Below are 144,179 nucleotides of genomic sequence, written 5' to 3'. Positions count from 1 at the left end.
GATTAGAAAGATACAGAACAATTCACAGACAGTTCGGGGAGATTTTTGGTAAAGGACATTTTTGACAGGGAGTAGTTTCTGTGAAGGAACTGAGTAAAACCAGCTCGGCATGCTTCATTAACTACAGGAACCCAATTTTTAGATTTCTAGTGTAATCTCATTTTGTAATGGCTAAGAGTCCTATTTTAGTGGAGAAAGAAGAAAGCACGCCTTATCCTATGTATAAAATACACAGTGAATGTAATGATTCTCCTTTATGAATGCTAACTTTGATTTTACCTCATAAGTCTTTTACTGTTTGCTTGTAAGTGGGATGATGAGGCTATCTTTTATTATTCTGAGACTGTTCTGATAAATAGCGAAAAACCCTATAAAGTATAATTTGGGTTGGTCATACAATTAAATAATTAAAAGTTCTCCATGGTACCTCCTAAGTTAAAAAAAAATTTTAAAGCATCTAAGCCCTGTAGATTTTAATTGTTAGGAAGGAAGACAAACTTCAAGCGCTCACTTAAAATGGGATGCCTGTGCCAGGAAAGAAAGACTGGTAAATAGGACAGCAGAGAGAGCCCTTGAGGATGCGATTTAAACATGTCACTAGAAATTGTTTAAGTGGAGAGCTCTGGCCCTTTTAAAACACTGTCACTTGAGGATTGGGTCACCTTGAGATGTGTTCATCTTTGAGTTAAAGGCATAAAAAGGCACTTTGAAATTTTTCAGTTAACTTTGGTGTGCGCGGTGTGTGTGTCCACGGACGCGCCTCTCGTCAGCCCGCCTCAGCTGTGAGTCAGTCCCCTGGAAACCAAAGTGCTTGCAAGAGAAGGATAAATGTTTCATCTCCGCTCCAGCAAACTGTACAGAATTTTTAAAATGCTGAGACACTGGCTGCAACTTCTGACTCTCTTTGTAGAGTCAGGCCTTCCTCCCCTAAAGCAAAGTCTGAGATGAGAGCAGCTTCTGGTAATTACTTCTAAAAAGGTGCCACTTAACTGGTGCTTTGGTTCTTTAGGAATGTGGTTAATGATGTCAGGATTGTGGTCTGTAATAGCTGGTAAAAATATCCAATTTAACTACTCTTGTAATCCAGATTTGGATAAACTTTTCAACTGAACACCTACTGGTCACATTCCTGCCCCCATGGCCAGAAGGCAGGAGTGAGTGTGTGTGTGTGTGTGTGTGTGTGTGTGTGTGTGTGTGTGTGTGTGTGTGTGATTTCATTCAAGTGTAGAAGAGTTGACACCAAACTAGGTATCTGGCATGCTTAAGGTATGCACCCCATATCTCCAATGTAGAGATCCTTGAATGAGCATTTCTGAGCCCCTCAGTAGCTATAACTTCCATTGTAGGGGAAGGAGCCCAGGAATCTGCATTTTCAGAAGCTCCCCAGAGGGTTCCTGTGAACACTTCACATTCAGAACCCTGCAGTAAATTGTAGAGTGACCCAGATTAGAGATTCACAGAATCTTCAATTACTATATATTATTTTTGACAAATCCTTTTTCTGTCACTTTTACCTTTAATTTCTTTATCATATTTTTTATATTTGGTTTGCAAAGTTTCTGTAAGCAAATTTGAGGAGAAATTAGCCTTTTATTTTTTGATTCCAAGAACTGAAGAGATGTGTTAAAAAGAGAATGAAAGAATATTGGAAAAATCAGGAGAGTTGGGCAGTAAAGGAGGTGCATATAACCGAAAAATGCATTGTGGCCGAAAAGGAGCCTATTTCATCAAATAATGCCAGTGACTAATGGGAAATATAAGCGCTCTGCGTGGCAATTTTGGAAATTCACATGATTGTATCTTCTCCATGGTTTCGGACACTGGAGGGACAGACCCTAAAGATTTCTCATTGCCTGTAGATGTGAGATGGTCCAACAGAAAGAGAGATTTGGCTAATTTTCTTTTTTTTTTTTTTAATGTTTTATTTATTTCTGAGAGAGAGAAATGAGAGAGAGAGAGAGAGACAACATGAGCAGGGGAGGGTCATAGAAAGAGGGAGATACAGAATCTGAAACAGGCTCCAGGCTCTGAGCTAGCTGTCAGCACAGACCCCGACGCGGGGCTGGAACCCATGAACCGTGAGATCCTGACCTGAGCTGAAGTCAGATGCTTAACCAACTGAGCCATCCAGGCGCCCTGATTTGGCTAATTTTCTAGTGGAAAAAGAAAACATATTCATGTTTCCTTCGAGATTATTAATTATGTTTGCGTTGCGGATTCAGTGGGAAGGTAGGTTGTGATAATTATGTTTGTTTTGGCAAAGTAGCTCAAGCTCTGTATGTTTTGATTTTTTAGGGGAGATTTTTCTTTCCCTTCAGTATGCAGGGAGAAACCTCAATGTATCTGATAGTTTCCAAAGAAGAAACAATAAACATAGATGAGTCTTCTAGCTTTATAAGCAGAGTTTATTTTCCTGGGTTTTTTTTTTCAACTTTTGACTCTTTAGGTTGTAATCATTATTATAATCTCAAATTCTTCAATTCAGCAGGTGTGTGTGTGTGTGTGTGTGTGTGTGTGTAGAGTACGGACTCAGTACTTTCCATGTCTCTGTGAAAGAGATGAACAGTGGAAGTTAGGAGGCCCTGTCCTTGAGAAACTTCCCTTAAACTAAAATATCACTGGGGAAACACACTGCCATACACAAAGCAAATTTTGCTCGTCAGCAGGATATGCAGCTGCCCTGTTTTAAAGGATGAACCAGTCAACACTATTCTTAACCTTTAGAGAATCATTTTAAAATACTGTGGGAAATATGTTCATATAGGCAAAGATCTAATATGGATTTCTTTCCTTTTTTTCTTTTTTAAAGATCTAATATGGGTTTCTATGCGTGAAAACATCTCCACAGATCTGGATCCAGGAAGAAAAAAAAATCACAGTTTCAGTCTGTAGATGAACACTATGATGGATTGTCGTGTTGCCTTAGTGATTACATAATATAGAGAAACTGTGTGACATAGTGAGTAGCGTGTAGAGTCTAGACAATAGGCATCGATGCTAACAGTGCTGAAGATGTCCCAGAGAAAAGCAGAGAGTTCTCTCTGCTTCCAAAAGAAAGTAAAGAAAGTTAAATCGTTTTGGTGCTTGCCAGTAGTTACTTGTACGGAGCGAGTTGAAATTCGGTATCCAATGAGAAGAATGAAGGGATCTGTACTTGGCCATGTATGCTTCCTTGAATGCATTGTGGCTTATTTGGGAAGAATACAGGATTGGGACCTGAGCATTTTGGTCCTACCTCAGCTTCTGGCCCTGTGATCTTGGGCAGGGGACTTCAGTGTACTGGCTTGTACTTTCCAAACCTGTGAAACAGATACGTGATAATGGGGTTGGGGACGGGCAGGCTACGTATGTGTCACTGTACCTTCTGCTCAGTTTTGCTGTGAACCTAAAACTTCCCTAAGAAATGAAGTCTGTTTAAAAAATAAAAGAAAAAGCAGACACATGACCTCTGAGAGACCCTCTAGTTCTGAACTTCTTTGAGTCTTCTGATCATTGCTTAGAATTACTGTTGTGTAGAATTGTAGGTCCATGATAGTACTTGTGCTTGGAATTCATACCTTTTTATGGCCCCTCTGGCCGTCACAGTCCTCTCTGGCTTCCGAGGCTCTAAGTTCAGTGATTGGTGTACATTCCCCCTCGCCCCTTTCTCTGATGGTTGAACATGATTGCATATATAACGATATATTTTCTTTCTCTCTAGAAGTTTCATGAGCATACATCTTGACTTCATAAATCTTTATGTAGACAGAGCCTTTTATTTTGTATTTATTTCTCTGCATGGCAGAGTATTGATTATAGTTTCACTGTTTCTTCCATAAAAAATGTCTTGTGGATTCACCCCTTTCTCTTTTCTTTTATTCCTAAGCTTGCCTTGTTCTATCACACACCTAAATCACAATAGTGGCCTTGTTGCTGACTTCTCCACCTCTGGTCTGTCTTATCTGCCCCAGGAAAATCTCTGTTTGGTTAAACATTTTCTTGTTGTTTGTTCACACAGAATGAATTATATTTATTTTCTCAGGTTTGCTATTTTTTGCTATTTTGTTTTTTTGGGTTCTTTAAGATGTACTTCCATTTCATGTGAAATATATACTCTGAAACTAATGTAATCACTGTCTTTAGTCAAAAGAAATACTTCGTGGGGGCAGCCAAATAGTGCTGTCAGGAAGTGGTGGATGAGTTTAGCCAGGTGGGAATTCTCACAGGACTGGAAATAGAAATGTCTGTTAAATTCTGTAAAAATTGTATGTCATATAGTTGAATTAATTAAATGTCTTTCACTGTAATGATTGTTAACAGCATTCTAGAAATAATTTGGGTTTGGAATCATAGACACCTGTGTTTGAATCTTAGCCCTGACAAGTCATTTCATCTCTTTGAGTTTCAGTTTCCTCATCTGTAAAATGGACCCAATGCCTGTGTGGTAGAGTTATGTCCGTATTCAATGAGAATAAGTTAGATCACCTTAACTTGATGATTGACTAATAGATGGTAACCATTATTCCAGTAATCTTCCCCAAATACTGCTTTCATTATTTTATCTCCTCTGTGAAGACTCTTTGTCTCCTCTGCTGGACTGTTCATCACTCACCTGCCGTCGTCCTCGGTGCCTTCTCGCATGGTACCTACTGATTTCTGTCTTGTGTTTGTACGCTGTAGTGATACTTTATTAATAACCTGCTTGAGAGTAGGAACTGTGTTTGTTAGGTCTCTGTATCCCTCCTTCCACGTAGAAGAGTATTTTTCATAATGTAAGTAATTTATTATTATCAGTGTTTATTAAATATATGAATGGAGAAGAAGCATTGTGCCTTTTCTAGGAACTTACTAGAAAAACCACTGTAGTGGCTTTTTATTGCCTGTTGTGCCAAGTCCAACACTTCTGCTCTGTCTTTCTCTGAGGATCNTGGGTCATCTGTTCCCTCTCCCCGCCTCTGCCCTTTGAGGTCAAGCTTGACCCTCTACCCCCTCATGAACACTTGTTCATCGTGTTTAATAGAGGTCTGTTAACAATTATTTTGATTTTTTTTCTTTACAAGTTTTCTTCCCAATTTGTTCACATTTTCCTTAATACCAAGTACAATATCTACTACGTAAGAGGCATACCTATCTGTGAATTTTGGAGAATGGATCACTGTGGAATGATTAAAAAGTTTAAAACTCAGGTCAGCTGGGATGAAATTTTCCGAAAATTAAGTATCTTTATTATTTTTAAATCAGTTTTTAAATAAATTTTTTTAACATTTATTTATTTATTTATTTTTATTTTATTTATTTTTGAGAGAGAGAGATAGAGACAGCATGAGCAGGGGAGGATCAGAGAGAGAGGGAGACACAGAATCCGAAACAGGCTCCAGGCTCTGAGCTGGCTGTCAGCACAGAGCCCGATGTGGGGCTCGAACCCACAAACCACGAGATCATGACCTGAGCCGAAGTCGGACACTCAGCCGACTGAGCCACTCAGGCGCCCGTAACATTTATTTATTTTTAAGAGAGACAGAGAGAATGCAGGGGAAGGGCAGACACACACACACACACACACACACACACACACACACACACAGAATCCGAAACAGGCTCTAGGCTCTGAGCTGTCAGCACAGAGCCTGATGTGGGACTTGAACCCATGAACCCTGAGATCATGACCTGAGCTGAAGTCAGAAGCTCAACTGACTGAGCCACCCAGGTGCCCCCAAATTAAGTATCTTTAAAAGATGTTTTTGTCTAGGGGCACCTGGGTAGCTCAGTCGGTTAAGCATCCGACTCTTGATCTCACAGTTTGTGAGTTTGAGCCCCACACCGGGCTCCATGCTGACAGTGTGGAGCCTGCCTGGGATTCCCCCCTCTCCCTTTCTTTCTCTGCCCTTCCCTGCCATGCGCACATGCTCTGTCTCTCAAAATAAATAAATATTTAAAAAATGTGTTTTTTAAAGGTAATGCACAATCATTATAGAAGTTTTTGAAAATTCATAAATACAAAGAAGGAAATAAAAACTGCCCAGTATTGTCTCATGGAGCAGAACTCTGAAGGCTTAGTCCCTGTCTGAAGAAGAGTACACGGAGTAGAACTGAATAGTTTTTGGAGACCTGGAGGATTATCATTACAAGCATGTAAGTCCTTGTAAGTACTCAGTACTGTAAGTACTCAATAAATATGATGGGCTTGTAGGCCTTTTAGAACCACTTCCCTCAGGTAGGTGGCCAGGCTTCTCTGCTCTTTTGGTTTTCTGAATGCATTTTTGATACACTTTTACATTTCTCTCCTGTGATCACTCTTCTGCTGTAGAGATTTCTACCTTCGGATTTTTTGTTTCCAATATGCTTGAAACAAGAGCATCAAGGTTACTGGAAATGTGAATAAACTGAGAGCAAGAGGGTTCTGGGTGGAGGTTCTAGCAGCTTTCTGTAGTTGGGATTCTGCAAGAGAATTAAGTCTTCCTGACCCAAGGCATCCATTACATATCCTGAAATGACTTCTCCCTGATGTTTCTAGAAGGGTACTAATTCTCCATCTGAAGGAATGAGAACATAGTCATTCAAATAATTTTTTTGTTCTCTGGTTCAGATGAGGAACCCCGTCTGAGAAATGCTGTTAGGGCTCCCCTGATGAGTCATGTGCATAAACGCCATCTGTCGATGCTGTAAAATCCCTCTTCACAGGTCAAAGCCCTTTCCTTTACTCAGGCTTTGATTCTTGGCATCATGCCAGAAAGGTAAAGTTGATGCCTGCCTGTGTGTGTTTGTTTGTTTGTTTGTTTAAAGCAATAGTTAACTGTTATGTCATCAGTTCTATATTGGGCTCCTGGAGGATTCTTAATAATTATATATTGCTGGACCAATTGATTCTTCGTAACTTTTTAATTATGAAGGTTTTCAAACATGCACAAAATGGAGACATTAGTGTGTTGAACTCACGTACCTGTCCCCCAGTTTCAGTAGAAATCCGTTTTGCCACACTTGCATTACTAGCCTTCATTTTTTGCTGTGGTGTCTTAAATTCAAAATGAAATCATGCCATTTTGCTCCTGCTACCTTGATATTTATCTCTAGAAAAACATTCTGTTGTTACAAAACTATTTGATTGTTATCATGCTAACAAAATTAAAATCTATTGACTCAAAAGATTTTGAAAGGGAAATGGTCTTGGTTTCATGAAGACAGTAATGTAAATATTAGGATAAAAGTTAATATTTATTGAATACTTAAAATGTGCAAAGTACAGGGAGTAGCCTGTACTTTACTTTTCCCAACAATTTATGTAGTCAGTATTGTTTTCATCCTGATTTTACATATGAGGGGACTGAATTTTGAGAGGTAAGGGATCTTGCCTGTAGCCATACATCTAGCAAAAGGGTGGTGATTTAGAACTCAGCCCTGGTCTGGTTACTTGAGAAACTGCTCTTAGCCTGAAAACTACACTATTTCTGTATACACTTATGTGAAAAATTTTTTTTCACTTAAATTTTTTGTTGTTGATATCACCTTACGTTCTGTATAGACCACTTACTCATGACCTGTCATACCTGGGCACCCAAAATGAAGGGAGGTAGGAAATCTATAGCTAATTTCCAAAAGCTTTTTTAATTAATAATTTTAAAATGCCTTGTTTATTCTTATTCTTTGAGGGATTTTAAAACAAAAATGATTACTTTAAAATTCAAGTCTGCCTATTTGCATTTTGGACTATATGCTGGATAAGCCGTGGGCAAGCAGTGAGAACAGGAAAAGGCCAGCGGCCGACATCAGCCTCTTTGGATCACTAATCCCCCAGTAACTGAGAGTCAGCTGGGGTAAGGGACAGTCCTTATGAGGTAGGGGAAGTCTGGCCTCTGGGTGCACCAGCCTCTTGCTGCACGCCTTCCCCACCCCTGAGGTGTCCTCCTTGAGGGTGTCTTTCCCCTTGTTTACATGCTGGCTGGCTGGGAGGAGAACGGAAAATTCACTTCCTGCTAATGTGTGAGAGATAAAGAGCTCCATTTTCCCGGGAAGGCTAGTTTTAATTTTTTTTTTTTTAATGTTTTATTCATTTCTAGGAGAGAGAGAGACAGTGTGAGCAGGGGAGGGTCAGAGAGAGAGGGAGTCACAGACTGAAACAGGCTCCAGGCTCTGAGCCGGCAGTCAGCACAGAGCCCGACGCGGGGCCCGAACCCACGAACCGTGAGATCATGACCTAAGCGAAAGTCGGACGCTCAACCGATTAAGCCACCCAGGTGCCCCATCGGGAAGGCTAGTTTTAATAAACACCAAGGAATGATACTTTAACTGTGCAATTTGAGATATTTGCCCACAGGGAATGATGGGTGATGGGGAGCCTCCTGGCTGTACCTGAAATCTCGCCATTTTGTCTTCTGGCCGCCCTGTGTTTTGTACAGTTGGCCGTACGTGAAGTGCCCCAGTCTTCTAGATGTGCGGCTGTTAGGTCCTGCCTGCAGACAGGAGACACTTCCTCTGAGAACTGGATGAGAACCCGCTTCCCTGGAGAGCTGACAGTCACCGTGACTTCCTGCGGCTTCAGGTCCCCCCTGGCCCGAGGAGGAGCAGGCCGCAGGACGCCTGTGGTGCGGCGCCAGGGGGAATGCGTCCCCGGGACTGGCCGCCCAGTTGTTCCCGTAGAGCTAGCCAACTCAGGCTCATTTCTGAGTCGGCACGTTTAATGACCGTAAAAGGAGGGGTGGTGGTGCTTTCAAGTGTTTGAGGACTTGTCACAGAGCACCTGAAAGCACGGGGAAACTCAGCCACCTTGTCAAAACCTGTGCCACGAAAGAACTTCCTGAGGAGAAATTACAGGAGGAGATGAGGTGCTGGGGGAGCGGTGTTTTTTGAATCCGCACCCAGCAGGTGGTGAAAACCCCTCGAATTCAGTTTTGAGCAGATACTCCCAGGCAGGGTTGGCAGCCATTGTGCTCCATAATGTAGCGGGGGTTTGTTTGTTTGTTTGTTTTGGGAGACAATATCAACTCAAGCCCTGTCTGCTTACAGTCAGGGTGTTTTAGCACATGTTAGATGCCTGCTGCTTAAGGGGTACACCTACGTGCCAAGCTCCTTCTGCGTGTGTTTAAATATATTTTTGAATACAGATAAAGGCATTACCAGAGAGCAGGGGACTGTGGTAAGTAGGGATCTGGAAAATGTTTGCTACTTTCCGCAAATCACAAGGTAAGGAGGAGCTGATGTAAGGCTTGTATAATACGGATGGTAGCTCCACCAGCAGTGTTTCTCTGGTTTTAATTTTTATTTCCCCTTGAAGACTTACTTCACTTTGGATGTTTGCTTAGTTCATTTAGTTCAAAGGGTGATCTCTTGTTCAAGTTTGAGAATTTGGTTCTGCAGCTCTAGTTAACCCAGATCAAACTTTCTTGCAAATAAATATATGCTTGATGGTTACCCATTTCATTAAATAGAGCTGTTTTGGGGAAAGGGAGTTGGACTTTGAAGTCAGACTGCCTGGGATTCAAATTTTGATTCTTCCACCTATGATTTCTGAGTTTGCACACCTAAAATAAAAGTGGACCAACGTGGTGGTAGATAAAAGCTAGGTCATAGAATAATTGTGGAGATGAAATGAGGTATTACATGTACAGCAACTGGCATGGTGCCTGGAACGAAGTGAGCCACCATAGGAATTATTTACCCTTTCTTTTGTACAGATACAGTAGAGATATTGGAGAGTTCTGACTCTGAAGCTGAAGAATAACTGATTGTATATTTCTTTGACTGGAATATAACATGGGGTTGTGAGGGAGAGATTCAGAGGGTCCCAGGCAGTTGGTACGTGATGGGGTTGAAACTAGGTATGTACTCAGTACCTTTATAGTGATTTGCTTTCCTTCATATGGAAATGTGACAAAAGGTAGATATCACTGGGTTTTTTTTCACCCAGATGGGAATTTATTCATCCCAAATTCTTTTATCTTTCTAATTTTTTTTTCCTGTAATCTGAATCTTTGGAAATTGATCAATACCCAGACTATGGAGTAGATGTTCATTCAGTAAGTCTCCGTGGTACCACTCTATGGCCACTTTAGGTAAATACCCATAGGCAAGTAGTTATATGCCATTCACCTGAGAATAGCAATATATTTTTTTTTTTGTAAAAGTAGACATGGGCTTCAAAATTCAAACATACAAATTTTAATAGCAAAATTGTACTGATTCTCTGTAGATCATTTAAAAAAATACTTGCCTAAAAGGTTAAGTATTAGGAATAATATAAATTTATAAACTTTTGGAAATAATTTAACGCCTTTTATAAAATTTGTCATTTCTTACCATAGAGCAAAAAACTTAAATGTTCCTGGAAGAGATCACGTATTACCTTAATTTCATGAGTAGTGTGTGGGGAGAGGGGAAAGACATTGAGTACAGCGCCGTGCAAGTGGTGAAATAGGTTTCAGGGAAAATAAGAATAGCTTTTATATAAATTCTAGGTTCCATTAACATGTTTATTGTATGTTTTCTTGAGCTTAACATGCTTATTTAAATTTAAATGAAATCGATTGTATTATTTGTATTTCTATTCTGTAGCAGGTCAATTATGTTTATGATGTTTTGATGGTACAGATTGTCTGCAGGTTGGTTTCAGCATGTAAGTGTCCCCAGACTCTTGAAAGACTAGCACAACGTCCAGCACAGGTAGCAGCTTTACGCGTAATCTTTTTTATTGTCTTAAAATACGAACTCAATAAGTAACTAGGCCTTTTTGCACATTTTCAAATTTTAATTTGGAAAGTGTGTCATCGGCTCTCTCATTGAGAGGAAAGCATTAAATAGATTTTCTTGGCAGCTCTAAGCTCCTAAAATAATTGATCAACTCTTCTGAAAGGACTGAGAGTTGGATCTTTACCCAACAGGGGGCTACAGTTGTCTAGCTTCTTGGTGGATTTCTCTAAGGTCTAATGATTCATTTTGAACCCTAGGCACATTTAGGGGTTTGGAGAAACTCTTATCAGAAGTTTTCCCGGAGTATGTTAAATTGAAAGATTGTGTTTTTGGAAATCCAGACATGGTTTAGTAAGTCTTAACAGTGTACGTTCATGAGAGTGTAAAACCAAGATCTTGGCAAGGAAATGTCTTGTGATATGGGAAATTTTGTCTCTTAGTAAATTTGTTTAAGATGTTAATTTGACTGGAAAGCATGAAGGAAATGATTTTTGGAGGACAGTTTTTGAAGGATATTGTCAGTTTACGGATTAACGCACAGCAATGTTTGGTAAATGTGCATGCATGCGTGTGTGTGCACGCGTGCGTGCATGTGTGTGTTTTGAATTTGGTAAGCACGTATGAAGCCCATGTAGCTCCCTAACTTGCTTTACCTGGCACAGACATAGGCTTAGATAGAGGCTGAGCAGCCAATACTGGATTTAGGTGGATAGAGTCCGTCCATTTCCTAAAGGTGAATGAGAGGCCTGGTAGAGAGTAAAAGAAACTGTAAAGAACTTTTTGTCTTCTTGCTTCCAAGATATTTTCTCTTATCCTTCTAAAGCAGAGCATCTGGGATACAGTGATATTTCAGTCATGGTATAAGTCCATATGTTAAGCCTAAAATGTAAGTCCTGATGGTCCGTAAGAAAGGAAAAGCTGCCTCACTTAGGAGTATGATGGTTGATGATGACACTGCTGAAATAGAGGGAAAATGAAATAGCAGGATTCAACATAGAGAATTACGGGGAGACAATCAGTGATCCTTAATGTTGGATGTCTCTGATAGCACATCTCTTGGGAGAATTATTAGAGTGATAAAGGGATTTATAAATATCCAGTACTTTATAAACATTGAGGTGAGGTTGGCTCTTTGGTTTCAGGCTTGGGCTCAAACTCTCACACCTGAGTTTTTTGGTCAGCTAATCCTTTGAGAAGATTCCTTTGAGAAAACAAGAGAAATGTAAACAATATTCCCATACCCTTTTGTCACACAATATAAAACCTGCTGGTATTCATCCTGATTAATTATAAAACGCTTCATTCCCCTCTTCTCTTGTTTAAAGTGTTATCTTGTTTTTATTGACTTTTTTAAATTTTAATTTTAGAGAGAGAAAGAGTACAAGCAGGGGGTGGGGAGAGGCAGAGGGAGAGAAAGAGAAAGACTGTTAAGCAGGCTCCACACTCAGCGCAGAGCCCACGGTGAAGCTGGATCTCATGACACTGGGATCATGACCTGAGCCAAATTCAAGAGTTGGATGCTTAACCAACTGAGCCACTCAGGCACCCCTGAAGTATTATTTTATTTTTATTGACCATATGTACATGTGCATATAGATACATACATTTTTATTGACCATAGCATTATACTCTCCAGCTCCATCCAGTTTGTTGAGAATGGCAATATTTTCATTCTTGTTCATGCCTGAATAATAGCCCATCGTGATTACATACCACATTTTTATTATTTTTTACTTTTTAAAAAAATTTTTTAAATGTTTTATTTATTTCTAGGAGAGAGAGAGAGAGAGCGTGAGCAGGGGAGGGTCAGAGAGAGAGGGAGTCACAGACTGAAACAGGCTCCAGGCTCTGAGCTGGCAGTCAGCACAGAGCCCGACGCGGGGCTCGAACCCACGAACCGCGAGATCATGACCCAAGCGAAAGTCGGACTAACCGACTAAGCCACCCAGGCGCCCCACCACATTTTTAAAAAACACTTATTTTTGAAGGAGAGAACATGAGTGGGAGAGGGGCAGAGAGAAAGGGGGACCGAGAATCTGAAGTGAGCTCTGTGGTGACAGCAGAGAGCCTGAGGTGGGGCTCAAACCCACAAACTCTGAGATCATGACCTGAGCTGTAAGTCAGACACTTAACTGACTGAGCCACCCAGCCACCCCCCACATCTTCTTTATCCATTGTCTAGTGAAAGACACTTGGACAGCTTCCATAATTTGGCTTTGTAAACAATGCCAAAAATGTAGGGGTGCATATATATATCTTTTTAAATTATTGTTTCTGTATTATTTGGGTAAATACCCTGTAGTGGTATTACTGGATCGTACAGTAATTCTGTTTTTAATTTTTTGAGGAAGCTCCATATTGTTTTCCACAGTGGACACACTACCAGAGGCCAAGGATTCCTTTTTGTTCACGTTCTATCTGACACTTGTTGTTTCTTTTGTTTTTGATTTCAGTCATTCTGGCAGGTGTGAAGTGGTATCTCATCCTGGCTTTTGATTTTTGTTTCCCATATGATGAGTGATACTGAGCATCTTTTCATATGTCTGTTGGCCATCTGTGTGTGTTCTTTGGGGAAGAGTCTGTACATGGGGCACGTGGGTGGCTCAGTCGGTTAAGCATCTGACTTCGGCTCAGGTCATGATCTCACAGTTCGTGGGTTCGAGCCCCGCGTTGGGCTCTGTGCTGACAGCTAGCTCAGAGCCTGGAGCCTGTTTCAGATTCTGTGTCTCCCTCTCTCTCTGACCCTCCCCTGCTCATGCTGTCTCTGTCTCAGAAATAAATAAAACATTAAAAATTTAAAAAAAAAAAAGAGTCTGTACATGTCTTCTGCCCATTTAAAAAAAAAAAAACGCATTTATTTTAGAGTGAGTGGGGGAGAGTAGCAGAGGGACAGAGAGAGAGAATATCAAGCAGGCTCCATGCTTAACACAGAGCCTGATATGGGGCTTGATCCCATGACCCTGGGTTCATGACCTGAGCTGAAATCAGGAGTCAAGTGCTCAATTGAATGAGCCAGCAAGGCACACCTCTCCTGCTCATTTTTTAATTGGATTATTTTTTTGATGTTGAGTTGTATAAGTTCTTTATATATTTTGGATAATAATTATTTTTCAGGTATGTTATTTGCAGATATCTTCTCCCATTCAGTACGTTTTCTTTTAATTTTGTCAATTGCTTCCTTTGCTGTGTAAAAGCTTTTTATTTTGATGTTGTCCCCATAGTTTATTTTTGTTTTTTTTCCTTTGCCTCATGTGACATATCTACAAAAATGTTGCTGTGGCCAATGTCAAAGAAATTGCCTGTCCTCTCTTCTAGGATTTTTATGGTTTCAGGTGTCACATTTAGGTTCTTACTCCATTTTGAGTTTCTGTGTGTGCGTATGATGTGAGAAAGTGGTTCAGTTTTATTCTTTTGCATGTAGCTGTCCAGTTTTCCCAGCAGTCTTTATTTATTGAAGAGACTGTCTTTTCCCCATTGCATATTCTTGTCTCCTTTATTGAAAATTAATTGACCATATAATTGTGGGTTAATTTCTGGGCTCTCTATTCACTTCCATTAATTTGTGTGTCTCTTTTTGTGCCAGTACCATACTATTTTGATTACTACAGCTTTGAAGTACATCTTGGAATTTGAGATTGTGATACCTCCACTTCTGTTCTTCTTTTTAAAGATGCTTTGGCTATTTTTGGTTCCATACACGTTTTAGGATTATTTGTTCTAGTTCTGTTAAAAACGCTATTGGTATTTTGAGAGGGATTGCATTAAATCTTTAGATTGCTTTGGATAGGATGGACATTTTAACAATATTTGTTCTTCCCATCCATGAGCATGGAGTATCTTTCCATTTATTTGTGTCATGTTCAATTTCTTTTATCACTGTTTTATAGTTTGCAGAGTACAAATATTTCCCCTTCTTGGTTATGTTTATTCCTAGGTATTTTATTATTTTTGGTGTAATTGTAAGTTGAATTATTTTTTTAATTTTTTTCTCTGGTTTTATTATTATTGTATAAAAATACAACAGATTTCTGTAAATTGATTTTGTATCCTGTGACCTTACTGAATTCATTTATCAGGTCTAGTAGTTTTTGGTACAGTCTTTAGGGTTTTCTGTGATATAGTATTATGTCATCTGCAATAGTAGTCAAAGTTTTACTTCTTCCTTATGAATGTGGATGCCTTGTATTTATTTTTCTTGTCTGATTGCTGTGGCTAGGACTTCTAGTACTATGGTGAATGAAAGTGAGGAGACTGGACATCCTTCCTTGTTCCTGATTTTAGGAGAAATCTCTCAGTTTTTCACTGTTGAGCATGATGTTAGTTGAGGATTTTTCATATATGGCCTTTATTATGTTGAGGTGTGTTCCCTGTAAGTCTACTTTGTTGAGGGCTTTCATCATAAATGGATGTTGTACTTTATCAAATGCTTTTTCTGCATATTGACGTGATCATATGATTTCTGTCCTTTTTCTTGTTGATGTGATGTATTACATTGATTGATTAGGAGTAAATCTTATTTGATTGTTCTAAATGATTTTTTTCATGTATTCTTGGATTTTATTTGCTAATATTTTGTTGACAGTTTTTGCATCTATATTCATCAGAGATATTGGCTTATAGTTCTCTTTTTATAGTGTCCTTATATGCTTTTGGTGTTAAGGTAGTATTGGCCTCATAGAATGAATTTGGAAGCTTTCCTTAATAGATATTATCTTTTCTTTAAGTATTTGGTAGAATTCACCTGTGAAGCTGTCTGGTCCTGAACTTTTGTTTGTTGGGAGTTTTTTGATTACTGGTTAATTACATTTTTTTTTCGTTGCTGGTAATTGGTCTGTTCAAATTGTCTACTTTTTCCTGCTTCAGTTTTGGGAGGTTATATGTTTCTAGGAAATTTCCATTTCTTTTAGGTTGTCAAGTTTGTTGGCATATAATTTTTCATAATACATAATTCTTTGTATCTTTTTTTTTTAACATTTATTCAGTTTTGAGAGACAGAGACAGAGTACAAGTTGAGGAGGGGCAGAGAGAGAGAAAGACAGAATCTGAAGCAGGCTCTAGGGTCTGAGCTGACAGCAGAGATCCCGATGTGGGGTTCGAACCTACAAACAGCGAGATTGTGACCTGAGTCCAAGTCAGACGCTCACCCAATGGAACCACCCAAGCACCCCATAATCCTTTGTATTTCTATGGTGTTTTTATTCTCCTCTTTGATTTCTGATTTTATTTATTTGAACCCCTACTCCTTTTTTAATGACCCTGGCTAAGGGTTTATCAGTTTTATTTATCCTTTCAAATAATCAGTTCTTGGTTTCAGTGATCAGTTCTGTTGTTTTTTTAGTTTCTGTGGGTTTCTTTTTTTTCCTCTAATGGTTATTATTTCCTTTCTTCTACTAGTTTTGGATTTTGTTTGTTTGTTCTTTTTCTTGCACTTTGGTGTAAGGTTAGGTTGTTTACTTGAGATTTTTCTTGCTTCTTGAGCCAGGTCTGTTTTGCTATAAACTTCCTTCTTAGAACAGCTTTTGCTACATCCCAAAGATTTTGGACCATTGTGTTTTCATTTTCATTTGACTCCATGGATTTTTTTATTTCCTCTTTGATTTCTTGGTTGGCCTATTCATTGTTTAGTAGTATATTATTTAACCTCCACATATTTGTGTTCTTTCCAGTTTTTTCTTTAAAAAATTTTTTTAAATGTTTATTTATTTTTGAAAGAAAGCGAATAGAGTGTGAGCGGGGGAGGAGCAGAGAGAAAGGGAGACCCAGTCCAAAGCAGGCTCCAGGCTTTGAGCTGTCAGTACAGAGCTCCATGCAGAGCTCGAAGTCACTGACTGCGAGATCATGACCTGAGCCAAAGTTGGACACTCAATTGACTGAGCCACCCAGGCTCCCCTTTCCAGTTTTTTTCTTATGGTTGATTTCTAGTTTCATGCCTTTGTGGTAGGAAAAGATGCCTGCTATGACTTCAGTCTTTTTGAATTTGTTGAGACTTGTTTTGTGGGCTAATATGTGATATATTCTAGAGAATGTTACATATGTTCTTGAAAGAATTTGTTTCTGCTGTTTTAGGATTGAGTGTTTAGTATATATCTTTTAGATCCCTCTGGTCCAGTGTGTAATTCAAAGCCAGTCTTTTCTTGTGTATATTCTGTTTGAATGATCTGTACATTGATGTAAGTGGGATATTAAAGTCCCATTGTGTTATTGTATTACTATTGATTACTTCCTTTAGGCTTGTTATTAGCTGCTTCATGTATTTGGGTGTTTCAGTGTTTGGTGCATACATATTTGCAATTGTTATATCTTCTTGTTGGATTGTTCCTTGTATGATTATATAGCGTCCTTCTTTGTCTCTTGTTACAGTCTTGGTTTGAAAGTCTATGGTTGTCTCATATATATATAGGTACCTCAGCTTTCTTTTCACTTCCATTTGCAATGTAATTGGTTTTCCATTCCCTCACTTTCAATCTATAATATATGTGTTTGGGTCTGAAACAAGTCTCTTGTAGGCAGCTTATAGATGAGTCTTGCTTTTTTATTCATTTTGTCACCCTATATCTTTTGATTGGAGTATTTGGTCCATTTCCATTTGAAAGACTTATAGGCAGGTATGTATTTATTGCGATTTGTTACTTGTTTTATGGTAGTTTTTATAGTTCTTTGTTCCTTTCTTCTCTTGTTCTTCTCTGTCATGATTTGCTGGCTTTCTTTAGTGATGTACTTGGATTCTTTTCTCTTTATTTTTTGCATATCTATTTCTGGGTTTTGATTTGTGGTTAGAATTAGGTTTGTATATAATATGTTATGCAGATAGCAATCTGTATTAAGTTAGTGGTCACTTAAGCTTGAACTTATTCTTTACTCCTCTCCCCCCCCACATTTTAGATATATGGTGTCATACTTTACATCCCTTTATTTTATGTATCTTTCTACTGATTTTTATAAATACACTGAATTTTACTGCTTTTGTGCTTCCTACTTTTCATACTCCTACTTACGGTCTTTCCAGTGACAAAATCCCCTTTAACATTTCTTGTAGGTCATGAATTCCTTTAACTTTTGTTTGTTCGGGAAATGTATCTATCCTATTCTGAATGATAATCTTGCTGGATAGAGTGTTTTTGGCTGCAGGTTTTATTTTTTTTCTTTCAGTAGTTTGAATATATCATGCCACTGCCTCTGGCCTGCAAAGTTCCTGCTGAATAATCAGCGTATAGCCTTATGGGGTTTCTCTTGTATGTAACTATCTTCTTTTCTCTTGATGCTTTTAAAATACTCCCCTTTTCGCTACTTTTTGCCATCTTAATTATTGTGTGAGTTGGCGTGGCCCTCCTTACTTGATTTTGTTGTGCCTCTTGGATGTAGATTTCTGTTTCCTTTCTCAGATTCATGAAATTTTCAGCTGTTATTTTTTCAAATAATTTTTCTGCATCCTGTTCTCTCTCTTCTCCTTTTGGGATTCCTATAACGCAGATGTAATGCTTCGTGGTATTGCTGAGTTCCTTAAGTCGACTTTTGTTTTTTATTATTTTTTCTCTCTCACCTGCTCAGCTTGATTACTTTCTGTCCTCTAAGTCACTGATCCATTCTACTTCCTCTGATCGGCTATGTATTCCATCTAGGATATTTTTAGTTTCAGTTATTGAGTTCTTCGTCTCTGACTGGTTCTTCTTTACCTTTTCTGACTCTGTAGAGAGTCTCACTCAGGGCTTCCACTTTTTTCTCAAGTCCAGTGAGTATCTTTATGACCATTACTTTAAATTTTCTATCAGGCATATTACTTACCTGTTTCATTTAGCTCTCTTGCTGTGATTTTTGTCCTGTTCTTTCATGTAGAACATATTCCTCTGTCTTCTCATTTCTCTTCTTAAGAAGTCAGCTACGTCTTCTGCTCTTGAAAGTAGTAGCCTTATGAAGAAGAGGTCCTGTAGTGCCCTGGAGCACAGTGTCCCTTGTTCACCAGAACTGGGTACAGCGGTGTCTCTCATGTAGCAGGCACCCTGCTGTTTTGGCTAAGCCTTTAATGGCTTAGTGCATTCGTCTACAGTGGCTGTCTGCCTCATGTTCATTCGTCTGCAGTGGCTGTCTTTGCCTCATGTGGGCAGGGTTTTGTCCCTATGGTATTAGTGGGACAGTCTGGGACCACCTTGGGCTTGAGTTGAGTCAGACCAGGCATTTTCCAGAAATGCAGTAACACTGAGCCATAGGGCACTTGGTGTCCCCTGAGAAGCATTCACAGATGGGCAGGGCCTGCAGCCACACCAGATGTCTGCCCCAGCCCCCTTCTGGGGTTGCAGTCAGACTGGTGTGTGTGGTTATGTACCCTTCTCTCCAAGGCAGGAGTCACTTTGGAGCAGTGCTGGCCCGTCAGGGCTGCTTGCACATTGCCAGGCACCACTTTGCACCCTGCTGCTGGCACCACTTTCGATGGGCTGTGGCCAAGGTAGTGTTGGAAGGGGGCAGGTCTGCAGGAGAATGCTGGCCTGTGGTGCACAGTGTTAGCAAGGTTTGTACAGGTCTGCTGTGGAAGGGGACCTGGATTCGCTTTAGAAAACTCCTGCCATGAGGCTAGAAGGGGGAGCCCCCAGGAGAACATGGGGGTGGGGTGTACAATGTTAGCAAGTCTTGCAGAGTCTGCTGTGGGAGAGAACCTGGAAGAGAGACCTGGCTGGAGGGGGTGTCTGCTCAGGGGAAGGTGGGGGTAGCAAGTTAGGTGAATATTGGCTGGGCTGGCTCCTACAGGTGCCCATGTGTCTGCAGGCTGGGGAACGGGGAGGGAAATGGCAACTGTCAGCGCTTTCGTTCTAGAGACATCTTTCAGTGATCCCTGCCCCTCCAGCACACGTTCAGATTAGTAAATCTCCCTCTCACATGTCCTAGTCATTTTCATCCTGCTACTTCCCTGCTGTATTTCCCCAGGGGCGGTTTGTTGTGCTGTTTCTCCAGGGGCAGGACTCCGTTTCTTTGCATGCCCTGCCCTCTGACTCTCCCAGACTGACCCCACTGAGTTTTAAAGCGCCAGGTGTTAAGCCCTGCTGATTGTCAGAACTCGTGAAACTAGGCCTCTATGGCTTTCAGAGCCAAATGTCATGGGGATTCAGCTTCCTGGTTGGGATTCCCCATACCTGGGGTGCTTGGTGTGAAGATCTGTGTCTCTCCCCTGTCTGCACCTGCATGTCTCTCCTTCCTAAGGACTGCCCAGCAGTCTGCCCTTTCCACCATCTTCAATGCGGTCTCGTCTCCAAATTTAGCTGCGGAGAGTCCGTTCTGCCCATCTTCAGGTCGTTTTCTGGGTTATTTACACTGATGTGGATGTTATCTGGTGGTATCCATGGGACAAGGTGAGCTTAGGATCTTCCTATTCCACTGTCTTCGCCGGAAGTCTACTGTATTCTAGATTCTGTGCTGTGTTCCTGTTGACAAATCTGCTGCTGTTCTTACCCCCATTATTTAATGTGATCTCCTTTATTTTTCTTTTTGGAAGGTGAAAACATATTCTCGTTGTCTTCAGGGTTCTGAAATTTCATAGTGACATGCTTTGGTGGTGTCGACTTTTCATTTCTAATATCACATTTTTAACTTCTAAGAGCTTCTTAGCTTTCTAAATATTTCTTTTTTCTCAAAGCTTTCTCTTCTGGTTTTGTGGATGAGGATAGTTTCAAGTTTTCTCCTGCTTCCTACAATGTTTTCCTCTGAGTGCCCTCCACTCGCTCCTTTCTACTCCCCTCCAATTGTTTTCATGCTGCATCTTTTGTGTTTGAAGCTTTCCTCATATATCAGATAATCGTTTTTGTCCATTTATATTTAAGAATGAGGCGTTTGTGTCGTAGAGAATTTCATCTTGTCCAAAGAGGTCTCTCTTTTACCCTAAGCCTCCTAGAGTGTCTTTAATTTACTTGGGGCCTTGCACCATGACAGATAGTCTAACAGTGCGGTTCATGTTGAATACCTTGGGTCCAGTGGTATCAGCTGTACTCCCAGGGGGGCTGGAGACTGAGATTCAGCCCCTGGAAGTTAACCACATATTTTGATCAACCCCCAGTAAAACCTCTGGGCCTCAAGGCTCAGGCGAGCTTCCTTGGTTGGCAGTACTCCGTACATATTCTCACATATCACTAAGAGGAGGCGCTGACACTGTCCTTTGCTCCTCTGAGAGAGGACAACTGACAGTTCTGTGTTTGGAACTCTCCTGGATCCTACCTCGTCTGTGTCTTCTGTTGGCTGAATTTAATCCCTGTCCTTTGTTGTGATAAACTGTCACCATGAGTATAACAGCTTTCTAGCTTTCAGTGAGTTCTGTAAACCTTCTAGTAAATTATCAAATCTGAGGTGGTCTTGGGGATCCATCCCCCATGACCTTATAACTGGTATCAGAAGCAAAGGTTGTCTTGTGCATCTCCTTCAAGTTTTGTAGCAGTAAGAAGCTTATTAGAAGCTTTCTGGACATGGATGGGACTTACAACCCCTAGGGTGATATTGCTGGGTCATTTCATCAAAAGTCTCCAAGTTCCATGTGTGGGGGTCTTTTTTCTTGGCCTCGGCAGTTTCTGCAGAAATCAGTCCTCCAGTCTTTTGTGTAGGCGAGCATAAAACTAACTGCTAGTATTTTCAGAGTTGAGTAGGGAAGGGGAGTAGCACTGGATATCAAATTTCAGTTTGATATCCCTATTTATTCCTTCTATTTTTCTCTGTGATACTCTTGACAGCAGAAACAGTACAGGATGTTGAGGAACACATTAACAGGGACACATAGTGTATATGGGGCATCAAGGAGAGATTCATAGAGAATATTTAAACTGATACCCATCGATGGGTAGAGGGAGCTAGCTCTGCGAGAATGGAAGGAATAGTGTTCTAGGTAGAGGGCTTATAAATTTTTTTGAATACGTATGTCAGTATCATTTGGGGAGGGGAGCAAGTAAGGTGTCAGTTTGTTATAATCAGAAAAATAGGACCAGGGATATAATACCTAAGGGAATCTGTAGATTGAAGGGAATACCTCTGGTGGTGGTTAATTGATACCATGTCTTTTTCAGATATGTATATAAAGGCATTGAGGACCCAAGTTAAATTTCTGTTTAGGAGTCAGGATTTAAACTTATTACATTAGGTATGTGAAGTTTGACTTCTTATGAAAAGTTGAATATTTATATTAATCATAAATGCTCTTGTTGACTTTGCCTTCCATGTTTTTTTTGTTTTGTAATGGTAATCTGGCCAACGAGAGTAGTTTTAAGTAGATACTGAAACTTCGATTAGCTGTTGCTTACCCCTAAGTATTTAGATGACTTGAAGAACTTTTGAATTTGCCTTTAGAATAGTAGGACACTACTGTTATACTTCCTGGGTTTAAATTTTTTTTTAATTTTTTTAATTTATTTCTGAGAGAGAAAGTAAGACAGCGTAAACTGGGGAGGGGCAGACACAGAGGGAGATACAGAATCTGAAGCAAGCAGGTTCCAGGCTCTGAGCTTGCTGTCAGCACAGAGCCTGACACAGGGCTCAAACCCACAAACCGTGAGATCATGACCTGAGCCGAAGTCAGATGCTTAACCAACTGAGCCACCCAGGCGCTCCTACACTTCCTGGGTTTAAAACTTTCAGTGTCTTCCATTCGTCTGTTGCATTAGATTCAGTCTGGTAATCTACCAGTCTTCACCTTTCATGATATGTTCCCAGCCTGTCTTTCAGCCTTTGTTTCTGTCTCTATGTACTTGCTTCTTCAGAAAAAATAAAAATAAAAAAAAGTTTGATTATTCCTGAACTAAATTTGAGTTCTTTCACCTCAGGGTCTTTCTTAGAATGCTACTCTTGCCTTCTCAGCCACCACCTGCCACCCTAGAGAGTGCATGTAAATGTTTTAAATTATACTTGTTCAGAATATCTCCATTTTACTTACATCTACGTTTGACATTATAATTTGACATCAAAAGCAAAAGAGCCTACCCATTTGGCCGTATTTTTCCTCCTGTTTACTTTTCTCTTTTAACCATTTTATTTAATTAATTAATTTTTTAGAAGTTTTATTTATTTAAGTAATCTCTACACCCAGTGTGAGGCTCAAACCCATGACCCCAAGATCAAGAGTCACACGCTGTACTGACTGAGCCAGCCATGAGTCCTTCTTTTAACCATTTTAAGCTAAGCTTTAGTTTTTCCCTCCTAGGTTTTTAAAGAAGTTGAAGTGTTAGTTCTACAGAGAAATTTGACTGTAGTTTTTGCCTTTTTCCATTCTGCCATGTATACCAACTGATTAAATCAGTTAACAGTGGTCCAGTATTTTAAGTCTGGAGTGTCTTATGTCTGAATTTCAGTGTCTTGTGTCTGTGGCCTCATGCCACCTTATCTCTGCAACCACATATTTATTCCCAAACATACCTTTCTGCCATTGTTATTGTTCTGGTAACAGGCTGTAACCATTCCTGAATTGGTCTTCATTCAAATTATGCCCAGTATTTGAAATGTCTTCCTTCTTTTTGACATGTAGTTAATTTCTGCTAATCTGTTAGGGCGAGCTGGCTTGTTGAGACCTTCTCTGGCCCCCTGGTCTTCTTATGACAGAGGTGGAGCTAGAATCCAGTCTCTTGCCTTGTTCTGCACTGTCATGCCTGCTGTTCAAATTAATTGAATGATGCCTGTGGGTAAGTTAGTCAGAGAAGACACATTGTCCAAACAGCTATACTGTGATAAAACATTGTAAGATACCTATTGAAGGCCTGCCATAGAGTCAGTGCCTCATAAACAATTGTCCATATTTTTCCATTTTCAAATCCAACTATGACCCTCATCACAGAGCCAGGATGTGGAATTCCTTTTTTCCAAGGTATGCTGTGTACCCAGAGCTGATACCCCATGTGCTTATGAATCTCCTTCATTGCCAATCTAGTATTAAGCCCCAGTAGATAGTCTCTGGGTTTGGATTATTACCATTGTACTATTGAAGTTTTACAGTAAACTCACTTGGAGCTATAGTAAATTAAAAACGAAATAGGTGGGAAACTATTGGATATTTTAACTGCCTCTTTCTTTGACTTCTCAGTTCAAGCCAAGAATACATTTCTCAAACAGCTTTGATATGTGGATTGCTGAGGAGAACCGTATAGTTCCAATCTGGCAGGTTAAGAGTTCTTTGAAATAGTTAATGAAATGCTTCATACTGGGAACCTGGTAGAAATACTTGGTTTCTGAAAAACCTTTTGATAATGCTTCCCCTAAGAATTTAAGGAAAACTCCAACAGAGTAAAAAGTATTGCCTTTCTTTCTGTAGATTTGAACATATTTAAACAATAGTAAAAACAGTGCACGGTGAAAAGCTCACCTCCCAGAGATGTCAGTCCTTGGTTGACACCAGTTTTGTTACAGCACGTGACAGTTTCAATGCTAACAGAACTCCTTGGATGACAGTTTAGAAACACAACTGATGGACAACAGGTTTTGAAAAGCTAAAAAATATATAAGCTTTNGTCAGCACAGAGCCCGACGCGGGGCCCGAACCCACGAACCGCGAGATCATGACCTAAGCGAAAGTCGGACGCTTAACCGACTAAGCCACCCAGGCGCCCCTTATTAGGCTGAATTTAAAAACATGGGTGTCCATCGCTAGAGATTTAACTTCCAGTCTCACTAATTTTTTAAAAATAAATTTAATGGAAGTATGTCTCAGTCTGTCCAGGCTGCTGTAACAAAAACACCACAGACTGGGTAGCTTATAAACAACAGAAACTTATTTCTCACAGTTATGGAGGCTGGGGAGAGCAAGCCCAAGGCACCAGCAGATCTGGGGTCTGATGAGGACTGGCTTTCTCATCACTGGCTGTCTTTTCACTGTTAACTTCACAGAGCAAAGGACCAAGGGATCTCTCTGGGGCCTCTTTTCTAACAGCACTAATCCCATTCATAAGGGCTTTGTTCTCATGACTAATCAACTCCAAATGTTGTCACACTGGAGACCAGGTTTCAACATATGAGAGTGTGTGTGTGTGTGTGTGTGTGTGTGTGTGAGGGAAGATGATATAAACATGCATGCAGACTGTGAGACACAATATATATACAGTAAGATATACTGATCTTGAATGTATAGTTTCTACAGCCCCATACAAATGAGTTTTGGTATAGTTTGATTTATATGTTGGTATTGGTGGAGTGTGAAATACTTACATTTTAAGGTTTGGGGAAACTTCACTTTTAGTGTGCCATTTTATCGTTGTGACACCGTTTACTACTGGTAACTTTGCATATTGGTTTTTGTATGTTATGTATTGCTATGAAATAAATGGCTCCAAAACTTAGCAACCTGAAACAATCAACATTTATTATCTCATAATTTTTGTGGGTCAGAATCTTGGGAGTGATTTAGCTGCGTGTTTCTAGTTTGGGGCTTCTCACAAGGTCACTGTCAAGTTCTCAGCCCAGGCTGCAGTCACCTAAATGTTTGACCGGAGCTGGGGAGCTGCTTTCAGGGTGGCTCCTCGCAATGGTTGGCAAGTTAGTGCAGGCAGCTGGTGAGAGCCCTCAGCTTTCTGTTAATGTGGGTTTCACCCTAGGGCCACCTGAATGTCCTTGTGATGTGGCGTTTGTCTTTTCCCGAAGAGAGGGATCCAAGATAGTAAGGCAAGAGCCACAGTGTCTTTTATTGCCAAATATTGGAAAAACACACACTGATATTTACACAGTATCTTATTTTTTTGGTAATGTTTATTTTTGAGAGAGAGAGAAAGCGACAGAGTGCAAGCAGGGGAGGGGCAGAAAGAGAGGGAGACACGGAATTCAAAGCAGGCTCCAGGCTCTGAGCTGTCAGCACAGAGCCTGATGCAGGGTTTGAATGAATGATGAGATCATGACCTGAGCCGAAGTCAGAAGCTTAACCAACTGAGCCCCCCAGGCGCCCCGCCACAGTATCTTATTGGTCATATAGGTCAAACCTATTCACTGTGGAAGAAGCATGAATACCAGGAGATTAGAATCACTGGGGGCAATTTTGGAGGCTGACCATCATGGTTTCCCTTATTCATTATGTTATTTATTTTCGCTTGCTTTTGTTTATAGTTTCCTTTAATTGCTAAAAATGTCAAACATTCTGAGAAGTAGAAGGACTAATATAAAATCACCCATAGATACCAATCACCGAGATACAACTGTCATTAATGATTTACACTTTGCATTGGCAATGTTTTTTGGAAATATTTTAAATTAAAAATATGGACATTATGATATTTCATTTGTAAATATTTGTTTATGTCTTTAAGGAATAAAGGTATTTTCTTACAATATCATAATATCATTGTCACAATAACCAAACTTGAAATAATTCCCTGATATTATCTAATACCAGGTCTTTATTTTAAATTTCTCCAGTTGCCCCAAATGTATTTTATAGCTGATGTGTTCAAGCCAGAATCCAAGTAAGGACCATGCATTATATTCAATTGTTGTATTTGTCTCCCTTCATCTGGAACAAAGCTTGTTTCTTTTACTGCCACGAGTTTGATGATTTGGGATTATCTAACTTGTAGATCATTCCAGCTTTAGGGTTTATCTGATTATTTCCTCATGATGTCATTTAACTCATTTTTATCTTTTCTATATTTACTTTAATTTGGAAGTGATGTGTTAGTTTGGGTTCTCTTGAAAAACAGAATCAGTAGTAGATATATGAATATAGATACAGATAAAGAGACTTAATGAAGGAATTGGCTCACATGATTTTGGACTCTGAGAAGTCTAAGATCTGCAGTTAGTGAGCTAGAGACCCGGGAGAGCCAAGGTACAGTTCCAGCCTCAGTGTGGCCTGGGGAACCGAAGAACTGGTGCTGTAAGTTCTAATCCTAGTCCAAAGGCCTAAGATGCAGGTGAGCAGACGCTGTAAGTTCCCGTCTGAGTGCCTGGGACCCAGAAGAGCCAGTGGTGTAAGTTCTGGTCCAAGTGCCAAGTCTGAAGGCTAGAGAAGATCAGCATCCCAGCTGAAAGGCAGTCAGGCAGACAGAATTCTTTCTTCCTCAGCTTTTTATTCTACTCAGCAGATCAGACGAGGCCCAGCCACATTGCAGAAGGCAATCCCCTGTACTCAGTCTACTGATTCAAGTGCCAATCCCATCCAGAAACACCCTGAGAAGACACACCCAGAAATAATGTTTCAACAAATACTGGGCACCCCGTGGCCCAAAGTTGATATATAAAATTAGCAATCACTTATGTAAAGTCTGATTAGGTTCAGATTAAACAGTTCTGGTAAGATTACTTCATAAGTGATGCTATATATTTTATATTATGTCATCTCATGAGGCTCATAATGAATGTCTGATTATCCCACTATCAGTGTTACTAAGTTTGATCATTTATTTAAGGAGATTGCAGCTGTATTGGCCAGTTCTATGATCCCAGCTTACCCTTTTGACCTGCAAGTAATGTGTGAGGTGATATTTCCATCCCAGGTGAATATCTAGTTCCCCACAAACTTTTCACTCAGTGTCTTTTCCACGTGGGTCTCTGGGATTGATGTCTCCTACAGCATTGATTTGGGCTGCCCTTGGCTCATTTAACCAATAGAATGCAGCCGAAGTGATGCTTCAGTAGATGTTTTTATGATTCTGGGAGCGCTCAGCTGCCTTCAGCTACCCTGTTGGAGAAGGCACTTGGAAAGGGAGAGGTTCTGGTCCTACATGGAGAAAGAGACGGCCACCTAGTGTCCCACCAGAACTCGCCTGTACCAATTAAGTGTGGCAAGATGACGTAGTGTAATTTGGTTCTTTGTGTTGTTAAGTCCTACAGTTTTCTTCTCCCTTCCCCTCAGATGCTGACACTTCTTCCACAGGCTTCCCTGGTTTGTGAATCCTTCCTTGTACCCAGTTGTCCCTTCTTTCAAAAGGTTTCTCATCAGATAGTAGCTCTATGATAAATCTCCGTTAAGCAAATGCCTGAAATACTGTGTTCTAGTGTATCAAGGCTTCCCCCAAACTGCTAGTCCCCTTTCATTGACTCATCAAATGTTATAGATGGTTGGCTGCCTGTCGCCTGAGTGCAGTGATGGGGAGCTGGGCTGGGGGAGGTAGAAATTTGTACACTGATGAAATGGTCTGGGTCTCTTCACTTTGGGGAAGCTTCTCCTGGTGGGAACATCTGAAAAGACAATTCAGCAAACAATCCAACATAACCACTAGATTACGTGCCTGTGCCTGATACATAGTAAACACCTAAATATTTACTGACTTAGGTAAGAATTATAATCGTATATTATCTGCTAAAGTTCCAGGGGAGTCCACAGGAAGCTTTTGTGATTGAAAGGCTTGGGAAAGTTCCTCAGGGTGACATAGAGTAGGATTTTTGATTGGAGTGATCTGGCATGCAAGCTAGATACTTTTGACAGTGAAAAGGTGCACTCAAATACTTAAAATGATATATAATTTTTAAAAATATTTACTTATCAACTGGCAAATTGCTTTTATATTTTTAGTGGCTCTTCTATTCAAGAGAAAATAGCTCTATTCAAAAACTTTTAGAGGCGCCTGGGTGGCTTAGTCGGTTAAGTGTCCGACTTTCGCTTAGGTCATGATCTCACGGTACGTGGGTTTGAGCCCCGCATCAGGCTCTGTGCTGACTGCCAGCTCAGAGCCTGGAGCCTGTGTCAGTCTGTGACTCCCTCTCTCTCTGACCCTCCCCTGCTCATGCTGTCTCTCTCTCTCTCTCCTAGAAATAAAAAAAAACAAAAACCTTCTAGAAAACAATTCATTCTAAAACAAAATATATTCATATACCTCAAAGCCAAAAAATGTATTCATGTTAATTATCTTAGCCTTATAAAACAACATAAGTTGAGTTATTGCTCTGCTTTAACCAGTTTCTTAACTGTATCAGTCTGGTATGTCATTGTTATATGTATATATTTTATATTTATTTTATTTTGAGAGGTGGAGGGAGGGGCAGAAAGAGAGAATCCCAGGCAGGCTCTATGCTGACAGCGTGAGCTCTATGCGGGGCTTGATCTCACTAACTGTGAGATCATGACCTGAGCCAAAACCAAGAGTCAGACACTTAATCAACTGAGCCACCCAGGTACCCCTATCATTGATATTTTTTGAAGAGCATTGAAAATGTTTTTTGAAGAACATTGAAAATTTTTTAAATAATTAAAATGTTCATTAATTTTTTAAAAGTTGAATTTTACTTTTTCATAAATTTGAAATTCTTGATACCTTCAATTGATTCTTCTCTGTAGAACATATTATTTCTAATTGAGAAAATATTTTCCAGATATTGAGGTATCTGGTAGGCTTAGAGCAAATTCTGTAAGTAGAGGGTGTTCTTAATTCTCATTTTTCAAAAATTGAAATGCATAAATATTTTGGCACAAATAGTTTCACAGCTAATGTATTTTTGTCTCCATTGCAAGCAAAATAATATGTAATCTTATAAGACCAAACTTGTCAAATAAGATGTCTTTGTTTAAGATTCTTTGGAATGTTTTGCTAAATCTAAATACTGTAAAATCTCAAACCGTCTCAATTTCACTTCTTTCCAGTACAGAATATAAATGTAATCAATTTAAAATAGGAGTTTGTGGTAACTAGTCCCCAAAGATGGCCTGGGTCTCTGGGATTGGTGTCCCTTTACAGCATCGCTTCAGGCTGCCCTTGACTCACTTTAACCAATAGAGTTTTTGCAGAAATGATACTTTAGTGGCTGTTTCTATGAATCTGGGAGCCCTGAGTTGCCTTGTAAGGGTTCAACTACCCTGTTGGAGAAGCCACTTGGAAAGGGAGAGGTTCTGGTCCTACAGGGAGAAAGAGAAGCGCACGCAGTGTCCCAGCAGAGCGTAGTCTTCTAGCTAGCTGCCTTCCTTAAAGGCACTGGTTGTATGAGTCAAACCACGTTGCGTGTCCCAGCCCCACTTGACCCAAAGAATCAGGAGAAATGATAAAGGGGTTGCTGATTTGAGCCCTGACATTTTGTTGTGATATGTTTTACAGCAGTAGATAATCGAAACAGATTAAGTTGTGGTATCCCAAAGTGCAATCTTAGAATTTTAAAATAAAGCATTAAATAATGCTAGTTGAAAAGCACTCATTTAATTTGTTGAAGTCTTGTCTTTACTTTTGTAGGGATACATTTTAGTGTCTTCCTGTTTGCAGTATTTACAAACAATTGTCATCAGTAGTAGTGGTTCACTGAGTTTCAAAAGCTGGTGGCTTTTGGTGTTATATTTGCTTAACAGGTTTTTTTTTTTTTTTTAAAAGATTTTCAACCTGATTTTGAAAAAAAATAAAGCCAACAACATGTAAAGGTCGTGTTTACAAAATAGTTTAGGACTGGTTGTACATCAGCTTAGATTGACTGACAAAATGGTTCTTATTCTTCCAAGAGCCAAATGTTTCTAAAATTCATCTGATGATGATCAGTAAAGAGAAATGTGCATACTGTCAGGAAGAAGTATTTATTTTTAATTAAACATCAGCTTTCTCAGAAAGATCAGGTAGTTCACTTATTCTCTGTATATATAAAATATTTAAGATTTGACAGCTACAGCTTGCACTTCGTTACAATGTGGAAGTTTATTTGGATGAAATTGTAAATTATGTGTCTGTCGCATCCATATCCAAGTATATTTCTGCTCCATAGGTTTCTTAATTGAATAAGAAAATTATTTTTATCATAATAGTATGTTCCAACAAATTGTACCCATGTTACCATTGCAAAATCAAATAATTATATGTTCAACACCATCCTCTTTAACTGAATTTACAGTGACAGTCACCATGATGTCAGATGTTTTACCTTCAACAGAATAGACTTCTGGAATTTTTTCTTGGATTTGATAAATTCAGTTTTTAAAATGAGCCAGTATTTGAAGTAATTTTACAGATTTTCTCTTTGAAGCACCTGTGAGTCTGATCTAGAACTGGTATTTTCTAGTTGTGAAATTATGCTTCTAAAGCCAACCACTTAATAACTACTGCCTTACTTATACATACACTAGGAAGTTTAGATGTAAAAATGAGCAGTTTTTAGAGTACAGATCTTCCTCGATTATGGTGGGGTCATGTCCTGACAAACCCATCATAGGTTGGATGTACTGTAGTCAGAAATCCATTTAATACACCTAATCCACTAAGCATCAGGGCTTAGCCTCGTTTACCTTAAACATGCTCAGAACACTTACATTAGCAAGTGGCCAGGATTACCTGACACAAAGCCTATTNCAGAGGCGGGGGGGGGGGGGAGGGGATCTTAAGCAGGCTCCATGCCCAGCGTGAAGCCAGATGCAGAGCTCTATCCCATGACACGGGGATCATGACCTGAGCTGAGATCTAGAGTCAGAGGCTCAACCCACTGAGCCACCCATGTGTCCCTCAAGGTCTATTTTATAATAAAGTGTTGAGTAGTCATAGAATATATTAAATACTGACAGCGAGAAACAGAATGGTTGTTATGGATACAGGATGGCTGTCAGCGTGTGGGTGATTTACCCTTGGGATCACATGGCCAACTGGGAGCTGTGGATGTCGCTGCCCAACATGAGAGAGGATCCTACCACGTAGCCGTAGTCTGGGGAAAGGTCAGAATTCAAAATTTGAAATATGGTTTCTACTGAGTGCATATTGCTTTTGCATCACCATAAAATTGAAAAATTGTAAATCGAACCATTGTAAGTTGGGGACTGTCCATGCTCATTTTATCTAAGTGGAAAGTCATGCTTCAGTGCTTTATGGAACTGCATCTTGTGAGGCTGTGTTAAATGGCCATCATTAAACACAGCCTTCTTCACATAACCGCTAATTTTTGAAGTATGTAGAAAGGTGCTTTCTAGCAGATTTGGGTCTTGGACTGAGTGGCATCTCTGTAGAGTTATGTTGGCACCTGGTAAATGTTGAAAAGTATTTTGTGCAAATTACAGATCGTCAGCTTTTCTGAGAAATGGAGGTTCGGAATTTAATATTTCATTAAGCATACTTTTTTTTGAGCTCATTGTTGCTGATAGATTTTTCCAAAATAAAAAGGGCTAACCCTAAAGAGTGTTAGATTTATAGGCTATAAAAATGACAAAAGCATTGCTTGCAGTTAGTTCTCCTCTAGGAATCTGGATATTCCCCATACATATTCCTTATTCACCTAGCCTACAGTTTCTCATACTTCTCGTGCCCTCCCGGCTGGCGGTGTGGTGTGTGTGTGTCTCTTGTGGGCTTGGGCCCAGGCCGGGGCACAACTGGCTGGTTATATTCAAATGACTGTGGAGACACAAGAGTGTTGGGTATCCCTCCCACCACCACCCGAGACTGGAAGGAGTTAGCTGTTGCCCGCCACCCGTGTCCCGAGTACCCTTAGTTGCCAGTGAATGTCCTGCGTGCTGGGAGGGACAGTTTATGTCTGGAAGACGGGGGAAGAGTCAAATTGTGGTCTCCTTACAGAGTGAAGTACATATTCAAGTGAGATCTCTGTTCACTATACTTTCCTCTTACATGAATATGGTAGAAACTGGGGTCTACAAAACCCAGGCTGGTTTATTTTGCTTATTAAAAATTTTATTTTATGTTTGTATTACAGAGAGAGAGAGAGAGCAGGGGAGAGGGGCAAAGGGAGAGAGAGAGAAAATCTCAAGTAGGCTCTACGCTCAGTGTGGAACCTGGTGAGGGGCTCCATCCCACGACCCTGGAATCATGACCTGAGCCAAAATCAAAAGGTACACACTCAACCAACCGAGCCTACCCCCATGCCCACATTTGTTTATTAGAAAAATGAAATATAGAAGCAATGCTACACAAGATGGGACAGGGGGTGTCAACTGAGCAAGTCCTGGGCAAATTAGGATGGTGGGTTCACTCTAGCGAGGACCAGAAGCTCAGCAGATGGACCGGATTGTGCCCAATAATAAGTTTTACTCCAGTGGTCAGAGCGTGGAGGCAGAGGGATAAGCTCTGAGGGTTTGTTCCAGCCTGTGGACTTTCCCCACAGAGACTTAGCTGAGGATATTTGTGGGTACTGAGCAGTAGGAATCCTTCCTTGAATTCTGTGCTCCGTGAGCCTTCCAGTCGCCTCTGGAATACCAGCTCTTCTTGCACTATTCCCTCTCCAGATGGCACCAGAGAATGAGCAGCTCTTATTTGTTTGAAGGCACATTTTAAAGACTGAAATGCTGCAGTCAGTGGACTGATGAGGCTTTGGCCACTCTCTCCTCCCCGCTACCAGTGTTCTAGTCCGAGCTGCCCCTGCTATTGCCTGAGCCTTCTACTGTCTTCCCCACAGCAGCCAGAGGGGCTTCCCGAAATGTAAACCTAAATCTGATCCTTTCGTCTCTCCACACAGAGTTCTCTGAAGACTTCCTCTCTCATACCTAAAGCCCTTCTGTGCGAAAAAGTCCTTCGTCAGGGGCTTTCAAACCTTACGGGCCATGCTTCACAGCTGGCCATGGACTTTATATTGCCCCACAGAACATGCCTACATATGTATAATTGCAGCAAAATTTCTGCATTTGACCCTTATCTGTATTGTATAAAACGTGTCCTGATGTTTTCCATTTTATTGTCTCTTCTTTTAAAAAAATACTCATTGTAGCTGACAACCTTGATTTCATGACATATCCATGGGTCATGGCTCTCAGTGTGGAGGACATTTTCCTCTCTGACCTGGCCCATAGCCTCTTCGGCTTTGTCTCTACGACTCCCAGTTCTCCTTGTTTACCACCCACCAGTTGCTCCTGTGTCCCTGCTTTGCCTCAAATATGACATGTTCACTCTTGCTTTAGAGGTTTGCGTTTGCTCTTCTCTCTGCCTAGAACACTGTTTCCCCTGGTTGATGGTCTCTTTGCTCCCTTCCTTATTTAATATGGGGCCCTGCTCAGTTGTTTTCTTACCAGAAATTCTCCCTGACCATGCCCATCCCTGCCTTCTCCTTTCTCTTGTAACATATGTTACGTAATATGTTCAACATGCATTTACATGTTTATTTGCCCCATCTCCTCGGAAGAAGCTTTGTGAGAGTCAGGATTTTGTTTTCTCATTCACTGGTGAATCCACAGAGCCTCAAGCAGTGCTGGCACCATCGTGTGTACCCCGTTTATATTAGTTGAATGAAAGAACAAATGTAACTCATTGGCAGATGTGTATTGACCAGACTTTCTAGGAGCAAAGTCCCTGATATGCCTCGTATCTTAAGTTTAAACTATCGACTTTGGGATGGAGACCCCTGTGTAACACTCTGTGAGCAGACCTAATGCCGTGTGTCTAGGAATTCTGGGGTCCCGTGCTCCTGCCCATGGCCTGGAAAGAGAATGTGATCTCAGGGAAAGTCTGGACCTTTGGCCCCACAGACTCCTTAACTATGGGGAAGGGCATTGCTGTGGGTGGGCCAGTGTGGGCCTGTCTTACCCAGGTGTGATATTAGTTTCATATAGGATTTATATAATAATCAGGTTTCGTCTGGTGGCCTGTGGTGCTGATGTTTGGTGATCTTTTCTGTGGGAGCAGTAACGGTGGCATTCTGCTGTTCCTTTCCACCTGGCCTTGTACAGCTGTGTCAGGCTGGGTTGTGGAAGAGCTCAGTGGCAAGGTAGGTCATGACAGGTTTGGAGTGTGAGATGCCCCACGGAGGTGATACATGATGCTGATGTCTGGACTATAGTAACAGAGATCTTACTGGCTTACCGACTGCAGTCTCCTTCCACCTGCCACTCCTGCCTGTGTGCCTCTTAATTCAGAAGAGCTTAGTGTATTTTGTTCTTACGGCTCAATAAGGTAATGCTCGCATTTGGTGAAAAATTTCGGTTTTATGGAACTGCAACATGAGGAAGTAGAAATCTTATATAATTCTAGCTCTGAAGAGAAACATTTATGTTAGTTTGGTATATATTCTACTTTTTTTGCACATGTACCAACAGATATATGTTTTATATTTGTATTTTTGTTTTTATAAACATTTAAAAATTTTTAAAAAAATGTTTATTATTTATTTTTGAGAGAGAAAGACAGAGTGTGAGCAGGAGAGGGGCAGAGAGAGGGAGACACAGAATATGAAGGAGGCCTCAGGCTCCGAGCTGTCAGCACAGAGCCCAATGCAGGGCTTGAACTCATGAGCCACAAGATCATGACCTGAACTGAAGTCAGTTACTTAACCGACTGAGCCACTCAGGTGCCCCATAAACATTTTTATTTAAAACAAGTCACTGCCATGCAGGTCGCTTATTTTCATGGAGTAATGCACCATAATCAGTTTTCCATGACAGCACTTACTGATCTACCTCATTCTTTTTAATGGCTGGATCATATTCTGTATTATGGATCTGCTGTATTTGATTGAATCAGTCATGTATCTTAGTGTCCCTTGTAACACTGCTACCATAAATACCGTTTCATACTTGTATTTGCATATTTGTGTAAGCATTTCTATGGTACATATTCTGTATACTGCTTATTTTTAGAAAATACTTCTTTGATTTTGTTATAGCCCAGTTTGGAAATCTTCAGAGGCTCTGATCACTTACAGGATAAAGTCTAGACCAGTGCTGTCTAATAGAAATACAACGAACGGGGTGCCTGGGTAGCTCAGTTGGCTAAGCGTACAACTCCTGATTTTGGCTCAGGTCTTGATCTTGCTATTGCTGACAGCACAGAGCCTACTTGGAATTCTCTCTCTCTCTTTTTCTGCCCCACTTTTCCGCACTCTCTCTCTCTCAAAATAAGTAAACTTAACCAAAAAAAAGAAAAAAAAAAAAGAAAAGAAAAAACCCAACAAGAAAGAAATACGATGGGCAACACAAAGTAATTTAAGATCTTTTAGAATGCATATTATAAAGGTTAAAAAACAGGTGAAAATAATCTTAATAACTTTTTATTTAACCAAATGTATCCCAAATATTATATTTCCAGTGTGTAATCAATATCAAAACATAATTATAGAGATATTTTGCATTCATTTTGGTGCTAAATCTTTGAAATCTGCTGAGTATTTTACACTTAAAACATATCTCAAATTAGACTGTTCCACATTTCAGATGCTCGGGTGGCCACATGTGACCATGGCTACTCATTGGATAGCACAGCTCTGGACTCCTTAGCCTGCTTTACAAATAAGCCGCAGTGAATCAAGTAGAGCCAACATGCTTTTACTCCTGAAACTCCTGTTTCTCATAAGCCTTCAGTGCTTCCTCTTTATTCTTGAATCCTGCCCGTCCTTTGCGTAGGCTTTCTGTGTTGGCACTGTTGACATTTGGGGCCCAGTTACTCTCTGTTATTGGACTGTTCTCTTGGTCCTGAGCCTGTTGCTGGTAGTGGCCTTGGTTAGGAATGTCTGCAGTGCTCACGTGGGTACATCACTTGTGGCAAAGTCCGTAGCCGGTTCCCCTACCAGGGCTCCTGTCTATGAGTGGGTCACCTCTTCCACTTCTTATTATGACTGCAGGACGCACTTCAGCAGAAACTGTCAGGGAACTTTGAGGATCAAGATTCATCACTCACAGGTCCTGGAGACTACACAGCACACCCAAGGGCTGCACTATGCAGTTTCAGGTATAGAGAGAGAGCAAGTGTGCATGCACAAATGATGATCTGTGTCTTTATGAGGGTGGGGTGTGTAGGGTATTGTGGGCTCCCTCTTTATTGGCTAATTTAAAGCAAAAGAACAGGAACTGGAGCATGAGAAGGGGAAGCAGGGTCACTCAAGGCAGTTGTCTAGGTTACCCAGGGCTTTCTGAAAGAGTGACCTTTGTGTGTGGGGGCTGTCCAGTTCCTTGTTGGTTGGTTCCTTAGTAATGGTGTCATACAGCTGCCGATATGTGTATTCAGGACAGATGTCTTTTGAAATGGATGCCTAAGCCATGAAAAGCTTAATGTCAGGCACTTAGGCTCCAATTAGAAAGCTTAGTGTCAGGCACTTACCCTATTGAGAGACAGTCCTGTATATTGTAGGATGTTTAACAGCATCCCTGGCCTCTGCCTATTAGATGCAAGTGTCACACTCCCACCACCAGCTGTGACAACCAGAAATGTCTCCAGACTGAAAACCTCTGCTTTCGGGTCAGTCTCTTATCTCCACTTGTTTACTAAGAGGTTTTGTTTTAGCCAACTGGACAAAACTACTCTGACCTTCCCTTCCTCTGAACTTGACTTATTGCCCAGCAAGTGTGGTAAGTGTACGTTATAGAAGAAAAGCCTTTTATGGTCAACTGTTTGAGAAATGCTGAATTAAAGAAAATTCAAGAAGGTTTCTTTCCTGTGGGACTTTGTCATTGAGGCACACGTGCTAAATGCTTTATGCATCTCCAAGAGAAGCTAACTCATCTAGCATGTCCCAAGCTTACGGACCATTGTAATAGAAATTTGTCATTTTTTGACTTTCCAGCAACTAACTCCTGTCCTCTTAGTGTTGGGTAATTCCATCGGGGAGGTGCTAAGAGGAAGGAATGGATCTCCCCTCTTTCCTGCCACCCACAGTCATGCATGGTTCAGGCTTTGGATGCTTTCTCCAAGTGAGTTAGGGTAAGTGGTGGTGTCACTGTCCGCAGCAGCTGCTGTGATATCTGGGCGAGGCTGTTGCTGTTAAACGCTGGTGGTGTTCTTCTGGTTTGGGCTCTGCATTTGTGCCTTTGGTTCCTGTTTGTTTTCAGAGGTTGTTCCTCCAATCTCTTCTCAGGGGTTTGAGTTTTTACCATCCGTCCCTTTTTATTCCAGTCAGCAAAGTCAGTTTTCGTCATTTTTCATTGAATTCCTAACAAATTAGTTGGAAATGTTGGTTAAAAGCATTGATTTTTTTTTTTTTTGGTCCCCATATGTTGGCTTATGTTTTTTCTTGTTTTTGTTTTTGTTTTTTTTATATTATTCAGATCTTCCCAGTCTATGACTTTATTCCCTAAGCTCTTTCAGGAGAGCAGCAACCTATATAATGCCACTGTGCTTCTCACACCATGTGGCTCAATGCCTCCAGGCCAGAAATGCTAAATGGGGAGGAGGTAGGACGTGCATTTGGGGGCTTCACTCCTCTAAGGGCTTCTGGCTCTCTGGCTACGTAGCTGCAGCCACCTGCCGGTCACTGATTACGGGCTTGCTGGGGACAAGTGGATCTGGAACAGGGAGCCTGGAGACCACAGCAAACAGTATTTTCACTGCCAGAACAGGCGACCAGTTTCTTCTTTCGGTGCCTAGATTAACCTACAGATAATATCTGATGAATCGAGAAGGAGAATAATTGAGAGAAATTAATTAGTAAGAGCAGCGATAGCTGGGAAAGGAAGGGCTCGTGTCTCAAGGAAGGACGAAGGATGAGGGAAAGTGGGGAGGCCTTAAAATCACAATGGGATGCCGCTGTGTGAAGCCGGGTACAAGACTACATGTGTCTTGTAATGTGAACCCAGGCTCTGCCCCACTGTGATGATGTGGTCTGAAAGAACGTTATAACCCACATGGCTCTGGACACAATACATACTGGAAATGACAATCAAAGGGAACAGGAGGGTAAGCAGAGAATAGTCTAGATTGGTACAGAAGGAACCAATTAGCAGATCATGTCAGATTGGTGCCAGAAATCTAAGTGAAGTAATTTATGTAAAAAAATTTTTAAAGATATTTATTTATTTTTGAGAGAGAGAGCAGGGGAAGGGCAGAGAGAGAAGGAGACACAGAATCTGAAACAGGCTCCAGGCTCTGAGCTGTCGGCACAGAACCCAATGTGGGGCTCGAACTTACAAACTGTGAGATCATGACCTGAGCCAAAGTCAGATGCTTAACCTGTGCTACCCATGCGCCCCTAAGTTGAAGTATTTTAGAGGGTAGAGTAAACTAAATACTCACCTGGACTTGCATTGATATCCTAAAGAGTGGTCTTAATGGAGAATGTATGTGGGACAGGAGTTGGAGGTCAGGGTCAGGGTGGCTGTGAGGAGATGTCATAGTAGTAAGGCCTGTGAGTAGTAGCAATATATGTTGTAAGGTTGTTGGTGGCTTGGTTTCTATTTTTTTTTTTTGTTGGCTTCACCCCTAGCATATAGCCCAGTGTGGACCCTGAGATTAAGACCTGAGCTGAGATCAAGAGTTGGACACCTAACCAACTGAGCCACTCAGGCGTTCCCTGGTGTCTTGGTTTCTAGACCGTCTATCTGGGTTCTGAGGATTGGGTTTACATGGTAGAATGTTGGAAATGTTGGCTCATGTCCTGTGGGGGCATGGATGCCCTGGAGAGCTCACCTGGAGTTCTTTAGATGGCAGTAGACTTTGTGAAGAAAGCAAATTCTACCTCCTACCTGCTAGTAAGGATGAGGCTTCCAGTCTTTCTTGTATATTTTTGGCCTAGGAAGTGGACAAGGCTGAGTCTGCTCATTTGTATAAGTAGAGTATCTTCTGAGTTTGGATGGATCAGGCACGCACTAACATCCAAAGCTCTTTTTTTTCTAGCTAAGTTGCTGTTTTCCAAGGCTAAGATTAAAAGACCCGGCATGGTCGGGGCGCCTGGGAAGTTCAGTCAGTTGAGCGTCCCACAGGTCATGATCTCACGATTCATGAGTTTAAGCCCCATGTTGGGCTCTGTGCTGACAGCTCAGAGCCTGGAGCCTGCTTTGGATTGTTTCTCCCTGTCTCTCTGCTCCTCTCCCGCTTGTGCTCTGTCTCTGTCTTTCAAAAACAAACATTAAAAAAAAAAAAAGACTAGACATGGTCAGTTGATATTTCACCAGTTACGTTGTCTGAGGTACAGTAAATTTACTGTGGGGCCTGGATGGCTCAGTTGGTTAAGCATCCGATTCTTGATTATAGCTCAGGTCATGATCTCACAGTTCATGAGATTGAACCCTGTATCAGGCTCTGCATTGACAGTGTGGAGCCTGCTTGGGATTCTCTCTCTCCCTTTCTCTCTGCTCCTCCCTCTCCTTCTCTCTCAAAATAAGTAAACATTTTGTAAAAATTAATTTATTGTGATGCAAGAGCCTTCTTGAGCAACCATTTTTGTGCTAGGCACTTGCGCATATGGGAGGCTCTGGCTGATTCCTGGGAGGATGCAAATTAAAACTGAGAATAAACAGAAGGAATGAAAAGAAAGCATGGAAAATTTAGTCTTTCTTTTCCCAGATTTTTTGGGGAGAAAAATCTCTAATAAACTGTCACATTGTAGGGGCGCCGGGGTGGCTCAGTCAGTTAAGCGTCTAACTTCGGCTCAGGTCATGATCATACGGCTCGTGNCACGCTTCTCTCTCTCTCTCAGAAATTAAAAAAAAAAAAAATTAAAAAAATTATCAGAATGTATTTTTCTCCACTAGGAACAAAGGTAAAGTCAAAACGCAGAATAAACGTCCTTTCACAGAGTGGCAATTTGAAATACTCTGAAGAAGTGTGAGAACATCCCAGGAAGCAGCAGTGCAAGTGACAGAGAGACTCCATGGTAGATTCGTAAGGAAAATGATTTGTCTCCATTGAGACGGACACAGGAAAAATAACCATAATAAAACATTGTGAGAAGAGTATCTGAGAATAAATTTATAACTGACAGAAGGGTCTGAAAGCCACCCAAATGACACACTAAGAGACACAGTAGGATATTTTTTCATGGAAAAGTTTTAAGAAAAGAGTATTATCGCCTTCCAATTATGGCTTCATGTCGATTCTCCCCAAAGGCACGTGTACTTGAAACCCCTCCTGGCCCCGTAAGAGAAGATTCTATGGTGCTGATGAGATTGTGTGCATTAGAATCACTTCTCCTGGAAAGGAGAGACGCTAAAGGGTACTCGAATAAAATATTAAAAATTATGAAGGACATAACAAAGGCCAATCAGTCCTTTCTTTTCCCCAGACCCCATAATATGAGAACAAGGGTTATTTGATGAAATTAAAGAGTAGCAAATTAAGTGCTAATAAAATGAGATAGTCACTTATATAATTCATTACCAGGGGAGGTCACAGAGGCAAATTCTGTGGCTGGATTAAATATGGGGCTGGATAATTTTATGACCACTAATGATATTTTTAACAGTGGAGGCTGATATTGCAAGAGAAGTCATCCTGTTACATTCACCAGTAGGGGGTTTGCAGGGACCTCTAGTGAGTGGTATCTGTGAAGTTGCGAGCAGGCCTTGTGGGTTCTAACCTTTGGTGGGGAATAGTACTAAAAATTAGTTTTCAAGGTGGATGCCCTCAGGTATTCTGTTCAGGCTTCAGTCCCAACTTCTTCTGAAGCAGGTCCCATGCTTCATATCCACAAGTTCTTTTATTAGAAATAATTGGGGTGCAAAGTTCCATTATACAGGGTGAATAAGTTCCAGACATCTAGTGTACAGCAACGTGACTGTTGTTAACAAGACTTTATGGTGTGGTTGAAATCTGCCGGAGAGTAGATCTTAATTATTCTCAACACACGCAAAAAGTGAAAAAACAGAAAATGGTTTGAAGTGATAGATAGGTTAGTTAGCTTGATTGTGATGATTATTTCGCAGTGTATACGTATATCAAAACATCAAGATGTATATCTTAAGCATACATAATTTTTATTTGTCAGTGATACCTCAATAAAGTGGTGGGGGGAAAAGTAAACACTAATTTTTTTTAAAGCAGTTGGGAAAGGTATTGCTCAGAATTCGGTCATTGTTGGTGTTGGGGGACTATTCTGTTTATTTATTGAATGCTCAGAATTTGGTCATTGTTGGTGCTGGGGGACTATTCTGTTTATTGAATGCCACCCATGTGCCAGGCACTTGGCTTGGAGTTTTCAAAGCCTGTGGGGAATGTGAACATTCTGACAGATCAGTGTATTCAGAATGAAGGGGTCTGCGCTGACGGTACACTATAGAGCAACAATAAGTGCACAGAAGCAAAAAGAGTACCTCAACCTGCATGGTTCAGAGAAGATTCACAGAGAAGCTGGCATTTGAATGGAGTCTAGGTTGGGTAGGAGTTCAGTCTGTTGGCATGATAATGAAGGGCAGAAGGAGCAGACAGCATGCACAGGTACCGAGACAGAACGTGACAGGGTTGCCAGGGAACTCCCGCTAGTTTCGAAAGGCTGTACCGCAGGGGTGGAGGAGAGAGGGAGAAGAGGACTCATAGGAGGATAGAAGCAGCCGGGTGGTGAAGAATCCTGGGACTGCCTGAGACCTCTCTCCACTAGCAGTGCTTCCGTTGGTGGGAGTGGGGAGTAGAGAAGAGGCGGAGAGGGGCTTCCAGAAAGTGTCCCATGACTGATAAAGGACAGCCCCTCGACACCTTGCCCCACCAGCATAAGCTTCCCTCTTTTGGCCACTGACAACCGTCGCTTGGTGGTGAGCCTTGTACTTCACACAACTCTTGGCCTCATTGATTTTACTATCTGCCCGAAACGATCTTTACCACAAACCTAATCACCATTACTAGTTGTTGGTGTTTTTTAAATTTATTTAAAGAATCTCCCCTGTCTTTGGGTAGAGAGGGGTTCTTATAGGTCTTACAAATTAGGATGAGTCTGGCATGTCTGTCTGGTCTGGTTTCTTTGGGCTTTACCTAGAACCATCTCTGTGGGGAAGAAGAGGCAGATTTCATTTGCTTGACCTTAGACTCCCATTTTCTCTGTGATGTTGGCTCAGTAGACAAGCAGGAAAACACACAGTGTCTTTGAGGAGCAGATGGATTGAAATGTTAAAAATCTGTTTTGTTAAATAATTTCGGCTAACAAAATAATTTAATTGAAAAAAAAAAAAGCACCCAGGCTCAGCTTTTTATTCAGTGATACTTAAGTAAGTATATCATTATTAATCACTTAGACTTTTACTTAGAATTTCTACAACATTAATATTGATAAGAGGAATCAATTGGAAATGACAAGAGAGAATATTTTTTGTAGAAGTGTGGTCTTATCTTTGTGGTAGATGCAAATACTTTGTTATTATTATTTGTGTTGTGATGTAGTGCAGTATGCAGTCAGCGGTTTTCCCCATCACATTATAGAGCCTGGTCTACGGTAGACCCTCTGATCTGTGGGGAATATGTCCAGGACCGCCCCCAGTGGCTGCCTGAAACTGTGGACTGTATTGGACCCTACATATATACCATATTTTCCCCTATACATACACGTCTATGATAAATTTGAATTTGTATGTTAGGCACAGTAAGAGATTAACAGCAATAAGTTATAATAAAATGGAACAATTATGACAATATGCTGTCATACAAGTCACGTGAAGGTGGTCTCTCTCAGAATATTTTACTGTACTTTAGTCCCCCTAGTGATGATGTGAGATCATAAAATGCCTCTCTGATGAGAGGAAATGAGGTGAATGATGTAGGCATTGTGACCTAGCGTTAGGCTACTGTTGACCTTCTGCTACCTCAGAAGGAGGATCATTGATGTTTGGACTGCAGTTGACCACAGGTGACTGAAACTGCAGGAAGCAAAGTCACAGATAATTGGGACGCATTTTCTAACGAAGAACCTTTCCCACTGTGTATTTTTAAGGCTCTTCCAAAAAGAAGTTGCTAGAGGGCTATAAAAGTGAAGTTATTTATAGAAGGTAGAAGATGCTAGAGAGCTATAAAAACGAGGTTAGTTATCGAAGGTAAATGGGTGTGTGCTCAATTTACTGTAAGGTCACCTCGGTTACAGAGTGCTGGTGGACAAAAGTAACGTGCATCGGTACATGTGCACCGATGTTTGGTGTTAGAAACTCGGAGATAAGATCATGACTCAGAATACGGTGAGCACAGGAGACCATTTTACAACGACTCCTTGCTGAACTAAATTCAAGTTGTACAGTATAGCTGTATCCAAACGTTAGCTCTAAGGAGCTTGGCAGTGTTTTCACAAGAGCTAACATGTAGGCTGGGTTCAAAATAGAAATTACAGTTAACTTAAGAGACAGAGGGTAGGATCCAAGTAGGAAAGAGCATTTCAAAACAGAAGCAATGAAGATGCCTCCCAGAATTTTGAACACCTTCTTTCTTTCTTTCCCTTTTTGAAATTTCTGTTCTAACAATGTCGTAATTTCTGATAACAGTTTGAAATATTCTCCTCTGAGGAAAGAATGGGCTATATCATATCAGCGTCTAGTGGAGATTAATCTTGTCAGTAAGTGGGTAGTGATCCAGTATTTCCTTAAGCCCCAACATTAATTCACTCAGGTATTTATTAATCATTTGTTCTTCTGGACGGGACACTTACAAATAAGCCTTTGCTGTCAGAAGTGAAGCACGTGGCAGCAGTCATGTAACATTTTCCTCCATTGTTAGACATATCTGTGTAATGAATCAATACGGGTTCTTCCGGTTCCTCCTGTACTTGATTTTACATGAAGTATGCCTTTTCATGACCAGGCTTCGTTCAACAAGGCTATTGATTGGTAATTATGCAAAAAAGAAACAGAAGCTCTACAAAAGCTCTGATGCAAAATGATATATCCTTTCAAGGACTGTGTAAAAATAGGTGAATATATTTAATAAAGAAGTGTTCTTCTTTCCCCTTTAGACCTTAGCTGGATCTCCAAAATACAAGTGAATCAACCAGCAGTTCTGAGGCGTGCAGAGCAAATCCAGGCTCGCAGGACCGTGAAAAAGGAGTGGCAAGTAAGGTTTCCTCTCGAGCATTCTGTTCCTGTAGTTTACAATGCTTGGTCTCTTCCCTCAAGGCCACAATATTGAATTTTGCTCAAGATGCATCTAAACTTAAAAGATTGCAGCTGTCCATGACTTATTTTAATAATTCATATATGATGATGATGGGTTGGAGAAAGATAACACATTTATCCAAACAAGTTAAACATCTTATCACTTTTGAGTGGCAAAGCCGCAAATGAATTTGAGGCATCTTTATTCATGAGTGAATTAAATGGCGTATTACCTCAACACATTTATTCAGTCCCTTAGACATACCTTCTTTGGTTGTCTTCTATTTTAATTTTTAAACCATAACATCTAGACCTGATGTGTCTGCTGTTGAGGCCCTTAGGCATAAAAGTTGACCTTCTTTGACCACCGTGTTTACCTCACTATTAATTTTCATAAATCATTTTCCAAAATTCAAAACATGATGTTTCATGGGGCACTTGTGATCAGCATATCCTTCAGTGGCTACTGACCAAGATGTGCTGTGCATTGCAGGACTAAAAGGAATTCAGAGTTCATTTCTCAACTGAGGCAAAATATTGTGATATTTTGTGAATCTTTGAGGGTGACATTTCACATTTTACCCATCTTTAGAAATATTCTAATTGAAAGATAAAAGGAAAGTCACTAGAATGAGTTACAAGCTATGAATATTGTTTCAAAAATGAAATTGGATTACACGGGGGGGAAAAACAGCAAAGAAATTAGAGACTCTTTTTTAAATGTCTCAGATCCCAAGAGTGGAGGTAAAAATATCAGTTAGAGATCCTCTTTTTCTCAAGTTCTCTTGCTGATAACGGTAGCCATCAAGGGTCCCGGTAGATAAGATGGAGAGGTCTGGTGTGGGGAGGCTTCCTCTATTAGGGATTTCACTTTGGGATAGCTATGGAAGGAAAAATCATTTTAAGACCACTCTGTACCCCTCTTTTATTTTGTTCTATGCAGCGTTCATCTTGTTGGTCACTCTTGAGCAGTGTTTACATCACATATGAGAATGACATGCCTGAGAACAGTGTAGATGTCAGATTTTAGCACAAATGTTTGTCTAATGATTTCCTGCTAACCTACTGGGTTGTTGATTTTTTTTTTTCTTTTTTTAATCTTATTTTTACTTTTCTTAAACCAGGCTGCTTGGCTCCTGAAAGCTGTTACCTTTATAGACCTTACTACACTCTCAGGCGATGACACATCTTCCAATGTTCAGAGGCTCTGTTATAAAGCCAAGTATCCAATCCGGGAAGATCTCTTAAAAACTTTAAATGTGCATGATAAAGGTAATGTTGTTGTGTATAATCTGTCTGTGTTTACCGCTTTATAATACTAATTACTAAATCTAAGAGGGCTTAAGACAAGATTCAGCTGCTAAAATGATAATAGATAGCAGTAAAATCCACGGGTAGATTTGTGTACCTAACAAATAATTGAGATTCATCTGTAAAAAACAGCAGGGAGAGAATCTGAGTCTCTTTTTTAGGTCAGTTCTTTCCATCATGGATTAAAGTTGCTGGTAGAGAGTTTCTTTATTTTTCTTTCCACTTCTTCAGTGTGGGAAATTTTCTATCTAGTGACTCTAAAATACTGATTCTCATTCCCTAGCCACATGTGCATAAGCCAGTCTCATTACTTAATAATCACATCTCATACATAAAGTATTTTCTGTGAGTAAATGAAATACTTTTGAGAATAAAATGCAAATGGGGAATATTGCACGCTCGTATATTAGGTTAGATCTTTTGAAAAAGTTATATTCACTCTCTTAGTATACATGAAAGAAAGGACTTTCTAAAGTTGCCATAAGTTTAGAATCTTAACATTTTAGGAATGGAAGAGACCGTTGAGAGTTGATCCCCTATATCTAAGTGAGGAAACCGAGATCAGGAAGGCAAAATGGCATTTCCAAGGTGATGTATCGGGTCACTCACTGTGCTGGCTTTAGGAGCCACATCTTTCCATGGAGAGATGCTTCATGCTTCCCAAGTGCCTGTCTGTAATGAAGGCAGCTAGAGATGTTGTAGTCCAGTGCTGGTATTTTATCCCAGGTAATCTGTAGATAATTTATAGCCTAAATAACTCCACAGCTTTTGAAAAATATTTTTTATGTTTCTTTTGAGTTGACAATAAAAACACCACCTATTTGTAGGTGTTGTTATACAGAGTTATTAAAAGCACCAACCTTGAGGGAGGGGCTGGAAAAAAGCAACAACTTCATATGAGTCTTATGCTCTTGTTTTGTTTTATATTGGCTATTTGATTTTATTTGATTTTTTTTAAATTTTAAGAGCTTATTCTTCCAAATGAGGACTCCAGATTCAGATTTTATTATTTCTTGCAACGGAGGAAATAGGATCAATTAAATGTCATTTTTGCAATACTACCTTGAAAGATTTACGTCCATTTTTTTTTTCATCCACTGTCTGTTTGCTATAGAAATCTGGATTTTGTTATCTACTGAAATAAAATACTGTCATTGAGTCAAGACCATTAAGTTTACTGTGTAGGAATTTTTATTTTTTTATTTAAAAAAATTTTTTTAATGTTTTTGTTTATTTCTGAAAGAGAGAGAGAGAGGCAGTGTAAGCAGGGGAGGGTCATAGAGAGAGGGAATCACAGAATCTGAAGCAGGCTCCAGGTTCTGACATAGCTGTCAGCAGAGAGCCCGACACGGGGCTCGAACCCACGAACCGTGAGATCATGACCTGAGCTGAAGTCAGACGCTTAACCGACTGAGCCACCCAGGCGCCCCTGTTTAGGAACTTTTAAAAAGTGGTATTATATTAACCTCAAAGAGCAGTACGTCATGATTATTTTATTCTATGGCTTTTACGGTAAAAAAAAATGACCCATATTGTCAAGACCTGGAAGGGAAATGTGGGGAGTCAGAACTTTTTCTTTTTTTGTTACTTGTTTATTCTTGGGGGGGGGGGATGAATGGGGCAAGGGCAGAGAGAGAGGGAGACACCGAATCTGAAGCAGGCTCCAGGCTCTGAGCTGTCAGCACAGAGCCCGATGCGGGCTCGAACCCACAAACCATGAGATCATGGCCTGAGCCAAAGTCGGATGCTTAATCAACTGAGCCATCCAGGCGCCCCTAAAACTTTTTCATTCAGTGCAGCATCATGGGGGAATTACTCTTCCTGCCATTTTGATTTCTGCCAGTGTGGTGTTATAAATAATAATTAAAAGCATATTGTGCAAATTGAACTTCCTCTAAAGTAGGCTGTTATGATTTCTTTCTTCGTAGGTATTACTACAGCCGCCGTTTGTGTTTATCCTGCACGAGTGTGTGACGCTGTGAAGGCACTGCAGGCAGCGGGCTGTGCCATCCCAGTGGCTTCGGGTAAAATGGTTTTGGCTGTTGCTATTGTCTCTCAGTCTGTTTCCAGTTCTTCAACTCAGATACCTGGAGGCTTTCCATATAGTTTTATTATGATGATTTAATTAGTTTTATCTATTGAGCTATTTGTATTTACTCATTCTCTCAGTATCTAATTGCCTACTAAGTAGCTGACCGTGTGACTTCCCAAGAATACAGAAGTGTTTCCCTGTCCTTAAGGAAACTCAGTTGTTGAGGAGGGATAATCAAGTTTAAAATGTCATCATGCAGGATATGTAGTATTGTATGTAAGCAAAATATGATAATAAAGGTACGCAGAAGTTACACTTGTAACTCTGAGCAGGGAGTGATTTATTTTGCAGAGGTTGGTGACAGAGAGTAAGGGAGTTCTTCGTCGAGGAGCTAATAGCTGTGTAGGGTCTTAAAGGGTACGGAGGAGCTGGCAGTGTGGGTGAGTTAGCGAATGATTTTAGACAGAGGAACTAGCGTGTGTGAAGGCAAAGGAGCACATTTGGGGAACTGTACGTAGCTTGCAATTTTTGGGTCTAAATTGGGACACGGGGGCAAGTGGCTCTGGGAGTTGAAGCTGGAGAGGTAGAACAGGGCCAGATCACGTAGGGAGAAGACGCTCAGCAGCGGCATCTGGGCTTTATTCTGGTGATGGGGAAGGTACTGCAAGGTTCTGAGCAGATTCATGTCATGATCGGTTTCATGATATAGTGGGTCAGGGGATGGTAGTGGACACATTTAGGAGGGGTGATGGGGACTTAGGGGGACTTATCACAGTCCATGTGGGAGATGAAGAGAGCCACCCCAAAGCCTGGGAGATAAAGTAGAGAGGGTATGTTTGGGAGTTATTGGCTTAAGATAGACTCAGTAGGACTTGGCATGAAGGAAAGAAGAGTCTTAAAACCTTCTGTGTAGGTGAGTGTGTGTGAGTATATGGATGGACGGATATAAAATTAGGTTGTACTTTTAGAAGATGTTAAGAGGAATATCCTGGGGCTTTGAAAAAGGAGTCTAAAAAGATGATTAATTTATTTTATTAGGGACACATCAAAAGAAGCATAGTATACAGTATTGATATACCTACAGTATTTGGCTGCTACCTTAATTTTTCATCAGCCTCCGTCAATTCAGCTTTTCTTTTATACCATAGGGAAGCACGCTCTCCTATAAGATAGCAGGCCCAAGGAATTCAGTAACATGGGAATACAAAAGGTTATCGTTAGGCATGGAAATGGAATTAATGATGTGTGTGTAAGACATATTATAGGTTTTCAGAAGTGTAGCCATATTTTCATTTTTTAAAATTTGTACTTGGTCTTGTTCTTCCCAACTCACCCCTGTCCCAATTTTGTGGACAAATTAGGTGCTCTTTCCTCCTGAATTCTCTACCTTTATTCTCATGTGCTTGGCTATTCATTTTAAGATACGCAGTGGGAAGAACCTGTACTACAATTTGGTTATAACAGCTATAAATATGAGTGAGTAAATCAAGAATACAGTGATAGTCAACTTGATTAGGAGTTGGATCCGTAGTTATCCAGTATCCATCAAGACAGGGCTGTAACTACTGTTTCATGACTGTCGCTGTGATGATAACGTCTCTTCTTAGTATCTGTTTACTTAAAGGGCATCGTGAGCATCACTGCAGCAACTTCATTTCAGGTTTTCCAGACGAAGCAATACTAATATTTATCCTAACACAAATACCATATGAGATGACCTTCTTTTTCGTCACACTTCACTTTGCAAGAAGAGTGTGAAGCTCTTTAGTGTCATTAATGGTTTAGTCTAAATGCTGGTTCTTGTTTTTTGTATCAAATTCCTTGTTGAGATACCAACTAAAATTTGTCTTCTTTCCTCCCTTCCTTCCTTTTTTTCTCTCTCCTTACTAGTGGCCACTGGCTTTCCAGCTGGACAGACCCATTTAAAGACACGATTGGAAGAGATCAGATTGGCTGTGGAAGATGGAGCTGTAGAAATTGATGTGGTAATTAACAGGACCTTGGTGCTGACAGGCCAGTGGGAAGGTATGTGCCAGTCCTTCCATAAGAGGGAGGCCTTGTTCTTGCCTAGTGAATGAAATGGAGAGGACTGGAAAAGAGGCAGCATGTTTTGGAAGTCATGGTTCTAGATTACAAGTCACTAGATCAGAGGCTGGATTGCTCATCCTTGTTCCCCTCACAAATCCTAGACAATTGCCCACCTATGTGAACTTTTTAGATCCCTTTGAGTGCTTAGGTGAGTGGTTATTTCTGTGCAGTAGACTATTCACTTTTATTCTTTCCTCTAATATTTTATTACTCAGTACGGAAATCATTCTAGGCAAGTCACTTATGCTGAGTTTGTTTTAATGTGTGGAGGAAACTTCCCTTTTATGTTTATTAGTTTTGAGAGAAAGAGACAGAGTGTGAGTTGGGAAGGGGCAGAGAGAGAGGGAGGCAGACACAGAACCCAAAGCAGGCTCCAGGCTCTGAGCTGTCTGCACAGAGCCTGATGTGGGGCTCGAACCCAGGAACTGTGAGATCATGAAATGAGCTGAAGTCAGACGCTTAACCGACTGAGCCACCCAGGCGCCCCAGCAGTAGGATTATATTTAATGTATTTTTTCTTAACCTACTTATTGGACTTGCCAGGATTTCATGGATATCCGTGAGTCTTAAAAAAATTTTTTTTAATGTTTATTTATTTTGGGGAGAGAGACAGAGTGTGAGCAGGGGAGGGGCAGAGAGAGAAGGAGACAGAGAATCTGAAGCAGGCTCCAAGCTATGAGCTGTCAGCATAGAGCCTGACATGGGGCTCGAACTCACGAACCATGAGATCAGGACCTGAGCCTAAGTTGGAAACTTAACCAACTGAGCCACCCAGGCCCCCCTCTTTCTGTGAGTATTATCCATCAGTCCATCTAGCTTAACATCTGTAAATCCTTTTGTTTTTTAATGTTTATTTATTTTTGAGACAGAGCACAAGGCAGAGGAAAGGTCAGAGAGAGAAGGAGACAGAGAATCTGAAGCAGGCTCCAGGCTCTGAGCTGTCAGCACAGAGCCCTATGCAGGGCTCGAACCCACAAACCATGAGATCATGACGTGTGCCAAAGTCAGACACTTAACCACTCAGGCGCCCCTAACATCTGTAAATCCTAATTCCATTTTTTATCCATTAAGAATTGCTTTCGGTTATCGAGTGGCAAAGATTCCGTCGGTAGTTCCACAAGGTCTAGAGGTAGGTATTTTAGGGGTTTTGTGGCAGCCCCACAAAGTTCTTGGTGACCTACGTTACTTTTATCTTCTGTTTCCAAAGTGTATGGCTTCTGCTCTCATAATTAAGGGCACGGCCGCTGTCTAAGATGGCTTCTGAAGCTCCTGTCTTTCCACTCGTCTCCTAGATAGTAGGAAAGAAAGGCTGTCCTATCCTCAAAATCTCACACAACTTTTTTGCTTACACCTCCTTGGCTCAAACTTAGTTAATGGCCATCTTGGCTGCAAGTGAGGCTGGAAAAATATAGTCTTTTAGCTTAGAATATTAACATCCCCAGTAAGTTAGATGGTGTACATTTCTGTGCTCAGAAAGGACTGAGGGAGGTTCTGGCAGAGAAGGACAGTGTGCCCTGTGGAGCTAAACAGGGTCTGACAGTAAAAAGCTTAAAAGCAAAGGGCCAGGTGAAACAACAGTGACACAGATATACATGAAATAAAATGACACGGAATAAAAAGATACATGAAGTCAAAAGGCACAATACTGTTAGCTGTGGGGCAGGTCATCTCAGAGATTTTAGCAGCTCTGAGAGCATCATTGATGATGCAGTCACTGATACCACAGTTCTGAATGATCTAGAAAATGTGTTAAAGCCATTCCTCTTGCCCCATACTCCCAACTACACTTCATCAACATTTTTAATCCTTTTCGGGTTTAAATCCTGACAGTTCACAAATGTCTTTTTGTGCTTTTGATTTTTGTTCCTTTTCTTTTAAAAAACTTTTTTTTTTAATGTTTATTTTTAAGAGTGAGAGAGACAGAGTGTGAGTAGGGAAGGGGCAGAGAGAGGGGGAGACACTAAATCCAAAGCAGGCTCTAGGCTCTGAGCTGTCAGCACAGGTCCCGACACAGGGCTCGAACCCATGAACCACAGATCACGACCTGAGCCAAAGTTGGACACTTAACTGACTAAGCCACCCAGGTTTTTTTTGTTTTTTTGTTTTGTTTTTTGTCTTTTTTTGAGAGAAAATACACGTGCATGTAAGCAGGAAAGGGGCAGAAAAAGGGAAGGAGAGAATCCCAAGTAGGCTCTGTGCTGTTAGCATGGAGCCCAATGTAGGGCTTAATCTCATGAACTGTGGAAAGGTGAGATCATGACCTGAGCTGAAATCAGGAATCAGATGCTTAACCAGCTGAGCCACCTAGGCATCCGTATAATCATTCTTTTTAAAACTTTTTTTTAAAAATTTATTTCTTAGAGAGAGAGACAGCATGAGCAGGGGAGGGTCAGAGAGAGAGGGAGACACAGAATCCGAAACAGGCTCCAGGCTCTGAGCTAGCTGTCAGCACAGAGCCCGATGCGGGACTTGAACCCACGAACCATGAGATCATGACCTGAGCCAAAGTCAGATGCTTAACCGACTGAACACCCAGGCGCCCCTATAATCATTCTTAAGAGGCTTATTTTAAATAGATGTCTCTTGTCCCTATATATTAATTCTTGTTTCCTTCGAGTCATAGTTTCAGTTAAGATTTCAGGCCAGAGGAAGAGGAAAAAAATGAATAAGTATAATATGTAAAACAAATATGGAAATAAACTATGTGATTTAGTTAGATAATAAAAACCTATATGTCCTTTATATCTTTTATTAAACAGTTGTAGACATAGAAGTATGGTTTCTATTATAACTTGTGCTCTTGTCTCTAGAATACTAATTAGGAAATAACATAATAATAGGAGATGAGTTTTGATGTAATTGTCCCTTAATGAACTAGGAATGGTTGTTTTTAGGAACTGATAATTTCCTAATAACAGGCATTCATGCAAAATACAATAACACGTCTTTGTCCTGGACCATACTTTTCTATTAACTTCTTCATGATGTTAATAACCTCTTGACCCAAAACAAATTGAAAAGGAACGTTTAATACTGGAAATTTAATTCTAAATAGAAACCTGCAATGACTGAGGCCTTTTATTACTAGAGTATTTTGTCTTAATTTGCCTCAATTTGATTACATATTGTATTTTTCAGTGTCATGCTTTAATATTAGCTGTTTACTAAAATATGAGCCTAAAATTGATTTCTTGGAACTTGCTGATGGAAATGTCTGTCACGCTATTACACGTTCAAGCCCAGGTCCCTCTCCTCTCTGTGCACTGGGGTGTGTAGGACTCTGGTTGAAACACGAAAGAGTCCCATTTTTAAATTGGCCATGTAGACCGTAGCCTAATCACTTCTCATGGTCACAGGGTCCACAGTTGCGGGTGTGAACACAAAGAGGAGACCGGGGGAGGGGGGGGCCTGTATTCCTCTTCTTGAATTCTCCTTGGTGACCATTTAAAGTCTCTGTTCTCCTCAAGCTGCTGATTCTTCTGCCTGTGTTGAGGCTCCTTCACTCTCAGCAGAAGCCCTACCTGCTACCTCCTAGAGAAAATAGAAATAGAAACTAGAGACACCAGTAGACAGGGACTCCCTCGAGGTCATCGTATCAGGTCTGCTTTCCTTGGTTCCTCCTTTTCCTTCCTCCTAAGTCCAGTCCCTCCTCTGTTCAGTGGTTCTTCATCTCCCACGTTTTCAGAGGCCTTACTCCATTTGTTGGCCATTTTTTTCTTCTGTATCTTTCATCTCTTTTGACTCATTCCCATCAGTACCTAAACATATGTAAGCTTTTCTTATCTATTAAAAAAAAGCTTAGTGTGGGCACTGGGTGCCTCAGTCAGTTAAGCGGCCAACTTTGGCTCAGGTCATGATCTCGCGGTTCGTGGGTTCAAGCCCTGCGTCAGGCTCTGTGCTGACAGCCAGCTCAGAGCCTGGAGCCTGCTTCGGATTCTGTGTCTCCCTCTCTCTCTGACCCTCCCCTGCTCATGCTCTCTCTCAGAAATAAATAAAAACCATTAAAAAATTAAAAAAAAAAAAAAGCTCACGTGCCAGCCTTCCCCCTCATCCCCAGCTACGTCTCCCTTTCTGTTTTTCCCTTCGTGGCTACAGTTCTTAAGAGTCCTATTTACTTGTTTCCCTTGAAACAAGCATCATCAAGATGCTATTGCCCTCTTATTTTCCAATGCCCAGGGAATATTCCACAGTTGTTTGCTTAGCTCTACCATTCAGCTAAACAAACTGCATTTGATGCAGTGCATGGTCCTTCTGGAAACACTCTTTTTGTCTGGCTCTGGGGATCCTACATTCTTCAGGCTTTCCTTCAAGTTTCTGATGACTCCTGTGTCCCTGTGTCTTGTATGCAAGGTCTTCTCCCTCCTCCATCATCCCTGAAGTGCTGGCGGTCTTCAGGTTGGGTCCCAGCAAGTTCTCAAACTTCTCCTCACACTCTGCATACTCTGCCCCCAAAACCTCCTGTCCTCGCCGACTTCAGCCACGTTCCACGTGCTGAAGACCACAAAGCCTCCCCAGCACCAGAACCTACATCAGCTTACTCCAGAACTCATGCCTGGTTTCCCCACTAAACCACGTTGCTTTTCATGCACCATTTTTCCCTAAGTACAATGGTTGAGTCTTGATCAGATCGGAGAATCTAGCCATTTTAGAAAGAAATCCATGAAAAAGGACTTGACGTGAACACCTTCTCTTAAATACAGTTTAGTTTGCGAACTGTGGTGTCAGTGACTGCGCCGTTCTGGAGCACAGCGATGTTCCCCGGCGGCTGAACCCCCTAAGGTGTTCCCCCCACAGCTAACAGTTCAGACTCTCGTGCCTTTGGATGTCAAATGTCTTTTTATTTAAAAATTTTTGTTCTCGGAGCCCCTGGGTGGCTCACTCGGTTAAGCGTCTGACTTTAGCTCAGGTCATGATCTTGCGCTTCATGGGTTCGAGCCCCGCGTCGGACTCTGTGCTGACAGCTCAGAGCCTGGAGCCTGCTTCAGAGTCCTCTCTCATCCTCCCCAACTCGCACTCTCTCTCTCTCAAAAATAAACATTAAAAAAATTTAAAAAAAAAATAAAAATGCATGTTCTTGTTTTGCCAGGCCCTTTGCCGGTAAGCTTTTTACTGTCAGATCCTGTTTTGCTCTTCATGGCACACTGTCATCCCCTGCCTCTACTTCCTCAGTCCTTCCTGTCGGGCACAGAAACATATACCGTCTCACTTATCCCTCAGGACAGTAGTTTTGACTGGATAGGGTGTAAATAGTAAGTTCTGCTGGTTCTTAGAATTACCTGACGAAATGCTTTCAAATTATTTGCCTGAACTCCTCTCCTCCTGGAACCTAGACTGTCCCTCCTGAGTGTGTGTACTGTCGGCATGGGGTGTTGGACGTGAGCGTATAGAGGCTTCTTCTGTGAAAGCTGTTCCAGGTGGTTTGGATTCCACCTCCTCCTCCTATCATCCCATAGATGTAGAGAATCACTAATTTGAACCATCTATTTAAAAATTTTTAAGTTTATTTTTACTTACTTTGAGACAGAGAGAGAACAAGAAGGGGAGGGGCAGAGAGAGAGGGAGACACAGAATCTGAAACAGGCTCCAGGCTCTGAGCTGTCAGCACAGAGCCCGACGTGGGGCTCGAACCCGCAAACCGTGAGATCATGATCTGAGCCAAAGTCAGACACTTAAGTGACTGAGCCACCCAGGTGCCCCACATTGTCGAATTTATATATTGGTTAATTAATACAAATAGTATTTCTGATGTGTTTCTGCTTATTTAGCCTGGATCTGCAGTTGGCTGTGATAGAAGGCTTAATGGATAGAAGGCTTAAAGGCTCAACTCTGGGAAGTTTAGCCAGAGAAACATCTACCTGTTAGGGAAAGGATGGCTTTCCTCTCCCTGGGAACGCTGTGCTGAACTAAGAGAGGCAGAGGCACCCGGCCGGCCAGCCAGCATGTAAGCCAGTCATCACTGGAGGTGGTCAGACCCAGAGCTTATCTAGAACAAATAACTCCATGGAGCAAGAAGGCACGATGACTCTGGGAGACCAGGCACAGTTGAGAGCAGAGTCTTTGCACCAGACAGACCTTGGTTGGAATCCTGGCACTACCATTAGTAGCTGTTTTCTTCTGGGCACATTGCTTTTCTGTGTCATCTGTTTCTTCTCTGTAAAGTAGGAAAAATAGCATCTACTTCACAGGATTGTAATGGGGATTGAATTAGATCATGAATGTAAATTGACCATCCCATTGCTTGGCCCAGATGAATCAGTCCCTCCATGGCAGCTGCAGTGCCTTCTCTTTCCCTCTCCTCCTCCTGATGCTGATAGCATGTTGTCAAGGGAAGAAACCATAATAGTACATGTACTGAGTAAATGAAGTAGAACTCTAAAAGACTTGGATTTTAGTCTTTGCAATTTCGCTAATTTATACCTAGTCCTTGGGCAAACACTTCACTTCTCTCTGCCTCCATTTAAATAAGCTACCAATGAGAGGATAAAACTTAATGATTTCCACAGTCCTTTAGAGCTATAATGGCCTGTGATTTTATATTTGGCGTTTTCATTGTCTGGGAGTATTATTCCCTTGATAAGGACCTATAATACAGTATTTTTTCATGATAATATTAAAGCCGACATCGAAGTTGCGTTTCTTAAACAGTTCTTTGAAGAACACATTCACCAGAAGGGGTTCATCATCTCATAAATCTTATTGAACAGGGTTTGAAAATTAAATGCTTTCCATGCTCTGTAAATATAGAGGTGTTCATTTTTTACTTTTTTAATGACCTCTCTCTGCTGCATGTATTTACCTTAATATATTACCAGTGACATGGAAATGCTATCAGATTCTGCCTCATTCAAGAATCTTCCAGTTCTCTGAGCTCAAGACCTACAGCTGACTTTACTAGTTTTTATAAACCCACTGCATACTAGAGTACTGTCAGACACCACCCGAAAGATGGCTTCTTCTGTCACATTTTTCAGCATAGTGTATTCAGTGTTGTACTTAGAAGTGTTGTTTGTGTCCTGTATCCAGATCTCCCTTGTATCCTCTTCGGTTCATCAGCGCTGATTTGCTCTCCTAAACCTGGTTTGCAGAGTACATGTGTCAGGCCATCAAGAGTTTTTGGGTGAGAGAATGAAATATTTGGGCCAATGCCACAGTGTCTATCATTATGTTTTATGAAGTGTATCCTGCAAATCATGAATCTGGGCAGCGATTTATTTTTCTTACTTGCTGATTTTTACACAAGAAGGATGGTAGAAAGAACATCTCTGAAAAGAAATTGAAATTGTTCTTTGTTTTGTAGAGCTGTTAATCAGAATACCTTATGAGAAAAGCAATCTCTAAATCTATAGACACTGTTTGAGGAGGAATCACATAATCTATAGTCTGTGTTTTTTGTGTTTTGGAAGTTATTTATAACAGAAAAATTCTGGAGATACTTCTAGCAGCTGTATGCTTTTATGGTTTTTGTTTTTAGTCTATGATTCTTTGAAACTTCAAATAGTATTGACCAAAATGTGTGTGTTTTATCTCTTGTAGGTTATTTTACTACCTGGTATTTTAGCTCATCTCTGTTTAAGTCTTACAAGATTAATTAGTTGCCTTGGTGGATGAAAACTGTTCTTGAACATTTTGTGACTTTTTTAATTTAAAAGGTTGCTGTATACTTTATATTAAGTGTTTTACTGTACATATAATTATCTTAAGAGATATTTCCAGGCCGTTCTTATGCAGTGTTGAACATCTTTCTGGTACTCAAAAAATAATTGCTTAGATATATTCGTTAACAATTATTTTTAAGGGTCTTTGAGTAGCATGAAATATAAAAGGAAATCTACTTTATGACTTTTAGATAGGAAACGTAGGCTTTAAACACTTGGGTTTTTACTTAAATCGTAATTTCTATTCATAAAAGCTTTACTAACATAGTTTACTTTCCCAGAAAACTTTAACTGATTGCCAGGTGCCCCAAGAATAAGGATGTGCTTCCCTTATAGGTGGAAGCTAGAGAGAAACAAGATGATTTTGAACAAAGACAAGTAAAACACTACAGACGCAAGTCCCCGCTGACACGGGGAGGCAGACGGGAGAGCCAGTTGTCAGCCGTTTCTGGATGCTGTTTAAACAGATGCAGTGTGACCCCCTCTGCTCCTTGGGTCTACATTCTCCTCACACGGGCCTTTCCCAGTGCGGCCAAGCTCTCCGACTTCTGTCGGCGAGCACATTCCATCAACCCAGCCTCACTTGCTTTTCAGCTGGGAGTGATGAGCAGAAGGTCAGGTTACGACCTCCATTTCTCCTTCTCAGCGTGGCAGCAGTGGGAGGGATGTGGGGGGACAGACAGGAGACACCCTTCCGCTGGCTTTGCTACTGTATTGATTACGCATCTGCAATGTAATATATCCTGGACTTCCGGTACTCCCACTTTTGCTACTCCTAAAAACCTCATTATAAGCCAAAACATTTATTATCAGGTTTTTAATGTGACATCACTATGCCAGCCACTTCTCTGGTGTATGTGTTTTGTTATATTTTGCATTATTCTGACTAATTTGCAGTCGTGGTGTTTGAATTCCATTTTCATTTGCCAGTCATCTTTTATAATAGTCCTCCAGATTATTATTTTTCTGTTACATGCAAGAATTATTCTCTCTTTTTTTTAATGGAGAATTTTCAGTTTCCATACTGTTTGTATTTTTAACAGCAAACATGGATTGCATGTGAGTATGTGAGCAGAAAAAAAAATAATGAAAGCTCTAGGGAATAAGGTCATGATGTATGCAAAGATGTAACCATAAGGACGTTTACTGAAGTATTGTTCCTAATAGCAAAAAATCTGAAACCTTAAGTATCCAATAATAGAAAAATGATTGTATAAATTATTTATGATCACGCAGGGGAAAATTGTGCAGCCATTAAAAATTGTGCTACAAACCTATATATGTTAATATGGAAAGATGTCTATGATATTTCAGGGGGAAAAAGCAGGTAATAATGTACCATATATAATCACATTTTTTTGTTTAAAAAATACAATAGTTGATAATCTTGAAAGCCCTTCCATAAGAAACATACATAGATGCTAAATGAATTATAATAGTATATGAAATATATCTTTTTAACTTTTATTTTTGAATAATTTTAAACTTACAGAAAAGTAGCAAAAATCATATACAAAACTGTTTACTCTTCACTGAGATTCCACAGTTATTAAATTTTGCCCCATTTACCTTTTGCCTTCTCATTGTCTGTGTATATGTGGGTTTATAAAATTGTATATATGTAATGGTTGTTTTAATTTTTTGAGATTAAGTTACAGACCTCTTGGTCCATTACTCATAAATATCCGTGTATATTTTCTAAAAACAAGAACACTTGTTCCAAGCCACAGTATACCATCAACATCAGAAATTAACATTGATAGCATACTACCATTAAATCGATAGACTTTGTTCAAATTTTTTATATGGTCTCAAAAATTGTCTTTATTAATTTTGGGATCAATGGTTACATGTCTCTTTAGTTTTCTTCAATCTGGAACAATCCTCAGTCTTTCCTTGAGTGTCAAGATTTGGGGCCTGTTATTTTGCAAAATATGCTTCAGCTGGGTTTGTTTGATGTTTTTTCTCATCATGAGATTCAAATTATATATTTTGGGGAGAAGTACCACAGAAGTTTTGCTCAGTTATTCTCAGTACATTATTTCAAGAGTCCTAAGATGTTCATTTGTCTTGTTATTGAGGATGTTAATTTTTAATTGGCTTAGATGCTTTCTGGCAAGTTTCTCCATTATAAAATTAATAACTATTTTGTGTTTTTTGTTAAAGTTTACTTATTTTTGAGAGAGAGTACATGCTAGCACAGGGGAAGGGCAGAGAGAGAGAGTGAGAGAAAGAGAGAATCCCAAGCAGGCTCCACGCTGCTAGTGCAGAGCCTGATGCAGGGCTTGACCTCACAGGCTGTGAGCCCAAACCAAGAGTCAGATACTTAACAGACTGAGTCACCTAGGTACCCCAGTATTTTGTGTTTTACCTGGTAATTAATACAGAAATGAATGGAGATATTTTGAGACTATATTAATATCCTATTCTTCATCTAACTTTATTCAGTAGTTTTAGCATTCATTGATAATTCTTCAATTTTTACTCCGATAGTTGTCAAATGGTGGTTTTCTAATTCCATCATTTTTTCTATACTTATTAGTCAGCATTACCTTCTCCTCCTCTACTTTGCTTCCTTTCTGTTTGTAAGAACTCATAGAGTCCTATTTTACTCAATTGGTTATAACCCATTACTGTCATTATTTACTTTTTATATTAAAACATTTTTTCCACATTTATTTTTAAGAGAAAGAGACAGAGTCTGAGTGGGAGAGGGGCAGAGAGAGAGGGAGACACAGAATTGGAAGAAGACTCCAGGCTCTGAGCTGTCAGCACAGAGCCCGATGTGGGGCTCGAACTCATTAGTGGGGAGATCATGACTTGAGCTGAAGTTGGTCACTTAACCGACTGAGCCACCCAGGTGTCCCCATTATTTATTTTTGATATTCAGATTATCCAATATTTGGCTATCAGAAGCTGCTTCAGATTGCCCTTCTGTCCTTTTGACATGCTCATATTATTCTTTGAGAACTTCCTTGAATTCTTATCAAAAATATTTCAGGCTTGTCTTTAACTTTTTCTACCCTAGCCCTGGAATCAGTTATTTTTCCAAGGAGCTCTATTTTGTTTGTTTGTTTGTTTGTTTGTTTTTCATGTTTTATTTATGTCTGAGAGAGAGAGAGAGAGAGAGACAGCGTGAGCAGGGGAGGGTCAGAGAGAGAGGGAGATACAGAATCTGAAATAGGCTCCAGGCTCTGAACTGACTGTCAGCACAGAGCCCGATGCAGGGCTCGAACCCACTAACTGTGAGATCATGACCTGAACCAAAGTCGGATGCTTAACCGACTGAGCCACCCAAGTGCCCCTCTATTTTCTTTTGTTGAAGATTGATATTTAAAAACCAAGTTCTGGGTGCTAGGTGTGCTCACTGCTGTAAGGCTGTTGTTTCTAGGTCTTCTCAGTGGACAGATCTAGGAAATACATGAATGTTTACATATACACAATCCACATATATAAATACACATGCTTTTATATCGATTTGTCTGTTCTGTATCTATCTGTATCAAACTGTGAATTCTCACTCATGACTTCCTCACAAGCCAACATCACATGGCTATTCTTGCCCTCTCCCTTTCTATATATATGTCCCTCCTTCTTGTCATGAGAAATCTTGTTCCCGTTATCCTCAGTATATTTATTTGATCAATTTCCATGTGTGGAATAGTCTCTTGACCACACAGACTGTCTCCCTAGTCTAGTCCTGTACACTCAGGCTGGCTGAGCTCACCAAGTAAGTCCTCCAGAATCCACAGCCCTCACTGATGAGGATGTCCACCCCACCCCCAACCCTGATCTGGCAGCATGTTCACCCAGAGTTTCTCAAGGACCTAGTGATATGTCAGTCTTAAGTTTCCCTCCACCTTCATGGTAGTGAGCGCATGAGAGTACCTCTGCTCCCCCACCTCTATCTGGCCGAGAGCTCCCACAAAGTAGAGTTCCGAATCGTCTTTCTAAACCAACAGCAAGAAGCTATTGTAATTACAACAGTGTAGCATTTTAAAGCAAATCAAAGTTTGTCTTCATTTATATCTCTTGGTAGAACCAAGAGAAAAACAATTTATTGATTATCTTCATAATCATTTAAGTAATTGCTTTTACATTTATTTCCAGGATTTAAGGTGCGTTTGAGCTCTAAAAGTAAAGATCTCCTATCCCGTCATGAGTAGAAATACGATGGTTGGAGAAGTTTCGTAACTTTCCCAGTGACACAGCTAATTAATGGGCAAGGAAGTGTAGAAAAGTCCTGATTCAGACACGTGAACTTCTCTACAGCATAATGTGCTGTTCTGATCCCATCCGGAAGGCTTATAGAGGAAGTTACAGATCTTTTTAGTATATTAAATCATACAAAATTAAGTACTTTATGTTTCTGAATTATCCTGGAACTTTTCAATTTCCTCAACTTTGTTTTCCCTAGAAAAATGAAAATCAGGTCCTGGGGTTATAAGGCTCATCTGTAATGTTAGTAATTTGAACTAAATGAGAGTGAATGTCCCTTTAGGTTCTAGGTTTTGATTACTATACTGTGCTAAGTTCTTCAATTCATGTCCTTGAGAACGTATTGTATCGACAGCATGTATGTACCTGCCTGTGTATATGCGTGTGGTGGGACAGAGGCAGCAAAGTGTGAGGAAATTTTAGGCAAGCCGTTCATCTCTCAAACTTCACTTTTCGTATATGAAATGTGAAGATAACTACCAGCTGCCCCACAGGGATGTTTAAATGATGTGTAGAAAACACTGAGCATTTTTGAAGAAAGATGCTTTGAAGACTTAGGGGTTTCTCATTCTTTTGAGTAGCTACTCCTCATGAAGAGTTTTTTTGGAAAGAGGATATATTGAACTTAATTCCACTGTGATTTCTTCCTCCACATGTGTATTCCAGTAGCAATCATATAAATCCACAGCCTGCGGTCATTTCCTGCTAATGTGGAGGAAAATCCACCCATTTGTTTTTCCATTGTTTTGCTCATTTATATTGAAAGGAAAATGACAGTTGAATATGTTGAAGGACATTGTGATTTGAGGTTGACGGTTACACTTCAGCCATCATGTTACTTTGATTCGCATGTTTCATCTCTCACTGTGATGCCAAGGTGCTCAGAACCACCTGGACACTAATAATGCTTATTTGTGGCTTCCGTTGTTTGTGTTGGAGTGAAGTAGTCTATTTTCCTTATATGTTAAATTTGTAAATTCCAATTATGCTTTCATAAGTATTAAGACAGTGCTTACTTTGTTTTGTTTTTTAAAGTTACTTTTGCATTTCTGGAAGTATATAAAGAAAAAGATGGAAATCTAGTATTGAATGATTAAATGCCTACTAGCTGCCTTGCTCTGTCCTCGCCACATGTATTGTTTTATCTAATCTTTACAAAAACACGTAAGCACACTGAGGCTCTGTAAGTGATCGAACTTAGGAAAACTGAATGATTCCTGTAAATTTACGTAACCAGCAAGTAACAGACCTCTCATTCCAGGAGTCTGGTAGCATGGGCTCCACGTTAAAAAGAAAATGTTTGTGACATAATAAACATTTCCCCCTCAGCATGCTTTCTAAGCCCCAAAGAGGTTGTGTTTATGTTCTTTAAGGAACATAGATCATGGTGTCCTTTGCTTTTATAAGTCCCTGTGTGTCTGAACCCAGTATGCACTCAGCAGGGACGGTAACAACACCATCCCCAACGCCAGCACCCGGAAAACGAGTAGCTGACAGTTTTTGAGCAGTAACCCATGTCCCAGGTACCATCGTTAGCACGTTATACATATTAGTCTAATTTAATACTTGAAATAACCCCATGAGGTGTGCATACCTCTATTATCCTCATTTTATAGAAGATGAAACTGAGAGTTTAAGAGTTAATTGCCCAAATCAAACAACAAATTAGTTTTGGAGCTAGAATATGAACCCCAGGCAGTTGGGGCACCCATGCCCTTGTCCCACACTATATCCGACTTCTCAGTAAATATTTGTTATACTAGGGTTATGAGTTGGAAACTAATGAAACCAGCTCAGATTAAGTTAAACTGAAAAGGCAGCTGTTAGGAGAATACGGACTAGTGCACTGAGTCAGTAAGAAGCCTGGAAAAAACAGGCTTGGAGAACAAGTGGGACCGTGAAAGCCTGGGGAGCAGAGAATACAGCTGGGTGTGCCGTGGGAAGTGTGCAGACACGCTTCTGGCGTGGCCGTCACTGGCCAGCACGGGTACCATGCTGCGGGCGGATGGCCATGGGGCCACGGGACTCTTGCACATGTCACACGAGTAATACTAATGAACATCTTGAATGCACTGTCATCTTTGCATAACTCAGTAAGATTCAGAGGCCCAGGTAGAAGCACTTGCTTGTTGGGAGTCCAGGCCACATTTTTACAAAGGACAAGTCCAGTGTGCTTTTTGATCGAATTGCTCCAGTATACTCTGGGCAGAACACTAACAGGAAAAAACAAATGACAAGCAACTTCAATAGTTGAACTCTAAAGATTAAGATACTTGCTCAGAAAAACTTGACCCTGTTATGTGGTGAAATAGGTCAGTGAAAGGATTTGAGGAGTTGGCAGTTAAAGAATGAGAAGGCACTGGTTACATATTTGTTTAAATGCGGGTATGCGCTGAGTGACTATTTTGGGTTCATTCTGTTTGGATCATGGATTACAGAGCATAATAATTCCAGGTGGCTGATAATTGAGTCGTAAAGTACATCTGTTTTTTGTTTTTTGTTTTTTTCCTGGTTAATTTTAACTGTAGGTGAAGACATGGACTGGATATGAAAAGGTAATACTCTTTAGAAAAAGGCTGATAGTTTTGTTCTTAAATATGATTGGGATTAATGTTTTCAGAATTTTGTTGTACAGATCAAACTTCACCTTAATAAACGTTGTAATAAAACATTTCAAGCCTTATCTGATGGCTCACTGATTTTCAGCACTAATCCATATAACAAGATTTTGGTGCAGTGCAAGGAGTTGGGTCAGGCTGTGAATAAGATTTGGGTTTTATCACACAACACTTAATTAAAACTCATTTCATTAGGTTTCTGAGCTTAAGAATAATGGTTACACTTTTTGAGTACTTATAATCAGCCAGACAATGTGCAGAGTACTTGGTATATATCTTACCTTTAAATCCTCATAATAACACTGTAATGTAAGTATTATTATTGACACTTCAAGGACGGAACTGAGGCTGAGAAGAACTTGCCCAAGGTCACACAAGAAGAGATGGAAGTTGGGATTTAAATCCACATTGGTCTGACTCTTGAGCCTGCTTTTGATGGCAGCACTGCACTGCGGAAGAAAAATCATTAATTAAATTGCAAGTTAACTCTAGGGTAGTATTCTTGAATTTTTAGATCAAGAGATTTCCTTGTCAGTAGTCCTTAGAGAACAATCTTCTGTTTTTAGATTCAGTAACTCAGGAAATGTCATTCCATCTAAGATTCATTCCGTGAGTTAAAAGAATATAAATTGTTATTGCCACGCAGTTGTTGCTGTCTATACCATTCTCACCCATGTTGTCATATGGGATGTGTGGGTGAGATGATTTCTCACAATTTGGGTAGGAAGGGCAGGGTGAGGTAGGCGGTGTGGCATCTCAGCTCGTCTCTAATGCTCAAAACCACTGATTATTAGGGATTTGTAAGAGTATTCCACCCTTTCTTGAAAAACCTTATGTGGGTGCCATCTTTTGATGGTGACAAGCTCTAAACTTTAGCAAGCATCCTGTAATGGAATTTTTGCTTTTATTTGTGTTCAGTTTTCACTTTGAGCTTCAAGTTCAGATTTTCTAAGATCGGGAAGGCGAGTTTTCTTCATTGTGTTACAACTTTCACGATTTTGACTGAGTTTGCTGACTTGTGACCAATTTTTAGTCTTTTACATGTACTCTAGTAAACCTGTGAATTAAGGAAGTCTCATCTCCACGTTAAAAACTGCTTCCCCTAACCCTAACCTTTAGTACAGATGTTTCTTTCCTGCTCAGTTTAGTCCATGTGCTCATAGAACTACTTCCTACAACACACACACACACACACACACACACACACCTCTACCTGCAGAGGAACAGAAAGCCCTCGTAGTTCTGATAGTGTAGTAACGGCCCAAGTTCAAGGACTGAATGCAACCAGCCTGATGCAGGGTAAGAGCCAATCATGACAGAAGGCTATGCTAAGTAATTTTTCAAAAATTTAATACTCATTATACTGATTTTGTTTATTAAAATTCTGTCAGTTCTCTTTGAGTATGAAATGTTCTCCGCTTGATTTTCTTTTTGTTATGAGTATAGTTTTCTTTCTTAATGCATATTCTTCAAAAATCTGCTTTCAGGGTGCTATGTGGAGCCCTCAAAAGACAGATTTGGTACTGGGGGCCAGGGGTTAATAGATTCAGGGCTGCCCCTGTGAGTCCCTCTACAGCTGGCTTTGTGCACATACATCCAGTGTACCTGGCTAGGCTCAGGGCTCTTTAGTCAGATATATAGACACATAACCCTGGCAGAGAGTGGGGAAGGCTATTATGTCTTTATTGTCATTAGCAGAGCTCTCAGGAAAGGCCTGCTTTATATTCTAACAAGAGAACGTATTATGTGTGAATGGAAGAATTAATAAGGACCTGAGGATTCTTCAGTTTGCAAAGCGGTGCATCCCCATATGTATGGTGGATAAATGTCTTTTTCTCTTGTAAGTAACCAACATATGGGAGAGGTAGAAATTATTTGTAATTTGCATGTCATTATAACGATAATTTAAAAAGCTGCATGGTTCTGGACCTCAGGCAGGGGCTCAGAAAGTTTCATGGTAGCAAACTAAGCATTTCTTGTAACAGGATGTGAATGGCAACAGAATGCTCTAGGCGATATTAAATTGAGGTGATTTTTAGAAAGTGACAAATGTTTTATGTTTCCTAAATCTGAGATGGGTTCTACCAGCTCCAAATGGCTGCCAAGTTATGTTATCACTTGCCTGCTTTGTAACTGCCTCAATTCTTTCCTTCCCCAGCGCTGTATGATGAGATTCGTCAGTTTCGCAAGGCCTGCGGGGAGGCTCATCTCAAAACCATCTTAGCAACAGGAGAACTTGGATCTCTTACTAATGTCTATAAAGCCAGTATGATAGCAATGATGGCAGGTAAGTGTTCTATATTCAAATGGCGATACATATTGAATTGATATTTTTAGGAGAAATGAGTAAGTGAAAAGATTTGGCTATTAGCTAAAAAGTGCTAGCCACTTGGAAATTTTTGTGGCAGATACTTTGTGAATACATGTACAGTGTGAAGTGGTCACAAACTTGGCTTTCTTCCACATTTTTTTTGTGGCATTTCATCGCTGCACTATCATTGGAAGGCAGTAGATGGCTCTCTTGTTAGTGAATTGGCTTCTTGTTATTCTTTGATTATTCATTCATCAACATATGTTAGACAGGAATTTCTTTAACTCTGACTTATTCCTCTCTGTGAATTTAAGTGTTTGGTTTTTCGCAGAGATGTGCGTCTATACAGCCTGTGTTTTGTTTGCGTTAATTTTTCTTTTTAAATGTAGTGCAGTATCATTGCTGTTTATGCTTTCAAGTGCAGGTTGAGCTTATTCTTCATCTCGATGAGCAGCAGGCCTGTCCGTTCATACATCCAAGCTTGACACCTGGGAGTCCGGGTTGATTCCTTCTTTTTCTCATCTTCACATAAACCAGAGGACGAGCCTTGAGAACTGTGCCCCTTCACCGCGCCTGATGCATCTTCTCTCCACCGTGCGTTCTGCTGTCTTCGCCCACCGCCATCCCCGACATGGGTCACTTCAGTCTCCTAAATACTTTCCCTGTCTCCGCTTTTGCCCTCTTCCAGTCTGTGTTCCACCCTGTTGCCAGAACGATCCCTTAAAATTGTTAATTGGATTTTGGTACTGCCTGCTTAAAATCTTTCCGTGGCTTACGCCCTCTCCGAACCCTATTGGAGACAAAGAAAGATACCTGTGCACCTGTAGACTTGAGCTAATATTTGTCAGCAGGACACCTAAGGATCCAGTGGGTTTTAGGATTCTTTTACAACATAGTACAATGTGAAGGTATAGGGTATATGAGGAGACCTCTCGTCAGCAAGATGTGAGGGAAAATGTCGTTCACTTACATAAATAAGAAACAACACACACAGGACCTTCACCAGACGCTGTACTCTACACCCCACCCTCCACTCTCACATCACTTTCCGAGGCCCAAGCTCACCCCAAGGGGCATCTGGCCTGCCTGCCCACTTGAAGAAAAAAAAAAATCCTTTAGTGGCTTCCCTTCATCTTCCAGGTAAAATGTAAATTCTTTCAGGCTGACTTTAAGAAAAGGTCCTACTTAAGAGCCTGCCTGTGTCTCTACAGTCTCCTCATTTTCCCTTCACACAGTATGCTCCAGCTGTATGAAACTCCTTGTGCCCTGCAGATGGCACCATCCAGACCTTTCAACTCTTTATACATGCTGTGTCCCTGCCTGGAATGCCATTGGCCCAAGTAATTCCAAGAGTATCGCCCCATGTGGCTTCCTCCCCTGCCACCTGGTTCGTTATCTCCTCTGTGTGCCCCCATCACGTTCTGTTGAAACCCCGGCCAGATGACGTATTGTAATTGAGTACAGTATTGAATTTCTGGGTGCCTTACCAGTGGCTCCCTGTTTGGGTGAAGATACATGACCTCTCAGGTCTTCAATCTGGGCCTCTTTTGTAGTCACCCTCTAGATTTTTATACTCGGGTACATTTTGAGTACTGTCGGGCCAAGCATTATTCCATGGAACTCTACTGAAAATCACCCAGCGAGGTTTTCACAAAGCTGCCGCTCTGCTCATTGCCACTCTATCCAGATGATCTCTGCTCTGATTGTCTCATTTAGAGCAAAATGAAAATCTGAGGATAAGGAGGACTGGAACACTTTAAAGAGTCGCTCATTTGTTATGTTGGCATTTCAAAGGTCCACAAGAGATGACTCACTGCGACTCTTAGGAGCCTCGGTGAAGCCCCTTGGAGTCTGAGGTAGACAAGTGACTCATGCTCTGCCAGGACAAGGGAGTGCTAGCCTAGAATGCTGTGATCCAGGTCACCTTTGCTGTGACCTTCATTTATTCCAGCCGTGTTCTACTCACTGCACCTACTGCTCACGATGGGAACATGGTATTATGTCATCATGCCTGAATGCCCCTGTACTGCCCTCCCCACTGCTCATCCACAGAAAACAAGTGTGAGTAGGAACATGCTCTCCCCGTCTCTCCCTGTCTGCTTGTATCCCTGCCTGCATTGTTGTTTATCTCTTTCATTTCTTCTTTTAATCAGTGTCTGCTGAGCACTTACTATGGATGATAAAACTTGTATTTGTGTTGTGCTCTTCCAGATACTTTAAAATAATATTTTTACATCTTCATATCAACCCTATGATGATGAAGACACTTAAAAAGTAACTTGTCTTAGGTCATATATATGTCTTAAGTCATGTATCTATCTAACAGATAATGTATAGTCATTACTTCAACCCAGCTCTTCTGGCTCCAGGGTTATTGCCTTTCAGCTGTAACACAGCTGTCTCTCAAGGCACCATGTAGGACCTTTGCAAGGAAATAGCAAATGAAAGCATCTAGCATACTTCATGGACCACACTTTATGGTTTCTGTTGTTTTAAGGAGGCATACAATAGAAAGTATGTTTTGAAGAATTATTAAAAATGTTGGACTAAATTTACATTTATGTAAGTTACAGCTCTACTTCTTTGGTATTTTTTTATTCATTTTTTTTTCCCTTAAAAATCAACTAACTACATTGAGGCAAATTTATACACATTGAGTTGTTAAGTATATGATATGATGACTTTTTATAATTTGTATTTTCCATGATCTCAGAAATATTCTTTGTTCCTCTTTGCTTTCAGATTCCACTCTTTTTACATTCTGTCGCAGCTGCTGTCAGTGCTCTGATTTTATCGTCATAGATTGGCTTTGCTAGTTTTAGAACATCATATACTTTACACTCTGGTGCTTTTTCTCCTTCCGTCTCCAAGGTAATAGCTGTGAGATCTATCCATGTTGTTCTCTGTGTGTGAAGAGTTTGCTTAGGGGTTTTCCATTGTATAAATATACTGAGTTGCCAAATTTATTGACATAAAATGTATAATATCCCTATGTCTATAGGGTCTGTAGTTATATCTCCTTTTTTACTGCTAGTGTTGTCAATTTTGTTTTCTTTTCTGTTCTTTTCTCTCTCTCTCTCTTTCTTTCTTTGGTAGAAAAGAGTCTTGCTGAGGGTCTGCCAATTTTATTAATCTTTTAAAGAGCCAAATTTTTGCTTTTTTTAATTGTCATTCAGTTAAAAATAATTCTAATTTCCCTTGTGATTTCTCTTGTTATTTAGAATATTATTGGAGTGTTGCCTAGAATAAATGTTTACACTGGAGCACCTAAATACGTCAGATATTAATGGACATAAAGAGAGAAATCAACAGAATGTTTAATTTCCAAGTATTCTGTGCTTTTTTGGATATCTTATTGACTTATGATTTAAAATTCTGTTATGCTCTGAGAATATCTGCTGTAAGAATCTTTTGTCTTTTGAAATTAAAGAGATTTGCAGGCCATTTTATGGTATATTTAAATATATGTTTCAAGTACACTTGAAAATAATGTCATACACATAACATTACATATTATATATAATATTTCAGGTATTAGTGGTAGTGTTCTATAAATATCAAGTTGGTCAAGTTGGTTGATTGTATTTTTCAGATCTGGCTTTGTTTTATTTTGTTTTAGTCAGCTTGTTCTATTTATTACCTAGATAGCAGTGTTAAAGTCTCCAAATATGATTGTGATTTGTCTACTTATCTCTTTAGTTTTGTCAGTTTTTTCTAAATGTATTTCGGAGCTTTGTTATTAAGTATATACACTTTTTTCTATTTTTTTTAACATTTTATTTATTTCTGAGAGAGAGAGAGAGCGTGAGCAGGGGAGGGTCAGAGAGAGAGAGAGATACAGAATCTGAAGCAGGGTTCAGGCTCTGAGCTAGCTGTCAGCACAGAGCCCCGACGCAGGACTCGAACCTATGAACCGTGAGATCATGACCTGAGCCGAAGTCAGAAGTTTAACCGACTGAGCCGCCCAGCCTTCCCAGTATATACACTTTTAAGATTGTTATGTTTCCATGTTAAATCAGTGCATTCATTAAGGCATGTCCATCTTAATCTCTGGTACTAACCCTATCTGAATGTCCAGTTTGTCTAGTATTAATCTAACCACACCAGCGTTCTTATGTGTTTCTTACCATTTTGTGTGGTATATCTTTTTTCCTTCCTTTTATTATCATAACCCATCTCTAGTTATATATTTAAAGCTATCTTTTGTAGGCGGTCTTTTTTTTTTTTAATGCATTGTGAGAATCTGTGCTTTCTAATTGGAGTGTTTTATTCATTTTCATTTCACATAATTTTTGACACAGTAGGATTTAAGTCTGTTGTCTTGCAATTAGTTTCCTATTTATTCCGATCCATTTTTTTCCTGCTACCTTTTGGGTTCATTAAATATTTCATAGGATTTCATCTTATTTTTTCTATTGGCTTTTTATTTTCAGCCTTTTTGTACTTTTCAAGTAGTTGCTCTAGCACTTAAAGTATGCATCCTTAACCTATGACAGTATGCTTAGAATTAATATTATTCCCCTTTATACTTCATGTGCCACGAATGGAAGAACCGTAATGACAGCTCTGTTTATACCCTCAATAGTCCTTTTAATTATTTTGGTGGTGTTCTTCCACCCATTTATAAATGCCTCCTTAAAATGATGCAACTTTTTTTTTCACAGTCCTTTGCTTTTAAGGAAATGAAAACTAAGCAAAACCAGTCTTTTCTATTTTCCACACATATATCATTTCTGTCTTTATTCCTTCTTGTAAGTCTGCCGGTGACTAATTAATTCTCTTAGGTTTTGTTCATCTGAAAATGTCTTCATTTCATACCCGATTTTCAAGGATCATTTGCTAAATATAGAGTTCTAGGTTACAGTTTTACTTTTATTTCTGTGCTTTCAACATGTCATTCCATTTCTTGGAATTCCATTTTTTCTTGTTTTCCTGTAAGTTATGTTTCATCTTACTCTGGCTACGGTCAATCAATCTCTTCTCTTTCTCTTTGTTTCTTTGTTTCTCAACTGATGTGACCATGATGTGCCTAACTGTGGTCTTCTTTGTATTTATCATGTTTTTAGTTTGCTGAGCTTCTTGAATTTGTAGGTTCATGTTTTCCACCCAGGTTTTGGACATTTTATAATTACCTTTTCAAATATGTTTTCTCCCATTTTATCTCTCTTTCCCTTCTAGGATTCTACATACATGACTATTTGATACTAACCCACAGGTTATTGAGATCCTGTTTTTTTTTATTTTTATTTTAATCTTTTTTCCTCCCTCTGTACATCTGAGTGACTAATTTACATGGATCTTCAAGTTCATTGACCTTGATTTTCTATCTCAGGTTTGCTTTTTAAGCCCATCCAGTGAAATTTATGCAATTGTACATTTTTAGTTTTAGCATTTCCATTTGATTCTTTTTTAGGATTTTCATTTCTCTGCTGATGCTCAACATCTGTTGACTCATTGGGATCATGTTTTCTTATAAGGCCTTGAATGTTTTTATAATAGTTGATTAAAAGTCTTTATCTGCTAATTTGCATGTCTGGATTATCTCAGGGTCTATAATTTGAGCTGCCAGTTTTCCAGTGCCTGAAATCATTGCCTTTTATATTTTGTTCCACTATATGATCACTTATAGGAGGAAGGTAACACCTATTCTTCTGTGTTTGTCATTTTTCTTGGCTTTTGTGTTCTCTTTGATTTAGCATGGAAATCTCAAAAGGAAAGGTATTTTATCATTTACATTCATAAGACTTACCTTGTAATATTGATAGCCATTTAGATTATTGCAGAATTCTCGGGAGAGTAGGCGTCAGATACGTAACTGTGTAAGTCTGGTATCACACATCATTGTAAATAAAAAGTTAACCAGGGTGTTTGCATTTTTGGTCAACTAAATGCTTCGTAGCCTACTTTTGGTTTAATTTTGTTTCAGAATCTTTTAAAATGTTCTAGGGGAAAGCACCATGGGTCATGAGAGTTAGAAGACCTGGACTCTTGTTCTTTTTTGCACAGTTTGTGACCTTAGGTGAATAAATTAACCTGATTGTCAATTCAAATGGAGTAACGTGTATGGCTGCATTCTAAAGTATAAAGTAAGTACTTTGTGAGTTATTAAAAAATACCAGTGTACTTTCCTACCCCATACTACCTCAGTCAGGAAGGAAACATAATTGAGGTTTATTTCCCCTAGATATTACAAGGCATTATTCAGACTATCACTTTTCAGAACCATTTGGTGTATCTGTAGGAGATATAATATATTGAGCTGCGTTCCACTCTGTACTGATCTCAAAGTTTATTAATAAGTTTATAGGATTGTTCAGTGACTCTTTGATAGGGACTTGTTTTGTCAACTTTGGCTCTGTCTTAGAAAAGAAAGGTGTGAAAAGAATCTGATTAGTTGAGAATCACCATTGGATGTGGTCCAGTTAATTTTTTTATGCTACATTTCTCAGCTATGGCTATTTGTCATATTTCCTAATTCTTTTATTCTGGAAACTATAGCAGCCACTTTAGCTCTTAGATGTGATTTGTAATAAAATGCCATTTAACTATGATCAATTACTTAGCAGCCACAATGATCCAGAACCAAGCCAGGAGCCAGGTGAAAAAGCAAGAAAGAAAACATTTCCAAAAGATGAAATATATGTAATATAATCTGCAAAACCACAATAATAATAGATGATAACATTTCTTGAACATTTACTGTTGTAACAGGCACTATTTTAAGGGCTTCATGTATATTTACACTTAACCTTCACACCAATTCTATGAGGTAGGTACTTTTCTATGGAAAAATGAGAACATCAGTTAAAAAGGATTTTTTGTTGCGATGCTGTACGGTCATTATTGATATTTGGAAACATTCCAGATACTTCTGTCTTTGTTATATCATTTCCTCTGTCTGTTATAGCTTTCTCTCCTCCCCTTAGGTGTCTTTAAAGATTTAAATAAAATTTCCATACTTTGTCAAATCTCTCCATGATCTCTAGAGGCAGAATTAATTGTTCATACCATTGTGCTCCCAGGACAGTTGTAAATACGAGTGGCATTTGTCATACAGTATCATCATCAGGTGTTTCACCTGTTGAGTTTTGTTGCAAAACTGTGAACCTCCCTGAGCCAAGGGCTGTATCTTACTTATTTATATTCCTCCATGATTACTACCATGCCAGGCATCTAAGGAGAGCCTAAAAAAATATATTTAAAAAAATTTTATTTTAATGCTTTATTTATTTCTAGGAGAGAGAGAGAGAGAGACCGCGTGAGCAGGGGAGGGTCAGAGAGAGAGGGAGTCACAGACTGAAACAGGCTCCAGGCTCTGAGCTGGCAGTCAGCACAGAGCCCGACGCGGGGCTCGAACCCACGAACCGCGAGATCATGACCTAAGCAAAAGTCAGACGCTTAACCGACTAAGCCACCCAGGCGCCCCTAAAAAAATATATTTTAAAATACACGAATGAGCGAATGAATGAGAAAGAAAGATAGAGGTAAAGAAAAGTAGGGGCGCCTGGGTGGCTCAGTCAGTTAAGTGTCTGACTTCACCTCAGGTCATGATCTCACAGCTTGTGGGTTCGAGCCCTGCATCAGGCTCTGTGCTGACAGCCCAGATCCGGAGCCTGCTTTGGATTCTTTTCTTCTCTCTCTGCCCCTTCTATGCTTGCACTCTCTCTCTCAAAAACAAATAAATAAGTATTTAAAAAAAAAAAAGAAAATTAAAAAAGAAAAGAAATAAGGAGAAGTAAAAACATGCAGGGTAAAAAATTGAAGTCTAGACTTCTCTTTCCACATGTGCCATAACCATGTAGAGTTTGGACATATTATTTTGAGCTCAAAATTTTGTTTTACTTGAACAAAAAGATAATTTATACCTTTGACAAGGAGATTATGTGTTTGAGATATTGTTCCAATGATCTAAGCAGTGGTGTGACATAGAAAAGGTTTGTGAGGATCCTGAGGCAGCTCGAGGCCAAGAAAGGACCGAGAAGAAACTTCCTGCCTTGGCTGTTTGGTCCAAGAAAATGGATCTTCCTTTCACATTACTGGAAATGTAGTGAGAGAAATACAAATAAAGGAGGAGGAGAGGGAGGAGTAAACCGTTTGAAGGGAATATAATCAGGAAAGAGGAACGAGAGCCGTAGTTTTTCATCAAACAATCCGAGAACAAAGTGATAGGAAGTAAGATAGAAAGGGAAACATGCTGATAGTAAAGAGAAGTCTAAAGCAGGTCAATCTACTGCTAAGGGATTTCAGCCCTGGAAACGTACACAGTAAGAATAATGCCAGAGTGTAGAAAAGTGGCTTTATCTTTCAGTAGCGGTGGACTGTTCACACACACGCAACAGCTAACAAGCCCGCTCTGAAGTTATTCTAGACCTTATCTGTGGAAATAATGCAGGCATGATAAATAAGGTTGGAGTAGAAAAAGCACCGAAGATGCAATCATAATGTCATCAGGTGTGAATTGCTGATGAAGATCTGTGGGAAGAGTATGAGCACAGAAATATGGGGCTTGAGAAAAAGCAGACCGTGAAGGAATGCAAAATGAGTTTTGAACTTGGCTGGAATTTTGTAATGTAGAGGAAATCAAAAATGAAAAAAGTAGGAACAGGGGAGGGGATATTTGAAATTCAATCCAATAAGATCAGAGTAATTCAGAAACAATAAGGTGAAGCAGAGAAATAAGAGAAAATAGAAGGGAAGCCATTAAAAAAATAAAATGAAGGGGAGAAAATAGACAGTGGGAAACTTATGACTGAAGGAAACCAAAGCCCTAAGAAAACAATGCTGCGATTAGTAGCAAAGTTACATCTAAAGACTTTTAAAAAACCATTTTAAAAATTTAAATGGAAATGGAATAGTAGAATAAAGGACAGTGTAGATCGCGCTTTCTAAAGACTGTCACAAGTCACACGGAGTCCTTCATCTTGGACTGCAAATCTTCGTGTACTCGAGGCATATTGATCCAGGTGGCACGTCTAGAGCCCTGTGGTGATCCAGCCTGGTTTTCTTGTTCGNATAGGAAAAACATTGAATTTGTGAAAGGTATGCTACAAATGAAAGTTTGTCACTGGGGAAAGCATAAGACTATAAATGCGTATTGAGTTAAGAGTTCATGGATTTAAAATATAAATTGAATTACAGTTCTTAAAACTCACCCCGAAAATTAAACCACTTATAGGGTGAAAGCCAATGAACTTGCCATCTCATTCAGGGAGCACATATTTTTAAAATTTCATTTCATTTCGTTTCATTTTTCATTATTTAAATGAAAACATTTAAATAATATAAATAAACATTTTTTAAAATGTTTATTTATTTTTGAGAGAGAGACAGACAGAGCGTGAGCAGGGGAGGGGCCGAGACACACACACACACACACACACACACACACACACACACAATCCAAAGCAGAGCCCAGTGTGGGGCTTGAACTCAGGAGTTGAGAGATCTTGACCTGAGCCTAAGTCAGATGGGGGGGAGGGGAGGGACGGAGAGAGTGAGAGAGAGAGAGAGAGAGAGAGAGGCAGAGAGTGAAGGAGGGGCAGAGAGAAAGGGAGAGAGAATCCTAAGTAGGCTCCACACTGTCGTCAGTCACTTAACTGACAGAGCCACCCAGGTGCCCCCAGGGAGCAAATTTAAATTCAGCCCCCCTAGAGCAAAACTTTCAGAAGGTTTACCCTCTGGCATCCACCCAGCCACCCACCTTCAGTATTCATGCACCCCCTTTGCACTTTGTTGAGTGTAAAGTAGAGAGCTCAGTAGGAGGGAGGAACTACCATGTTTTCTGGCCTCCCAGCAGCTCTGAACTTCTGATGGTCCATTTTGGTATACATGCATTATTTTAAAGAAATGAAGACTACATTTAAACATAATGTATTTCTTTGCCTCTTCATGGCTGGGCTCATAGGGAAAAAAAGAAAAAGCTTTTAAGCTTAGTGTTTTATGTGGTGTATAGTAGTCTGTGTAACATTTTACTGAGATTTTAAAAAACGTAACACACCTTTTCCCTAAATCCTATAACAGCCTTCTCCAGACCTCGCTTGCCCAGAGAAATTCCTGGGCACAGAGGCGAGCACACAGTAAGTGCCTCGGAAGTGCTTGTTAGTAGGTTTACCTGTCAGGCACGGGGGAGCATCAATAGATCTGTTTGTAAAGGACATGTATAAAAATTCAGTTTTTAAATAAATCTATATTTTGCATTAAAAGAAACATTCAGGAGCTTTTTTTTTTTTCATGTCTTGGTGAAATTCTCCTACCTGACATAGAGGCTAGACCTATAGATATTTGTTCATGTCTCTGAGATTCTGTTACTCATTTGTCTAATTCCTGACACGTTCACCTTTGTTATTTATTCTTTGATATCTTTGTCAGATAATTACTGATCTATTAGCAAACTCTTCAGTGCTGGGAAACTGGAATCCTTGAATGGGTCTCTCAGCATATTGAGCCAGGTAGATACTTGATACACATTTTGTTGAATGAGCAAATGACTTAAAGATTAATAAATCATGTAAAGTTACTAGTTTACAGATTCTTTTTTTAAATGTGTATTTATTTTTGAGAGACAGAGAGCCCAAGCCTGGGAGGGGTGGGGGCGGGGCCGGTTAGGGGGAGGACAGAGGATCCAAAGCAGGCTTTGTGCTGACAGCAGTGAGCCTGATGCAGGGTTTGAACTCATGAACCTGATCATGACCTGAGCCAAAATTGAATGCTCAACCAACTGAGCCGCGCAGGTGCCTCACTAGTTTGCAGATTCTTTTTGCAATTGTCTTAAGAGGGAGCTAGGGAAGGCCCCTTACCATCTTTCAGTGGATGAAACCCTAAAGCTCAGGAGGTAAGTGACTAGACCAGGGCCACACGTTGAGGGAGTGGCAAAATTCTGAAGGAGTCGGGACTCTAGATTCCATGTTTTACTGCACAATCCCGTTCTCAACCCTGCAGTTGTTCTGTATGTAAGATACCATATATAGGATACATTTAATCTTTGGGGACACAGATGTATTNCACTGGGTGTTATGTGGAAACTAATTTGACAATAAACTATTTGTATAAATAAAATAAAATGCAAAAAACAAAAACACTAGAGAGGACTTAAGGACAATAGAGAGGCACAGTATTTGGCAAAAAACTATAGGGGGTGGTGAACATGAAATAAACATAAAAGACAGAAATGAAAGCAAGCCCAGGGGCCCACTCACCAGAGGCCCACAGTAAATCCTTGTTGGAATGAAAAGGAAAGGTGCCAAGAGCACCCTCACCCCAGGCAGTTTGCCCTGTGTTTTCATGTTTCCCTGCTCTGCTGATGGTCCCGCAATGATGGCCTGGGAACGTTAGTGGGGTCACGACTTGATGACTGCTACTTGAGTTCTGCACTAAAGTTCTTGGCGATTTTCAGATTCCCCTACCTGGGTGTCGAGAGGACAGCTGGGGAGTGGCTGAGAAAGTGGACCTTTCTCTTGTCCACCCGGTGAAGGAGGAGGAGGGATGCCAGAGCTGGGGATAGTCTGAGAATGAGGGGGCCGAGGGGGTGACATTAAAGAGTACAGGACAATGGCAGTGGTATTGGAGCATAGGTGGAGGGGTGTCCCAGCATAGGATGAGGGGTGTTGAAAACTGCCCGTGAAGAGTGATTGAAAGGAAAGTGGGCATCTTATTTAGAAGGATGGCAATTGCTGGGGTTGTGATATTGTTTTCAAATACCTGTATACACCCATACAAGAGGGATGGAAAAAGATAATTGTTCTCAGTTTTCCCAAGGCAGGAGGATTGGGGCCAACTTTTAGAAGTTATAGAAGGATGGATTTTGGCCTGATATAAGACAGAGTTTTGTTAAGGTCCAGATTTCCCAGAAATTGGATGGGCCACTTCAGGAGGTAGGAGATGTTCAAAGCACAGAGGCTGGATGGCAGGCTGATGGAGCTCCTGTTAACATAAGAGAAAAACATACTGTGCGCACGCGAGCACACACACACACACACACACACAAACTGTTACATGTGTGTGAGAAATTTCAGTGTAGGTTACAATCCAGTGCAGACAGAGCCCCAAATACAGAAATAAAAGAGGAGTGTATTTATTTCCTTGGTTTCCACCTCAAACTGGGTGGCTTAAAACAACAGAAATTTGTTATCATGGTTCTGGAGGGTAGAAGTCTGAAAACAGGGTGTGTACAGGGCTGTGCTCCGTCTGTAATCTGCAGGCTAGAATCCCTGCTTGCCTTTTGTAGCTTCTGGTGTTTGCTGGTAATCCTTGAGATGTATCACTCCATTCTCCACCTCCATCATCACATGGCCGTGTGTATTTCTGTGTCTCTTCCTTTTTATAAGGACACCAGTCAGTTAAGGGCCCCATTTGCTCAAAAAGACCTTATCTCTACCTAACTAATTAAGTCTGCAATGACTCTGTTTCCAAATAGATCACTTTCTAAAGTACCAAGGGTTGGAATTTCAACATACTCTTTTAGGGGGCAAGATTCGACCCATCACAAAGAGAAACAGGGTTCTTGTGCTGTGATTCTGATTCTGTTATTTCCTGTAGAGACCTGAAGAAGTTAGAAAAAAAATACTTTTGACTCAAACCAGCAAACTTAAATTCAGGTACAAAAGATTGATTTTTCCCTCTAAGCAATGTTGGATGGTTTTGTGGATAGGGGAAATCTAGTAGATATTAAATATTTTTATCTGCAAAAAGCATTTGGTAAGGTTCTCAATGGGAGATTAATGGCTAAAATAAAGAATGAGGCATTAGGAGATAAATTTGCTTATGAGCAAGAGACAGAGACTAACAGTAGAAGGAAATACTTTTTAGATTGGAAAGGAGTGACATACAGCACAAGCCAGGAATCAGTTTTGGGACCTATGGGTTTTTCACTTTATTTTTATTGGACTTTGTAATAAAAATACAGATCTTCAAACAGTCCAAGACAGAGTGAGTAATACTACAAGCATCAGTAATCAAAAGTTATTCTCTATCATAAACTAAATGACTGATAATAAATACTGACACAAGACCTCACAATGTACCATAATATTATAAAACGGAGCACGCGATTCTCCTGTGTTCTGTTTTCTTCTGCATGGGTGAATATTTCTTTATTTGCTTTTTAAAAAAGTATTTGCAGGTTTCCAGGTTTACTTTATAAGCCAAATAAATGAAAAAAAATATTCTTTTTAAACTTGGGAAGATGTGCTGGCTGAGAGAAAAATTGGTTGAAGCATGACAAAGGTTATATTGCCATCGCTAGAATGTAGAAATTAGGGACCCTGTGTGTTAAATTGCTCAGCAAGCTATTCAGTAAAAAGACTTAAGGAGTGAGGGGGCGTTCTTGAAATCATCAGTGTATTCTGCAGTCATGACTTTAATGGAAGCATATACAAAAAAGCCATTGTGTAGAATGATGTAGCTATGTATCTGAGGCAGTGAAATATAGTACGGAACTTTTCTCTCTTCTCTTCCATTTTAAAAAATTTAACATAATGGCTTGAAACAATCCATAAAATTCAGTAATTGTGTATGTAACTTGTGTCCTCCCCACTTAAGTATGTGGGAAACACACTTGTAAAGCTGGCATTTTTCTTGCACCTCGTTTTGTCTAAGTCACAAGAAGGTCTTTACAAATTCATCTCTGTTTTTCCTTGATTTGTACATTGTCAGATAAGCGGAGAGAAATGGAGCAACTAAACATTTGAAAGTTAACTCACAGGAGTTATAAGTGCTTTGAAAACTGGAAAGGATTACAAAGTATAAAAGAAGCTTCATTAACTTGAAAGCTTTTATTTTACAGGTGAGAAAACCGAGATCCAGAAAGGTCAGATTCACAAGGAATTTATCCAGGGACAAATATCCTAAAATCAAAATAGTCTAGAAGGAGGTTCTCAACCCAGGCTGTATGTTAGGATTTCCTGAAGAGCTTTTTAAGGAAACCATTTAAAAGATCCTACCACCCGAGAACCTGATTTTAGTATTGAATGGAGCCAAAAGACTTAGTACTTTCTAAAACTTTCTTGAGTCTTCCTACTATTTAGATAGGAATGAGGACCTCTATCTGGAATCTGGGTTTCCCGATGTTAAGATGAGTTCTTTTACACTTGCCCTGGTAGTTTAGAAATTATTTAGAGAGGGGCTCCTGGGTGGTTCAGTCAGTTAAGCATCCAACTTTGGCTCAGGTCATGATCTTGCGGTTTGTGGGTTCAAGCCCCCCATCGAGTTCTGTGCTGACAGCTCAGAGCCTGGAGCCTGTTTTCAGATTCTGTGTGTCTCTCTCTTTGCCCCTCCCCCAGCCATCCTCTGTCTCTCTCTGTCTCAAAAATAAATAACTATAAAAAAATGAAAAGAAAAATTATTTAGAGAGAGAATTTCCAATTCTAGGTGGGAGAAATCCTTGAGCATAGAGAGCCCACAATTAAATCGATTGTCCTAATGGCTGGCTACTTTACAGATTCCTTGTTTGGAACTCTTCAGCCTGCACTCTCAAAGAAACAAGATTATAAATGGTCATCTCTGCATCAATAGTTCTACAGGTCTTAACTGAGACATGAAACAGTGGTTGGGGAAGGACATGAATTTTTATATATATATATTTATTTATATATTTATATATATTTATTATATATAAAGTTCATTTATTTGGGGGAAAGAGGAAAGAGAGAGAATGAATCCCAAGCAGGCTCTGCACTGCCAGCGCAGAGCCCAGTGAAGGTCCGGAACCCACAAACAGATCATGATTTGAGCTGAGATCAAGAGTTGGATGCTTAATTGACTGAGCTACTCAGGCAGCCCTGAACTTATATTTTTAATTAAGACTCCAAGGATATTTTTATTCCTTTCACCACCTTGAAGGTAGTAGCATGCCTTCTTCTCCTTCTACCTTTAACATAGTAAGTGTAGGATTTGAACGGGGACTCCCCCAATTCCATCCTGTGCTGGAGAGTGGAATGAGATGGGCTGAGGGGCGGCGAGGGCTGTAATGAGGACAGAGGAACCAAGGGAGAGGGAAGAAGGCTAGTCAAGAAGGGAAGGGCTAAAGTTGTCTGCCATCTTGATGCCTGGGCACATTCTTTCTCTTGCATTGGCTTATCCTTGAGGTAGGTTTTTAGTGAGCACCATAATGCTTATCAGATGCTGTTCTGCACTTCGGAGAATGGTAGGCGAGAAAGGGGAGAGAAAAATTAGATATAACCCCATAGCTTCAAAGCACTGGCAGTATCTGTTAGTGTGATGAGGGAGTGAAAGGTAGGGATTTTTATGATTGCCTCATTGGGAACATGTTGGGAACCACAGAAACACTTACGCCAAGTACTGCGCAAGCAGAGCTAACCCCTGCAGAGTCATAGAAGGGTTCGCAAAGCCAGTGACATTTGTGTAGGTGTTGTCAAGGGCTGATGTGGAGGAAGGGCATTTCAGGCCAACAGGCACCTGCTCTTTTATACACAGACATGTGCAATGCATGCCGTGGTGAGAAAACTGGTGTGCTGGGGACAGGGGGCTGATGGAGAAGTGCAGAAGGGGAGAGGATGAAGTTGGTGAGTTGTCTGGGGCTTTATGTCCTGCTCAAGAGTTTGGGTTTCCTGTTTGCAAGGAGGGAAAGTTTTTAGCCCTGGAAAGTTTCTAGCCTGAGAAATGAGTGATTGAGTAATTCAGCCATCCAATTATTCATTCCCTAGGGCTTATTGAAGTCCGCTATGTGTCAGGCACCAGGGATAAAGATCAGTAAGGCACCCTTACTCCAGACACTTTCTAGTAGTGCAGCAATTCTCAGATTTTCATTATAGGGACATGGCCTTTTGGGGCCCTATGTTTAGGCTGGAGACGGGGAACCCATTAGGAAGCTGTTACAACAATCTAGTTGATCATCACGTGGCACTGAATTGAGATAGTGCAGTGAGAATGGAGAGGGGTGGGTGGCTGGGGGAAGACACTTGGGGTGGGGCAGAATGAGAAGTATTTGGTGAATGGTTCTGTGCTGAGCAGGGAGGGATAGAACAAAACAACTCTTACTGGTTCACTGCTGTCCACACCCTCACTGCAGTAACTCATAATGGTGTTGCCATTTCCCCAAGGTAGGGAGTTCAAGAGGAGCAAGGCTCCCTCCCAGTTGCCATTTCCCCAAGGTAGGGAGTTCAAGAGGAGCAAGGCTCCCTCCCAGTTGCCATTTCCCCAAGGTAGGGAGTTCAAGAGGAGCAAGGCTCCCTCCCAGTTGCCATTTCCCCAAGGTAGGGAGTTCAAGAGGAGCAAGGCTCCCTCCCAGCCCGGAACCGAGTCTCTGCTGCCCCTTATAAGACCTCCACCTGCTCATTCCATTGCTGGCTGACTGCAGAATGTGCCGGAGTCTCACCACTTTTCCTCTACTTCTCTGTTCTTGTAACAAGCAAAACAGACTTAGTGTTTTTAAGGAAATCTGATTACGGTTGTGGTGGTGAAAGAGAGTCTATTTTTCTATTTAGAGCACATGAACAAGACAAGGCATATAAAGCAAAGTGGAGAGGGGGGAAAGGAAATACATGCTTTTACTTGAATTATCGGGGTGATGCTTTGCTTTGCCAGTGGCCTAAGAATGAATGTTATAGTATGCTTTTTGTAAAAAATTTATCATCAACTGGGGCATCGAAAGTAAGTTTCCTGTGCTACAAAGCTGCTAAATTGGGTAGGGACAGCAGAAGAGGCACTGAATAGTCAATGAAATTGGAAAGAATTTAGATCATCCATGTCACACAAAGCCTGCAAAAGGCTGTTTGTAGAATGTTAGCTGCTATCACACTGGTTTGATATTAACATCCTAGTGAATAATTAAAATTTCCCTGTTTATTTTTTAATAAAAAGCAAAAGCATATAAATTACCTCAGAGTCTATAGTATTACCTATAGTTGCATTCACAGATGTCGAAGTTTCTGCCTAAGATTGTAGATTGTAGATTAAATCATTGAGGCAATTAAAAAGCAGATTTTCTTCCACCTTTCTTTTGCCGGCATGTTATAGTATTAATTACTATAATGCCTTTCAAAAATATAAAATAAAAAATCCTTAAAATGGCTGAGACTTTCATTATAGATGGTATTCTCTAAATTGAGTGGTGGTTAAAATATCTTCTTCTGCTGAAATGATGTTTGCAGTACATTTCTCATTTTCATCTCCTGCCCATGAACACACACCCAGGCATGGCTGGTGCTGTTATTTCTGCCCACCTTGGTTTATAACCAGATTCCCAAGAGGTGATTAGGTACTTCTTATAATTGAATTTAATTTTCAGTTGTACCCATCCCTTTCCACTATTTTCTTTGGTTGTTCCTTCAGGGCTAGCCTGGAAAAAGTTCAGGGTTTTAATTCAAGACATTTGGCTCAGAGACAAGAATGAGTCCCATAGAGATGGGAGAGAGATTCATGCTAAGAAACAACGAGGGAGACGAGCGCTTGTAAAACCACAGTCTTACATATTGGTCTTGTGTGATGTAGTTGTTGCTCTTAAAGGTGTGCCATGGCTGAGTTATCGAGACACGTATGGGATCACTGGACCTCATCAATTTCCAGAGGATCTGCCTGAGTTTTTGTCTGTTGGATGGTAGCCTCAGTGTTAATAGAGTAGTAAGTGGGAAATGCAGCTAGGAAAGCCAAGAAGAGAGTAATGGTATCCGAGGAAGAATTTCCTAAGAGGGCGATGTAATGAGTTGAGAGAACACTGAGCATGAGCACCCTGCCGCCTGCCCCCCAGAGATGACCCCAGCTGGGACGTGGGAGGGGGAAGCATTTGGCAGCAAAGTTCTTGAGAGTTCAGGTGTTCTGGGAGCTTAGAAAGGAGATCCATGTGGACTTTTCAGACCAAATATTTAGTGCCCCAAACAGGTTTAGTTAAAATTAAGATGATTACCAGGCACATGAAGCAGCAAGATTATAAACTCTAAACTGTTTGCTAGAGAAATTATACATGTAGAAAGAAGTTCTGGGGGGCACCTTGGTGGCTCAGTTGGTTAAGTGTCTGACTTCAGTTCAGGTCATGATCTTGTGGTTCATGAGTTTGAGTCCCGCGTGGAGCTCTATGCTGACAGCTCAGATCCTGGAGCCTGTCTCCCTCTCTCTCTGCCCCTCCCCCTCTCATTCTCTATGTCTCTCTAAAAAATAAACAATAAAAAAACTTTAAAAATTTTAGAAAAAAGAAATACTAGGTTATTTGCTAGAGAAATTATGGATGTAGAAAGAAATACCAGTAAGACCCAATGCCAATAACCTTGATGTAAATGTGGCTCTTCTTCATGACCAGGGACTAGCAAGAAATTTGGCAGAGAATTTGGCAATACCCTTGCTCCTCAGAGCTTCCCTCATCACCCACTCCCCCACAAACCTGGATGCTGCTCTTCTCTGCCTCATCATCTTGAGATTCCTTGTTCAAATTATCCTATTGGTAATTTGAAGCTCAGAGTGACTCCTCCCCAACATGGCAGATGACAGAGGTGTAGGGTTGTAGAAATGGAGGGTCACATGGCTCCTGGCTTTCCCCTCTTTCCTTAGAGGGGGTGCCTATGCATAATGCTTAGGAGGGTTAGTAGAACTCAGGTTCAGCAAAGGTAAAACATGCTTTGGGGTGCTGACCTGGGACTCAATATCAGGTGAAATATTGTACATCTGGAGATGTACATTTTCATTTCCAGGCAGCCATGAATTTACAAACTTTTGGAATGCAATCCATTTCCAGGTTGGAGACTTGGGTATTAAAGTGTTCAATTTAATAATTGAAGGTAGAAAAATATAACTTGTTTATTGGTGTCATCAACTAGCAGTTTCATATATGTAGATCATTTAAATCTGAGTCTAAAACCAAGTATTCAAAATATAAATACAGAGAAAAAATTAAAAGCACACATAATTCCCCCAGAGACCTTACATAAGGCAACACTAAACTAAAAGAGCTTTAGCTGCTGACAACCTTAGTCCATGAAATCATGTTTCTTTTCTTTAATGTGTAAATCTGGAAGTCTCATGCCTCATGGAATCTTTAGTAAAAGATAACTTCCAAATGCCACAATTCTCCATTTTTGTTAATGAATTGGAAAAAAAGTGAAGCTCGTGAGGAAAGGGGAGGCTGACTTAAGAAGAGAACTGGCCATCTTCCTAAGTTTTTATTAGTAAATTGCTGTAGCTTGTTAAATTGTTTGCCCTCTTCTTCTTTTTTTTTTTTTAATTTATATAAATGCAAGTTAGTGGCATAGTATAATAATGATTTCAGGGTTAGAATTTAGTGATTCATCACTTACGTATAACACCCAGTGCTTATCACAACAAGTGCTCTGTTTAATGCCCATCATCCATTTAGCCCATCACCCCACCCACCTCCCCTCCAGCAACCCTCAGTTTGTTCTCTGTATTGAAGGGTCTCTTATGGTGTGCCCCCCTCTCTGTTTTTATCTTGCTTCTCCTTCCCTTCCCCTATGTTCATCTGTTTCGTTTCTTAAATTCCACATAAGTGAAATCATGATATTTGTCTTTCTCTGACTGACCTATTTCATCTAGCATTGTACACTCTGGTTCGATCCATGTAGTTGCAAATGTGTGTGCCCTCTTCTTAAGAATGAGGGTATTTTGGGGGCGCCTGGGTGGCTTAGTTGGTTAAGCGTCCGACTTTCGCTTAGGTCGTGATCTCGCAGTTCGTGGGTTCGAGCCCCGCGTCGGGCTCTGTGCTGACTGCCAGCTTGGAGCCTGGAGCCTGTTTCAGAGTCTGTGACTCCCTCTCTCTCTGACCCTCCCCTGCTCACGCTGTCTCTCTCTCTCTCCTAGAAATAAAACATTAAAAAAAAAAAAAAAGAATGAGGGTATTTTCAAATGTATTCTCTGTATAATGGCAACAAATGACTTACTGGGACTTTGGTTCTTTGTTACATTCTCTTTTTCAAAAATTGACATGGATTATGTTTAAACTATGTGAAAAACTAAGGGAAATCCTACTATAAATTAAGATGGAGATACTTTGGGAGCTTTCAAAATCAAGATTTATAAAGAGTGTCTCTGTACACGTGCATCTTAGTGTAAGGGGTGAGGAACCTTTTGATAATTTGAAATGAACCTATTTTAAGACTTGGTCTGTGAATAACCAGATTTAAAGAAGAAACAGCAATGAAGATTTGGTTTCGTGTCCTGTAAAGTTCAAATAAAATTTTCCATTAAAAAAAAAAGAGTTTTAGAAGTTTAAAAGATTGTGTTCTTTCCTTTCATGCAGTCTGCTTCCTAACACGTTTTCCTTAGCTGGCCAGTGTAATGAACTCAACAGTACACGGTCTAGGATGATTTGGAACATTGGAAATGTACAGCTAGAATGGAAAGGTTCCTGTTGCCTCCAACCAGATGAATAAAGAAAGGTTGTGTGTTTGGGGACATTTTTTCAGCTAAAGCAATGATTTCAAATTGCGTTCTGTGGTATAGTAGGTCAATGAAAACCTTTCTTACAAGAATGTCTCTCTTACAGTTTTCTCATGAAAACCATCTCATACAGTGTTGGGGGTACTGTGTAATAGATACCCCAGGAAGAAACTTATAGTGCACATATATTTAGAAAAGACTCTGAGTGTTTACAAAAAGGAAAATCGTGTATTTTTGTTTAAGCCCATCATAGCAAACATTTTAAAATAGGACAAAGTATCCCTCATGTATCTTTATTAAGTTTGAACCAAAGAAGAGAGAGAGAGAATACTCATTAGGTTCTGACAGGTCCTGTAGACATAGAAGATTATGGTCTGTAGAAATAGATCTTTTTAAGCAGATGAGATCACAGTTAACACATAGCTATAGAAGCACAAGCATGCTTGTGTAAGGGTCCAAGTGTAGAAAATCTCCCTTGCAGTCTCTGGTAACATTGCCTCCTTCCTGTTCCTGTGGCTAATGTCTGAAATTCCACCATTAGACGCTCATTCCTTTGTGTAAGCTTGTTAACATTTAAATCTGTGTGAAAGAAGTAATACATTTAGTAACTATGTACCATTACTCCTGCAAAACTAGTTGATAGGTGAAGAGAACTAGATGTGGACTTTGTGAAAATATTTGATTAAAGAAAATCCACTGAATTGAAACCATAGGTTACAAACCCTTCCTCACCCTGTCCTCCCTCCCTACCAGTGAAGAGAAGTCAGGACATTTGTTCAACCGAAAGCAGAAACTCTTCCAAGAAAAGGGAAAATTTTCTCCCTGGGCTGAGAGCAGTGTTGCCAGGCAAAATATTTATATCAGTGTTCTGACTAAATAACTTAGAAAAGGAGAGTAGAAGAAATTTGACATCAATCTGCTCAGTTGAGCTGACTGAGACTGGGACTGAAACCAGGTAATCAAAACCCCAGTTTTTACCAGTTAGCGAGGAGCCCTAATTTAGAACGTCCCAGAACTAAATTGCTCTCTCTCCATACACTGTTCCTCTGAGATGTCTGCTCAGCCACTCACACCCTTACGTCATGCGCTCTGGTGGACCCCGTTCTGTCATTGCCCCCTGATTGTGTTTCCTGACCCTCCTTCCCTGTCTAGTGCTTTGCACACGCCACTTAGCGCATATGTCTGCCTCTCTCTCAAAATGGACCCACTTCTAGTCAGGGACGCTTCTTAGTCATTGCTGAGCACACAGCAGTCATCCACAGATGCTTGTGTTGGGACAGGGCAGGTTGAGGAAGGACCCCCAGAGCCAGGAAGGATAAGCCTGTGCTGTCGTCGAGGATTTCTTGAGATTCCTTCTTGAATACTTGAGCCTTAAAAATACGGTTTTCTCCCTACGTTACTCTCAGACTTTCTCAGCAAGATAGCTACGTTGGGATCCTGAAGCGTCAGATAATGGCTTCAGTCTAAAGATTTGTCGGGTTATTTTTAAAGCTCTTAAGGCAATGTCCAGCACGTGGTAAGTGCTGTGTGCGTGTTGATTCAAGGAATTAATTAAGTAAATACCTGTTTGTTTATACAGGTAGGCAGCTGTGGAATCATTGAAGAGTTCATTTGTGTTCAGGGTGGACATTATGTTTCACTAAAGCTTGACTAATACTGAAGTCATTTGGATTGTGTAATTATGAAGTTCATACTACGACCACTGTGCTAGCTCACATGGTCAGTATCATGATGAGGAGTGAGGTAGTCGTGGCCTTCAAAGAATGTTTTCTTCACTGGACTGAGGAGTGAGGGGCAGACACGTGTAGAAATATCTCAACTTATTCAGGCCTTGTATCTTCTTCAATTAGCTTAAAAAAAAAAGAAAAAAGAAAAAGATGTGTACCTTAGATTCTTCCTCTGTTTTCTACTGTTGCTAGAGCTTCTTATGTTCTCAGTTGATAAGACAGTTCCTTTCTCTCTGTTCCGTCAACAACTTGTTCACACAGGTTGGTGTATGGATGCTTCATGGACCAGTTTCTCAGATGGTTGCTTCTCTAACAGAAATCTCTGCTGTTCTGTGGCTTTTCATTTTTGGCTTTTCCTAATAATTCCTAACAGCTTTCTTGAATCCCTCCTTTTTTTTAATGTTTATTGATTTTTAAGAGAGAGAGGGAGACAGAGTGTGAACAAGTGAGGGATAAAGAGAGGGGGGGAGAGAGAGACAGAACATGAGTGAGGGAGAGCAGAGAGAGAAAGACAAAATCCAAAGCAGGCTCTAGGCTCTGAGCTGTCAGCACAGAGCCCGATATGGGGCTCGAACTCACAAACTGTGAGATCATGACCTGAGCAAAGTCAGACACTTAGCTGACAGAGCCACCCAGGTGCCCCTCTTTTACTTGCTACTTTTCCTTCCACATTTTATTTAACTAGACCCTGACTTCTGTCTGATTAACTAGTAGATGGAGAGGGAAGTTAGAGGCTTGGATGAGCATAGCTGGTGGTCTGGTAGGAATGTCAGCCCCGCAGAGCAGAGTGTGTGGGGGTGTGGTACTTGGTGTTATGGCTATGGAGAGTGAAGCCCCTGGGAAATGAACACATGTCATGTACCATTGGATTTCTAGGCCAGCAGAGCAAAAGTAAATAGTCCAGAGACTGCATCAGTTAAGATTCTGAACGGTGGCAGATAGCACGGAACTTAACAATGACTTAAATAAACAGGAATTATTTGTCTTACATAATGAGAGGTCTAGTTGGTTCATCATCAGTGTCAGGATTGATGCCTGTTATTCTTTTGGCATTGCCCCTCATGGTTGGAAAATGGCTGCCATAGCTCCAGTCATGTTATATTCAAAAAACAGGAAGAAAGCAGCATTGATGCCGCTTCCTATTAAAGGGAACAGTTGAACTGGGCCAGATAAGGTTTGGAGAGGGAGAGAAAGAATAGAGAGTACAACGTTCATATGGAAGAGGGTGTTTTTGCAAAACAGTAACTAGTCTTGGTTAGGAGGCCAGGAGTGTGGCCTGGGCTTAGAAGAAGCTGTGTCAAATTCCATTCATGAAACTTACAAGTTGTCATAGAGGAGTTCCTCAATATCTGTACCCTCTGTTTTCTTTTTATTCATTTGTAATTGAAGATGATAAAAGAACCTGTCTTTAGGGGCTTCTGCCTTATGGATCAGTTGGTTGAACCTCCAACTCTTGATTTTGGCTCAGGTCATGATCCCAGGGTTATGAGAGCGAGCCCTGCATCAGGCTTCATGCTGAGCATGGAGCCTGCTTAAGATTCTTTCTCACTCTCTCTCTCTCCTTCTGTCCCTCTCCCCTGGTCTGTCTCTCTCTCTCTCTCCCCTCCCCTTCCCTCTTTCTCTCTCTCTCTCATTAAAAAAATAAGAGAGTACTAGTCTTTCAGTTATCATGAAGACTGAATGAGTGTAGATGTATAATGTTTCTCTGGAGCCAAGCACCTGGTGAGTTCTCAGAAAGGGGGTCCCATTCTGTTACCACTACCACAGTTCACTCTTGTCGTCGTCGTCGTCGTCGTCATCATCATCAGAGTTAGCTAGAGTCTGTGATATTTTAGAGTGAACAGCAGAAGAGAATAGGGGGATATTATATTAGATTCAGATACTGGTGAATGGAAATCCTAAAGTTTTATTCTTTAACCAGTTGGAGGTTTTGAAATGAAAAATGCCATGATTAAACCTGTCTTATCTGTCCATTCCACATTACAATGCTTTTTAGCTCCTCATGCTTAAAAATTTTGTGCTCTTTAGTTTCCATGTGTAAGACATAAAAAAACTGGGCCAGGTCAACCCAGAAAATCTTCTTTATCAAGAGTAAATTTATGATATTTCTGACAGAAACACAAGTAAATGAATCTCCAACATAAGTTGACACTGTGAACTGTCTCTAACCCAGTTTTTTAAATGCCATTTTACCTTATAGGTTATCATTGTGAATCCCATTTCCTATTTTTGGTAATAAACTTAACAGCTGAATTTTTTCTTCATTGAGGTTTTACATTTTTGAGTTACCTGTGTATTCACTTTGGATTTTGACATTTAATAGCTCCCTGAAATACCGGGGGGAAGTTATATCTATGATACAACATGTACTTTAGAGGGAGGAAATAAATGCCACACTTAAATATAGGTCATATTAAAAACATTAAATATGTCTCAAAATTTTTAAATATAGCTTTAAAAGGAAGGTAGGTAAAGACCTAACTTATACATGTTAAGAAACTATTTATATTTATATTTATATTCTGTTTTCTGATGGGGGGAGGAATCTCCTAAAAATGAATAGCCTTTTAATCAAACCTATTAGTTTTGTAATAGGAAGTTCTGTGAGAGACAGATAAAACCTCCAAGTGTGTAGTGTAAGCTATTTGTCTGAAATATTTACATCATTACTGTATGGTTATATGTTATTTCTATTTCTATTTAGTTGCGGAAGAGGAACCCACAGCCTTTCTGCTGTGAGGGAAATACAGGCATATATATTCATCGGCAAGGCAGTGCTTTAAAAAAACAAATGTGTGCCATCCAGGGAGATCCTAGATGAGTTCTAGTTAATATGCAAAATGGATCCAGCTTGCAAACATATTGTATTAGTTCATGACTTTTGCAGAGTCTAGGTCAGGACTGTTCTTCCTGCCTCGTTCACAAACCTCTTTTCCCTTCCTTTCCCCTTGCCTCAAGTGTTTTCAGGAATTTCTGAATGATTCTCATATCCCAGTGATGCACACGACTTTCCAAAGTTTGTGGTGAACCTCTTTGATTACAGACCCTTACCATAGGTGAGATTTGTGGGGGCTCCAATACTTTCTCTTTTGCCAACACATACCTCTTTTGTTGAGGAATCAAGGCCTCTGGTGGTGGCTCAGTGAAAAAGAGGAATAAAGATAAAAATGAAGGCGTGACGACTTGAAAAATAGAGGCAGAATTTTAACGTGAAAACTGTGAACCTTAGGAGAGAAGGCAGCATTGTCTTTGTAAGTGGTTGGTAAGTGGAAACTGCAGTAACCCAGATGGCCAGCCTGAGTGGTAAATACTTTCTGTTCCGCGTCTTTTCAGGGTGCACCCATCTGTAGATCTGCGAATGGGAAGCCTGTGATAGGAGTCTCCAGGTACAGAGAAACAATCACCTAGAGATAAAACTCCCCACAGAAAAATTAACACAACTTCCTTTATGAAAGACAGGTCACTGTAAAAAGTAACTTATCGTCAATTGTTGGAAAAAAAAAAGATTTATGATGACATTGAGGTATGATAATCTCAAATATGCCCTGCATTGTTTTTAAAAGCTTTGTGTTTAAAATTCATAGCACTTTCTAATCCTGATAAAGTAGCCTAATTTTCTAGCTTGCTTTGTTCAGTAAAATGTATTTCTAAATCCATTTTAAGCAGCTATTTCTTCAATTTGAGTAATTTTCTCTCAAGTTAATAGATTCCACACAAGCACACCTGACTTTTAATGTTAATATATACTATATATTCCAAACTTGCTAGTGACAATAGAAAGCACAATCAAAATGAAATTCAGTTGTTTGAAGCGTATCTAGCTTGTTATTTTGTAAAAATCCTTCTTCATTTTACTCTTCTTCACCAAAGTAGAGTGATACCAAATCACATTTTACCCTGTATTGCCGCTCCATCTCCCGCTTCCCTCCCAGCAAAGGCGACGGAAAAAAGAATATGTTAGAGATGCTTGTGTCATTTTAAGATAAGATGACTTTAAAACTACCATATCAATAGAGGACATTTGCTTAACATAGTAAATCCCTCCATCAGTAAGTTCGGCTGCAGGGGCTGGCTAAAAAGGAAAGCATTCTGATTTTGAGGCATTTGGCATCAGTTACTTGATTTACAGATTGATGTTTTCACTTTATATCGAGTCTAAAACACTTCACTATTTCATCCAAACCATTATACCTATACAATAACAATGCCTCTGGGTATCTCTGGCATTTTTGTTTGATCGTAGGGTACGAGCCTAATCTCATTTTTGTCTTCTCAGCAATGCTACGAGCTCTCTGGAAAACAGAGGGTAATGTAATGGAGACAGAAAAAGATTTTTTTTTTGAATTTAAGTAGCCAGACTAAGAGAACGCAAATGTACCTTACATAGCTAAGTCAGTGTTGCCTTTGAAGGTACAGAGTCCTGTAGAGGAAAGCCTGGGCTTGTACACACTGCTGTGTCTATCTGTCTACAACTGTCCTGGCACATAGTAGGCGCTCAGTAAATAAACAGGATATTGAAGGGTTGGAAAAGAGAATGGTTGGGTTGATTTGAGCCCAGAGCTGTGGGCACAAGTCATAACAGTCATGAGTCTCTAAATGTAGCTTTAGAGTTAGTGGTGTGTTTGAAATCTGAAAGTAAGGTCAATTACAGACTGGATGAAGGCTGGCCAGCTGGCCAGGTTTCTTGGGTGCTAATCCACAAGAAGCTTGAAACCACTGAAAATGTTCCAGACAGAGCAAATCACATGTACTAGCATTCCTCTATTTTGTGCGACTGGGATTGGGTACAAGACATTCCAGGGACATGCTCCTATGTTCTCCAAATGGATAGTGTACACTTTTTAAGAAAGGTGTTCTAGTTCATTACAGAGCTTTTGTTTGGCCGAATGAAGATTCAAATTTGGGGGCTGAGCTGAATTGCTTGGATGAGAGAGAATAGTTAAGTGCTGTCACCAGAGACCTTCTTGTTCTACCCCTGGGCAGAATTATGCCTTTGTTTCCCCAAATAAATTTAAACCAACATGTAAAGGATATTAGTTTAAAAGAACATCAAATTGTAGCCTAGGCAGAGTGATTTACAGACTTTGGTGTCTCATTGAGGCTCTAGACCAGTGCTGTCTAATAGATACATAATTTTAAAAATTTAATAGCTACATTAATAAAGTAAAAAGAAACAGGTGAAAGTAATTATAATGTATTGCATTTAACCCAGTAAATCCACAACATATCATTTCAATGTGTAATCAATATAAAACTTATTTATGAAATATTTTATATTCTATCCTAGTTTTTATGCTGTCTTCGAAACTCCTTGTGCATTTTACTCTTCTAGCATATCCCAGTTTGGATTAACCACTTTTCAGTACTCAGTAGCCACCTTGGTGAGTGACTGCCATATTGGACAGTGCAACCCCAGACTGTGCAAGGGCAGACTCTCAGCACCCACCCACCCCCAAAAGGCATCATTGAGCTGGTCCTGAAAGGTCCTTTCATCAAAGTTCTCTCTCTCTTTGGCTAGCATGATATTCTCAGTATTGGTACCGTTCTCAAAAACCTTTTTAAGGAAGTGTAATAATGTATTTGTTGAAGTATTCTTCTTCAATAGTAATGCTTTAGATTGCTTAATGCTTTGGAATATGAATGCTGGGTTTTTTGGTTAACTTTACCTACGGAATGATGCATTAGCAATGGATGCCATATAACAGCTTAATGTTATGTTGTAATCGTCGATGACAGAGAGGAGCCCTGGGTTGTGGGTGTCCTAGTTGGCAGCTAGTAGGAACCACTGACGGAGAGGACTAGGAATAGCCTTAAAACATGTTCAAGAAAGGGGTAAGGAGGCAGTTGATTATATATACCTGAATTGTCAACTAATTGATGATTTTACATAGAGTTAGCTTTATTATGTCCTATCCCCTTTTCTCTCATGAACATATTCTCTTTTGTTTTTTTATTTTAAGCTGAGATAAGATTTCCGTAAGTTAAAATTCACCTTGAAAGTATACTGTTCAGGGATTTTTAGTATATTCACAAAGTTTTCAGCCATCCCCACTATCTCAATCCCAGAACCTTTGTTTTAATTGCAGACCTTTTGGGGCTCACCTATCCCAGCTTTCCTTCCCTGATACTCAGACTCAAAAGGGGGAGTGGGAGGAGGAGAGAGAAGAACTCAGAAGTGCAGCATGATTTGGGGGAGCTCATTTTTTTTTCCTTTTCAAAAAAATGTTATTTATTTATTTTGAGAGGGGGGAGGGCAGATAGAGAGGGAAAGAGAATCCCAAGTGGGCTCTGTGCGAGCCTGACACCAGGCTTGATTCCACAAACACGAGATCATGACCTGAGCTGAAGTCAGACACTCAACTGACTGAGCCCCCCTGGTGCCCCGTGGGGAGCTCGTTTCTGACCTGTTAACGCATGTAGATATTTGTAGATATCCTCAGGAGCGCTAATGCAATATTAAAAATTAGAGGAGGCATCGAGCTAGGTTTAGAAAACATTCTGTTGTCTCTCAGTTTGACTCTTAGTCCAAAATGCTGACAATATGGCCTCGTAAACAGTTGAGTTAAATAATCCTTTTCTTCTTCCAAATTTGTAAAAATCATAAAGACAAAACAGAAAACCATTTAGAGTTGTTTGAAAGATTAAACAATTTAAATCTACTCTAAAAGGGTTGCTGTTTGCATTGATTGGAAACTCATCTCCAGCACTATTACAGTTCTGAAAGTCATTTCAAATAACCCAAGTTTTAGAAGAGAAAGGAAACTTCCCGTCATGTTAGACATAACTCAGGCACTCTTGTTTGCATCAAGCAGTTCTAACACATATCTTTGTATGGTTAACATAATGGTTTAGAAAATTCTCCCAGGCACATTACTGTCAATTACCAAGGATTATATAGTCAGAGTCCCCACCTTGTATTCCATTTGAATCACACTGTTCTGCATTATTTTAAATGGCCACATTTTTATTTTTATTGAGGAGAAGGCAACTGCGAGGAATGTGGTTATCATGAACTAATCTTACCCTTGGGGTATTTGAGATATTTCCTAACTCTGAGATTGTGATTGCTTTCTGATTGCCATTCTGCTTGAACATGCCTTACTGCTTAATTACGATGTTCTGTTGCCTTTCTCACGTGACGGACTAGACCAACTGAGGCGTATTTTCAGAGCTCACTATTTAGATCAAAGGAAGGAACTGAGAAAGCAGGTGTTATTTATTTTTCTTTCCTTCTTAAGCTTTTCCTCTCTCTTTTAGGAAACACCCCCGACCCCCTTTTTCATAAAGTTAGCTATCATGCCTGGATCATGTAAGGCTGTCTTTGTGGTTTAATTGTCTCCAGATTGAGTATTCACATCATATCGATACCTCCCCAGAGGCTTTCTGCTTCCATCTTTACTCTGGCCTCTTCTTCAGCCATAACACTGGATCTTTATATCTCACCCCAAATTATTTTTAAGCCTATGTTGAGCAAAAGAATACAGTATCAAAGAATATGTTTTAATTTAGGGCTTCATATTTTTGTACATTATATTTGTTTTTTGTTTTTTTTTAAAGTGCCCCATGGCAGATTGCAAGTATAAATTAGTGTCAGAATTACCAGAATTACCATACAAAACTCTCTTGCTAACTTTAATCGGTAGTTTCGTAGAGAGCGATAGGAAACATGGTGCTAATGAATAATGTGCCCAGAAGCTCTTATTATAGGGTTGGCATGAATTCCACTTAATGACAAGCTTTCTCAAGCAGCAGTTGATTTTAAATCCTATTTTTCATTAGCGAAGTATAAAATGTTAATAATACCTTCCATTGTGCTGTTCTTTTGTAGCATAGGAGCATGTATCTTCCAAGTTCACCAAGACTGTCTTTAAGATCCTACTAGTAACTTCCTATCTCATAAATAAGATTTGTTCAGGAAATAAAAATGTATGTTTTCCCATTGTTAGCTATATGTTTTTCTAATAATCACCTCTGAAGCTTATTATGCAGTAATAGCGTTAAGATATTATTTTTTTTAATGTACTACTGTGGTCTTAATACTAGTTTTTAATCTCTTCTTGTTTCTATGAAGTCTGAATGAGATTTTCAAAATTGAATAATAATTTGATCCGTTAATCTTTTGAAGCTAGTAATTTTATTTTCCTCTCTTTGCAGTCTCTGAGGTTCGCAAATGAATAGAGCTTCATTACTGCAGTCTGCATTTAATAACCATTATCCATTATCTTGTAATTAAGACTCCCTGTAACGAATCATGAGGACAATGCAAAAATACATAGTACATTTCTTTAATGAACTGGAAAATGTTCATCTTGTTCTATTTAGTAATGAGTTGCTGAATAGTCATTAAATCCACTGGAGAATAGAGCTAGATGGATTTTGAAGACTGTCTTGAGTTTGTGGTTAATCTATTAGAATTAAAATTTCATCTTCTATTTTTATCAACAGCTGATTAGAAGTCATTCTGTTTGACCAAATTGATTAGAAGACCATATACAAGGGCAGCTGTTGTTTAATGAAAGTTTTTAATGAAACTGTACCATGGAGACTTGTAATTACAGGCCTTAGAAAAGCTTTGAGTTGCCTTAGACCACAAAAAAAGTATTGTGCTCGAGATTTCACATTAAGAAAATAAAAAATACAATTGAATATAATACTATGAATTTATTATTAATGTTAATTTTAAACTAACCACAGTTGAATTCTAGTCTATTTAGTGTGTTGCTTTTGACTAGTCAGGCCTTTTATCTCCTAGTTTAGTCATTTCCTTGAAATTGTGGGCACTGATGGAGGAACATTTATATGGATAGCTGTTTTAATTGTGAGATATTTTCTCATAAGGGTTTTTCCCCAAAGCTGAGCAGAGGTGAGCTTTAATGTTGGATTTACATGAGCCCTGAGGAGAGTTTATGGTGCTCTGTGATGTTGGTAATTTGAAATGTAGCATTTATTTCTCCAAGGTAATTTTTGTTTTAGCAGAGGGCCGAGGGAAGCAATATTAAAATAAGAAGTGAAACAAAAGTGTGTGTCCGCTTAGTCCCACGGGAAAATCCACTGTTCTTTTGACAGTAGTAAAATACTAATGTACTTGCTGAAATATTTTGTGTAATTAAAGCGAGGTTGTAGTCCTGGATATAAAGAAACAGCTGTATACCCAAACTGCAATTGTGGTCTCTTGTGTGGTCTCTGGCTCTCAGTTGTCAGGAGCCCAACACACCCCAGAGTATAAAAGTTACATGTTCTAAAACACACATTGCCACCCCGTACCCTTAAATACCACTACTGCCACTTGCCATCTTCCTGCCCATCACAAAAGTTTCCTTAGACGGATCCACTTATTATCGTTTGGTGTGTCTCCTCTTTCTGGGCTGTCAGGGTTTCTTCTGATGGTGATACTCTTTCTTCAACTCTCTCATCTTTACATTTTACGTCTTCTTCAAGATCCGTACCAAATTCCATCTGTCCCATGAAGCCTTCCTTCCTTTATCATTTTAGCTAAAGTGAATCTCTCGGGGCCTTTCCAATCCTTGTTGACCATAACAGTTACTTGGCATGTACCCGAAACACCTTAAATACCATATGTAATTTGTATCTTTACCTGTACCTGATTTCTAGAAAATAAAGGCTTGCCTTGATATTTAAGAACTTCTGGTATCAGTTCTCACATGTAAAGAGCTTGGAAGCTGTTGTTTCTGCTCTTTGGTTTATGGGGGGGGGGGTGGTGGTGGAGATGAATATACTGAATATCAGTGACTTTTCCTAGACCTCTCAAAGAACTTAGGCCTCAGGGAAAATTCCCACTCTGAAATAAGGAGAGAGTGACTCCTGAGAGTCAACCAAGATCTGCTTACTTACAGATCTGCAAGAGCTCTAAACTGGCAAGAACACTTACGTGGTAATTTTTTAAAATTGTTAATGTTTATTTATTCTTGAGAGATAGAGACAGAGGATGAGTGGGGCAGGGGCAGAGAGAGGGAGACAGAATCTGAAGCAGACTCCTGGATCTGAGCTGTCAGCACAAAGCCTGATGCGGGGCTCAAACTCCAAACCATGGGATCATGACTTGAGCCAAAGTCAGATGCCTAACTGACTGAGCCACCCAGATGCCCCTTAAGTGATCATTTTTTGACAACTTGTTGGAGGCCGCATATGGTACTGGCATATTTGTGGGTTTTACCTCCAGGAACCCCAGGTTCTCACAGTGAAGAGCCAAGAAGATTTTCTCTTGGCTGTTGCAGTGTAAGGGGAAGATAATCTTTGCAAAATATGCACAGAGCATTCTCATTAACAAAGGCCTGCTCTCCAGGCCAAAACAATTTGCTAGAGTCTTATCCCACCAAGGAGGGCATTTCCCTTTCACACTTCCTGCCTCATCAAAGTGGGAGATAAAAGCGAATGCACACTTGTGAAGGGTACAACCTAAGCACATTGGTCCACTAAAAGACCTGTGAAGTTTAACCATAGGATTATAAAATTCTTGTTCTCCCTATACATTATCACTACACCAACAGGGCTCCAGGAATCTAGTGGATTGCAGATAATAGAGCTAAAACACAGAGACTTATCTCTGAGGAAAAAAAACTTAGGAAGCCCAGAGTAAACAGGATGGACCACAATAAGGATATGATGGCACTTGAGGACTTCGGCACTGGTGACTACAGCAAACATAAAACACAGCCTACTTCCTATCTAGATTAGCATAAAATCTCACACAAATGGCCTGTTCCTAATGTCATGTCTGGCTTTCAACAAAAAATTACAAGGGATGCTAAAAGTCAAGAAAAAACACAATCTATAGAGACAAAACAAGCATCAGAACCAGATTCAGACATGATATAGATATTGAAATTATCAGAGAAATTTAAAATAATTTTGATGAATATGTTAATAATCCTAATGGAGAAAATAGACAACTTGAAAGAAGGATAGTTAATGTAAGCAGGGAGACAGAAACTCTAAAAAATGTTCAAAATGAAAAGCTAGAAATCAGAAACACTAGAACAGAAACGGAGAGTGCATTGATGAGTTCATTAGAAGACTGGATACAATCGGGGCGCCTGGGTGGCTTAGTCGGTTAGGCGTCCGACTTTCGCTTAGGTCATGATCTCGTGGTTCGTGGGTTTGAGCCCCGCATCGGGCTCTGTGCTCGCTGCCAGCTCAGAGCCTGGAGCCTATTTCGGAGTCTGTGTCTCCCTCTCTCTCTGACCCTCCCCTGCTCACGCTGTCTCTCTCTCTCTCTCTCCTAGAAATAAATAAAAAAAAAAAAAAGACTGGATACAGTCAGTAACCATGAAGATAGATCCAAAGAAACCTCCTAAACTGAAACATAAAGAGATAAAAGGATAAGAAAAAAAAAAAAACCCAAAAACAAACAGAACAAAAAACAATGGGGTACCTGGGTGGCTCAGTCAGTTAAGCATTCGACTCTTGGTTTTGGCTCAGATCATGATCTAATGGTTCATGAGTTCGAGCCCTGAATCCATCTTTGTGCTGACAGTGGGGAACCTACTTGGGATTTCTCTCTACCTTACTCTCTGCTTCCCTCCAGGTGTGTACTCCCCGCCCCCCCAAAAAAATGAATAAACAAACTTTTAAAAAATATATTAAAAAAATACTGAGGGACAATTTCTAACATGTGAAACATATATAATTGGAATACCAGAATTAAAAAAAGAAAATGGAGCAGGCAACATGTTTGAATTAATGGCCAAGAATTTTCCAAAATTAATGACAGATATCAAACCACAGATCCAGGAAGCTCAGAGAACACCTAAAAGGATAAATTTGGGGGGGGAAAGCCAAAAAACTACACCTAAATATATCATGTTCAAACCAGAGGAAACCAAAGACAAATTGAAAATCTTGAAAAAGGCCAGAGAAAGAAAACACCTTACCTATAGAAGAAAAAGGAAGTAATTACAGTAGACTTCTCATTGGACACCATGTCAGCAAGAAGTGAGTAGAAAGAAGTATTTATAGAATTGAACACTCATAGTGTTCAAGGAGAAAAAAAACCCAAGCAAGAAATCTATATCCAGTGAAATTATCCTTCAGAAGTAAAGGAGCTCAGACATATATAACTGAAGGAATTCATTGCCAAGTAAACCTTCCCTATAAGAAAAGCTAAAAGAAGTTCTTCAAGGAGATAGAAAATGATATATATCAGAAATTCTGATCTACATAAAAAAAGGAGTATCAGAGAAGGGAATACATGAAAAATAAAAATAAATTACTTTTCTTTCCCAATTGATCTAAAAGATAACTGTTTAAAATAATAGTAAGAATGTACTGTGTAATTAATACTGTATGAATGGCATAGAAAGGAGGAATTAGAAATACTTTGTTAAAAGATACCTCCTAATATCTGTGTAGTGGTATAGTATTACTTGACAATAGACTTAAATTCATTAAAAATGTATATTGAAAACTCTAGGGCATCCACTAAAAAAATGTATAAAATAAAGTATAATTGATATGTTGAGAGGAGATAAAATGGAACTATGGAAAATGTTCAATTAAAGACAGGAAAGGCAGAAAAAGAGATGTTAAAAAAAGACAAAAAGCCCTTTCTTGATGAATGTTTTATCTGAACTTGAGACTATATAGTCTACTGTTGTCTTTTGTTTTTAAAGTTTTCTATACATGTCAGTTTGATCATGATAATTGATAATTGATTGATAATGCTATTCAAATGAAATATATCTTTGCTCATATTCTACTTGTTTGAGTTATTAATTACTGAAGTCTCTAGCTATGATAGTATATTTGTCTGTTTCTCTCTTAAGTTGTACCAGATTTTGCCTCACATATTTTGATGCTCTATTATTAGGTGTATACATGTTTAGGATTGTTATGTTTCCTTGGATAAAGATCATTATGTAAAACCCTTTTTTTATGCCTGACAATATTCCTTTTTCTTAAGTCTGTTTTGTCTGAAATTAATGTAGATACTTCTGCCTTACTTTGATTAATGTTATATGTTTTCCATCCCTTTATTTTTAACCTTCTGAATCTTTATATTTTTTAAATATTTATTTATTTTTGAGAGATAGAGCCCACTCAAGTGGAGGAGGGACAGAGAGAGAGAGAGAGAGAGAGAGAATCCCAGGCAGGCTCCATACTCTGCGTAGAGCCTGATGAAGGGTTCGAACTCACAAACTGCAAGATTATGACCTGAGCTGAAGTTGGATGCTTAACCAGCTGAGCCACCCAGGTGCCCCCTGAATCTTTTTTTTTTTTTTTCATTTTTATTTATTTCTAGGAGACAGAGACAGACAGCGTGAGCAGGGGAGGGTCAGAGAGAGAGGGAGTCACAGACTCTGAAACAGGCTCCAGGCTCGGAGCTGGCAGTCAGCACAGAGCCCGACGCGGGGCTCGAACCCACGAACCACGAGATCATGACCTAAGCGAAAGTCGGACGCTCAACCGACTAAGCCACCCAGGTGCCCCTGAATCTTTATTTTTAAAGTGATTTCTTATAAACAACATATACAAGGGTCTTGTTTTGTATCAATCTCTGATTTTAATTGGTGCATTTAGACCACTAACATTTAAAGTGATTATTGATTTAGGTGGATTAATACCTGCAAGGAGAAATAGTATAAACAAGCCTATATCTATCAAAGAAATAATTTCAATTTTAGTTTAATTTATTCTATAAATATGATATGTAATAGTAAATATATAAGTATACATTTATTTAATAAACTACCATAAAACTATATTTCAGTTCTAGAATATTATAAACTAATTTGTTTATTATTTCATATTTAATAAAAATACATTTTTTAATGTTTTATTTATTTTTGAGAGAGCGAGACAGCGTGAGCAGGGGAGGGTCAGAGAGAGAGGGAGACACAGAATCTGAAGCAGGCTCCAGGCCCTGAGCTGTCAGCACAGAGCCCGATATGGGGCTCGAACCCACAGACTGAGATCATGACCTGAGCCGAAGTCAGATGCTTAACCAACCAAGCCACCCAGGCGCCCCTGCCATCTATTTATAATAAAAGCTCTCATCAAAAGAATGAAATCTGGCCACGTGTAGTAACATGGATGGACCTTGAGGGTGTTATGCTGAGCGAAATAAGTCAGGCAGAGAAGGACAAATTCCATATGTTTGCATGTATAGGAGGATTAGGAGGAACTTAAACTGAGGACCGTGGGGGAGAAGAAGGGGAGAAATAGTTGGGGAGAGGGAGGGAGGCAAACCATGAGAGACTCTTGAATGCTGAGAACAAACTGAGGGCTGATGGGGGGGAGGGGGGAGATGGGCACGGAGGAGGGCATTTGTGGGGATGAGCACTGGGTGTTACATGGAAACCAACTTGCCAATAAACTATTTGTAAAAATAAATAAATAAATAAAAGCTCTCATCAAACTAGGAATAGTGGGGAATGTTCTTAGCTTGGTAAAGAACATCTACAAACAAACTTTAGCTAACACATGTATGAGAAACTAGACACGATTCCCCAAAGGTCCCCCTTAGAATAAGGCAAGAATGTTCTGTCTCACTATTCCTGTTCAACACTGTACTGGAGAATCCTAGCTAGTGCAAGAAGACAAGAGCAGGAAATTACATAAATACAAAATGGGAGGTGTGGTAGGCTAATAATGGCTCCTAGAGGTATGACCACATCCTAATCTCCAGAATCTGTGACCATTACCTTTTTTGGGGGGTTGGGAGGGGGAAGGTCTTGCAGACATGATTACATTAAGGGTCTTGAGATGAAGTGATTATTCAGGATTATCCAAGTGGGACCTAAATGCCATCACGAATGTTGTTATCAGAGAGAAGCAGAGGCAGATTAGGTTTGTACCCCGAAAAGAAGGCTATGTGAAGATGGAGGCAGAGGTCACAGTGATGCAGCTAAGGAATGCTCGCAGCTAGAAGCAGGGCAAGTTCAGGAACAGGTTTGCCCTAGAGCCTCCACAAGGTGTTCAGCCCTGCTGACAACTTGATTTGGCACTTCTGCCCTACAGAAGTGTGAGAAGACAAATTTCTGTGTTTTAAGATACCAAGTTGGTTATAATTTAACAACTGTAAGAAATTAATACAGGAAGAACGATATAAAGCTGTCTTTGTTCACAGATGACATGATTGTGGAGAAAATCTCCCCCAGACCAACAAACTCTTGAAACTACTAAGTGAGTTTACCAAGGTTTCCATGGTACAAGGTTAATAGAAAAAGTCTGTTGCTTTCTGATCGACCAGCAGTGTGAACAATTGGAATTTGAAATTCAAAAAAACCTATCATTTATAACAGCAATCCATGAACTGAATAACTTAGGTATAATCTAACAAAAATATGTATGTAATATATATGTACACCTATTAGATTGGACAGAATCCAAAAACTGGTAACACCAATTGCTAGTGAGGATATAAAGCATCAGGAACTCTCATTCACTGCTATTGGGAGTGGAAAATGATACAGCTACTTTGGAAAAAAATTTGGCAGTTATTTTCAAAGCAAAATGTGGTCTTAACCATATAATCTAGCAATTGACCTCTCAGTGTTTGTCCAACTGATTTGAAAATTTATGTCCACACAAAATCCTGCATATGAATGTTTATAGCAGCTTTACTCATAGTTGCCCAAAACTGGAGCAACCAAGATATCCTTTAATAGGCAAATGGATAAATAGAATTGTGGTACATGTATACAATGGAATATTATTTATCAATAAAAGGAAATGAACTATCAAGCCATGAAAAGACACCAGTGAACCTTACGTGCATATTGCTGGAGCGCCTGGGTGGCTCAGTTGGCTGAGTGTCCAACTTCGGCTCAGGTCATGATCACACAGTTTGTGAGTTTGAGCCCCACATCGGGCTCTGTGCTGACAGCTCAGAGCCTAGAGCCTGCTTCAGATTCTGTGTCTCTTTCTCTTTCTCTGCCCCTCCCCTGCTCACACTCTGTCTCTCTCTCTCTCTCAAAAATAAATATTAAAAAAATTTTTAATGCCTATTGCTAAATGAAAAAGCCAGTCTGAAAGGCTGTATGGTTCTAACACATGACATTCTGGAAAAGGCAAAAGTGTTGCAATAGTTTATGATCAACGGTTGCTAGTGTGGATGGGAGAAGATGAAAATGTGAAGCACAGAGCTGTGAACATGTGTGTGATAGTGTAATGGAAGATGCGTGACACTGCACGTTTGTCAGAACCACTAGAAGCTTCACGAGGTGTGAACCTTAATGTACGCAAATAAAGAACATTTAGGAGATCAGGGGATTCCAGGGTAGAATGCTGACTGAGCAAAGAATTTGACTAGGTTACAAATGTGTGAAACGGCCTCACTGAAGGAGGTGGGCAGAAAGGTGGTGACCCACATAGCACTATAAATTGGGGTGGCTGTGAGGCTAAAGGCCAATGAGACTGCACATTAGTGCTGGAGAGTAGTTGATAAAGTTATTTCCGATGGTGTGGGTAACAAATCTGGTAGTGTTCCACATGGATATTGCATGTGCACAGTTAAAGAAATGGATGACAGATGCTAGGTGCCAGATTTCTCACTGTTGAAGTGGGAGTTTACATATAAAGCAGGGCAAAGGGCCAGAATGATCCATGCAGTGATGGGTCAGAGTTGGAGACATCCGTATTATGCATGTTTAGTGTAATACAGATAGTTAAATATGGAATTAATAGATGTATATATATATATAAGTGGGTTAGTATACACATGTATATTGCTTTGCTAGGCAGCTGAGAGAGCCAGAAACAAGCCCCTGCAGTAATGGTGTACATCTACCTCCGGGATTTGGGGTTCTAGTACCATTCTCTAGTAAAAGTAACTAGGGCTCTTTGGAGAAATGGCTTATTCTCTCAGACAGGGGCAGAAAACATAAAAGATGAGCCTGGAGCATTTGATAATACCAGAGTAAGTGCGTAAAAAGCGTACTTCATGGTGGAGGTGTGGCAAAGGTATCTAGGAAGCAACTGAGAGAGCTCCAGTGGCCAAAAGTAGAACCATTTGAGCAATGAGATAATGAACTGGATTATAAACCCGGGTATAGGGTCTCTGAGTCTGTACTGCTAGAATTGATTGTAAGTAAGTACATAGGAGCAGACAAATCTCATGCAAAAAAGTCCACATAATTTATGTCACTATTTCCGCCTGAAGGTACTAAATTGTAATTCCTCATTCTGTAAGTGTGGGATACACATAAAGGCTTCTTTCCAAGGGGTGCAGTGTGGGAAATAGAGAAAAGAGAGTGACTTTGCAGTGGAGAAAGCTGGCACACCCTACCTCCCAAGTGTTTGCAGTCAACATAAACAGTGGTAAATCATGTCGATGGGAGGTACGCTTGAGATGATATGGTGAGAATGGCACTTTACCTCTGTGGTCTTCCTCCCCCAAAACCTATCACCCCAGTTTAATCAAAATGAAAGAAATGTCTGACAAGTCCCAAATGAGAGACATTTTACAAAATACCTGACCAGTACTCCTCAAAACTGTCAATGGTCATTAAAACAAGGCAAGTCCAAGAAACTGTAAACCATGGAGATATGACAAATGTACACATTATGGTATCCTGGGTGCAATTGGACTCTAAGTAAAACTAAGGATATCTAAATAAAGTACGGATTTGGGCTAATAGTAGTATGCCTATATTGGTTTATTAATTGTAACAAATGTACCACTTAAGTTTTTAATAATAGGGGAAACTGAGTGTAGGGTTTATGGAGATTCTCTGTACTATCTTTACAATGTTTTGGCAGATTTAGATCTGTTCTAAAATTTGAAATTCATTTAAAAATAAATAATATGTTCTTCTGAGCCACCTGTCCAGTTTTCTCACCTGATTTGGGATAAACCTCAAAACTGTCTCCCCTTTCCCATTAGTCAGTTAAAGGTAGGAAATATTGTAGTTTGCTTTTTCTTGATAGCTGTGATCATCCATCTACCGATTGATCCATCCACCCATCCATCCATCCATCCATCCATCCATCCATCCATCCATCCACCCACCCATCCACCCATCCACCCATCCATCCACCCATCCACCCATCCATCCACCCATCCATCCATCCATCCATCCATCCACCCATCATCCATCCATCCACCCATCCACCCATCCATCCACCCATCCACCCATCCATCCACCCATCCATCCATCGATCCAAAATTCATTATTGAGCCTTGCATGTGTGTCATGCTCTGGGGATACAAAGTGCATAGAAAGATATCGCACCTGCCTTCAAATGTGCTTACAATACAATTAAGAAAGAGGGACAGACACAGTATTCAGGCCACTGTTACTACTCCTGGGCTTTTGTTGCTATCATGATAGGTATTCTGCTCTGCTCCCCCCAAATATGTTAGGAGGGGAGTCTCCTCCATTATCCAACCTCCAGACTCTTTCAGAGGAGTTTGGCTCTTTTGGTTAACTTTAAATTGTGTGATTTTTAAGTGACCATACTTTTTTTTTTAGGCTTCCAAATGTGCCCTTGGACTTTTATCTTAATCTTCTAAGATGCTCGGAAGAATTTAGGTGATATCCAGTGTTGTACCCAAAAGCTTTCTAGTGAATCAGAAAGCAGTGTCACACTTTAGGAAAGCATACCTTGGTGTTGGTCTTATTGTGAATTCTTTGGAGATGTTCCCCTTGACTATTCCATCTATTTGGGGGGGAGGGGGGGCTTTAATTTCTTCTTCTTGATTATCTTATTTCTGGTGTTGTGGTGACCACACATTAGTTCTGTAGTCCTATCCATTTATTCGTTCATTCATTAATCAACTCAGTGCATGCCCACCACGGGGTCTTTGCACTTGCTGTTTACCTGCTTGTGATGTTCTTTTCATAAATGCCTTTCATTCAGTCTCTATTTGAATATCACTCCTGAGCGATGCCTTTATGATCACTCTATTTAAATATGGCTACCTCTCCCCAACTCCATCACTCTCTACCTCATTACATTGCTTTCTTCTTCATAGCATTTACCTCCACTGACATTTGTTATATATTTATTTATTGTCCTCCTCTTCTAGAAACTCTGCTTACAAGGGTAGGAACTTTATTATCTTGTTTAGTGGTCTGTTCTCAGCATCTAGAACAGAGTCTGGCACAGCTCAGTGAGTATCTGTTAGGTGACTGCTGCATGACAGATATATCTGCATTTCTTCCAATGGGCCTGTAGACCCACAGCGAGAAAAGGCTTCTGATGACCTGCTTTCATAAATCAGAATTTCTGTCACATTTTTACAGATTGAAACTCTACCTAAGTCTTTGATTCATTTATAGTTGTATAATGCTTGAGAGTTTTCAAAGTGCTTTTTCATACAGATTGTCTCTTTTGATTCCTTGTATAACAAACATTATGAAGCAAGTAAGCATTTTTAGCCATACTTTATGGGTAAGATGGTTCAGGAGACAAAACCAGGTCATCTAACTTCTAGCTCATCAAATGATTAGCCCAGATTTATGTTTCACCTCCACCTGTATCTAGAATGTATGCTTTCGAGGGCAAGGGCTTGAATTATTTGTTGTTTTACTTTACACCGTGCCTTACACATAGCGTGTTTACCAAAAGTGTGTCAATTTGAACCTTTTCATTCATAGGATAGTGTGGAAGTATCTTTTCCCTTTGAAACTAAAGGGGAAAGTTTTAACCATTTCTTTCCAACATTCCCATTGACCACTTACTTCTTTGATGCACCTTGGAAGAATCCCAGACATTAGCCTTACCTGCGGTCCCCCAGAATCAGAGGGCTAGTGTCATGAATTTGCACAAGAATCACCTAAGAACCTTGTTTACATTCAGATTCTGACTCGGTTGATCTCGTATAGGACCCGAGAGTCTGCATTTTTAGCAAGCGCCCCCGGTGGTACCCATGCTGCTACTCTGTGGTCTGCATGTTGAGTAGTTCAAGGTTAGGTAACCACATGAAAGGTGGAATCTCTGTTTGGCTACCTGACTTTGTGACCCTAGGTAAGTGTCTTGGAGACACAATAGCATATTGGTTAAGCTGTATTTTTTTGGTTAGAACTCTACCCCCTCCTTTGATAACTGTGTGACCCCAAGCAGGTTATTTAACATTTCTTCTTTTTAAATTTTTTAACGTTTTATTTATTTTTGAGAGACACAGAGAGACAGAGCGCAAGCAAGGGAGGAGCAGAGAGGGAGGGAGGCACAGAATCCAAAGAAGGCTCCAGGCTCTGAGCTGTCAGCACAGAGCCTGACCTGGGGTTCGATCGCACGAACTGCGAGACCTTGACCTGAGCCGAAGTCCGATGATCAACTGACAAAGCCACCCAGGAGTCCCAATTTAACTTTGCTGTATCTCAATTTTATCTTTTAAAATAGGGATCATATCAGTACTTACTGCAGGTGTTATGAGGAATGACTGAGTTATTACTTGTAAAGCACCTAGAATAAAGCATAGTGCACAGTGCACAGTGCATCTTAACCGTCATTATCATTTCTTTGTCTCCTGTGCTCTTCTGTTAAACTATATCAGTAGGTTTAAGATACATTTGAGAGACAGAAAGTTGTTTATAGTAATTCTAGGTTATGAAATAGTATGATGTCTTTCATGAAATTCCTGATCTTGTTGGAAGACACACTGCTCTCATTAATGAACAGCGAGGTACAAATAAGCTAGCGCTGATTTTCCTTGCTTTATCACAGCCATACCGAGTACTTTCTGTTGCGCATAAGAAAACGAGGGGAAAACGAGTGGGCACTCCAGTTTTGTAGTAAAGTGTTGTGATAAATGATACTAAGCACGGGGCACAAACTTGTTTTTATTCATCTCAGTTATGCATTAAATAAACCAACTCAATTTTAATTTCCACTGACTAAGATGTGTAAAAAATAAGTTTTTAATTAACATGGAGGGTTTTTTTTTCCCTTTTGTTTTAGGATCAGATTTTATTAAGACCTCTACTGGAAAAGAAACTGTAAATGCCACCTTCCCCGTAGCTATAGTAATGCTACGGGCCATTAGAGATTTCTTCTGGAAAACTGGAAACAAGGTATGTTATTGCCAGCAAATCTTTCTTCGGAGTAAAGATAATGTTATTTATAATACCAGTTACAGCCACAAAAATTGTCTTTGTATGCAGAAGGTGTGAATGAGTTACATTTATTAAGATAAATGTTTAATTTACCTTTCATTGCAAAAGAACACATTCATGGAGAAAAATGTGCGATTAGCAGAAAGTGAGTGTGAGTGTGGGAGTAAGTATGTGTGATCAAGATGTAAACTCACTTTATGTCCTTTTATTAACTGAAGACAATTTTATCACTGACAAGAGATTCCTAAATGGGTTCTTTAACGAACTAATTCTGCTGCAACACAGAGGCTTTCTGGTAAGGCGTTGGCCAGCGAAAACAGGTTAATGCAGAAATTAAACTTCCTTGAGGAATGGAAAGAATTGCAGAGTAACATTTATTGAATGATAAGCTGTGGTGGTGATATGGAAAGTATGCAATATAATGGGAAATAATCTTTTCCTGTCATTATTGAAGGACACACATAAATTGGTTTTTCTGTTGGGAAACCCCCGGTCCAGAAAAACTTATTACTTTTAATAATATGAGGTGAAGAGAAAATTCTCGAGGAGATGAACTTATTAAACAAAATAATGAAATGCTGTGAAACAGCAGGGGAAAGGTAGCTAGACGTTATATAGCTCTTGAATTAAATATCCATTTTTGCGTTTTATGGCAGTTGGATGTACTCTTTGGAAGACTGTTAAGCTGAGGAGGGTATGTGCCAGCTTTTGTCAGCTTTTCGCAAAATAATACATATTTTTTTGAAACATAGGAAGTTAAAAAGAAAAATGCGTATGAGGTGTTTTTTTTAAATGAGTTTGGATTTTCCTTTCTGCTTCAAGTTGTTTGTTTAGCTGCAAATTATCTCAAAGGATTTTTCTTCTTTACACCATTGGAGAGAAAGGTTGTTTGTTTTGTTTTGTTTTGTTTTTTTAATGAGACTGTCCCTTCCTCAGAAGGCATCTTTAAAAGCTGATCTCTGGATCACTGCCGAATGGACACCCGAAAAAAGACCTTTAATCCTATGCCAACTGGATGTGATGACTTTATATGTGACTGTACCTTCAGTTCATTTTGGAACTGGAGCCCTTTTTTTTAGAATGTACTGGGTTTCAGAGGAAATGAACTTCTTCCAGAATTTTCTCCTTCAGAATAATTTCATATCTTAAAAAAGTACGAATAGGAGCACTGTCTACTGTGACCTTCCTTATGATAGTTGACTCAGTTTGAGTAACCTCTTCTTGGTAGCCGTTCTGCATTGATCCGAATTAAAGAAAAAGTTTAGCTGTAAAAAAGAAAACTCTCTCTGGTCCTCCCCCCTGAGACCACCAGCCTTCATTTAGACCGACAGTTCCTATTTTGTGCCAAAGTACAACAAAATAAGATGTTCAATGCCTGGGTTCTCATCCCTAGCACTTCTGCATCAGGGGTAATCCTCGGGCATCTGTGTGTCTCATAAACTCTAGAGTCAGGGTTAAAACTCACCACTAGAGACCCAATCCTGTTGTGTTCTCAGCAAACATTCATTGAGTGGTTAACTGTGCGCCATGTTAACCCGTGTTAACAGGGATATGAAATGAACAAATCCTTTCCCAGGAGAGCTCCTAGACGATAAGCAAAGAATTTCAATAAAAGTTTTAAGCGCTCAATATCCTAGGTCATTGTACAGTAGAAGGGACTCTTTGCTGTCTTCCAGTACTTTCCTTTTACTTGTATTGACTCTTTCTTCAACAAAGTTCACCCCGGTTTTATCAACAACACACAGATACAAGTCAAATCATCTTCATTATGATCACGTTTGATTTCACACGGTGAGGATCTGTGTCTGTGTCTACAAATCAGGTGCATCCTTTCAGGTTGTTGACAAGTTGCCTGGGCAGCCGTTAGACCGTAAACTTTCTACATCATTGATTTAAGGGGTGTTTTAAAATGTGATGGGCCATCTCCCAGACCATGATAAGTGTCACTCTGAGCAGCAGAGGTTTAATATTTCATAACTGATTTCATTGCAGATTTATGTTTTCCATATTCTCTCCCTTACGAAGAAAAGGATAAACTTACTTAGAACCTCTCTTTAGAAACATTGCCGAACAGACTTGCTGACACAACTGAACTATATAGAAAAATCTATATGCAGCACTGCCTAATGGACAGCAATGCTCCTATGATTAACATGTATGCTAATATCAGCTAATTGATATGGGGGGCTTCTTCTCAAGAAATAAGCTTCTCCTATCTATCTCCCCAGCTCACCCCATCTCCCTGCCCTCTCTTAGAGCCACTTGAGCTCCAGAGTAATAGACAGATAGAGTGAGGATCAGTGTACAGCTGCTGCCTAGTCGTGTGGCCCTGTGTACCTGAGGCAGGGAAACTGGTAAGAACGACCGGTATTCCATATGACAATCAATGAGGGTCTAAACTAAAACAGCAGAAGTGAGAGCAGAGAGGAAGTATATGTGTGGGAGATACAGGAGAGAAGATTAGTAGGACTTGACTATTCATTGATTGGGTTTGGTGTGGTGGGGAAAATGGCGGAGCCTAGGTTAACTCTGAGTCTTCTGGTTTGGGTTAGTTACGGAGCCTTGCATTTATCGTCTCCCTTCTCTAGCATTCTTTAGTAGTTAACCCCGTGCTGGTGCTACCTATGGAATCAACAGCTCTTAGTGTTCGAACACTCCTGAGCTGTAGTACTTGGGTTATGGAGTGTTTTTTTGATTGTTCCCATCTATAGATGGTCTCTACTACAGGATTCAAGTTCATGAGACCAGTAAATCCAGATAAGCAGGTTTTACTGTTTATAGAACACATTTATCCATTTCTAATGGACTCAGGGACATCGTTTGTAAACTTCAGATACTGGCTCACTTGTGCTTTCTTAATGTTCACCTTCAAAGACTACTGACCTGTGAAGAGTTCCTACACTATCTTTTTCTCCTGCACTTACTTAAGTGGTCTGGCTGCTTTGTAAAACTCTTTCTCCTTAAAACTTGGAGGAAAGTCCCTGTAGTTACATTGATGAAAACAATTGTCAACACCCCTCCCTCATTGCTGCCAGTTTGGTTGGTGTGGCCTTGCTGATTCCCTCTTCTTATTTTGAATACGTGTATGTGTCTTTTGCACCTCAGGATGAAAGGCTGAAAGGTGACTAGCCAGGCTCACTTGTAGAAATGTGGAATGAACGGCTTTTGTGGTATCTGTTTTCTTTGTTTATTGACACATCTCTTGTGTATCCCCGGTTCACAGCTATAGTTTAGGTGGTTGAGGTTTATGACTTTCCAATAAGTGCAATGTTAATGAGGGTTATTAACGCTCATTAGTGTCTCCTCAGAAGCAGTGACATTCTTCCCGTTAATCTTGGAGAAGTCATTTTGTAGCGTGAATGGGCATGAGCCAGTTATCTAAGCTCTTTTGCTGGGTACAGTGAAATAGACTTGAAAAAAGAGGAGAGAGAGGAGAATCGAGACCCTGTATTAACGCAGTACCATTTTTTAAGGCACAACAGTAACAAGCATTGTTCTCTTTCCCACCTTCCCTTTTAGATCGGCTTTAAACCAGCAGGAGGCATCCGCAGTGCAAAGGATTCCCTTGCCTGGCTCTCTCTCATAAAAGAAGAGCTGGGAGACGAATGGCTGACGCCAGAACTCTTTCGAATAGGTGCCAGTACTCTGCTTTCAGACATCGAGAGGCAGGTGAGTAATCGTCCATTGTCCTTGGCACAAATTGACAAGTTTCTTTTTGAGAAAGAAATGAATAGCTCTTATTGGGCTCTGAGAACTGGAGATAAAAACTCATCTGATTTACCTCATTGTACCCAAAGTTCTGTTTTCTTCCAAGCAAACCTCCACCAGAAGTAGCCTGACTGGAGAGTCTACTGATGTGCATTTTGGGCTTTAGAAGGAAACATTAATTAAATTACTAATTATTATTTAAGAGTATAAGTATTGATATATATGCTATATAATACTTATTAATTAACTGAATTCTGATTTTCCTCACAGATTTACCATCACGTGACTGGAAGATACGCGGCTTATCACGATCTACCGATGTCTTAAATCAGCGACCAATTCCAGAAAAGTCCTTTAAAATGTGTTTTTCCACATAGCTGGTAAAATTATTTAGTTAAAATATGAGGGAATGAATAGGTAACTGATGGGTTTTTTTTTTCCCTTTGAACTTGCACTGAATTTAATTTGAAGAATAAAAGGAAAAAAATAACTAACCCATACATGGTATTCTTTTTCAGGCACATCTGAAATGGCCCTAATTACTTGATGATCTGTATTGTTAATTTTGTGAAGATTTCCTCTTAAAAATTCTGCGTAAAATATTAATGATAACTCTGACAACATTAAATTCTGAGGGAAAAAAATTCTAGATGGCCCGAGAAATGTGCCTGAGCCAAAGAAAATGCCACATTCCAGAGCTTCTGGCCGTACTCTAATGACTTCAGGAATCACTGGCTTGGCACTAATTTCCTGCCATGAAAATCTGTCTTTAATTTTTACAACAGATACGCTCTTTTATTGTTTTGCTAATGAAACCTCTGATACTGTTATATGATATTATGGCTATTGTCTTTTATAAAAATCTCTCTGTAGTTTATTGTTTTGGAAAAAACTTTTCAATTGTAACAGTACATACTGAAAAAGTAATCCGTTAAATATATAAAAAGTTTTTATCAATGACTTTCTGAATCTCTCTCGCACAGCCTTTGTGTATTTACATCATAAAACACCTCCGTGACATTATTAATGAGTACAACTTATGTACATATTCTGAAACATTTACAATTTTCTAGCATAGTGATTGGAGAAGAACAGCAAAGACTAATGTAGCATTTAATACGTGCTAAGCTCTTTACATAGATCAATGTATTTAATAGATTGATTACATAGATTAATTACATAGATTAATGTGTTTAATCCCTATAACAGTCAGAACTGATATTATCATCCTTTTTTATACAGATGAGGGACTGAGGCACAGAGAGCTTAAGCAACTTGTCAGAGATCACAGAGCTTGGAATTAGCAGAGTCAGGACTCAGACCCAGACTGTGCAGTCACGCCGTGGGTCACTGTCCCTCAGCCCACGCAGACACCTAGTCAGAGCTCCCTGTCCGCTCTGCGGGTGGTCGTCTGCTTTGTGGTCTACTCGTGCCTTTGCTCTTTGTCTCTCCCAGCTTTCCAGCTCTGCCGTTTTCGCTTGCTGGCACGTCCGTGAATTACAGTTCCTAAGTCTTCTTAAATGGGGATTTTTATGGAGAGAATCTTCTATCCTTCCGGAACGACTCTCCAGCTACTCGTAAGTGGGAAACCACACACTGGGCATCCATCTTGGTTTCATCGTCTCATTGCTGAATTCTAGCCAGCCTCTTCCTCTTTTTGTTTTATGACCTTGGTTCAGTCAGTTCACATCTCTGGTCCTCAGCTTCTTCATCTATAAAAGAAAGGGGTTGGCCAGGTGACCTCCAGGTTCTTTCCGACCTAAAATTATATTACCCCGAGGGTAATTACAACAAATTCTAGAAAATGTTTTATGGCTATAAAGAGAAAACACTTTTGGAGCAATCTAAATTAGAATTTGCCTCTCGGGAATCAATTAGGCAGGTCCCCACAGCACCTCTCCAACTGTAAATGAAATGACTAAAATAAGAACAGAGAAGAAATCCTGCTTTTCCCTCTTGCCTTAGCAGAAAGCTAACTCTTGACTTACGCCTTTGGATATGGTTGGTTGCTCTGAATGCCATATCCACCTTCATAACGTGCCGGCCCAGGTGCCCACAGCACAATGGCCAGTCACCTTTAGAGAAGAAACTTTGCAGAAAAATAATTACATTCTATCACCTTTGAAGCTGTTCCAATTTCACAGGGGTTTCTGTTTTCCTCCCATTAAACCCAGCTGGTCATTTTAGTTGATCAAGTGAACGGCATCATTATCTTCAATTCTAATTTATATGAGGCGTCCACTGAAATTGACCCCTGCGGACAATTACAGATTCACATAGGAAATTAGGACTGTGAGTCCCTCAAACCTATTAGAGGCTGATGAGCATGGCCTGATCTAAAGGGATGTAATCTTATATTTTGGGGGACAATTTATTCCAAGGACTATCAGGCTCTTCATCAGGAATGTCTGCCCCATACCCGGCTCTTGAAATCAAATGTAACACAGATGACTTTAATAGGAAGACCCTAGTAAATGTTGATTACTATCAAAACATAAGAGGAAAAGGTCATTTTTGAGGTGACTGTGATTTACTACGAGCAGATTTGTGTGCTTCAGAACATGGGGAGCAGATGCTTTATAACAACCAGGAAGTGAGGGCCAGGTCTTGTGTTTAAAGCCGGCAGGTTAATAAAGCAACCCCCACCCTAATTGTCCCAGTTCTTCAGTAAAGCATATTAGGCCTTAAAGTTACTTTTTTAGACCATGAATCATGTAATTTGTAGGCTCAAAGAGACTTCAGAGAATATGTATTTCTGTCATTTTTTATGTAAGAAAAGAAACAACATGGGGTGTCACTTATATAAGTAAGACCATGTTGAAAGTCAGAGCTGAGACTAGAATTTATGTCCATATTGTTGTTTTTATTTATTTCAGTTCTTAATCTTTTTTATCTTTTTTTTTTAGAGAGAGAGAGAACTTGTGATTTGGGGAGAGGAGCAAAGGCAGAGAGAGAGAGAGAGAGTGAGAATCTTAAGCAGACTCCATGTCCAGGTTGGAGCCCAATATGGGGCTGGATCATATGACCCTGGGATCATGACCCGAACTGAAATCAAGAGTCAGACACTTGACTGACAAGGCCACCCAAGTGCCCCCTTTAGGTCTATATTGGAATATTGGTCCATGAAATATTTTACAAACCATAGCCAGGGTACTGGAATTGAAAGTTTCTTTCCTGTTTATACACACCACCACACCTAACATTATGTTTGTCGGGGTATAAAATTCAGACTTTCAAAAGACTCACTTTTGACTCTTAATAATCTTCTAAATGGTGTTTTGAAGAAGACCAACCATCTACATTTAGCCCAGATGATGGTGTGGTTAATTTCATTTGTTAGGCTGTCTGAATTTTGGGTGACCTCACACATTGAAATCTTTTTCTAAAAAAGAAAGTTGAAAAAAAAAAGAATGTCGCTTTATTGTGTTTATTATTTTTTTAAGGACAGAAAAAGAGAAGGGGCTTGTTTTGAGTCTGGTTTGTCTACAAATGGGGGAGAAAATGACTAGTGCAATCACAAAACAATTTCATAATTACAGTATCTCTGCCTCATTCTAGATTATTTCAGCACTAGCGGGAAATTTAGGCAAATGAGTTTGCATGAAAAATAGCTTCTAAGGAGACCTGTAGAAAAGCATGACTTGGAAATAGTCTCTGGAAGTCCCATCCTCTGTACACAGAGATCTGACAGTGTCAGCCCTGATGGAGCACAGCAGTTTCCTATGCCATATATAGATGTCTTATAGAAACCAAATCGGTTTCTTTGGGGGAAAAAAGTTGCACTTCCAGTACAGAGAGAAACCAATATTAATTTTTCTTCTACCAACCTGATAATTTTTTGACCCAACATAAATAGGGTCAGAGTGGAGATAGAAGAATTTGAAAAGGTCGTACTTTCAAAGGAAATGAAACGTTATGCCCATTTTTGGCACTAAGAAAAAGGTGAGGTGTAATCAATTTCCACATTTGTTTTCCTGATTGTGCTCAAGAGTCTCACTTCCCAAAGGAAAATATACATTTAATAACCACCACCAAATGATCCTTTCCAGAAATGACCACGGGTAACATCTGGCCAATATATAAAATACGTAGTAAAAATAATCATTTTTAATTAACTAAAACCTGCTCAGGAGAGAGAGGCAGAGGAATATCCATCTGGTCAATTCTTATTTAATAGGGCAAATGAGGATCAGAATGTTTAATGTAATATATGTGAAATACTTAGTGACCTTACAATGAACTAAAACTTTTATTTTTTTAGGAAGAATGGGGTGAGGGTGAGGACTCAGAATATCTTGAAATGATAGACCTAAAATTTGATTTGTTTTTAGTACATCGTGAACTTTAAAATATAGGTAGAATATAAGAATTCTAAGAATAAGAATATAACCATTCATTTTAATCCATTTGAATGGTAAAAAGAGGTTTTACTTTATTCTGGAGCTTGAGGAAGATGATGAAGAGTTGTAAGTAAAGATAAAAAGAACTAGGATTATTTAGCCCAAGGAGAAGATTAAAGAGTACTTGAGGTCTAGTGGTCCCAGGAGAAGTTTTGTATCGGCCCAAAGTAACCAGGAGTCCTATATCCCCTCTGTAGAAGAAGAAATGAGTTAATGCTACATGAGAAGTTAGGATAGTTTTAGGGAGAACTCCTTTAATACTCTGAAATGTGCTCTTAAGGAGACACATCTTTCTCTTCCCTTCTCAGAAGTAGATTCTCCTTTGATTGGTGTGGTTTCATTGTGCTTCCAAAGAAAGTGGCTCTCCAACATGAGTATGCATGAAGATCAGCAAAACAGGTTATAAAACATGGAATTCTGAGCCCCACCCCCAGAATTTCCAATTCAGTACATTGACTGTGGGGCCTAGGAATAGGGATTTCCAGGAAGTTCCCAAGTGATCTTGCTGCCCAGGAACCACACTCTGAGAACCGCTGGACTAGAAAGCCTTCTACTCAATACCTAGATGCCAAAGTAAATGCATCTTTTCATTAGTAAAATCCACCTGCTGCAGTGCTTTCTAATCATGAAACTGCAGGATAAATGTGTATATTTTGCTGCTTTTTGTAGCCAAGAACAAGAGAAGGAGCAATGGAAATGACATTATCCCTTAATCCTTTCACAGTAGGCAGTGAACTTGACTACACTTTGGGCTTAAACTGCAAGCTTTGGAGCCTAGGATAAACATTTTAGATGAGTTTAGAATCATTATCCGCAAAATCTTCCTAAGGATTCCGGCAAGCCAGGGTAGTAGGATTCGGCTGTATTTGATTTTACGTATTTGGAATGCTTTGACTTTGGTGATTCCAGTGTAATTGCACATAAAACTAAGACCTATTTTAACAGAGCTCATTCTTTAACTTATATTTAAAATAGATAAAATGTTCTAGGGAAGAGACGTTTCACAGATACTTGGCTTCTTAATTTGAAGCTACTGGGTAAGTGATCTGTAGACTAGGAGCTAATGAAAACATTAGGTCCTTGGTCTTTTTAAAACTAAAGGATGTTGTAAATTTGTTTGTTTTTGCTTTTTAAGTATGTGTTCTGCATTATCAGGCATGGTTCATAGTTGCAAGTAACAGAACTCACCTTTTACCTAGAAGGCGGCCAGCTAGGAATAATGCCCAGATCTCTCTTTAGAACTGTTCCAGTGATGATACTACAACCACCCACCGGCACTTGATTATCAGAACCTTCTGCCTTTACTGTCTCTGGAAGGCGGAGCCCTATTTTCTCACAGTGGCCCAAGATGGATTCTTCACATTGCTCTCTTGGGCGTCAAACTTCTCTGTGGTTGTGTCTATTGTTAAAGCCTCAGTCATATACCTGTACTCTAACTGTAAAGGAAGCTGGGAAAGCAAATTTGGCCTTCTTGGGAAAAGTGGCACACAGTTTTCCAAAGATGTTGAATGACGGGCACCTGAACGGCTCAGTCGGTTAATCATCTGACTTCGGCTCAGGTCATGATCTCACAGTTCGTGAGTTTGAGCCCCATATTGGGCTCTCTGCTGTCAGTGCAGAGCTTGCTTTGGATCCTTTGTACCCCCATCCCCACCTCTGCCCCCTCCCCCTCAAAAATAAATAAAACATTTAAGAAAGAAAGACGTTGGATGGTCACTAATCATGACAGATGTCAACTACAATATAACAAGGCAGTACTGGAGAGAGAATTCATATTTTGTGCTAGGGAGGGATTCATTGTACCTCAGCGTTCTTTCCATGTCTTGTGAGGTGAATTCTGCAAAAGCTGCCCCTTGTCTCTCGGTCCCACACAACAGAGCTAGAGAAGCCCTATGAAAACCTTCCTGTAGTCACTCTCACTAGCAATATATGACAGCGACCTTCTATATCTCTAAACAGCTGTCTATTGACTTCCTACCATGAGTAATGAGCAAATCCAGTTTTCCATTTCCTTCCCCTTGCTTCTTCCCAAACTCACCTGATTCTTGCTGATCATATAATTTTTCATATCATATTCTTTAGACTTTGAAATGTACTTAACATGATTTATTGCCAGATTTATCAGCTTCAATAATCTTTCTCTCCTCTGCTCTACCAGGTGAGAAAATCAGCATATTGACATTACTACCTACCATCTGTCCTCTTCCCCTCCAAATCTTTGCTATTATTATTTCTGCATCATTAGAGTTCATAACATTGAAATTCTGTTCTGTGACCATAATTTCCACAATTATTTTAGTTTCAGCCCTACAGTTAAATGAGGTCGGTGTTTAGGATCAGTCCTCCACTTCTCTCTTTGCTTTCCAAAATTTGGCCTGCAGTCGTTTCTTCAAGAAGGGCGTAGGGTATATTCTCTGAGTTTTTGCAGGCACAAACATTCATTTTCATTATACTTTAATGACTCTATGGCTATGTGTAATTCGTGGATTGCATACTTTATTTCCTGAGGACTTTGCTATTATACTATTGACCTAGTGCCTTCTAGCATTGAACATTGCTGTGGAAAATAATAACCCGACTTGAATTGGTTGCCTTAAATGCACAACAGCCTTTTTCTTTGAGTTCCAGCAGTTTATTAAAACACGATTCAGGGTTGAATGTGTTGTGTGAATTTTTCCCAGAGTTCAGTGAGTCATCTTGGTCTATAGGGTCATGAGTTCTATTTCTGAAAAGTTACTTTGAAGTACATCTTTAACATTTTTCCTATTTTATTATTTTTTAACCTCTTCAGGTTATTAGTTTTTGCATATATTAAGGACTTTGTAACTGTCTTGTCTAGCTATTAATCTTTTATAATTCTGAATTCTTTTATTTCATTGAATTGCACTTTTTCTATTCCTGACATACTTGTTTATTTCCATGTTTTTAGCAGAATCTGGCTGCTGCCAGTGAAATGTTTGATTCCTGGACTCTGCCCAACCATTTTTCATTCTCTGTGGTCTTGCAGTATCTTCCCTGAGCTCTTGTATATCCAATATGGGCTCTTGTTTTATACATATGGGAGCTTTGTTTAGGTCTTTTTTTCTTTCCAGTTTATGGCAATATTTTTGTCTCCAATTTTTATTTGTTCTATGGAAATTTTTTTTTGTTTTGTATTTTTTGTCTTCCATTTTATCTCTGTTTATTCTCTTATTTTCTTGATATAGCTTTGCATGGATGTTTATTTTTAATGAGATTATTTTTTTTTTCTAGACCAGTTACTGGCAGAAAGTTTGTGGGAGAGATGTCATGTCCATGTTCTATGCAGGCAGGAATTTTTGCTGTTTTAAGACACCTAAGTTCCTTATGTCGCAAAAATGTGTGTTTGAGTGAATCATTTCTCCCTAGCTACCAGAGATCAGTGGCTTTAGGGCTACTCACAATGCAGTCCTGTCCTCTGGCCCTGTCTCAACTATAAGCTGCTTCTTGCAAATTGTGGGTTGCTCTATGATTTTTCTTTTAGCCTTATCTTCTCTGCTTTTATTTGATGCCAAACTGGGTCCAGGGAAACGCCTGCTGTGAGTCCATGCACCACCTATCTACATCAATCCTTAGAAGTTTTGGATCTGTTTTCCTTGAGTGTGCCACCTGTTTTGACCTGCTGCCTTTGTCTGAGGCCATACGTTGGAATTTGTAACAATGTTACATTTAAATAGGAAGAGTTGTTAACTGTGTTTGGGGTGAATATAAATCCTTTTTTAAAAAATTTATTTAAAGTTAGTTAACATACTATTGGTGTATTGGTGTCAGGAGTAGAACTCAGTGATTCGTCTCTTATAACACTCAGTGCTCATCCCAACAAGTGTCCTACTTAATGCCCATCACCCACTTAGCTCACCACCCCCCTCCTTTAGCAACCCTCAGTTTGTTCTCTGTATTTTAGAATCTCTTATGGTTTGCCTCCCTCTCTGTTTTTATCTTCTCCTTCCTTTCCCCTATGTTCATCTGTTGTGTTTCTTAAATTCCACATATGAGTGAAATCATATATTTGTCTTTCTCTGACTTAATTTCATTAGCATGATGTACTATAGGTAGATCCATCCATGTTGCAAATGGCAAGATTTTAGATTGCTGAGTAATATTTCATTATATATATGTATATATATACACATATCACATCTTTATTCACTAGGGTAAGTATAAATTCTGATTCACTTTGAAATTATTAGCAAAAGCAATAGCAATTCTAAACCTGACAATGCCAAGAAATGGGTTGTAGTTATAGTGCCTGTGGCAGCTAGCATTTATTTAGTATCTCACTCTCATAGAAAACATCTTCCCAAGTGGAATATGGAGGAGAGTAATAAATGAAACTGAACTTGGAAAGTGTCTGGCATGTAGAAACTATTCAAAAAGATCCAGTTGTACTGTCCACCATCATGATGACACTATTTTAAAAAAAGGTAGAAAATTACACATTTAAAAATATACTGTTTTGGTTATAAAAATCTAATCTTTGTATAAGTATCAACGTGTTTCTGCTCTAGTTCTTCCTACTGGGCATTACTGAAGCCCATCACTAAGCAACATCAAAAAAACATTCAAATGAGAAGCCATTTCTCAAGCTTGTGACTTACTGTAATGCCTGGTTTCTGTCATTCTTTATGTCATTATTATAATAAAATTATTGTCTAGGATTTTTTTCTGATTTCCCTTCTATGGCAAACAGATTGTTAGGAGGGGGGAAGCAAGGGATGAGGAGAGGTCTAGAGTAAGTAGTGTCAGTCTTAACAATGCAGAACTGGTAGGCAGATCTCTTACCTGGAGCTTTGCAAGTCTGGGACTCAAGAGTGGAGAAAAATCCAAGTCAGCAAAGAGGCTCTAAATGTGTCTTTTAACAAATGCACCAGCCTGGGGTAGGTATAGGGAAACAGAGTTTAAACTAAGAGATTGCAGAATAAGAGTTGGAGGTAAATGGCAAACAAGTCAAGCAGGAGTTGTCTAGCACAGAGGTCCAAACTTTTATCATGATTACACACTAGGCCTGGAACTTGTAAAGGGACAGGGACAGAGCAGATAGTTTTGCATTTAATTTATTTGTTTGTATTACCTTTCTGACCTCCCTAAGTGGGAGCCCTGAAGGTAAGCTTATTGTAGCCAGCTGGACCTCTGAGCTCAATACCTTATAAAGAGTAGGTGATCAAGAGTTATTTGTTAATTTAAAAGATAATTATCACATTGAATAAATACAGGGAAGATATGATTTAAAATGACACCAATTCCCGAGACAAGCATAAAATATCAGTGCCATCTACGCAGACAGAAGTGCAGTTTTGCTAGTGAATGCAGTTGCAAAGTAAATGCATGATGCATATTTTTAGAGCAGTTTTTCATAGAAAAAACACACCTTGAGTTTCTTGCATTTTAACTTGGGGGCACAATGATACATTTTGCCATTCTGTGATTTCAGACCTGGGATTTGTTGGATGAGTTGCAAGTGTATGAAAAATGGTTTGGGAAAACAATTTTTATTCATTAAGTTGTTTGTTTTGATAGATAAAAAGCTCATATCTTTTTAAAGCGATGTTTATTTCATGTTTCGAGTGGCAGAAAAATAATTGTGTGTTTGAAATCTGTGAAATATGTTTTAATGCTTTTAAAATGACTTAAGAGCAAATGTGCCAAATTTACCCACTTTTTAAGCCATTCCGTGGTTGACAGCGTCACTTTTTATGCTTTATGGAACTATTTAATATGTTCCTTGATTATATCTTTTAAACTGCATTCAGTGTCTGTACCTGGTGGTATGATTAGAACATTTGACACACCTCTAGCAAGATTTTGCAAAGAAGAGATATTACAGATATTGTGTAAATGCTTGATTGATGCTCTAAAAATGAATATGAAAATTTTTGAATATAATAGGATTATGCAAACATGGTCTTTTAATAGGATTTCATTGGTAGATTGAACATATATATGCCTGGTCTATATGCTGGGAATCAGTTTTCAGAAAAGACAAACTGCCTTTCTAATTTGAACTTTTTTTTTTTTTTTTAATTTTAGTGAGACAGGGAACTCAAAAAAAATTGGATAAGACTGTAAAATTCAGCCTCAAGATCAGTCTACAGAACTTCCTGAGTGCCCATTAAATGTATATTTTAGGTCACTGGGAATTCACGGAATTGTAGAATGCTCCAAATACGTATTTGTTCATACTAACTAGTAATTGATAGTTAATTGTCCACTTAGTATAGGGTAGGCGCTGCTCCATGGGCTTTATATATTTTAACTATTTAATGCTCACAGCATGCCTGTGAGGCAGGTATGATTATGATTATCATTTTACAGATGATTTGATGGAGACACAGAAATGGTTTGTTTTATTTTTTTTTATTTTTTTATTTTTTTTATTTATTTCTAGGAGAAAGAGAGAGAGACAGCGTGAGCAGGGGAGGGTCAGAGAGAGAGGGAGCCACAGACTGAAACAGGCTCCAGGCTCTGAGCTGGCAGTCAGCACAGAGCCCGACGCGGGGCTCGAACCCATGAACCGCGAGATCATGACCTAAGCGAAAGTCGGACGCCCAACCGACTAAGCCACCCAGGCGCCCCAGAAATGGTTTGTTTTAAAGTCACACATACAAACTGGGATTTGAAGCCAGTTACTCTTGGTTTCAGCGTCTGTATTTTCAACTACTGGGACAGACTACGTGCTGAGTGCTTTGGTAACATGACGCTTTCGTGCCATACTTCCAAGAAGAGGAAACTCACCAGAATTATAGGATTTCAGGGGGGTGAAAACAGACCCCCGAGAGTCATTTAATCTAACCATCCTGCCAACGATCGTGCTCCCAAGGAGTCTGCAGGCTGCCATGGAGATGGGGAGAAACAGCAAAGTAGTGGAATCTCTATAATGAGCTGTTCAGGGACAGAAACAGTGCCCTCCTTATAGGCTAAACATGTTATATCAGGCTTTTATTATATTTATTGCTGGGTCTTCTTAGGATCTGGGATTTGGCCCATGTTCTTTCCAAATCCTTATATAATGAGCCGTGCTACTGCACTTTTCTACCATTATAGCTATAAATACAAAACATACAAACGCACGAAGGCGTCCTACCCAAGTATAAAATTACCACGGGAATGGGAAGGATTAAAAAAAAAAATGGATTGTTAGGTTTGAGGGATGATTACCGGTGGCACTGGTCTGGCTAGAGCTTGATAGGAAACGAGAGTAGTTTGGAGAGATGTCAGGGGCATCCTGAAAGTTGAGTGCAGATTTGTGAGGGTCAAATGATGGAGACAGATTTCAGATGGTGCGATGACATGCGTGAATTATTTCAGAGAGAAAGGGTGCCTGTGTGCTTGGTGCTTCCGAATATGTTGACAGAATAAATGCAGGGGATAAGAATCTGAGAGCTACACGAGAGATGCTGTCATGGTATTGTTTCCCCACATTCTTACTTGTATTTGTATTCTTCATGCCTTGCATGTAATGGTCTTAATATCACTTGTTGAATGTATATATGTGCACAAAATGTTATGTAAGCAGGTGGGGGAATATGTCAAGAAGGGAAAGCGTCACCCAGNGGGGGGAAGTGGGGGGGGGGGTTTCTTCCCCACTCCTATTTTCTTTCACAGAAAGAAAGCCACTAGTGTACCACTGCCCCTCGTTCTTCCCAGTTCCTCCCTCAGTCTGTCTGCCTTCAGGAAAGAAGGAGTGACGAACCTGCTTGTTGGCTCTGAGATAAAGAACTACAGATGGCATGTAGCTCACATCTCTCTTCTGTCTCCTCTTATGAGTGAGCCCTCTCCCCCTTCTTAAACTAATAATGGGGCAGGAGGACTCTGTTTGAGGCCTACACTTTTGCCCAGCGCCATCTGCATCTGGATAGGTGTGTCTGTAAAGTTCCAGGAGTAGATATCAAGAAGTTCATTGCTGCCATAGAGTACGCTAGCTGTATTCTTCACAATCACCCCTATTGGTAATACAAATGATCCTTGGTCCTCTCTCTGCTTGCTTTTGTGTTTTATTTCTTAGTTTAAATTATTTAGAGCTTGGGGAGGGTTATAATATATTGGGTTCCTTCAAATCTCAATATAACCACCAGGGACAGGCATTCCTAGAAGAGAGAATAGTATTTATAAAAGCACGTAGAAAATGCTTCATGTGTTTGGGGAAGAGAATTCTGTATGGTGGTAAGAATGAGCATGACAGAATAATCGAGGAAGGTTTAGGGTTGAGTCAAGAAAGGACTCAAGGTGTGCTGAGGAGTTAGACTTGATCCTTTGGACTTTATGGTTCTCTAAATAACTGTCTGCAGACCTCTGAGGTCCCTATGGACCTTTCAGGGGGTCCATGAAGCCAAAACTACACTCATAATAATACTAAGACATTGTTTACTTTTATCATTCTCATTTTCTCATGAGTGTACAGGCAAGTTTTCCAAAGGCTACATGATGTGCAATATTGCAACCAATTGAATGCCAAAACAGATATGAGACTTTTGCTTCTACTATAATAGAATATCTTTTAAGCCAGTAATTAAAGAGATTTGTAAAAATGTAAAGCAACGCCATATGTCTCACTAGTGGGTTTTTTAAAATAGTTATCTCATAAACATATTATTTATGTTAACACATAATGCATTTACTTTTAATGACTTAAAGAAAAAAAATTGAATTTTTATTTATATTAACTTAAATATAATAACATATTAATTCATACTATAGCAAATACTAATATATATATAACCCATGTAAATAAAAGCTCTTTGGGGCCCTTAATAATTTTATTATTTTTTTATGTTTATTTATTTTTCATAAAGAGAGAGACAGAGCATAAGTAGGGAAGGGGCAGAGAGAGGATACACAGAATCTGAAGCAGGCTCCAGACTCTGGGCTGTCAGCACAGGGCCCCACCTGGGTCTTGAACTGATGAACAGTGAGATCATGACCTGTGCTGAAGTTGGACACTTAACTGACTGAGCTACCCAGGTGCTCCTTGGGCCCTTCATAATTTTTAAGACCATGAAAAGGTCCTGCTACCAAAAAGTTTGAGAATGACTCCTATGGACATTGGGGAAACTTTGGAGGTTTGAAGGTAGAGGAACTACATGATCTGTTTCATATTAGACATTTAATTCTTCTAAAGTTACAAAGACTGTCCATGCCCAGCGTTGGTAAAGATGTAGGAAATGAGCGTTCTTATGCTCCACTGATAGGAATATGAATTGGTACAGCCTTCAAATGGGTGTTTTGGCAGTATGTGCCAAATGATTGTAAAAGCACATATTCTTTGGCTTAGAAATTCCACTTTTAGGGATTTATCCTAAAGAAATAACTGAACAAATGTTAAAGATATAAACACCATATATTAATATTTATTGTATTGTTTATAATGATTAAAAAAATTAAATAACAAGCTAAATGCTCATGCTTTAGGTCACCCAGTTTTGGATATCACTTTACTGCATGGCCAGACTGAGCCTTGATTCTTTCTTTTAATTATAATGAGACAGAGACTTCCACCTTTCAAGGGACCGAGGCTCATGAAAGGTTTCCACGTGCCCCTTATTCTCTGTCCAACTCAGTGCCCAAATAATGTTCCAGACTTAACTGCACTGCCTTCAGCCATCTGCCTCAAGGTGAGAGATTTAAAAGTCTCAAGGATCCAGACACCCAGAGCTGGCATCGTTCCCCCATAGCCTGCAAGACAGCAGTGACAGAAAGATGACACAATTCTGCATCTGCAGATGTGACCGGGATGTGCCTTTCCTGGGGTAAAACTGTAAGTCCACGATAAAATTCTTTTACATCTTCTTGTTGCCCTGTTTAGGATGTAAACATATGAGTTTTTCACAAAACTTTTTATGAAGACATATTTTTTTAAAAAAGGAACACAGTTCATAAACTACACCAGCTCTAATTAGAGGGTTCACTGAAGTGACTGATTTTACCACAGTGCAGATCCGCAGATTTCTTAGTTTATTTTACCCAAGGGATACAGAAATGNGGGGGAGAAGAAGGGCGGAAATGGTGGGGGAAAGGGAGAGAGGCAAACCATGAGAGACTCTTGAATGCTGACAAAAACTGAGGACTGATGGATGTGGGGGGGAGGGGGGATGGGCATGGAGGAGGGCACTTGTGGGGATGAGCACTGAGTGTTATGTGGAAACTAATTTGACAATAAACTATTTGTAAAAAAAAAAGAGCACATTGATCCTTGACAATATCAGATCTGTTCCCACAAGAATAAAAGGAAATATACATGGCTGGCACCAGGATTTTCAAGACTATTTAGTATTTTTCTAAGAAATCCCAGCAATAATCTAACAATGGAAAATTGGAATATTTCAGGAAAGACTACTAGTAACCTCAAGAATGAAGAAAGGTATAATTCTTTGTGTCTCCATAGGTAAGATTTTTTTCACCTTTTGATTTCTTTCAGGATTTTTTTTCTTTATCTTTGATTTTCTCTGGTTTGAAAATGATATGCCTAGTTGTACTGTTTTTGGTATTTATCCTGTTTGGAATTCTCTGAGCTTCCTGGATCTGTGGTTTGGTGTCTGATAATCATTTGAGGATATTCTCCGTCATTATTGTTTCGAATATTTCTTCTGTTCCTTTCTCTCTGTCTTTTCCTCTGGGATTCTTATTATGAGTATGTTACACCTTGTGCAGTTGTCTCCAAGTCCTTGGAGAGTCTGTTGTTTTTCTCAGACTTTGTTCTCTTTGCTTTTTGGTTTTCAAGGATACTACTGGTATATTATCTAAAGATCTGGATGACCAGAAGGAGGTGGCCTGGGAAGATCCACAGGAAAAGTGTTCCAGAAAGATCAGCAAACAAAGCCTACCTGGAGGGGGTGACTGGAGCAAGAGGGTAAATGAGAAAAGGGCTTTGAGGGAGAGGAGATTGAGGAGGCGGGAGGAGGGCCTCGTAGGCCATGGTGAGAGAGCTGGACTTTTCTGCCTAACTCTAAGTAGGTTAGGGAATGGAAGCCATGGCCAGAACTTACACAGAGGAGTGATGTGATCTGAATGAGGTTTTAAAATGATTACTCTTCCTGGATTGAGAATACGTTGTAGTGGGGCAGGCGGGAGAAGGGGCAGCTAGTTAGGGGTGGAGAGTGGCGGTGATGATGAAGGTGAGTAGACAGTGTACAAACACATGTATGTATTCACAAGTCTCATGCAGCCCAGTTACTGCCCCATTTTAGAGACAGGGGATAGGGTAACCTTTTTTTTTTTTTTTTTCTTATCCTAATCCTTTTCCAAATGGTTAGTAGATTTAATATTTCCCTCTAATTCAAATTTGTAATTTTTTCCCCTCCTATACAGAAAGGAAAGCACAGAATACCTCAGTGCCCAAGTGTTACCTCCCTATCACAGTAAGAAATCCACATTTGTAATATCCTTTCTGAGAAAGTGCACATTTCAGATTTCTAATTCTAGCCCAAGTTTTCTTTTACCATTTTTACATGTTGTGACAGGTGGCTCAGAAATACTTTGATTTTTGTCTCTTCATCACAATACATTGAACGTTAAAATCAAGTTGTTGGGTTTTTATTGGTTTAATATGTCTTTCAGCATTTTATTGCTCAAAATGTCATGAATATTAGAGGATATATCAATATACACCAATAGTAGTCAGATACTTAGAAGTTCTTTCTTCAGCCGTGTCCCGAAAAAGACCCTCAAAGGCATCCATCATTTCTGTTATAGTGTTTTTTATCTCTACCATTTTATTTTGTCCCCCCCCCCCTTGGAATTTCTCTTTCTTCTTACATTGCCCATCTATTCTTGCATGTTGTCTGTTTTAACCATTAGCATCCTTAGCATACTAATCATTGTTTATTTATTTATTTACTTATTTTTAATCATAGTTATTTTAAATTCCCCATATAATAATTCCAACATCTCTGTCATGTCTGCTTATGATGCTTGATCTGTCTCATCAAATTGTGGGGTTTTTGGCCTTTTGATGTGCCTTATTTTCTCTTGAGAGCCAGATCTAATGTATTGCGTAAGATGAACTATCATAAACAGGCCTTTAGTAATATAGAGGTGAGGTGTGGAGGCAGGGGAAAATTTCTATAGTCCTATCATTACGTCTCAGTTTTTTATTGAGACTGTGCCTTTGGACTGTGAATTTCACAAGTGTTTCTAAGTTTTACTTTCCCCCCTTAGGAGGGATAGGATGGCTAGACCAGGCTGGAGTTGGGTATTTCCCTTCCTCAGGTCAGTTATGCTTTGTTAACACTTGACCAGGTTAGAATCCAGTTAAGTATTTCTCCGGAGGATAGGTTTTGTTAAAAAGAGAGTCCTCTGAGCTGTTTTAGAGTACAGAATTCCTTTCCCCCTCTCCCTATGGAAGCCCAAGGGGATCTTCTCCCATATATTTTTAAAATGCTTTATTTCTTTTTGAGAGGCAGAGACAGAGCACAAATAGGGAAGGGGTAGAGAGAGAAAGACACACACACACAGAATCTGGCTCCCTGCTCTAAGCTGCCAGCACAGAGCCCAACGTGGGGCTCGAACCCGTGAACCTGAGATCATGACCTGAGCCGAAGTCGGACACCCAACCAACTGAGCCACCCAGGTGCCCCTGCTCCCATATGTACTATGGGAATCTGGTTGCACTCCTGGGGGTAAATGTCACAGTATTGTTAGGGCTTCCCTATGATTGGGTCCCTATGGACTTTTTAATTCATAATCAGACTTGTCTGCATTAAACCTCTAGGATTCATCAGGTATAGATTCAGATTTTCCTATCTGGCACTTGTTCCCACAGTGCTCCCTGCTAGGGAGTCTCTGTTCTCCTATACCACAAATCTTTGTATTTTTGTATATATCTCTCCACTCTTAGGGGCAGCAGTTTGCCTTGGTCCTCCTCTCTCTTACAGCTCCAAGAAGAGTTGTTGATTTTTCATTCTTGTCAGCTTCTTACCTGTTGTAAAGATGGAGTGACAACTTCCAAGCTTCTTCTATGTGGAATCAGAAACCAGAAGTGTAAAAGATTTTTAAAAAATAAAGAATGAGTACATTAAAATATATGTTTAGAATCTCCATTAATAGATTAAAAAAAATTTTTTAATGTTTTATTTATTTCTGAGAGAGAGAGAGACAGCGTGAGCAGGGGAGGGTCAGAGAGAGAGGGAGACAGAATCTGAAACAGGCTTCAGGCTCTGAGCTAACTGTCAGCACAGAGCCTGACTCAGGACTCCAACCCACGAACCGTGAGATCATGACCAGAGCCGAAGTCAGATGCTTAACCGACTGAGCCACCCAGGCACCCCTAATAGATACAAAAATAAATGAAGAAATCCATATAGGTCTGTAATCTCTGTAACCATTTTTTCAACCAATGTCAATTTCTTGGTATTTGTTTTGTTTTGTTTTTAGAGAGAGAGAGAGTAAGTGAGTATTGGCAGTGCACATACATGAGTGGGGGAAGGGGCAGAGGAAGAGGGAGAATCTTAAGTAGGCACCATACCCAGTGTGGAGCCCAACTCAGGACTCGATCTCAGGACACTAAGATCATGACTTGAGACAAAATTAAGAGTCAGACGCTCAGCCACCTGAGCCACCCAGGTGCCCCAGTTTCTTGGGTTTGATAATATACTACATTTAATGTAGGACATTAACAGTGCAAGAACCTTGGCACACAGGAACTCTGTAGTATATTTTGCAACATTTTGTGAATCTGTAACTATTTAAAGATTTTTTTTAAGTAAACACAGTTGGAAAAAACATTCACAGCCCAAGAAGGGAAAATTTCAAAGACTTAACATATAAAAAGCTTACCAATGAAAAATATGTAATAGTAGAAAAATGGGCAAAAGTCATAGATAGATATTTTGGAAAACATAGGTAGCTAAATTTATGAAAAGTTATTTAAACTCACTAGTAGTCAAGAAACAACGAATAGAAGATTTACCTCTTTTTATTTATCAGCCTGGTAATGGTTAGCAATGGACATAATAAATACGAAACTGGCCAAGTATATGGGCTGCTGTGCACTCCATCTACTGCTAGTAGAAAAGTAAGTTGGCACAATTTTGTAGGAAGACAATTTGATAACACACAGTCATAAAAAGTTGCCAATTAATACATAGGTATTTAACTAAATACGGATTGTACAAATACATCTATAAGAATGTTCATCAGACATTATTTATAATGAGAAAACTTAAGGAATAATAACAGGAAAATGATTAAATAAACACAAGAGATCATCACTGTAGAAGAATAGTAAATGGTATGGAAAAATGTCTACTATAAAAAATCAAATTTGAAAAATATGAAAGGATACATTCTAAAAGCTCTCCTCAGGCCTCCAGTAGTTCACTACATAACACCTTTTCCCTCAATGCAGCCACTATCCTGACTTCTAATAGTAGGAAAAGAAAAAGAAAAAAATCGCTGAGTTTTGCTAAACGTGAAATGCATTCATACTATATATATACATAACTATGTATGGTTTTTGTTATTCAGTTTTATAGTTTTGTATATCATCCATGTTTCATGCAGCAATAATGTATTGATTTTCATAGCTGAATTCAATTGCATGCATATATCAACATATATTATCCATATATTTGTATTACAGTTATTAGTTTTTAGTCACCAAAGAAAGGAGACCAGGAAGAGAAGAATAGGGCTGAGGTGATCAAAGCGGTGACCCATTCCTGAGACCTCTAACATGGGGGCAGGGAGAGTTTTACCCAAGGTATAGGGGACGCCAGTGATTGCTCCTAGGCCACCAGATCTGAGGATGTACAGTCAACAAAGGGACACATGAAACCCCATTGGTCAGCATCAGAGTACTTGGGAGAATGAGTGATATTAAGTCCTCCTAAATATATATATTTATATTATATTTAATATATAATATAATTATTATTATATTAAATATAATATAAATATATATATGCATGTACATATCTGTGTACATGAGTATGTGTGCGTGCGTTCTAGGGAAATGGAGTTGAGACTATTTAAATACCCTCACATCTTGTCTTAATTCTCAAAGGAACTGAAGTCTGTCTTTGTGTGTTACGTGGGAGCAAAGATCATGTGACTTGGAAGTGTGGTGTGCAAATGAAGATGAGCTGATTTAACTCTGAGATTCTGGGGGAGGCAGAAAGTGAAGAACCGAAGTGGATGTATGACATCTGGAACCCAACTGAATCCAGCTCATATATATGACTGCCACAGTAAATTCTCCTATGCCCTCTCCTATGCCATGTTTATGCCTAGACATTTCCTTGCAAGCAAGCTGTGTTCTTTGTTTCCAGATTGGGTAGGGCTTTCTCTTCCTGCTTGACAACGAGGTCCTGATAAATGTAGAAATGTAGAAAATAATCCGTGCACCATGATTCATTTCTTCTCTATCACAATGTGATAAATCACCATAGGTTAGTAAGTGCTGATAGATTAGGTTTCAAATTTCGTAAAAACAAGGCTAGCACTTAACATTGAGGGCCAGCTGAAGGCACTGGTTTTTCTCAGTCTTTGGACTGAAATGAATGTATCGTAGAGGCTAATCTTAGAGAACAGGCTTGAGCCCTGGAAACTTGATCAAAGCAAAAGGCCCATGGTGGCCCCCTGGCTGAACACAGACAGGTCCATCAGGCGGCCCACCTCAAAATATTCATAGGCCCTAACCAATGGGTTAGTTACAACCAGGCACAGTTACCAAAAAAGGGAAAATTCCATACATCCCCCTATCTCCTCACTTTTTCTCTTTAAAAACAGCCCCCGCCCACTGCCTCCTTGCAGATAGTCTCTCTGCTGTCCTGCCTGCTGCTCCCTTGTGGATTCAGTAAATTTCTATCTCTTTGGTTCTGCTTCAGGTGAATTCTTTTCACCGCCCACGCTACTGGCTTTCACCCCTACATTTGGGGGCTCCCACCTGATCTGGTTGGGAGAGACATCACATTTAGACACCACAAATGTGAGTTCCAGCTCTTCATTTTCAGCCATATGATGGCAGTTGCCTTTGCTAAGCCTCAGTTTCCTTCTCTATAAAATGGGGATAATATAGTACCATATCCATTAAATGATACAATACATATAAAACACCTACCACATACAGAAAGCACTCAAAAATTTTAAATTATTTTTATGGATTTAATCTTAATGTAATGATTTTCCATTCTTGCATGCCACAAAATGTGTGTAAGCATATGTGTGTGTGTGTGTGTGTGTGTGTGTGTGACAATAAATATGGTATAGAAATGAGAACCAATCTTTGTGTTTATAATAGCAGAGTGGTTATTGCCAAGTTGATGATATGCTCCATTATCTGGTTTCTTTCACACAAGATAATGTCTGTGAGATAAATCCATATTGTTGCTGTATTAAGAGTTTTCTCCTTTTTATTGAGGAATAGTATTCAATTGTATGACTATACCACAATTTATTCACCTCTGGATGGATATTTAGGACATTTCCAGTGTAAACTTAAAGAAAAAATTTTAATGTTTATTCATTTTTGAGAGAGAGATAGAACACAAACCAGGGAGGGCAGAGAGAGAGGGAGACACAGAATCTGGAACAGCCTCCAGGCTCCCTGTCAGCACAGAGCCCGATGGGGGGGCGGGGCTCGAACCCATAAACTGAACCGTCTAACCGTGAGATCCTGACCTGTGCAGAAGTGGGATGCTTAAACCGACTGAGCCACCCAGGTGCCCCCTCGTGTAAACTTTTATAAATAAATTTGCCATGAACTTTCTCGTACAAGTCTTCTTGTGGACATACATTTTCATTTTTGTTGAGTAAATACTTAGAAGTGGAATCGTGGGGTCATTGTGTAGGTTAGGTTTAACTTTATAAGAAATTCCCACACCCATTTCCAAAGGAGTTGTACCACGGAACATTCCCACCAGCAATTTTTTTTGTGTTCTGATTGCTTTACCTCTCTAGCAGTCTTTGGTAACATCGATCTTTTTACTTTTATCCTTTCAACTGGGTGTGAACTTAACTCATTGTGGTTTAACTTATGTTTCTCTGGTGAACAGTAGTGTTGCGTATTCTGTCAGATTTTTGTCCTCTGCACTAATTCTGTGTCCTCAATCAAACGGGGGATGACAATAACCAAAAATCAGGCACATCAACAGTGTGAAATACCTCCTCTCATTTCCTTAATGATTTACCTTTATTCACACTCAGTTGAAGTGCTATCTTGCATATACCTTCAGGACATATGTTAGTTTCTGCCTTTTCTGCACATTTTATTATGACTATTATTATCTAGCTGGATTTAGCACAAAGTGACTGCTCTCTTGGTAAAATCCTCCCGATTATTTATATGATAATCATGAAGGGGAGCCTTTTAGATTACTTAATGCCTTGTATTTGGGGGCATGCCTTTATTCAGGAGCACTCAAAGTCCTTTGAAGTTAATATTGACAACATCTTTGTGAAGTGGGTGGCAAGCACTGGGAAAAGAAACTGAGATTTCAGAAGGCAAAGAGACTTATTCCAAATCTCAAAGTGAAATGGTAAAATTCAGACTGTAACTTGACTCACCGTCGTCAGGTATGTCGCCAGACCTACGGCCACCCAGTAAGCCATGGTAGGTCTCCTTAGGGGGCAGACTGATAAAGGGTTCACATGAAGTTAAGTTGCTTCATCTGCTGATATAAAGTTAATGCAGTTTCCCCCCAAATCTTTGAGAACTGGAAAGTTATCATAAGCCGTGCCATGTAGAATCCCTGTGGATTTGTGAACTGATGGTTATAAAGAAAAACAGAGTCTTCTGCCCCATGGAAAAAAATGTGTGAGAATGCAGTAACGTAGGGGAGGAGAGGTTTCAAAGAACAATGTACAAAAATCTCCCATCCTTTCATACACACATAAATATTTTCAAATAAGAAGGCTGTGTTTTGAAAAAAACAACAAAGAAAAAGGTAAGACCTCTAGCAAAAAAGAAATAAAAGACACCAGTGTTCCAAGTTGATTTTGTTCCTGCATCTGAACATACTGCATATTTAAAGAGTCACTCTCAAGTAATATGTGTGATGTTTAACAAATATGCCAGAAACCACACACCCAAATAGGTGCTTTTTTTCCTCCAAAGGAGGCATCTAGGGATGTTTATACACTTACCTCCATGTCCCTTTGTCCCTGATGATAACATTTTTGGAATTGCTATTTGGAATAGCCTTCAGAACCACAGGAGCATTCTTTGGAATGTCTTCAGGATTCCGTGGCTCCATGTAAAAAGTATGCTTTGGATATTCTCTCACCATTTTGGTGTCTTAAGTCTTAGGCTCCTTATCTTGGGACCCTTCTTACCAATAACTCAGGCATGACAATTAGCTTCACAGTTTTAGCTGCACCCCTCGCCTTTCTTCTTGACCACAATCTTGTGTGGGTGTCTTTGTTTTTGTCCGAGATGGTCCAGGTAGCTCCAGGTGAAAAGTCTCTTGGTCCGACCTGCGCCAGGAACAGTGATCCTGCCCCACCCCGAGGCACAAGACTGCACGTAATCCAGTGCGCCCGTCATCCCCAAGAGCAGTAGTTAAAGACCCAGTGGCAGTCATTCTTACCCTCTCCGAGCAAAACTGACTTGTTAAAAATGGCCCCAACTCATCGGGTGCCGATGACTGCCATGTAGTGAATGACATGTAGGTTCGAGCCACAGAAGGAAAATAAAGGTTGAGAAATGGCTGGGACTGGATTTATCCTGTGGCTCGGAGTGCTGCACGGACTCACTCACCGTCGCTGAAAGAGCGCTGCTCTCAGGTACAGCACACGTTAGTGTCTTGCTCCCACTCGATTGGGCTGAGCTGTGGCTCTGCTCCCTTTCTGGGACCCACACTGATGGGACTTGTCAGTCTCTTGATAGAGGAAAATGAGACATAGTGAAACACACCCTCACAGTCAGGGCACTGGAATAAATATACTGATTGTAATAGTTTGTTGAAGGGAAAACTTATTTATTTATTTATTATGTTAATTTTTTTGAGAGGGAGAGTGGGGGAGAGGGGGAGGGAGGGAGGGAGAGAGAGAGAGGGAGAGAGAGAGAGAGAGAGGGAGGGAGAAAGAATCTCAAGAAAGCTCCGCACTTAGTTGCTCCATTTCATGACCCTAGGATCATGACCTGAGACAAAATCAAGAGTTGGTCGTTAACTGACTGAGCCACCCAGGCGCCCCTAGATTTATTTATTTAAGCCTTTTAAAAATGTTTTATTTGTTTATTTTTGAGAGAGAGAAAGAGAGAAGAAGCAGGAGAGGAGCAGAGAGAGGGGGACAGAGAACCCCATACAGGGTCTACCCTGACATCAGAGAGCCCGATGTGAGGCTCAAGCCCACGGACCCTGAAATCATGACCTGAGCCCAAACTGAACGCTCAACTGACTGAACCAACCAGGTGCCCTGTAGATTTATTTTTCAAAGGTAGATTTTTGTTGGTTTTGTTTTAACTATCTTTATTGTGGGAGCATATTTATGTTCCTATATATCACCATCAATAAATATAAATGCTTATACTGTATAAGGAAAAGTAATGTGTTAGACCACCTTTTCCAAAGGAGAATCACCGAGGACAAAGCCCACAAAACACAAAAGGAGTTGGTTATTCAGGTTTATTTCAGTCCAGCCTGACGGCCCCTCCCGAGCACCCAGAGTCCTCGGAAAAGCGCGCCATCGAGCCATAGCTCGGGGTTTATATAGGGAGAGAGGCGAAGCCGGGGTACAGAAGCGAGAATTTTGCGGTTAGAGGTGGGGGGTTGCTTAACAGTCACTTGAAGAACATGTTTGACCGTTCTAATCACAATGTTCACTAAAGATTTCCATTTCAGGGGCCTGCTGCAGCCGGGAGGAGCCAGGTTGCTCACCCCCTGACCTTTTACCGAATAGAGTTTGAGATCAAACAATGGTTGGTATCCTCATTCGCAAGCCCCTCACCTTTTGTTTGGCTCAAGGGAGTTTTACAACGGATGAGCAAATAATAATACCACCAATAAAATACATTAGTGGGGCGCCTGGGTGGCTCCGTTGGTTAAGCATCTGACTTTGGCTCAGGTCATGATCTCACAGTTTGCGAGTTTGAGCCCCGCATTAGGCTCTGCAGTGACCGTGCAGAGCCTGCTTGGGGGTTTCTCTCTGCCCCTCCCCCTCTTCTCTCCCTCTCTCTTTCTCTCTCGAAATCAATAAATAAACTTTAAAAAATACACTAGCATTTTCTTTTGGATACTACATTTTTATAATGACACTGCCAAGATATTTTCCTAATTGCCTTTTATCTTAATCAATATATACATGGTTTGTATTTTCCAAGTGCAGGAAAGCAGATTATGCCAAATACAGACACACGGAAGCTGTGTGTCTGTTTGCCACCTCAGGAGCTCCCCAGAGGGAAATCTGAAGCTGGGCCTAGGCCTGCAGGGCGAGGAGAGATCAGAGGCAGACCGTTCCTGACTGCTAAGTGGCAGTTTCAATACGAAGCAAGGGAGTTTCCACGGGACGCTTGCGTCCAGAGGCTGCAAGGCCAAGTAAATCTCCACACCCAACTTGCAGAACCTTAAACTGTACACCGAGACCTTAACGAGGCTCAGTCACATGCACGCCCCAGGTGGACTCAGCAGCACCTTACTCTCCAGGTTGCATCCTTGAAACTGCTCCGGCTCCGGGAGCGGTGGGCGGAACAAACATTCCGGAGACGGAGAAGGGCTGGGGAGCCTCTAACTGCCCGGGCCCGGCTCTCGGGTCAGCCAGGGGTCACGGCCCTGGCGAGGACTCCCTCCAGCGCTGTGGCCCTTGCTCGTGTTCCAAGCTGGCTCGTTTGTGGAATCCCTGGCCACCCTTCCTGTGTTGGGGTGAGTCAAGACCCAGGGCGTAATCTGCAGTATTTCCGTGCCCGATTCACCTGGAGACTCTGACTTACAACTGAAAAGAACCCCGCGTCCCTAAGGAAAGCGCTCTGGATTAGTGGCTGGGTTCACTGATGCCCGAGAGAATCAGGTCAGTGTCTAAGCGGGTGGGAAGGGAGCACTCAGAAGTTTATGGGGAGGGCAGCGCACCCCATCAGCGAGGCTGCCACACACCCTCATGGACGAGGAGCAGAATGGGTAAGGCAGGAAGGGCTCCTGCATTTTGTCTCTCTCCACGCACTTAGCTCGCTTCCGACGTGCCGGGGAGAGGATAGAAAGGGCACTCTGTCAAAGCTCCATCATCGAAATCCTACAAAGGAAACAGATTTTAAAAGCCGCAGGAAGGATTTATGACTTCAGGGACCTTTGTGAGTCCTTTTATTAGCCTAGTACATCACTTCTCTCCCATCTTTATGCTGACAACACTCCTCAGCCCTTCTCTAGATTTCTTGTCAAACTGGGCAACTCTATAAAACGAACAGACGAGCTGCAGGAAGGGCTGATTGATTCCCGTGTACGCCTGTACATTAGGAGCAATTTTATTCTGCTAAGAGGTTCGCTTACGCAGTCTTCCAGTGAGGGGGTCTTGGATTGTTTCTGACAACTATGTGTTTTTAAAGAGTTTTCTTTTTTTATATAATGGTCTTCCCAAGAGCATAAATCAACATGTAAAGAGAATAGCATGCTAGCCTAAATAGTTCTACAAAAGTTGTTTGGAAGTTCGGAGATGGCTCTGATTAATGTGGCTTGGCCATCAAAGTCCGTAAGTAGCGAAGACCCTTTCAACTGTCTACGTGGCTGACTTTTCATTTCTCTTCACTTTACTTATGAATGTGAAGTTCGTAAGGGAAACCTCCAATATCTCCTCCGTAAAGCTTTCTTTAATTTCCGCAAAACTCAATCAATTTCTCCTTCCTCTGCATCCCAGCAGCAGCTGCAACAGCAACAAAATAGTTGCAAAATTTTAATGAACATTTACATGTTAAATAGGCATTATTCTATGCTCACTGGCCCGCTGATTCTCTATGACAACTCTGTGATGTCTGCACTGTCATTTTCTGAGGCCCAGAACAGTTAAGTGCTTGCCCAAGATCACGCGTAGCTGTGAACATGATTTTTAACCTGTACACAAGCAGGGTAACTCTAGAGTGTGCATTATTTTTAAAAAATTTTTTAATGTTTTTTATCTATTTCAGAGAGAGAGAGAGAGACAGCATGAGCAGGGGAGGGTCAGAGAGAGAGAAGAGACAGAATCTGAAACAGGCTCTAGGTTCTGAGCAGTCTGTTTGCACAGAGCCTGATGCGGGGCTCGAACCCACGAACCGTGAGGTCATGACCTGAGCCGAAGTCAGACGCTTAACCAACTGAGCCACCCAGGAGCCCCTAGAGCATAGTGATTTGATATTTTTATACGTTATGAAATGATCCTCACAATAAGTCTATGTTACCATCTGTCACCAAAGCTATGGCAATATTTAGAGCATATATTCCTTTTTTAAAAACATTTTTTTAGTGATTATTTATTTTTGAGAGAAAAAGAGGCAGAGTGCAAGCAGGGGAGGGGCAGAGAGAGAGGGAGACCCAGAATCCAAAGCAGGCTCCAGGCTCTGAGCCATCAGCACAGAGCCTGATGCAGGGTTCAAACTCATGAGCTGAAGTCAGACGCTTAACCAGTTGGGCCACCCAGGAGCTCCTAGAGCATATATTCTTAACCTGAACCCTCCACTGCATCTTGTTTATGCTTTTAACGGCATAAAACTTCAGGGATGATCACAACTTTAGTAGCCAGCTTCTAGTGGGTATAGAGTATGTATTAAATACATAATCACAATTTGTAATTTCACAATCACAAATGCTAAGTGCAGGGACAGCTACACAATTTGTGGAACTGACGGCAAAACAAAATTGGGGGTCCTTTATTAAAAAAGGTACTAAAATATAAAGCTTTTTCCTTTTCTTCCATGGTCTTTTCTTGACTTGGTCATGGTATTCTATGAAATGCTATGGAATGTCATTGTGGCTAACATTAATTACTAGCCTAAATTTTACCATTTATCTTCATATTTATGTGTGCCAATTTTAAATGCAGACATAAGAATATTTAACTCCTGGGGTGCCTGAGTGGCTCAGTTGGTTGACTGTCCAACTCTTGATTTTGCTCAGGTCATGATTCCAGGCTTGTGGGGTTGAGCCCTGTGTCAGGTTCTGTGCTGAGTGTGGAGACTTTTTGAGGTTTTTTCTCTCTCTCTCTCTCTCTCTCTCACTCTCTCACTCCCTCTCGCTCTCTCTCTCTCTCTCTCCCCTTCATCCCCTCTTCCCCACTTCATCTCTCTCTCTCTCNTCTCACTCTCTCTCTCTCTCTCTCTCTCTCTCTCTCTCTCCCCTTCATCCCCTCTTCCCCGCTTCATTTCTCTCTCAAAAAAAAAAAAGAATATTTAACCCATATGCAGAACCACCATAAATTACACAACTTGTATTGCCTATAGATTTTGTTGTATTATCTTTTACCTTACAGTTTTTGCTCTTATCAGAATTGTAGAATGCTGTGCAAAACTAATTCAAGTGTTCTTATTTCACTTCTTGAGATGTGTACATTCCACCAACACTCTCCATATTTGGCTTACTGTTGAATAGGAAGGGCGGAAAGAAGAGGAATTATGCTGTTCTATCTTTCCCTTTGCTTAGCATTATAATTTTCAGCATAAGTGGTCGGCTGAGGCAGGGAAGTGACATCCAAGCAAGGAAAGCTATGATCGGGTTCTTTGGTTGTTCTTGTTTTTGTTTTTGTTTTTGTTTTTTTTGTATGCCCTACCTTCTTTAATTGAGGTGTAATTGACATATAACATTATGTTAGTTTCAGATGGACAACATAATGATTTGATATTTGTATATATTGTGAAATGATCATCACAATAAGTCTAGGTAACATTCTTCACCATCCACAATTATAGTGTTGTTTTTTTCTTGTGATGAGAACATCTGTTTTCTTTATTTCAAACCAGTTATGGTTCAGAAAGGAAAGAATACCTCTCAGGCTGACAATGCCCCCATTTATCCAGCTGTAGACCTGACACACTTACCTTATTCTTGCTTTGAATCCCACTGAACCCCCATACATGGTGGGTCCACTGGAATCCTGTGCTCATGGGGCATCCTGACTGGTATGTGCGTGTGGACCAAACAAGGAATTCACACAGGCACACATACTGGACACATCCTGTCTCCTCTGCTCACGTGCATGCTCCAACTGTCACATTGCCCTTCACTTACAAAACAAAGATAAAATGATTAAGAATTTCAACTTAGTGACAGTACGTCATTAAACCAAGCGTGGGGCCCTTCCGTGTTAGTGGCCAGGTGGCAGGTTTATGAAGTTGGCCCTGGGTATGAAGTATACTTAATTTTTTATTTTCAGATGAGATAGTGATGGTGAGAGAAGAAGGAATATATGTAAGCTCCAATAAACAGAAATTGGAGGAGCCTGGTTTTGAACTCTGGTTTGTCTCTCTGATCCCAGAACTCACATTCCTGACAATTCAGTGCTGTAATAACTCAGCTATGCAACTGCCTATAACCACTGGTGGACTTTAGAAATCTAAAAGTAATGATCACTGTGTGGGTTACAAAAAGTCCAAATGGTTCACCCTCTCTATTCATTCTCCCATGTAGCACTTGGCCAAGTACCTTACCTTGCATTGTGTTTTATATTTTGATAAATACTTTCTTTCCCAATACATGACCTTATTTCATCATATCACAGTTCCAAGAGGGACTTGGAGTTGTTACTTATTTTTAGGCGAGGAAATCGGGGCTCAAATTTATGGAGTGATTTTCTAGGCTACTATTTCCATCAAGGTTGGGGTGAAGTCTGGTGTTCTTCCTTTAACAAGTCACCTCTTGAGCCAAAACTCAAATAAACGCAGCAAGACTTGTGGACAGGTGATAAGGGAATATTGGCCCAAAATGCAAAATGAGGTTTTCAGATTTTCCTTTACCTAACGGAGAGCATGATTTAGTGGGCAAAACCTGTGAACTGAAGTCAGAGAGACTGGTCTTTTGTGGCTGCCACTAATTAATTGGGGGAAATGTTCACTTCTGAGCCCCCAAATCTTCATATGCAAAAAGGGGTATTTAATGACCCCAAATCATTGTTGTATCAAATAAGAAAACTTCCGGGGCCTGGTAACTGTTAGTTTTTCTGTCCCTGCTTGTCGTGATCTACTGCTCTACAGATAGTGGAAAACTAACTCTAACATCCTTTATTCCAAGGAGGCCATTCTGGCAAAAGGTCAGCTCAGAGTGAAGGAAACACCTAAAGTCTTATGTTCCATTCTTCATCTTCCTATGATCTCTGACTCTGAATCTATCACGTCAACAATATTTAGGTATGAGGAAGACACACCATCGTGTACTATGTTTAATGTATAAAAGATGTGCTGAATGTGCAAGGCCATGGACATCCCAGTCTTTATACGATACCAGTTCAAAAATTTCATTGTGGAGTCATTTAAAAATATGAACTAACGGGTACACACTAATAGGCAGTTTGGCCACACTTACTAGATTTGAAATCATTATTAATTTCTTTACTACTGTAATAACATTGATTTAGATGAACCTTTATAACATTGAAAGTGTATAGTATTTAGCTGTAATTAACATCCTTTAATTGAGAAGAACTGCCAAGTAGTTTTCTCTCTTGGCTTTGTCATAGCTAAGGGCAGCTGGATGGAAATTCTGCTTAATCACTAAGGGAATATCTTGTGTTTTATGTTAAATTTGCCTTTAATGGATTAAAAGGTGTTCTTTGGAATTATATTTTATCATAAAAAGGCACATTTGAATCACCAATGTTATGGAATATGAATAAGACAAATGCCACAAACCTTATAGATAAAGCCATTCACCTAGAGAAGCACGTATATGATATAAAATGATTGTAGAAATCTGATACGTCTGTCCATATGCTCATTGGGTTGTGTGGATCTTAATACTGGCTGTGCCATTATTGTTCCCTCAGAACCACAATATAAAATTTCATATTTTCATGTACATTTATAGTAAATGTTACTCTTTGCTAACCAGAGAGAGGCATTTAGGCAATTGGTGGGTATGAAAATTGCTGACATTTTCTGAATTTCAAATGACAAATGAGATGCTCCTGTCAGTTTACTGTGTAACTCCATAGCATATGGTACTTCTGCTGGTGGGTGTTATTTCAAAGTTTGCAAATCACACCATGAGAAAGTCCCTCTGGTGGGCTCCTGGAACACTTAACGACTGTGAATCTGAAGTGACAGTACAGAGAGAAATGACTAAAAAAATTGATTTTTTTTTTGACAGAGAGAAGGCAGTACAAAGTGAATGATAAGTTAATTCAGGGAGGTGGAGGGGCAGAGACACCAATCTAGCAAAGGGAAAAAAAAGAAAGAAGCACTTTTCCCTCTTATAGAACAAACCAGGAAGTTATCTAAATTCTTAAAACAGAGTGTATAATGTCAGATTTCAGAGAAAGAATAAGAATTAAGAAACTGACTAGAATTAGAATAATTGTCAAGTCTGCTACACAGAAGCTCAGAAATGGAGGGGAGATTGTTTCAAGGGTTAGAGAATAGTGCCAAAATTATATCTACATCAGAAATTACAAAATAACTCCAAATAATAAAGGCTTGAAAGCCTCTACTATTTAAAGTGGGGCAGATTATTTAAAA

At 40.0% G+C, this 144,179-nt stretch overlaps 1 protein-coding gene and 2 long non-coding RNA genes across 5 annotated transcripts in view; all 3 read left to right on the top strand.

Moving 5' to 3' along the window:
- The first annotated feature begins 25,129 nt into the window (after positions 1-25,129).
- Positions 25,130-113,701, top strand: DERA (deoxyribose-phosphate aldolase). Its single transcript, XM_077756411.1, has 12 exons — positions 25,130-25,261; positions 31,763-31,931; positions 34,055-34,191; positions 35,822-36,146; positions 44,047-44,144; positions 45,310-45,457; positions 47,425-47,520; positions 49,419-49,553; positions 66,266-66,394; positions 109,345-109,457; positions 113,019-113,168; positions 113,478-113,701. Exons 1-12 carry the CDS (start codon positions 25,130-25,132, stop codon positions 113,532-113,534), a joined length of 1,689 nt encoding a protein of 562 aa, XP_077612537.1. The 3' UTR covers positions 113,535-113,701.
- Positions 113,702-127,040: 13,339 nt separating this feature from the next.
- Positions 127,041-134,296, top strand: LOC144225207 (uncharacterized). The gene is made up of 4 exons (XR_013333234.1): positions 127,041-127,376; positions 127,946-128,003; positions 128,340-128,468; positions 132,621-134,296. It is a non-coding gene; the product is annotated as an uncharacterized LOC144225207 (long non-coding RNA).
- Positions 134,297-138,315: 4,019 nt separating this feature from the next.
- The window catches only part of LOC144225256 (uncharacterized), a 111,295-nt gene continuing 105,431 nt past the window's right edge, over positions 138,316-144,179 (top strand). For all 3 annotated transcript variants that reach the window (XR_013333254.1, XR_013333253.1, XR_013333255.1), the window contains exon 1: positions 138,316-138,559. This is a non-coding gene — a long non-coding RNA (uncharacterized LOC144225256). The remainder of the gene's footprint in view (positions 138,560-144,179) is intronic.

The sequence above is a fragment of the Crocuta crocuta genome, unplaced genomic scaffold, assembly GCF_008692635.1.
Source record: "Crocuta crocuta isolate KB4526 unplaced genomic scaffold, BGI_CrCroc_1.0 scaffold262, whole genome shotgun sequence".
Taxonomy (NCBI): Eukaryota; Metazoa; Chordata; class Mammalia; order Carnivora; family Hyaenidae; genus Crocuta; species Crocuta crocuta.
This window is presented reverse-complemented; position numbering and strand designations above follow the sequence as displayed.

Excerpts from the sequence above, each read along its gene's own strand:
- DERA (XM_077756411.1), top strand. The coding sequence starts at position 25,130 with ATGGTTGGCAAGTTAGTGCAGGCAGCTGGTGAGAGCCCTCAGCTTTCT. Across the intron at positions 45,458-47,424 it reads TTTAAATGTGCATGATAAAG|GTATTACTACAGCCGCCGTT; the intron begins GTAATGTTGTTG and ends CTTTCTTCGTAG. Across the intron at positions 49,554-66,265 it reads GCTGACAGGCCAGTGGGAAG|CGCTGTATGATGAGATTCGT; the intron begins GTATGTGCCAGT and ends TTCCTTCCCCAG.